Source organism: Scophthalmus maximus, chromosome 14, assembly GCF_022379125.1.
Source record: "Scophthalmus maximus strain ysfricsl-2021 chromosome 14, ASM2237912v1, whole genome shotgun sequence".
Taxonomy (NCBI): Eukaryota; Metazoa; Chordata; class Actinopteri; order Pleuronectiformes; family Scophthalmidae; genus Scophthalmus; species Scophthalmus maximus.
The window spans coordinates 19,927,262-20,071,440 of NC_061528.1; the positions used below are offsets into that span (position 1 = coordinate 19,927,262).

General features: G+C 41.1%; 6 protein-coding genes and 1 long non-coding RNA gene across 16 annotated transcripts in view; 2 read left to right on the plus strand and 5 right to left on the minus strand.

Annotated features, from left to right (window-relative positions):
• Positions 1–383: 383 nt before the first annotated feature.
• On the minus strand, positions 384–23,884 carry LOC118320593 (interleukin-10 receptor subunit beta). 3 transcript variants are annotated; one of them, XM_035651536.2, is made up of 8 exons: positions 23,733–23,884; positions 22,804–22,942; positions 21,328–21,451; positions 15,509–15,690; positions 9,641–9,795; positions 8,906–9,056; positions 1,412–1,557; positions 384–1,150 (listed from the first exon to the last, which is right to left on the minus strand). In XM_035651536.2, the coding sequence occupies exons 2-8, from the start codon at positions 22,859–22,861 to the stop codon at positions 977–979; spliced, it is 990 nt and encodes a 329-aa protein (XP_035507429.2). In that variant the 5' UTR covers positions 22,862–22,942; positions 23,733–23,884; the 3' UTR covers positions 384–976. The 3 variants fall into 3 exon arrangements, with proteins under 3 accessions (XP_035507429.2, XP_035507430.2, XP_035507428.2); XM_035651537.2 differs by having other exon boundaries at positions 22,804–22,934; positions 23,733–23,843; XM_035651535.2 differs by lacking the exon at positions 23,733–23,884 and having other exon boundaries at positions 22,804–23,703.
• Positions 23,885–24,222: 338 nt separating this feature from the next.
• Positions 24,223–34,110, minus strand: LOC118320594. Its single transcript, XR_004796362.2, has 3 exons — positions 33,762–34,110; positions 26,729–26,814; positions 24,223–26,228 (listed from the first exon to the last, which is right to left on the minus strand). It is a non-coding gene; the product is annotated as an uncharacterized LOC118320594 (long non-coding RNA).
• A 2,301-nt stretch (positions 34,111–36,411) lies between these two features.
• Positions 36,412–42,321, minus strand: LOC118283001 (interferon alpha/beta receptor 2). 3 transcript variants are annotated; one of them, XM_047337349.1, is made up of 6 exons: positions 40,312–42,317; positions 39,850–39,961; positions 39,014–39,189; positions 38,655–38,803; positions 37,474–37,636; positions 36,412–37,266 (listed from the first exon to the last, which is right to left on the minus strand). In XM_047337349.1, exons 1-6 carry the CDS (start codon positions 40,349–40,351, stop codon positions 37,181–37,183), a joined length of 726 nt encoding a protein of 241 aa, XP_047193305.1. In that variant the 5' UTR covers positions 40,352–42,317; the 3' UTR covers positions 36,412–37,180. The 3 variants fall into 3 exon arrangements, with proteins under 3 accessions (XP_047193305.1, XP_047193304.1, XP_047193306.1); XM_047337348.1 differs by having other exon boundaries at positions 39,850–39,982; positions 40,312–42,312; XM_047337350.1 differs by lacking the exon at positions 37,474–37,636 and having other exon boundaries at positions 39,850–39,982; positions 40,312–42,321.
• Positions 40,681–62,330, minus strand: LOC118282868 (interferon alpha/beta receptor 2). 3 transcript variants are annotated; one of them, XM_035604383.2, is made up of 8 exons: positions 62,213–62,330; positions 61,022–61,180; positions 57,066–57,195; positions 55,907–56,082; positions 55,339–55,487; positions 54,241–54,400; positions 48,585–48,700; positions 40,681–43,050 (listed from the first exon to the last, which is right to left on the minus strand). In XM_035604383.2, exons 2-8 carry the CDS (start codon positions 61,068–61,070, stop codon positions 42,367–42,369), a joined length of 1,464 nt encoding a protein of 487 aa, XP_035460276.2. In that variant the 5' UTR covers positions 61,071–61,180; positions 62,213–62,330; the 3' UTR covers positions 40,681–42,366. The 3 variants fall into 3 exon arrangements, with proteins under 3 accessions (XP_035460276.2, XP_035460275.2, XP_035460277.2); XM_035604382.2 differs by having other exon boundaries at positions 62,173–62,322; XM_035604384.2 differs by lacking the exons at positions 61,022–61,180; positions 62,213–62,330 and having other exon boundaries at positions 56,960–57,074.
• Positions 62,331–62,432: 102 nt separating this feature from the next.
• LOC118282867 (interferon lambda receptor 1) lies at positions 62,433–82,957 on the minus strand. Of its 3 annotated transcripts, XM_035604381.2 has the most exons (8): positions 82,820–82,957; positions 81,949–82,069; positions 81,638–81,758; positions 69,972–70,123; positions 68,911–69,071; positions 67,688–67,844; positions 67,447–67,571; positions 62,433–64,536 (listed from the first exon to the last, which is right to left on the minus strand). In XM_035604381.2, the coding sequence occupies exons 2-8, from the start codon at positions 81,995–81,997 to the stop codon at positions 63,703–63,705; spliced, it is 1,599 nt and encodes a 532-aa protein (XP_035460274.2). In that variant the 5' UTR covers positions 81,998–82,069; positions 82,820–82,957; the 3' UTR covers positions 62,433–63,702. The 3 variants fall into 3 exon arrangements, with proteins under 3 accessions (XP_035460274.2, XP_035460273.2, XP_035460272.2); XM_035604380.2 differs by lacking the exon at positions 81,949–82,069 and having other exon boundaries at positions 68,911–69,062; positions 82,820–82,956; XM_035604379.2 differs by lacking the exon at positions 81,949–82,069 and having other exon boundaries at positions 82,820–82,956.
• An 18,113-nt stretch (positions 82,958–101,070) lies between these two features.
• Positions 101,071–126,856, plus strand: il10rb (interleukin 10 receptor, beta). The gene is made up of 8 exons (XM_047337212.1): positions 101,071–101,245; positions 105,582–105,711; positions 107,766–107,956; positions 109,196–109,356; positions 111,050–111,203; positions 122,712–122,869; positions 123,579–123,745; positions 123,938–126,856. Exons 1-8 carry the CDS (start codon positions 101,140–101,142, stop codon positions 124,164–124,166), a joined length of 1,296 nt encoding a protein of 431 aa, XP_047193168.1. The 5' UTR covers positions 101,071–101,139; the 3' UTR covers positions 124,167–126,856.
• A 15,634-nt stretch (positions 126,857–142,490) lies between these two features.
• The window catches only part of ifngr2 (interferon gamma receptor 2), an 11,048-nt gene continuing 9,359 nt past the window's right edge, over positions 142,491–144,179 (plus strand). Inside the window, exons 1-2 of one of the 2 annotated variants that reach the window (XM_035604040.2) lie at positions 142,491–142,733; positions 143,843–143,963. In XM_035604040.2, the coding sequence (XP_035459933.1) occupies positions 142,694–142,733; positions 143,843–143,963 (161 nt within the window). In that variant the 5' untranslated portion in view covers positions 142,491–142,693. The remainder of the gene's footprint in view (positions 142,734–143,842; positions 143,964–144,179) is intronic. The other variant, XM_035604041.2, reaches the window with a different exon arrangement.

The window sequence follows — 144,179 nt, forward strand, 5'->3', positions numbered from 1 at the left end:
GGTATTGGCCAGTATCCAAGATTTTTTATCCAGGCTTAACACTATGTCGTGTGTTATTTGTCATATTTATCTTATTTTATAACACACAGGTGCCAGGAATTGTCTGGTCATTATAGATTTTTTGGGGGGGATTGCTAAGGCACACTTGATGAAAACCCCTTTCAAAACAGTGACACAGTTCTCATACAAAGACCCCAAACTCCATTGGTTTAACTTTTTCACAAATAATGTTAACACTTTTTCAAGATTTCTGCATTGCTAAGGTGATGATGAAGATCAAGTGAATCTTGAAAAAACGAATTGGCTATTCAGGCCTGTACCATTTTGTTGTTAACTGTAGATATTAGTTTATATCAGAACAAACCAAATCATTTGGAGAGACACAATGAAAAAAAAACTTTATTCAAGTTCAATGGAGTTCAGCATTCATGTATAAATATTGGAGCTGGGCATTGTTTGCCTTGTTGCAAGAGACCATTACAAACACACAGTTCAGTTCAAGCATCACTCAACTATCACCACTAAAATCTAAATCTATTTTAACGAAGAAAACCTTCATTTTGCCACAGTGAGGCAATTAAAACCATAATTCAGTATGATTTTGAAACGGGGCCCTCTGAATGGCAGGTAATACACTTTACACAAGTCCATATTTTGAAAATACAGAGAATGATGGATGGGCATCTTGTAGCACATCTAAAGCATAAATACTTAACTGTGGGAAGCTCCAATGTGGCTCACCATGCTCCTACGGTTACATAGTGTTAATACTGCGACCAACATTAGGACTGAACAGCACACAAATTACAGCAGTCCTGTATGACACTAGGACTCTGTCATACAATCCCATCACAGTAGCACCTGAGTCAAGGAATAATATGGGACGGCTTCATTTGTTATATGACCACTCTGAAGTGAAGTATTGTTTCTCAGTCGCTGTAGAGTCACTCCTGATCATTTCTTCCTTCTATCTCCCTCACATTGTGACATTAGACTGTCTGCTGCAGGTAGCCCTTGCTTCTTCCAGAGGACCCCCTTCCTCCAAAGTCCTGTCATCTGTGATGATACCGACCTTGTGGTAGATCTCCTCGGGTGGGTGGGAATTCTGCATTGCCAGGTAGATGGTGGAGTTGGGGGGTGCCAGGAGATACTGAAGACAGAAAGAAGGCAAGCTGATTCAGGTTAAAACTACTTAAATACCTGAAAAATTCAAAATGAAGGGAACACTCCAGGAGTTGCACTGCATTAATGCACACATGCATACGTGTGAAATATGTATGTAAATTTTGTGAACATATCAGATCATGTTTTGTTGATTGTCAAACGATTTGACAGGATATGAAGTTGAATCGGTCGTTACAAGAACTAAGTGTACAGAAAAATACATGCAAATACATATAAATATACACACCTCTTTAAAGTGCTGAGGCAGGGTATCTTTTGGACAAAAAAAGTTGGATATACTTTTCCGATACACTACTGCAACCACCCCCAGAGCCACTGCCAGTGCCATGAAGACAAATGTCACCATTGCTGCAACCCATGGAGATTCTTTTTCTGCCAAAAACATCAGACCAAGAACAGAAGAAGTTATCAGTAATTTTCAGTTTCAATCTACCAGTACTTGTTGCCATGCTTGGTAGCATTACGATTTGAATCTGTCATTGCAAAACTCAATGTTTCACTTAGTCACTTTCTTTTTTTCTATTTAAGTCAAAGAAAGTCATTAATTCCTGCAGGGATGCCTCACATTAGTGGTTACTGATAGAGAGGGTGTGGATAAAATAAGAAATTTTAATGCAGTCCAGTTCTGCATCAGATATTATGGCTGCAGAAAAACCCACAAAATGAAAGAATTAGCAATAACTAAACTTTATGACCTTCACAAAACAAAGATTAATTGTAGGGTTGTTGTATTTGACTGCATTTTATTATACGTGTTATAAATGTGTTCCTTATAATCTGTTAACCAAATAGTGCAGTATAGTGAAGGTTAAAGATCTGATGTTACACAACAAAAATACGTTTTCCAGCAAACAACAATTTTAAATGCAATGCTTTCCATACATTGAGACTGTGGCGACCCACCATAGTATAATTTGTTGCACAATAGACTCATAACACTGATATAAAGATATAATGTGCATTCACATCGCAGATTATTTCCCGAGTGGATTACATACAAAGTCAATGCAAAGACGCGACGAGACGCAAATTTGTGTTTTGCACCGTTGCTTCAGCCAAGCAGCTCTCTGTCGGTTACCCAGCAGTGCACTGCTCCCCTCACATTGTATGTGCACTAACGTAAACATGCGAATAAAAATTTAACCGCGGCTACTAGAGACCGGCTGTGGACTGAAGACTTGCAGGACTCTGTCCTCACAGCTGTTCACCTGTTTAATCGGAGTTCAGTGACGCTCCACTCAGTACGTTGATACCTAAAGCTCCACCCTTTTTTTGTAACTTGGCGCTCGCTGCGCGTCTGGAGCGAGGGGAGGTATTCACTTGGACACTGAATACGCCACCGTCTGTCGGCGTTTAAAGGACGAACAAACACCTTATTCTTTAACATTGCTTTTCTGAAAGCAAGTTTAGCACCACCAAGTTTTTCTCATTGAACGATCCCAATACCAGCTCTGTCGCCGTTGCCATGGTGCGTGACGCCTCCTTCTTCTTCCTGTGGCGATTCCAGAGGTGTAGATAGTGTTTTATCAGCTGAAGCGCGAGTTGTTTTTTTATCAATAACTTTATTAAGGACAGTTTGCAAATACATATAACACAAATACACTTACAAACAACAACAACAACAAAATAAATAAATAAATAATGAACAATTCCTTCAATAGGCAGTCCAATTCATATCATTAACTACAGTTAAAAGGGTGCCAATATCCGTCCTGGGAGGTCACAAGTGTGGAATATATTTGCACAGTCTTCATAGCTTTAGAGTTCTTTGAATATTTTATGGAGTCCAAATATTCATTGATTTCATACTCAAACACAGGAAAGAATGGGTTAGAGCCCCAGAACTTACATCTGTGGATGTGATATTAAGCAAGCAGAAATAATAGATTATTATAAAATGCTTTCCTTCCCTTTCTGTCTTAGGCTCCATTACACCAAAGAAAACATCCTTAAAACAAAAAGAGAAATCTGTAATAAAATGAGATTGGATGAACTCAAGAACATTTGACCAGAATATCTCTGTATAGGAACATTTCCAAAACAAATGGGAAATATTTTCATCTGAGCTTTTACAGAAAGAGCATTCAGATTCAATATTCGGTTTATACCTCTTAAGTACACACTTTACTGGGTAGAATCTGTAATTTAATTTAAATGTAACTTCTCTCACTTCATTAGTAAGCATGTATTTGAAAGACAAAGACCAAACTTCCAAGGAACACTATTAAACCATTCCAATATGGAAGAATATAAGGAATAGTAACAATCTCTTTTTGGAATATGGCCCTAATTGTTTTATTGTTAGTCTGGTGCTCTGCATAAAAGCATAAACTCCCCACAGCAGTATCAGAGAAGTCAATAATGTGAGTCAGTGGCCAAGGGAGATTAATGCCCCCTCGCAGCATTCTGATTCAGGTGCTACAAAAAATGTAGGCCCCCGCATAGATTTGTGTTCATTATTACAGACTTTCACAAAATGAGTTTTGTTTTTCCACACAAAATTAGAAAACATATTGTCAATTCTTTTGGACACCCCACTGTCAGCATCTAAAGAGGCAGCCAAGTAAGCAAGTCTGGATATACCCACCACTTTTGTCAGTAATAGTCTTCCTCTCAAGGATAAGTCTCTTTGTAGCCAAGAGTTTAATTTCTTTTGAGTTTTTTCAATGATTGGGCTAAAATCTAATGGACATCTTGTATTTTTGTCTTTATTTATTATTGCTCCCAGGTATGTAACCTGACCTTCACTCTGATATCGCATATAGTTGAAATATCACATTATTTTACTGCCATTAGTTCAGATTTTGTTAGGTTTAATTTGAGACCTGAATCCGTGATAATTCTTTTATCAAATCAATCGCGGGACGAATCTGGGAGGCATTTCTCAGGAAGATGGTGGTGTCATCAGCCAGTTGACTAAGAATATGTCTCTCAGCTATCATTATCCCTTCCAAAGCACTGATAGAGACATGCAGAGCGAGGAGTTGAGAGGCAATCAGAAACAAATACGGAGAAATCGGGAACCCTTGTTTGATTCAACATGACACACTGAATCTAGGGGACGTACCAAATTTTTATTTGTCTGCACTACTACCATTCTGATAAAGGGTCCTGACAGTTTTGCAAAAGCCATCTCCAAATCCAAATTTTTTAAGCGCTTGCAAAATAAAACCATGTTCAAGGGAATCAAAAGCCATATAAAAATCAAGAAACAGAATCAAGCTGTTGTCAGTAATTAGCTCATTATAATCCAATAAAACCAGAACTAATCTAATATGTTGTTTCCTCATGAACCCAGATTGGGGGGAGGTGCTGCTCAGGTTGGGGGGGTGGTTGCCCCAGTAGCAGGAACAACTTATGTCACTTGACGGCCACCGGCACGGCCAACCCAAACCACGAATCAACGACTCATTGTTTTCTTTTCATTCTCCATGGGCTGGCAGACACCCCAGATAACCAAATATACGCGGAGGCAGGCTGAAAAGGTGCCTGGAGCATAATATGGGCCCTTTAAGGGAGTGTTACTGATTTTGACTGAAATGTTGTTCCTTGTTAAACACCTGGAGACTAACCAGTAGACAATTGAATTGTCTTGATCAGTTGGACAGGTATATTGTTGTTCATTTGGAAACAGTTCCCTCCAAACATCAACCAGATCAAATTTATCCATGAAACAACTTATGCCGAATTAGACGACCCTGATCTCCTCGGTGGCCATCTGTCTAACATGTTATTTATCGCTATGTTAAAATCTCCTCCCACAACTACCGAGGCATTGGGGTATTTGTTCAACCAGTATGAGATTTTACCCTCTATGGTATCAAAGAACATGCTATTCTCCACAGAGGAGTTGTATCCATAGATATTAATAATGATTATTGTGTGATTCTTATTGGCTATTACCATTATGAGAAAACGACCCGAAGAATCTATGCCGGTATATTCCCATTAAAATTGTACCTTAAGTTTCCTGTACCAGCTGAGTGATCTGATCCATGTGCTAACCAGATGTCATTTCCACACTGTGACCTCCAAAAGTTACAATCGTTGGCTGTTGAGTAACATTCTTGAAAAAAGAATATCAATCTTATTCTTCTTTGCAAACAAAAAAAAATCTCTTGCGCTTCAGAGCACCCATATTCATGTCATACAATCAGTAGAGAGTTGCCACCATTCAGACAACATATAGTAGGTGCTAACAGCATTCCTACAGAAGAATTGCGTGAATTATTCACACTAGAAATGGTAGAAAGTAGTAAATAAGAAAATAAATACATGTTAATAGTAATACCCGTTAAAATTTTGAAATTCATCAAACAACACACATGCCAAGTGTGAGGCTGTTAAGATGAACAGTTATCCTGATATGACTGACACCGACTTTCTTGAATAATCAGCAGGATAAGTAAGAAGATGTCTCCTGCAGTGGAGAGAAGCCTCTCTGCTGCCCTTATATAAAAAATGTATATGTCTGAAAATTAATTTCGAGGAACACAAAACATATGTGAGATAGTGGAAATGAAATGAAAATCATAATACAGACAGAATTATGGTGTTAAAAATCATCTGACACCTTGAAATATCTTCAGCAAATAATCTGTTGATTTGGGTAGGGTTCAGTATCCACACAGCACATAGGTTGTAAGGATATTAATGGTGGTGATCATCATTTACATACATAAAACCAATGTGTTTCTGATTAAATTCTTTACAGGACACAAAATTTTCACGAGCATAAAGTTTTCATAGCTCTAGCCTCCTAAATTGCTCTCAAAGTTCACCAGATTAATGGATTTAACTTCAAAATATACAGAATTTTTTTTTCGGGGGAAGTATGCCCCAGTCCTCCCAAGATGATCTGACGTCCAACCTCCATAGTCTCTCATAATCCTACATGAAACACTGAAATGATTTGCTTGACACTTGTTTTTGCAAGGACTTGGATATTTGTTTCCAAGTCCTTGCTGTATGCTTACCTTAAATAGCATAACGCACATACTACTGCACTAGTCTGCCACGGCCACCTATGTTGCAAACACAAATACATATCATGTGATGTGTGGTGTTGAAGAAATTTAATTTCAGAGCTTTGTATTGCGGGGAGAAATGATGAGTTTGAGTTTTTCCTTACCGGTATCAAAAATCTAGGGACAATTTCATATCTTGTTGAGACTGAAAATCTCTCTCTGAGGCAAAGTACAAGAGCAAGATTAACAAGCCTTTGGTGATTAGAGATTGGATTCAGGTGGGATTGAGAACTACTTTCTACACCTAGACAGGGACAGTGCTGCATTAATGTTGCAGTTTGAGGTGTCATTTTCGAATAAGAATAAGGCCGTCGGATTATACCCCATTGGGGTTTGTCGAATTTTGGATTCAAATCGATTTTCATTTGAATGAGCCAATAATGATTCAGAAAATCCCAACATTGGATGTGGAATTGGAAACTTTTAATCCCATTTGTTTTGTGTGGCCAGGGATTAAAATAACAACAACAACAACAAAAAAACCCTGAAGTGATTTGCTCCACTGAAGGCATCTCTAAAGGCAGACACATAGTTTGCACTTCATATTTTAAACTATGAAACTGTGACTTCAAGAGCCAAGCCATAGGTAAAACATGAAAATGGAGGCGAAATACTCTGGGAATAGAGCAAATCTCCAAAAGAATTTAACAGGACATCATACCCAATCTGCAAAAACAAACCCCACTGGAGAAGGCTTTTGCAATGAAGTCATCATCCAATTCTGTGCGTGATTCAGATCTAAAGTTGTTAATAATTCACTGAAGATCTGTATACATGGTTCATATACTAGATGTCACGGTTGGACTGTCACGCTGGTCGGATCCAGCTACCCCGCCCCTTCTCCTGTGTATGTGTGTCCTGTATGGGTGTGTGTGTGTCTGTGTGCTCTCTCCCGGAGTAGCTACTCATTGCCGTCACCTTAAAAGGGCAGCACAGGTGGCACTCATTTGTGATCAATTTCCTGATCGTATTTAGACGAGGTTCTGACGGGGACTTATTGATTATTGAACCTGTAACAAGGTAGTGAGATCGTCGGCTCATAAACCTGAGTCTGCTTAACGGGGCCTGTTCCAGGAAAAAGGTTTTTCCTAAAACTCTCACAATTTAACCCTGAAAAGAGGGAAAACTCTGGGTTTTCCGTTCCAGAAAGCGAGTGAACTTAAACTGTAAGTCAGTTACCATGGTAACTGACACTGTGAACCTAACCTGCTCGCTGGAAGGTTTTTTGAAGAAAAAAAGCAGTCTCCCTTTAACTCCTCACTTTTCCGACCGAATCAATTTTTAATTTAAACAAATCGGAAATCAAATCAAATAGGGACCTTGTGAATTATATCAATTAGGGAAATCTGTGGTGATGCCTGTCATGGAGTTTTGTCTATCCTCCCCTGAGAAACTGTTAAAACAAATCTTCTCAGGCACCAAGCAAGGTCAACCTGTCTATGGCAAGCCACAACAATCGTCGAGCAGGTGAAGTGTCATAGTCGTGGGGAGATGACGACATTACACTAAACTAAATACACTGCAGAGACTGGGAACAGGCAGATTGTCATGGGGCGCCATACACTGCCCACCTTGTTGATCTGTGTAAACGAACCAGAAATCTCCTTGATATATATTGAGCTCTTATAATAAATACTTCTGCTTAAGACATCCACGATTTCCATCTCCCTGAATTGGCATCCACTCCTTCAATTATTCCTTTTCAATGCCAGGCCCTATTCCCTACAAAAAATACACTTTACTGTTGAGAAACTAATGTTCTTATCTATCAAAAGTGACTCATTGGATTGTGTGACTGTAACAGTTAGCAAGCAGTTTAGATGCCTCTGAGACCACCCAACTGTTTTTCTAGTATTGCTTGCAGGTGGTAAATCCAGCTCTTAGTTCACTCACATTCTGTTTGACAGATGCACAGAATAGTAGGGGCATTAAAGCTCAATTTTAATCTAACTAAATCTAGTGTTAAATTCCCCACATCCTCTGGTTCGCAAGAGTCCATATAATCAGAGAGCGTACACTCCAATTTGTTGTATTAGGGCCGTGTGGCCACTCTAATACAAGGGAACTGTGTTCTCCAAGCAAACTTCAAACAGACCAGAAAAAGTCTGAGGTGTACACAGCTGTATGTGTGCACAGAGGAGATTTGTGGGAGAAAGTGGAAGGAAGAACGGGCAAATATTTGTCTTATACGCACGAATGACACGAATAAGCACAGATGTTCCAGGGACAAAACTCAGTTACTCACGTGAGCAAAGCGACGCAAAAAAATTGCATTGCGTCGGGTGTGAATGCACCTTAAGGTTTTTGGTCATAAATCATAGTATTGGACAAATTCAAATCTCCACAAATTTCACCAGAAACTAGAACGTAACGGGAGCAACAAAGTCTATGTCTGGGAAGCATGAATGTACTAGATTTTCTGCCAATCCATTTCATATTTGTACAAAATGATTGAACAATTGACCAACAAAATACCACTGGCTGCCCTACAGCCCTGCCTCTAGAATGGCTAAAAAAAACAGTGTCGTGAACTTATGATATAGGAAATGTTTGGTTGAATGCTTCCTGCTTACTAGTATGACCATCCTTTCTGGTGGTGTTGAACGTCGCAGGACTTTCAGGAGCCAAACCCCTGTATTTTCACAGATAAATAGATACAAATCCTGATTTTCTTGTCAGCAAAAGACACTTACCATTGGTGGTATTCTCACAGACAATTCCGCTGGGCTTACTGGGGTTGGAGTTCCTCTCTGTGTTGATCTGTACTTGGACACAGTACTTGGTCCAGGGGTCCAGGTCATTCAGAACCACACGGTTTTGTTGTATATTGCTGATGTGTTTGGCCTGTAAGAAGCAACAGAAACTGATCAGGTGTGTGGTGTAGTCCACCCACAATTGTATTAAGGAAAATGCAGCATAGTGAAATGAGAAGACAGAAATATAACAGGCCACTGATAACCGTGGAACAATCTAATCTTCAAGCACAGAGTATTTAACTATTAGTCACTGCATAATTTACAGTCCATTGCGTGGAGAGGTCTTCTGATGATTTGGCAACACTAATATTGCGTGTGCCCCTCCATGTGCATCATAACAAGCAAGACAGAATTGTCGCATAGATGACAGATATGGAAACTGCTAACATGAAACATAATCAACCAGACAATAACTTAAATATGTAATGGTATAATTGGGATTTCAATAGTTAAATATTGGTTGAAAAATAATGTAACAAGATCACAAATCTGAACACACATTAGCTAACATTCAGTACTTGACTTCTAGTCAATCTACTTCTGTTATCCACATGGATAATGTGGCCATTACAAAAAAATTGTTTAAGCATTTTGTCATGGTGGCCAAGCAATTGTTCTTTCACACACAATAACTGTAATAACATTAACATTACTCATTACTCATGTATCCACCTTTTCCTTCTGGCTGTCCTTCCAGTAGGTGATGTTGTAGGTGGCAAAGATGTATATATTCCTGAGTGCTGATATTGCGAACACTGGATCTTTAATGCTGACTTCGATAGTAGGCCCATTGGAGAAAAGAGAGACATCGGGTGAACCAATGATGGCTGAGGAAGAGAAAGAGAAGAGTGAGAAACTCTTTGTTTAATGCCACAAAACATGAAGAGGAAGTTGTTTTTCCAGAGCTGACAAAGGTCTTGGAATATACCAACATAAACTGTCTGACAAAAAAAAACAGTTCTAGTTGTTGTATATCTTCCACCTGGCTCTTTTTCTGAATTTTTGTCAGAATTTTTGGGAAGGTTAGTGCTTAGCACAGATAAAGTCATTATACTGAGTGATTTTTTTTCTGTTGCTGTTGTATCAGTCAGTGGTTGGATCAGCGTAGCAGTCAATAAATGGGACAAGGGAGGTCACGTATGGAACAAATCAGTTAGGGCCAATATAAGGGACTTCCTAATACAGGACAGTTGGTAACCTATGACCATGTCGGAGCTACCTAAACCTCAGGCTAATCTTAAAAAAGAACGACTGGTTGCCGCCAAGGCTACAATCAAAACTCTGCAGAACCAAAATATTTCCCTGCTAGACTGACTGGAGGACCTAGAAAATAGATCATGGCGGTCTAACCTACGCATTTTAAATATACCATGTGAGTTTTAAATGGTTATGTAGTAGTGTCCCTGCCTGTGAGTAAGCGAGAGATGTTTATCCCATATGTTTTATGGCACCACAATGGCCTCAACAGATCTCAGAATGTGACGACCAATGACCTATGTAAACTGATGTATCTAGGGAGTGCGAAGAATAACACTGATCACATCTGGGAAAGGAGTTGAGGAAACGTGAGACAAATACGGCCATGTGTTACCGACCAGAGGGTCCTGGGGCCAATAAGATATGGGGGCAGTGCAACTTCTATTGGGGCACTAAACCGTCCTATGTATCGGTGGGCTCGACGAAGGATAGTCAGACCCCAGATATCATTCTACATTGCATGCTCTGCCTGTAGTCTAGGGTTGTTTGTCGTACAATGAATAAATCCAGCCACGAATGAAGAGTCAAACTTGTTGTTCCTTTCTTGAGTCACCGGTAACGAAATAATACACCTTTACATACCAGAAGGATGTGAAAACGGAAAAGACCCCACTACCTTTGTATCCAAACTATTGAGGGATATTATTGGCCCGGACGTCTTCACATCTACGTCCCAGTTGGATAGAGCAATCCGCACTCTTGGATCTAAACCTGCAGCGGGGAAGCCCATGCCGTTCATCGTGTGTTTTCATCGTTATCGTGACAGAGAGATGGCATTCAGATTGGCTAGACAACATCAGATGAAGTACCAGGGACTTGAGAGTCTACCCCGACCTGAGTGCTGTCCACAATTAATATGTCATATAATATGGGCCATCACAAAAGTGTATCTAAACAAAATAATTACAAATGGGAGTCATAAAGGTGTTTTCGTTCAATGTCTCTGGTTGTAATCACCCTATTAAACGTAAGAAAATAATCAACTGTTTGAAACCAACTGGATCTGATATTGCTATGATACAGGATCTGAAAAATGGATGGGGGAAGAGGATGGATTGGTCAAGTAAACTGGATAACTGGATAATCAGAGAATTACTATCATGAATATTTTGTATATGCTCCTGTGTTAACTCCAAACCATTGTTTGGGATGCATTTAAAGCAGTTTTAAGGGGTCGACTAATTCAACATTGCTCATACCAAAAGAGGAATGAGTGTGAAAAACTAATTACTCACAGCAAAATCATCTCAAACTTCAATTTATTAAAAAAACAGACAGTTACCCGGAACAACATGAACACAGTTAGGTTTGAAATAAATAAAATCCACCAAAAAAAGGTTGAATTTAAAAGTATTTCGTAGTGCACTGGCAAAGGGTCTACTCCTTCCAAGTATGAGAAAAAGCTTGATCACAATAATTTACAAAAAAGGAAAAGACCCGATGTATTGTGGAAGTTATAGACCCATTTCGTTAGGAAATGTAGATGGCAAGATATTCGCTAAAATACTATCAAATAGACTGGATAACATACTTCCTACAATATAGACCATGACCAAGTAGGGTTTATCAGGGGCTGCACATCCGCAGATAACTTGAGAAAGCTGATACATATACTGTGGGGAAAAAGAGATTGTCCAGACGCTGTCGTGGCCTTCTCACTAGATGCGGAGAAGGCCTTTGACAAGGGTGAACAGGGATCTTGTTTTATACACTAAATAAATGTGGTTTTGGACCAACATTCTTAGCATGGATTAAGTTATTATACATGGACCCTATGGCGTCAGTGTTGTATAATGGCATTATGTCCTCCCCATTTCACTGACTATATAGAGGCACAAAGCAGGGATGCCCGCTTTCTAACCTCATCTTTGCAATTGCTCTTGAGCCTCTAGCCATTGCTATACAGAACAATATAAATATCAAAGGGGTCATAGCAGGTCACCAGGTGCATGAATTATTTTTATACCCAGATGATATTTTAGTGGTCTCACGCAACCCAGAAACCACTGTCCCCATAATTGACTCCCTGGTGGATAGTTTCTCTAAATATCTGGTAACAAAATTAACTGCACCAAATCAGAGGTTATGCCCATATCAAGCACCTCCACTGAATCACTCAGCACTGGATGGTCGTTCAGATGGGTCCCCTCAGGTATGGTGTATCTGGGTATTAAACTTATGTCCAACATTACAAAAATGATGCAGGCTAATCTCCAGCCTATTATACAAAACATTGAGTACCTATTACATAATTGGAGCAAGCTGAATATATCACTACTAGGTAGGGTCAACTTAATAAAAATGATTATAATGACAAAGGTCAACTACATAACCTATATTTTGCCACTCTCCCTTCCTGCTCATCTCCGAAAAGAGTATGATAAGTGTGAAGAAAGAGTTGCTTGATCCCTTTCATATTGAAACGTTTGTGACAGAGACAAGTGGGTCCTAGTAGTTCATAATCCGGTGCTGGAATTTACAAGAGAAAGTTGGAAAAGGGCTGATCGCAATGTTAAAAATAACCCTTTATTGACCTCTGAAGCCTCAATATGGTTTAATTCTAAGATTAGAATAGCCAAAAACCCTTTCTGCACCAGTGGGCTAAAGAGGGAATTCTGCATCTGGGGGACCTATGTAAGAATGGTAATATGGTTAGCTTTGAAAATATGGAGCAATATTACAGTCTGATAAAGACAGATTTCTGGAAATATCTCCAGCTCCGTCACTGTCTCCTTTCTGAAATGAGTTCTGGACCCGTCCCAAACACTGAAATACAATGCCTGCTACAATATGTTTGCCTTAAAAAAGGTGGTGCATCAATCTTTTACAACCTCATTAGAGACGCCAATGAACTAAAACTAGGGGGTCTCAAATTGGATTGGGAGAGAGATATTGGGGAAAGTATCGAGCAGTGGAATGAAGCCATATCAAGCTGGCACATTTCCGCTTGAGAAGTCCAGAAATTATCCTCCATCGATCATATTGGACCCCAAGAAGAATGGCTAGACTTAAACTAAGAAATGATGATCGATGTTGGTGCTGTTATAATGAAACTGGAACAATGGTACATATGTTGTATGACTGTTAAGTACTGGTTAAGGACCTTTGGAATAAAATAATACATTTGATGAATTAACTGTTTAATGTCTCCCTAACAAAAAGTCCAGCATAATGTCTCTTGGGAATTATCTCTTGTTATTATCTTTTGCACACTGGATCGAACTAATGTCCAACATAGCAAGCTATGAAAGAATCACATCCAGACTCTCTGGAAAGCAAGATTTATTTCTGAAAGCATGGACCCCATTCCTGGACTACATTAATAATAGACAAAAGACTGATCTTGCACGTCACGTACAATGAATTTTCATGTGATAAAGCCTGGTGTTGATATGTCTATATTTTAATGATCCTTATTTATTTATTTTAATTTTAAGCTTGTTTTGTTTCTTTTATGTATTTATTTATTTTTTCTTTGGTTACCTTTTGATTTATCATATGCCTAAATATACTGACACAATAAAGTTTTGATTCTGTACTGTGGCACCCCAGTGCCTCTGCTGGGAGGGAAAAACCCTCCCCACCATGGTCAGAGGCCCTTCCCACATTGCAGGCCAATGGGGAAGGTCATTGGAGGGAAATATCTCCCCAACTACCTGCTCCCTGTCTGGGATAGCAGCAACAGGTGAGCGGCACCCAGGTTGATTGGAGCTGAGGAAAGCCACCCAGGTGTGGCTAATCTACCCCTGATTAAGACTGCACCACGGATCTGCTTTAAGTATAGATTTACTAGGCTTTAAGAGGCAGACAAACTGAGGAGGGATGGAAGGAGGGAGAGTGTGGACGTTTCAGCGGGAGCTGCCACTTACCTTAAGGGCATAAGTAAAAGACTGTTTGTGTGATAAAGATCAAGAGGATTGTTGTTGGACACAAGGAAACCAAGGAGGGACACACTCAGTCACATGCGGTGAAGACCGGACGGTTCGGAGCCCAAATGCTCACAGACCCAGCCTTACCCCTCTATCCTCTGCTCTCTCTCCAGGCACAGTAGAAGTGGACCACTACCCCGTTCCGGGATAAATTTAAATTATGATGCCCCCACCTGCTATGGTGTTTTTTTTTTGTTTTTTTTTAAACCTGACCTACTTTATTCCAATTGTTGCTTGAAATCACCTCGAGCTAAGCCAGGGCTCTCACAGTACATATGCATATTGTTATTTTTAAGGTAGCTGTGGAGATATGGGATGGGGTAGAAGGGTGGGGGTATTCATTATCTCACGGAGTTCCAAGAAATGTCTTATGAAGTACAATAAATAATAATAAAAAAGAAAGCACCACATAACTTTAGCCTCCAGCTCTACTGTGAGGAACATTGGAATTATTTTGATCAGGACATGTCCTTTGAATCACACATAAGACAAGTCTCTAGGACAGCCTTTTTCCCACCTGCACAATATTGAGAAAATTAGAAACATCCTATCTCAAAAGGATGCTGAAAAACTAGTCCATGCATTTGTTACTTTTAGAATGGACAACTGTAATTCATTATTGTCTCCCCCTCTTTCCATCGACTTCTCCTCTCTCCCCCATTTCTCTCCTCTCACCCCAACCAGTCGAGGCAGATGGCTGCCCATATTTAACAGTTTTTAGTCATCCCTTAGTCAGCCCTCAGAACAAATATTCTATATGCCCATCTCTGTAGATCCCCAACACTTCTGTGAGAGGTGCAAATTACTACTCTGATGTTGTGTACTCTTTCAACTTTGCATTCCTGAGGGAAATATCTGGCTCTTAGCAGCTAAATAGTGGAGCATTTAACTGACTCCACTGTTCACCAGGTAATCTCTGATTTAGTCCATCTGCCGTTTTGTAGTGGTATTGTAAAAAATGTTTTTAAAGCTTGTTTGCAAATTTGCCTTTGAAAATTAGGTCTAAAAAAGTTGTCAAGACTGAACCAGAAGTAAAGTCGCAGCCCATAAAACTAAAACAATGATCTGTTGGATAATAAAATGCACCAAGGAGAACTGTACATTTGGTTTTCAATGTTTTGTGGATTTGTCACTCAGCTCTCAAATTAGTCATTTGACCTTCTGTTCATGTTTAAGTTTAGATATTTTTTTAGTAGATCCATTTGACTAATCAGCTTAACAAAATATTAAAAATCCATCTCATAGTTTGTTTTTTTTACAAGCAGATCACCTTCATTTCCAGATACAGTAAATGTCACTTTTGTGGGTTAAATAAATTTAAAAAATCACCATTTAATACTGAGTTTCTACTTACTATCTCCATCCATGTTAATTTGATTACTTTCCACCCAGGCAGAAGCCTCTGACCCCGACTGCACCAGCACTCTGCCTGTGTACTTTCCATTCTCATTGATGGCTGACTCACTGAGGCGAGTTAGGTCACATTCGAGGGCGGTGATGTTCACACATCCAACTGTGTAGGCTGTGACTGTAGTTCTGTGGACAAACATCATACTGGTATTAGGAATTTGCTAGCAGTGATGTCAGTGTGTTTGTGAGCAAAAAAAAGACACGTGTGAAGTGAATACTTTGGAGACAAAAGGTGTGGCATGGTAACTTTTAACACACTGTTGCTATCAAACTAAAATCAAACCACACCTTTCTTTTTCTAAGCAGCATTGATTGGGCTGACATTAACGTTTTATTCACTTAATTTCTACAGTATAATCGCCTTAATTGTGATTATATATAATATATATATAAACATCAAGCAGACAATATTATTACCACTTTATTCCTTCATATCTACAGTATAATCACCTTAATTGTGAACATGTTTAGTGTTAGAAAACTTTTTACTATTTATTACACATCAAGCAGACATTAGCATTTTATTTAGTCATGTTTGTGTCCAGACTCCAGAAAGCTGAGCATAACCCATTTAAAATGGGTTAGGGTTATCACCTTATCACTCGATATGGCTGATGTTTCACAAAACAACTGCTTATATTCAGTATATCCAGCGGTCATAGAGCAACTTTAGCATTCATTAGCCTGCTTTCTGTTTTAACTCTTAAGTCTTTTCAATCTCTTATTACCTCAGCTGTCCTGAGGGAAATATTACATTCAATCATTTTCAATTTAATTTTTACAGCGCCAAATCACAACAAACATCATCTCAAGGCACTTTACATAGTGAGGTCAAGACCTCACAATATTACAGAGAAACCTAACAGTTCCCACAATGAGCAAGCACTTGTGGAGGAGAAAAAAATCCCTTTTAACAGGAATAAATCTCTGGCAGAACCAGGCTCAGTTGTGGACGGCCATCTACCGTGATGGGTTGGGGTGAGAGGAGAAGATGGGGGAGAGAGAAGAGGTGGGCAGAAAGAAGGGGAGAGAAGAGAGAGAGAGAACAGTTGTATAGTAGTTGCTTTAATACTGACACTTATAGATGCAATGATGTTATTATTATTTTTGTATTATTAATAATAATAACGGATTTGGATCCTGCAGCTCTGGAGTGAGAGATACACTAGGAGAGAGAGAAAACAGGTAGTGACATGTAATGTTAATATATTGGGGCAGAGAGAGAGAAAGATTTTTATTTTTATTTTTAAAAACAACTTTTATTAAAATTTCGGTCCATCTGGAACATCACGGTCCTCTACAAATGAATTGAAAAACAAAAATTAAATAAATGAATGTACTGAATAAATCAAATCATGAAAACACAGAGTGAAAGATGAGCTCTTCCTCCTTCACTGAACACACAGCCGTGGTGAAACACCACTTGTTCAAAAACTCCTGTATGTCCTTCATCAGAGAGTGGAATCTGAAATCCACTCTCACTCTACTCTTACCAGAGACGCGTACATTTGTTAGCTCTTGTCCGGAGACATTTTGTATCTTGTTTTTCCTGCTAATATAAATTGACAGTTTGAGAGAGAGAGAGAGAGAGAGAGAGAGAGAGAGAGGCTCATGGCCTATAGCAACATAACTAAGATATGGTTACGTAGACACCTGAGCAGCTCTAGCTATAAGCTTTATCAAAGAGCAAACTTTTAACTCTAATCTTAAAAGTAGAGAGGATGTCTGCCTCCATGACACAAACCGGGAGCTGGTTCCAGAGGAAGGCTCTGCGTTCCATTCTACTTTTACAGACTCTGGGAACCACAAGAAATCCTGAGTTTGCAGAGTGAAGTGATCTATTGGGATAATATGGAACTATGAGCTGTGTAAGATATGATGGAGCCTTATTATTAAGGGCTTTTAAGGTGAGGAGTGGGATTTTGGATTATATTCTGAATTTCACAGGAAGCCAATGGAGAGATGCTAACACTGGAGAAATATAATGTTTCTAATGTTGTTGATATTGCTCAGGTGAAAAAAGGTTTGTTTTGTGTGAGTCAAAGGACATGTCCAGCTCAAACATAACTCCAACGTTCCTCACAGTAGAGCTGGAGGCCAAAGTTATGCCATCTAAGGTAACTAATATGCTGAGATAGTGTTTCTCTGAGGTGTTTAGGGCCGAGTACAATTACCTCAGTTTTATCTGAATTTAGAAGTAAAAAAATTATACGGCCTTTATCTATTTAAGACAATACTGAAGTTTGTCTACCTGATCTGTTTCATCTGGCTTTATAGATAGATACAGCTGGGTATCATCTGTGTAACAATTGAAATGTATATGGTGCTTTCTTATAATATTGCCTAAAGGAAGCATATATAAAGTGAAAAGTATCGGTCCCAGCACAGAACCTTGTAGAACTCCATGACTAACTTTTGTATGAATGGAATATTTGTTGTTCGCTAACAAACTGAAATCTATCTGATAAGTAAGACTTGAACCATTGTAGTTGTGTTCCTTCGAGTCTCTGTAATATAATGTTGTGATCAATGGTGTCAAATGCAGCACTTAGATCTAATGGGACAAGAATAGAACATGTCCACTGAGGCCATGAGATGGTCGTTGGTAACCTTCAGCAGTACTGTTTCTGTACTTTGATGTTTTCTAAACCCTGACTGAAAATCTTCAAGCAAACTACCCCTGTGCAAATAGTCACATAATTGGTTAGCAACATATTTTTTGAGGATTTTAGAAATGAAGGGGAGGTTTAAGATAAGATGAACCTTTATTGAGTGTCACTCCCAGGAACTTGTAGCTATCCACCATCTCCACCCCCTCCCCATTAAATACAACAGGGGTGGGGGCCTCCTTCTGTATGAAATGTCCATGACATCCCCTTGGTTTTCCTGATGTTGAGCTGCAGGTGGTTTCTGTCCCACCATCCTACAAAGTCCTCAACCAGTTCTCTGTACTCCTCCTCTTTATCATCTGTGATGCAGCAGACAAGGGAGTCGTCTGAGAACTTCTGAAGTTCCCGAGTTGAAGCAGAAGTCCGCAGTTTAGAGGTTGAACCGAAATGGTGACAGGACAGTTGCCTGTGGAGTTCCAGTGTTGCTCACCAACACATCTGACAAGCAGCCTTGCAGCCTGACATACTGCGGCCTTTCAGTGAGGTAGTCTGTGATCCATGTCACAAGGTCCTGGTCCACCTGCATCACAGAGAGCTTCTCAGCCAGCTGGGGGCTGAAGGGTGTCGAATGCACTTGAGAAGTAGAAGAACATTATCCTCATGGTGCTCTGTGGCTTTTGCAGGTGCGTGTATGCTCTGTGAATCAGGTAGATGATGACATCGTTGGCACTGTCAGGGGCCTGAGGTGTTGTAGAACCAGCCTCTCGAAGGTTTTCATTCTGTGTGATGTTAGGGCGACAGGTATGTAGTCTCCAGGAGCACTGTGTTGTCCCTTCTTTGGCACAGGGACGATGCAGGATGTCTTCCAGATCTTAGGCATCTTTTTTAGCCTTAGTGAGAGGTCGAAGAGGTGCCTGAGAACTCCCGGCAGCCGCCCCGCACACACCTTCAGAACCTTTGAGTTGATGTCGTCAGGACCTCTGGCCTTGTTGGTCCTGGTTCTGATGAGCTGCCATCTCACCTGGCTGGTCCTAATTACTGGCATGCCATGTGGTATGACAGAGGACAGACTGCTCTCATCCTTGGGAACATGGGAGGTGGGGTTGGTGAGGGTGGGAGGACGGGAGAGAGAGAGGGTGAGAGGAGAGGAGGGAGGTTCGGGGAGGGAGGGTGGTGGATGAACAGGGGAGGGGGGTGAAGGATGGTGTCTGGGATGGGGATGGGCCTCTGGATCGCTGGAAGTGGTTGAGTGAATGATGTCACAAGCACGCACTGCACTGCCGACGGTGGTGTTTTTTTAATGTTTTTTTTACTGATTCTGAACCTCAGAACTACTTGTTTTGATCTAAATTATTTATCTAAGTCAAAGCACAGCCATATCAAAGTGTAGCTTGTCCACCAACACAAATACACTAACAAATCACAAACAATTATACTTGGCTCCCACAAAAGGTGACACTGTTGACTGCTGATGTTTGTCACTGCATAAAATTCTGCCAAAGTTGTAGTGTTGTCAGTCATTGACAGTAATGTTGATTTGTAATGATTTGTTACTGTGATATTCTTTCTACAGGACCACTGCCTAAAGTTTCAATGACAGCACAGCCTGACCTGTCAGCCAACAGACCTGTTTAATACTAAAGAGCTAGGAAACCCTGTGCAGACACCATTTCTTATTTATTTTTACATATGTTGTGTATGCTAATATTATAATATATACATATAGTATTTATATTATGTTATATTTTATGGTGTTCCAAAAAAAATAAACAGGTGTCATCACACATTTGGTTCTCATTATTTGTGAAACTTGTAAAGAGATAAATGTAATGGTTGGATTGTCAATGCTGTGAGTATAGGGAAAAGGCCTTGAACATTTTGAAGAAACATTTTTTTTATCAAAACAATTTAGAACAGGTTATGCAGAACATAAATAGTAAGCAGAGCGCCGATAGGCAGGACCTATTGTTTTTGTAAGGATTATTATTAGGGCCCAGGCGCCGACCAGCAGGAGGCCCTATTGTATTGGTAAGGATTATTAGGGTCCAAGCGCCGACCAGCAGGAGCCTGGCGAAGGCCCTCTTGTTGTTGTAAGGATTATTAGGGCCCGAGCACCGACCAGCAGGAGGCTGGCGAAGGCCCTCTCGTATTTGCTCCATTTCTTATTAGGGCCCGAGCGCCCACCAGCAGGAGGCTGACGAAGGCCCTCTTGTATTTGCTCAGTTTCTTATTAGTGCCTGAGCGCCGACCAGCAGGAGGCTGGCGAAGGCCCTTTTGAATTTGCAAGGATTATTGGGGCCCGAGTGCCGACCAGCAGGAGGCTGGCGAAGGCCCTTTTGTATTTGCTAAGTTTCTTATTATTATTATTAGGGCCCGAGCGTCGACCAGCAGGAGGCTGGCGAAGGCCCTCTTGTATTTGCTCCGTTTCTTATTAGGGCCCCAGTGTCAACCAGCAGGAGGCTGGCGAAGGCCCTCTTGTATTTGTAAGGATTATTATTGTTAGGGCCCGAGTGCCGACCAGCAGGAGGCTGGCTAAGGCCCTCTTGTATTTGTAAGGATTATTATTAGGGCAAGAGCAACGACCAGAAGGAGGCTGGCGAAGGACCTCTTGTATTTGTTCCGTTTCTTATTAGGGCCCGGGCGCAGACCAGCAGGAGGCTAGCAAAGGCCCTCTTGTATTTGGAAGGATTATTATTATTAAGGCCCTCTTGTTTCTGCTTCGTTTTTTCTTCTTCCTATTATTATTATACTACTTCCCAATTGGGCTCATTTTTCACTGATTTCCCATGCATGAAAAGTCACCAAAATTTGCAGACTTGCTGGAAAGTTGTGCCATTCATTGTGAAATTAATCTTGAGCATGGGCATGGCAAGATGGCACGTACAGGTTTCACCTAAATGGATGAAATTTGGCATGGACATTTATCATGATCAAACACACCTAAAAGTCAATTGCAGGTATATCATAATCTCAACAGTAAGTCGGCCATTTTGATTTGAACGTTTTTTTTGCCTTTTTCACACGTTATATTTTAAGGAACTCCTCCTACAGATTTCACATGACCTACTTCAAATTTGGTGTGTGTCATCTAACACAAATCAAATCAATTACATCTTTAACACATTTATTGGTTCTGAGGTTAGTGTAGACTCACTTATACTGAGTAGTGTAGACCAGGCTGCCGGCTGCCCCTTTAGGTGGATTCCACGTTAGCACCAGGTTCATGTTGTAGGAAGTCAAGTTGACGTTAGTGGGACGACTGAGGATTCCTGATACCACTGCAGAATCCATACCCAAACATAATATAAAACAAAGTTAGTATCATCAAAAGTACACTGAGGAATGGAGACGTTATACACTCACCAAGCACATTATAAACACATGAACACACTTATATATCAGCCAATCATGTGGAAGCAGTGCAGTGCATTAAACCATGTAGATACAGGTCAGTGCAGTGTTTCCCCTATATGCATCCTGTACTGGATTTTGACCACCGGCGCTAAATGATTCAAATTTTTTTTTTTTATGAGAGGAGTTTGGGCTAGGCTACGTCTTATCTAGGGGTGGGAACAGAAACCCACTATTAAACGGGCCATGGTGCTAAATTATGAAAGACCGTAGTATCAATAAGCTCCTACGTTAAAACGCTGCTGCTAACTGTATTGAAGAAATGAATGCATTCGTCTATGATGAATTATCGCTATTTCCAATCCTGAGGAGGTCTGTGTCCATGTGCTGTGCAGGGGGCTTTTATTTCGCCGACACACGCAGCACAGACAGAGACACTTAGTGCTCCGTGTGACGGTGGCAGAGAGTGAACCTTCACCAAAATCAATGAAGAAAACACTCGATATTCAAGTGTAATAAATATTTTGGAAGTAAAGGCGCAACACGAGCGATCTGTCAAAACATGAAAGTAAATCTAGGCCTAAAGCTCTTCACAGCTGCAGCTGGTGGGAGGAGAGTGAATGAGTTACACCTCGTTGTGACCAGGTTCATAGTGAAAGACCTACAACCCTTCACAACAGTAGAGTCCAACAGTCTGTCTGTTTATACTGAGTTGTGTTATTTTTTTCCTCTGACAGGCTTTATGTTAGTCCCATCAGTCGGTTAACACACAACATCATTTACTTTATATTAGTTATTTGTTCAAAATAGTGATGATCGTTGTTCAACACTATACTGTGTACAGTATGAGACACAACATTTGTCCATTCCATTCTATTCACATTTAGTTATTTTTTTTTTACTAAAAAGGAAACAAGAACCGATGAGGGTACTCTTAAAGTACTGGATCGATGAGCAGTATCGATAAGCGTACCAGCTCACAATTTCTTTTGGTGACGATACACAAAAGTATATATAATATATAATAAACTATTGATTTTTTTTCCTTATGATCAAAGTCACATTGTCAAAGTTCTCTTTCCACCTAAATCCATTATTTCACCAACACAAGCATCTCTATCGGTGATTTCTGTGAATAACCTGATCCAAATAAGAAACATGATTATCTGTAATTGTCTACATGTTATATTACCTGATCATCTACTCAGCAATGCATTTGTTTTTGATTCAATACATGTTAACTAGATACTCCGTTGAGTTAGAGTTAGGGGTTACACACCTGTGGATCCACACAGAGTGGAAGTCGTCAGGATAAGCACGGTGATAGCTGCTGTCATGTCGTCTTAGCGGCTTCCTCTCTTACATGCGAGCTGAATGCGTGACGGTTGTTCCAGTCAGGGAGCGTGTTTCCTGGTAGCCTTCACAGAGGAGAGGCGGGGGTAATCTGCTTAAACGAAACTCCTCTGTGCTCAGAAACGTATGGCGATTCGTGTAATGTGACAGTCAAGTTGCCGCTGTAAAAAATGTCAGCCATGTTAACTGTCGTTTCCAAAAGGGGAAGGACGCAGCACAATGGGCAGATACTTTTTGTGTGTGCGCTTTGTTTTACTGTGAGGCTTGTAATAACTAAGAGTTGATTAGGACTAAATAACTAACTTAATTTCAAATTGTTACAGTAACTGGTAGTAAAAAAAAACACGGTGTCATTTTTACGTTCTTTTAAATGTATGGGATAAACAGACAGGACCATAAGTGAGCCTTGGAGTTGTGTAATTTATTTACATTAAAAACCGCAGATGGCGTTTCCCCTCAAATCACCATCTGGGATAGTTTTTAGTGTGAGGGGACACATACTTTGCCACCTGTCCCTTAAATACGGAATCGTCCCGTAGTTGACGATTAAATGTTGGGTCCTGTATTCTATTTGTTCCGTATTTTCATCCCACACAAATTGCGCGAAGACCCGCCCTACTCTGCCTCTGATTGGCTAATACTCGTTGCCTTCGTTGGTTGGATTGGTTATGGCCAATGTTGCAAACGTCAGACCCCTCTAGCGACTCTTTTTCAAAAAGGCGACTAGCGACAAATCTAGCGACTTTTTCTGGTGTTATTTTGGGAGACTCTGATGTGAGAGCATGTATCGTTTATACTCTTCTTAACGAGCAGCGGGTGCTTCCGTGGGCACCTCCTCCGTCGCAAAGCACTCACAGGCGTCGCTGAAGTCACTCCCGGCTGCAGTCGGAGCAGGAGATGACGTTCAGCCCCGGGGACTTCGCTCAGCGTTGAAGCAAAAAAGACATGCTGGCTAGTCCGTGGTACTGCTGCGAAAAATCCAATGCGGCCGCGGTGCAAGCTGGGTATGCGCGGTCACGTCGCGTCCCCGGGACGAGGTTATTTGCTCGGTTACGGTGAACGTAGAACGAGTATGTGGCGTCAGTCTGGTACTGTACAGGCGGAACGGAATTAAAATACATGTGGGTCGGATGGTTTTGATCTGCTCGTCGCTCCGTCGAGATGTTTAAAACACCGAAGCAGAAGATAAACGAGGAGCAGGTTGCGGTGTTGACGTGTTGCTCTGAGCTAACAGGCTAAGCTAACAACAACAGGCTGGGCTCCTCAGGCAGGCGGTGTATGAGCTCATTCACCCGCAGACAGTTCATTTCAGTTCAGTTCACCACCTTGACAAACGACATTAAAAAAATAAAAAATTGACACCGTGAAAACCCACCGCCAGGGCCGGTGAAGCTTCGGTCCGACCTGTTAGTGATATTGTACAGTTCTTATGTTTTATTTTAAATGTGTTCTTTCATCTCATTCATCCAAATGTAAAGTAACATGTTTTAATGAGTTAAAGTTCTTGAACATCTATCAATTGTTTTTTTCTTTTTCCTTGTCAAATATGCGGGGAATGAATGTATTTCATGAAAACACGTGGTTATGCAGTAATGTGGAAATATTCTAAACGTGGAACTGTTTCATAACAAGAGTCACCATGCAGCCTTCAATTCATCTACAAATGGAAGTCTGATGATGTGACATAAAATTAACTATAAACATCCAAAATATAAATTATTCATCACCATTAATAAGTTGAGTTTAACTTACAAAACAAATGAATGTCACGTGATAAAAGATTTAATTTATTTTAATCCATCATGAACACAGATCTTATTTGCTGTACTTCAGTAAACATACATGTGGCATGCTCATCAGCTCATCTATTGGACAAACTACATGTGGCTCTTCACCTTTTTTTAAAATTTTATAATATTAAATACAGTTTGGTCTTTTACAGTGACGTTATTGAAAATAAAGATATTTATAAATATGAGTGAAATCAAAAAGCTGAGCTGGATCAAAGTGATGAGGCTCCTAAAAGACTTCTCAAATAATCAAGGACAAAATATCAGTGTATCATTGGTTTAAATCAATACATTGCATCTGATATGTTGCAACATAAATAAATAAAGTTCTGACAGGTCATGTGAACGAAAGAAGTCTTGCTTGCATGATGAACTCAGCTCAGCCCTGACTGCAGCAGACAGCTGTGGAGAACCATGACATATCAGCATTAACAATACACTGAAGACATGTCATACAAATATACCGTTCAATATAAACAGGTAAAGAACTTATTTATAAAGACCCAATAATAGCTTATCCAGCACGTTGTAGTTATCTCTCTCTCACTCACTCACTGACTTACACACACACACACACAGCATCAGAAAATAAAAACAACCGCAAGTTCCTCTTCAGCAAAATAGCCAGGCTGACAGAGTATTCCTCTAATTCTTAGTGGTGATGATTTCATGAGCTTCTTTATTAATACGATTATTACCATCAGAGAAAAAAAGCATCACCTTCTTCCCACTAATAGCACAGATACACTGTCCACCACAGTAGCCTCAGAACCAACAGTATCGCCTTATTTATATCTAGACTGCTTTTCCCCAATAGATAACACTTCACCCAAGCCATCAATATGTCTCTTAGATCATATTCCATCAAGTTTGTTTAAGGATGTATTACATTTAATAAACTGTTCCAAGGCTACCTACCAAAGGCCTTAAGGTAGAAGTAGTTAAACCTCTGCTTAAAAAGCTGACCCAGAGTTGAATTGAAAAATATTGTGAATGCACTTGAAGAGAACAGAGCCACATTGTTAATGGTAACACCAGTGATTTTTACAGCAATTTCAAGTCCATAAGTGTTCTGTGAAATAGGAATTTGCATTAACAATAATTGTTTTAATGAAGACACGGATTTAGCAAACTCAACTAACTTAAATACCCCCAGGTTTGCAAGTGAAAATGAATCAGCCTCAGCATACAGTAACGTTTTTTGATTAGTTCTGTGACTTGAGATGTCTGTAACCTGACCTAAGCCCAGAGAAATGGAATTACATTACTAATTCTTGAGTGAAAGCAAACAACGATTCACTAACAGGACCACACCTCCAACTTATGAATATTAAAGTTTTTTGAATACAATGCATCTTGCAATGAGTAAAACAATAGGAGGGTAGAGGGCTGAAGGGGTAAAGGGTCGAAGGAATGAGCGATGAAGGGACGAAGGAGTGAGGGGTCTAAATGACTGAGGAGCGAGGAGTCTGAGGGGAACCGGTATAGAGACTCTGGATGGGGGTGCTGTCTCTTCCAAGTGCGTCTGGATATACCCTGCCCCCGTGATTCCTGCGGTGACCTGAGAGGGAGAAAGATGGCGAAGAAAGGGGTATGGGGGGAGGGATTTAAGAATGAGTCAGAAGGGGAGGAAACGGAACGAGTGAGCTTTGTGGTGTTGCTAAGGACAGATAAGTTCAATTCAATTTAATTCGATTTTATTTGTATAGTGCCAAATCACAACATACATTGTCTCAAGGCACTTTACATAGTAAGGTCAATATTACTATATTACAGAGAAAACCCAACAAACAAATCCCACAATAAGGAAACAGTTGGCGATTTGGCGACTGTGGAGAAAAAAACTTCCTTTTAGCAGGAAGAAATCTCTGGCAGAACCGGACTCAGTTGTGGGCGGTCATCTGTCTCGACCGGTTGGGTTGAGGAGAAAATTGGGGGAGATGATGACGTTGGCAAAAAGAGGGGGAGAGGAGAGACAAGAGGAGAGAGAGAGAACAGTTGTACATTTGCCGCTTTAATCTCTACCAGACTGATACTTATAATTACAAAAATAATACTTACTTATAGATGCAATTATGTTGTTATTATTCATAATAATAATAATAATGATAGATTTGGGTCCTGCAGCTCTGGAGTCTGGAGATACACTAGAAGAGTGAGAAAACACAAACAGTTAGTGACATGTAATGTAAAAATATCAGAGGAGAGAGGAGTTGTATAACATTTGCCTTAATCTCTACCAGACTGACACTCAAAATCACAAAAAGAGTACTGGTTAGGGTGAGAGGGAAAAATGGGGGAGAGAGAAGAAACAGGGTTAGCGAAAAGAGAGGGGTGAGAGAGAGGAGATAAGCAGAGTGTGAGGTGGCGTGCCCGGTTTATGGGCGACATCCACCCCTGCCTGTCTAGGCTTTACTCTGGCTCCTCTGAGAGAAGGTGAGAGATGGAGAGAAGGTGAGAGATGGAGAAGTGAGGATCTTCCAATGGTCGACTGCTTTAACTATTAGATTTCCCGAAGAGGAAGGTTTTAATTCTAACTTTAAATGTATAGAGGCTGTCTGCCTCCCTTACACAAACTCCTCCCATTCTACTTTTACAGACTCTGGGAACCACAAGTAGTCCTGAATTTCCATTAGGATAATATGGAATTATAAGATCTGTAAGATATGATGGGGCCTGCTTATTAAGGGCTTTGTAGGTTAGGAGCAGGTTTTTATTTTTAATCCTGGATTTTACAGGAAGCCAATGTAGAGACCCTGGATACACTAGAGAAATAAGATCTCTTTTTCTCTGTTCCTGTCAGAACTCGTGCTGCAGCTTTTTGGATTAACTGGAGGCTTTTCAGAGACTTACTGGGGCATCCCAATAGCAATGAATTACAGTAGTCCAGTCTAGAGGTGGCAAATGCCTGGACTAGTTTTTCAGCATCCTTTTGAGATAGGATATTTCTAATGCTCTTGATATTGAGCATGTGAAAGAAGGCTGTCCTAGAGATTTGTTTTATGCGTAAGTCAAAGGTGTCACGACTGAGCAGGAACTGGACCCAAATGCAAAAGTGATGAAAAAACAGGATATTTAATAATAAAACGAAAACAATCAAACCAAGGGTGTCCACAAAATGTAGCAAACAAAGGTAATCCAAATACTGGAGCCAGGGGGAAAAATGCAGAAACAGACCGGGGCAAATAGCAGGAACAGACAACATGAAAAAACAGACGATCCAACAACAGACAAAGGGAAGCACAGAGACTAAATACACACAAGGAGGGCAGGGCAATTAGAACACAGGTGAGACACATTAGGAACAGGTGCAGACAATCACAGGGGCAGGGGAAGGCCCGGTGGCCTTGCAGGCAGGCACGACAGTTCTGGGGGAAGGCCCAGTGGCCTTGCAGGCAGGCACGACAGTTCTGGGGGACGGCCAAGAGGCCTTGCAGGCAGGCACGACAGTTCTGGGGGACGGCCAAGAGGCCTTGCAGGCAGGCACGACAGTTCTGGGGGACGGCCAAGAGGCCTTGCAGGCAGGCACGACAGTTGTGGGGGACGGCCAAGAGGCCTTGCAGGCAGGTACGACAGTTCTGGTGGACCACCGACGAGGGACGTGGAGCAGGTGACGGTCGGACCCCCGATGAGGGATGGGTCGATCGGCCCACAAACCGGGGACGTGGAGCAGGCCTTGGTCGGACCACCGACGAGGGACATGGAGCAGGCGCCGTTGGACCACCGCCGAGGGACGCGTCGATCGGCCCACCGACCGGGGACGTGGAGCAGGTAACGGTGGGACCACCGAGAGGGACGCGTCGATCGGCTCACCGACCGGGGACGTGGAGCAGGCCTTGGTCGGACCACCGACGAGGGAACATGTCGATCAGCCCGACGACTGGGGACGAGGAGCAGGCGTCGGCCAGACCACCGACGGGGAACGTGTCGATCGGTCCATCGACTGGCGACGAGGAGTAGCAGGCGTCGGCCGGACCACTGACGGGGGAACGTGTCGATCGGTCCATCGACTGGCGACGAGGAGCAGGCGTCGGCCGGACCACCAACGGGGAAGGTGTCGATCGGTCCTCCGACTGGCGACGAGGAGCAGGCGTCGACCGGACCACCAACGACGGACGCGTCGATTGGTCCTCCGACGGGCGACGAGGAGGAGCAGATGCCGACCAGACCACCGACGAAGAACGTGTCGATCGGTCCATCGACGAGGAGCAGTCGTCGGCCAGACCACCGACGGGGAATGTGTCGATTGGTCCTCCGATGGGCGACGAGGAGGAGCAGATTTCGACTGGACCACCGACGAAGAATGTGTCGATCGGTCCATCGACTGAAGATGAGGAGGAGCAGACGTCAGCCGGACCACCGATGGGGAACATGTCGATCAGCCCACCGACTGGGGACGAGGAGCAGACGTCGGCCGGACCACCAACGGAGAACGTGACGATCGGTCCACCGACTGGGAACAAGGAACAGACGTCGGCCGGACAACCAACGGAGAACGTGTCGATCGGCCCACCGACTGGGGACGAGGAGGGTTCGGCCGGACCACCGACGGGGAATGTGTCGATCGGTCCATCGACTGGGGACGAGGAGGGTTCGGCCGGACCACCGACGGGGAACGTGTCGATCTTTCCACCGACTGGGGACGAGGAGGGTTCGGCCGGACCACCGACGGGGAACGTGTCAATCTTTCCACCGACTGGGGACGTGGAGCAGGCGTCGGTCGGACCACCGACGGAGAACGTGTCGATCAGCCCACCGACTGGAGACGTGGAGGACGGCTGGAGGCAAGCAAGCCGCAGGCCTGCCGACATTGTTGGCCTGTTCTTAGCTCGAGCCGAATCATCCAAAAATCCCTGGAGTTCTAAAAGCTCCTCAACTGAAACGCCACTCTTTCCCCTACCAACTGAGGACGAGGAGGAGCAGACATCGGCCGAACCACCAACGGGGAAAGTGTCGATCGGTCCTCAGACTGGCACCGAGGAGGAGCAGACGTCGGCCGAACCAACGACAGGGAACGTGTCAATTGGTCCTCCGACTGACGACGTGGAGACCGGCTGTACCCTCGGAACCCTGATGCTAGCAGGCCTGACGCTAGCCACCTGGGGTACTGGCTGGATGCTAGCAGGCCTGACGCTAGCCAACTGGGGTACTGTCTGGATGCTAGCAGGCCTGACGCTAGCCAACTGGGGTGCTGGCTGGATGGCACACTGGGAGGCTGGCTGGATGCTAGCAGGCCTGAGGCTAGCCAACTGGGGTGCTGGCTGGATGGCACACTGGGAGGCTGGCTGGATGCTAGCAGGCCTGAGGCTAGCCAACTGGGGTGCTGGCTGGATGGCACACTGGGAGGCTGGCTGGATGCTAGCAGGCCTGACGCTAGCCACCTGGGGTTCTGGCTGGATGCTAGCAGGCCTGACGCTAGCCAACTGGGGTGCTGGCTGGATGCTAGCAGTCCTGACGCTAGCCAACTGGGGTGCTGGCTGGATGGCACACTGGGAGGCTGGCTGGATGCTAGCAGGCCTGATGCCAGCCAACTGGGGTGCTGGCTGGAAGGCACACTGGAAGACTGGGTGGGAGTCCGGAGAATTCAAAAAGTCCTTGAGCCAGCCAGGCAACGAACTCCTCAACCAGGCCCTGTTGGAAACTTCCCTGCGTGCCATGCGCAGACACCCTTCCTTGTATTCCCATCCCATGTCTCTATTAAATTGTCCATGAATACAAGTCAGGATGTAAATTAATTCATGAAGATCTAAATCAAAAAATTCTCCTGCTGGGTCCATTTTTTAGGTTGGATCGTTCTGTCACGACTGAGCAGGAACTGGACCCAAATGCAAAAGTGATGAAAAAACAGGATATTTAAAAATAAAACAAAAACAATCAAACCAAGGGTGTCCACAAAATGTAGCAAACAAAGGTAATCCCAATACTGGAGCCAGGGGGAAAAATGCAGAAACAGACCGGGGCAAATAGTAGGAACAGACTGGGCCAGACAACATGAAAAAAAACAGACGATCCAACAACAGACAAAGGGAAGCACAGAGACTAAATACACACAAGGAGGGCAGGGCAATTAGAACACAGGTGAGACACATTAGGAACAGGTGCAGACAATCACAGGGGCAGGAGACACAGGAAAAAACAAAACACCAGAAACAAGACACAGGACAGGCAGTGAAACAACACAATGAACTAATTCAAAATATAACAGGAAATGAGAACACAAGATCATGACAAAAGGACGTCCTGGTCAAAGATAACTCCAAGGTTCCTCACAGTAGAGCTGAAGGCTGAAGTAATGCCGTCCAAGGTAACTATTGAAATGGAATAAATGATGGAGTGGATTCTGATTCGGGAAGACGGAAACCGTGGATGTCTTAGGCAGAAGTATTTATTATAAGAGCTCAATATTGAGGAGATTTCCAGTTCACTACACAGATCAACAGGTTCACAGTGTTTGGCGTCCCAAGTGATAGTCTGCCTATCTCTGTAGTGTATTAAGCTTATAATGAGTAATGTCGTCATCTCCCCGCGACTATGAGACTTCGAGAGAGACATCAGCTGCTCAATGATTGTTTCGGCTTGCCATAGATAAGATTACCTTGCTTGGTGCCTGAGAAGACTCTTCTTAAGAGTTTCTCAGGGAGTATATACGAAAATTCTTCAACAACTATATGCTCAGATAGTATTTCTCTGAGGTGTTTAGGGCCGAGCATCAAGGCCTTCATGTCTTTAAGACAGTACTGGAGTTTGTCTACTTGATTAGTTTCATCTGGCTTTATAGATAGATACAGCTGGGTATCATCTGCGTAGCAATGGAAATTTATGGGGTGTTTTCTTATAATATTGCCTTAAGAAAGCATTTATAAAGTGAAAGGTATCTGTCCCAGCACAAAACCTTATGGAACTCCATGGGAAACTTTTGTATGAATGGAAGATTTGTTGTTAACGTAAAAAAAATAGAAATTTTTCTGAAAAGTAAGACTTAAACCATTCTAGTGCTGTTCTTTTAATTCCAACAATGTGTTCAAGTCTCTGTAATAGAATCTTGTGATCAATAGTATAAAATGCCGCACTAAGATCTAATAGGACAAGAATAGAAAAACATGTCTGAGGCTATGAGAAGGTCATTGCAATGCTGTTTCTGTACTATGATGTTTTCTAAACCCTGACTGGAAGTCTTCAAGCAGACTATTCCTGTGTAAATAGTCACATAACTGGTTAGCAACAGATTTTTCAAGGATTTTAGAGATAAAGGAGAGGTTTGATATGGGTCTATAGTTAGCTACGTAAAATTGTCTAGGATCGGCTTTTTGAGCAGATGTTTAACTACTGCCACCTTAAAGGCCTTTGGTTCATAGCCTGTTATTAGAGATAAATTTATCTGATCTAATATGGAACTGTTGATTAAAGGTTACATCCTTAAATAGCCTTGATGGAATAGGATCTAAAAGACAGGTTGTTGGCATGGATGAAGTGACCAGTGAAGTCAGCTCAGCCAGATCTATAGGGGAAAAGCAATATAAATATAAATTAGGCGATACTGTTGGTTCTGAGGCTACTGTGTTTGACAGTGTTTCTGAGCTGTTAGTGGGAAAAAGCGGATACATTTTTTCTTTGATGGTAATAATCTTATTAGTAAAGAAGCTCATGAAATCATTGCTACTAAGAGTTGAATGGATAGACTGTTCAGTAGACCTGATGGGGAAAGGAATGCTAAGAGGGGTATGGAAGCTTGGAAGCGGTTCCAACCGGTCAGCTAAGAGATCGTGCAAGGAGTGATGCTGCTGTGGATGGAGCCTTTTGAAGCGGTGACATAGCTGCGGGGTCGGTTGAAGATGGTGTTGGAAAAACGGTTGCTGGTTTTCTGAATTTTATCATGGAGCGAGAAACGAGGGAGAGAGTTAACGTGATTTTCTTTATGCTGTGGGGTGTAGATGCGAAACCCCCATAAGAAGGTTTTCTAAGATAAGGTACGGGTACGTTTCGTCAAAGGCATGGGGGGAGATATGAAGGGTGGCTGGTATAGCTTGGTGGGCCGAGCCGCCGATTCTAGTGCGGAAGCAATGCGATGTAATGAGCCAGTCGATAGGGCCGCGTCTGTGAATAGCTGGATATTGTCCGGCGTGGTAATGGTGTTCATGAGTGATGAGGAATTCTCCTGTCCAGTCCTCTCCTGAGAAACTGCGAAGATGAGTGTTCTCAGGCTTTATGCAAGAAACTTGCATAAAACTTCATATGTGGACCTTTTCAATATCAGCAAACAATAGAAAAACTTAAAAAATGGCAGGAGTTATTCAGAAAGGCTTAAATAAGAAAGGATGAACTATGAGTACCCAGAGCACTGATGATAAATTATTAATGATAAACTATCTGTGTTTATTCTCTAAACCACGTGACTAAAAAAAGTATAACTGTCATCACATCAAAGTTTGTTAAAAAGCATTCCACTTTATAACAATGAGTATGAACATACAGTAATGTGGAGTCCAGAAATCTCTTCTCCATTACAATATGGTTTACTCACCATATCATTTTCCAATATCTTCCACACATTACGTTGGTTTACCACCATGATGAAGGTTTACCACCAATTCATTTAGTGAATATTGTAAAACATGGTGTACTGGAGAAAACTTGTCAACGTGTTTTGAACTTTAATGAAAAATATTCAGTGCAACATTTTAAGAATGAAAGAAAAAGTAGAAGAAGAAGAAGAGGCTAGGCCGCAGCATTCAAAGATAATAACAGTAACAGTTCACACTAATAATGCAAAACAGCAAAAGTATTCAAACTAATGCATGAACTAAACTGATTATGATTATTCATATATATAGTATTCACATGTATAAAGTGATCATGTGTTTCTTACGGGCTCATTGCTCATATTGTCATATCGCCCAACATTGCATATACGTACTGAATTCATCTTCCTGTCTCTTTCTCCCATGTTGCTGTATTTTTGGGGTTTTAATTTGACATTGGGCGAGAGGCGGCATACAGTCTGGACAGGTGCCAATGATCGCAGGGACAATACAGAGACAAACAACACTGTCACATTCACACCTATGGTCAATTTAGAGTCTCAAATTAACCTTACCCCAATCTGCATGTCTTTGGACTGTGGGAGGAAGCTGGAGAACCCTAAGAGAATTCAGACACATCCACTCTACCTAAACAAACACCTATTTTCTGGAGACTCAGCCCTGTCCCTCTCCAACACCTCCAACAGGTTTGTTCAGTCTTTATCTCACATTCACAGCGGCTCATCGATGGCTGAGTTTTGCTGTGGACACTCAGGACACCGGTGGTAGAGTGGGTGTTGCTGTGCATGACTGGAGATAAGAGAGATAATGACAAAGACAGTCACACTTAACTGCAACCAATAACGGTCTCATTACAGTTGTTTATATGCACATTTCCTGCAATGAATCAACCAGTTAGTAGAATTCCTTACAAGAGCAGTCTAAATATGTTCCTGTGGAAGTTAATGTATTGACTACAATTTAGCAGGTTGCTTATTCATATATTCTTCATATGTTAAAACGATTGCTGGATATGAATAATGATCTTGGTGACCTGGAGTTTCGATGAAAGAGCCAATGAAAACAAAAAGCAAAATGAAGATGCTTTCATATATAGAGTAAAACAATGGTAAATGTACTGTATTTATATAGCGCTTTTCTAGTCATATAGATGACTATTGAATATTGAATGTTTTAAAATGAAATAATCTATTGATTACTTTTCAATGAAGTACTTGATAATTTAGTTTATAAAATACTAAAGAGTAAATTCTATATTCTATATTTTTCTTGATTTACATTTGCTATGTTGATAGCTTGAATTTGTGATTTCCTGCTTTACTTTGTAGTTTCCTTGTTTGTGTCTCTGCACTTCCTGTTTCCATCTTGTCTGTTCACTTTATTTCTCCTGTGTCTCCTGCCCCTGTGATTGTCTGCACCTGTTCCTGATGTGTTCCACCTGTGTTCAATTTGCTCTGCCCACCTTGTGTGTATTAGTCTTTGTGCTCCCAGTCCTCTGTGTCAGTTTGTCCTGCTTGCAACCCTGTTTGTTAACCATTTTCTCCTTGAGTCCTGCCAGCGAAGTTTGTTCCAGTCTGTTTTGATTCTCCGGTTGACTTGTTAGTTACCTTTGTTTCCTGGGGCCTATTCCAGGAAGCAGGTTTACAAAACTTTGAACGTGAACCTGAACTCTGGCTTGATCTACTCTCAGATGGGAAACTCTGAGTTTTTGGTTCCAGAAAAGCAGTTCTGAGTTAGTTACATCAACCATGAATATTTTCACATGGAGTTATGCGTGCCCACCAAATATAAAAATCCATCATCAATGGAGCTCCGATACTACGAGTCACCATGGCAACCGAGGCAAAAACAAGGTCCTCCTACGTCAAGCTGTTAGATTTGGAGATATAACTTCGTGGTTATGGAGAAAATAAGATCCTTCTGAGAAAGAGGAGCATCACATCTGCAGCTGATGAGGAGAGACAGTTGGTGTGGGAGATACAATTGCCCAAGTTGAATGTAAGACTAAATAAAATAATCAAATGATTTAAAACAATCTGATATTCTCCACAATAGTCTTGTCTAAGATGCTGGTATAATGGTTTGTGACGCTGTCTGGTGCCCAGGAGGTAGGGGTTGGATTGTTGTTGCTCACGTCTGAAAAACGTGCAATGTTATTTTGTTATATTTGATTTAGGTTTCGATCCCACGGGCAAAAAAATAACGTGGCTGCAGCTGAAAATTAATTATAAGAACATGGTGCAGATAGGTAAGGCGTATGGTTTTAATCAGATTCCACATGTTAAACAAAGAAAAATCAGTGGCTATTTTAACTTGTAAAGAAAACTCTAGTTCGAAAAAAATCTAAGGGGAATGCAAATACTTTGATCTTGTCGTATGTCCGCGATATTATAATGCTGGAAATAAGGTCGGAGAATATTGTTCAGATATGTGATAGATTGTGAGAGAAACGGTAAAGTTCTACTATGAAGTCATCGGGGAATGAAAGCAGCTGGTCTGAACATCCTCTCTGACATGAGGCTACTGAATTAATTCTGTTTCCATATCAGGTTGACGAGGAAAGGACATGGCATTTTTTGACAGCTAATTCAGGTTCAGGAAAAGGGAGGAGTTAAGGAAAAACTGCCATGGTAACTGACCTACAGTTTAAGTTCACTCGCTTTCTGGAACGAAAAACCCAAGTCTCTTTTTGTTTTCCTTTTTTAAAATTGCATTGCACTCTGCATCTGGGACCTGTTCCTGCACACCTTGACAGTATCTCAGCAGTTTCTGACTTTCCTACTCTGTACCTCTCCTCTCCCAGCCCATTGGTTCCTACTGAAGAAATTCATCTTTGAAAAAAAATACCTCACAAATACATGTTAAATAAAATGACTGGGCTCTGGAGTAAAAAAAAAAAAGTTTATTAAACAGGAGGAAATAATCCATTTGTTGGTGTCGGGTATTTCTCTCCTTTCCTCTCCGTAAGACTGCAAAGATGAGTGTTTAGTTAACCTATGCAAGGTCAACTTGTCTTTGCCATGCTGGGACAGCCGAGGGTTAGCCAATGCTGTCTCTGCGTGTTGTAGTTGCAGAATTTAGGTTACATCTTGCAAGACGAGCAGCGGTAAATATAAAACATTCTCATAAACTTTTGGAGCTGATCGGTCTAAACACCTGACTCCACAATTTAAAACATTTTTAAAAATCACCACAATAGACTTATTTAAAATCACAATGATTTCACAATTCAATTTTATTAGCATAGCGCCCAATCACAACATAGATTATCTGAAGGCACCTTACATATTGAGGTTGAGACCTCACAATATTACAGAGAAACACAACAGTTGCCACAATGAGCAAGCACTTAGCGACTGTGGAGAGAAAAAAAAATCCTTTTAACAGGAAGAAATCTCCAGCAGAACGGACATCTGCCCCGAACGGTTGGGCTGAGATGAGAAAAATGGGGGAGAGAGGAGAGGTGGGCAGAAAAGAAAAAAAGAGAGAGAGAGAGAGAGAGAGAGGACACAGTTGGCTAACAGTTGCTCTAATCTCTACCCAACTGATACCTAGAATTACAAAAACAATTAGATAACATGTTGTTAATGTTCCAATTAGGTGGGGCAACAAGATAGTGTGTATGGGATCAAGTCAAAATAATCAAAGTTTGTGTGTTCATTGGAATGAAGGAACATATCACAGGCTCAGTGATGTGTTTATCATAGTTTTCAGAAACAATGGAGCATTAAGGTACAGAGGAATAACATCTATCAGGCTTTTGAAACTAGTAGGAGACTCTAGGTTGGGACTGCTCATGGGACAATCGGACTTCATGGCTGTAGACTATTAAAGCATTTGGTTGACTAACTCATTAATCTTCTACATCTGCTAATCATTTCATATCAGTTTGAACTTTATCTCATCTCTAATAATTCTTGAGTTGGATCAGTAACCACAGTTGTGGACAGGCTTTCATCTTAGAAACTTGAAGCTACAGCTGACAACCATGAACAACAAATCGGGTGATGAGGAAGCCCAGCATACAGAAAGCACCCAGCAGGCCAAAGACCACATACACTGTAAAACAAGGGAAAAGCATTCATTTTGAATTAAATCAGAATTGGTATTACTTGTAGAAACACAACAAAGTCAGACTTCAGTTTTCACTGCTGTGCATGTGTAACCTGTGGTCATGCTTCAATGTTAAACTGTTAACTTTCATAGCATCATCTGTCAATTTTATTTGGGGATACTGAGTGTTAAAGTAAAACAACAGTGACATACATGAGCTTCTGGGTGGAGGATGGCTGGTGAAGGCACAGTAAGGTTTACTGGAGACAGAGTTGTTGTTAAAGAACGCTGTCACAGAGACGGTCACACAGTACTCTGTACCTGGCTGCAGGTACATGATCACCTTCTCCTCACTATATGGCAGATTCAGTCTGAACTGAAACACAACAGACAAACCAGGATATAAAGGGCATTAAAAAAAACTGTCCATAGTTTGTTACTAATTCTAAGAAAATAAAATTAAATAAAAATTATAAATGATTTACCTTTGGTTTTTCCTGAAATTCCACTAATCCATAGAGAAAGGCTTCAGTTGTATGTATAGTATTTTGTATTATTTACACTACAGTGCTGGGCAGTTATGCATCATTAAGTGATGAGTTACAGTAACGTGTTTTACGGACAAGTAATGCCAGGAACCTGGCATTGCTTTGTCACAATGACAGTCAGTGGATGTAAACACTAACCAAACTCTCATGGTATGTACTGTAGAAATAGACACAGCTCAGCTAACAGTTCAATGTCTGTGCTGCAGAAACTGTCCACTTTCCACTCTTGGATTTATTCCTGTAAGCCAAAAGTGATTTACTGAAAGATTTTGTATTTTGTTGTATTATTTCTTTGGTAGAATACTTTTTTCTGTAGGTGGCGCTCCTTTATGTCTTTGTTCAGGAGAAAAACAAACTAACCAGAAACTGTTGCTGTTGTAAAAGGGATGCATGTCATTTCCTGTGTAAAATTACTGTATTTGTTCCAAAGAAAGAGCTGCCACTCACTACATGTTCAGAACAGGAAATGCAAAAAAAGGCAAGATATAAAAAAATGGTTCCATTGATCATGAAAATATTGATTAGTGCAGCATTTATAGATTTTTCCCTAATAAAGATTTATGTAATCTGTAACTATAATAAAAGCTTTTGACAGTTTACTAGATATATGCATATCTGATGATTGACTAATCAACCAGAGAATCATTTAAAAGCTAAAAAAATTCATCTTTAAGTAATTTCTTACAAGTTACATAACGCTGAAATTACTGTTGGTAATACTGGAGGTTGTGGTTTGGAAAAACTAAAAACAACAATCCTTAATGGACTTAAGGTGTCTGCAGCGATAAGGGGAGAGTTTAAAAAGGACTATAAAAATACTGACTAGTGCAGCTGTGTGACACATACCTGTGCCCCATCTCTGGTCCTTTGCACATTGAGAATGACTCCTCTGTAGAGGTTCTCCAGCTGGAGGCTCTTAGTTGCAGGAGCTTTGAGCAGTAGGATCAAACAGTTCCCACAGCCAGACACAGACACGTTGGGAGGTCCCAGCACAGCTGTGGGGAGAAATTAACTTACTTTATGTCAACTGTGAAGACAGCAATCAAAGGACAAATAATTATGATAAAAAGAAGACAATATGATGGCTGCCATCACATAAACAGTGCAAGAGATGTTGGGCAACACTTCTATTTTCATTCAATTACTCTGAGAACTGTGTGAAACTTTTAAATGTTCTATGTGTGAATGTGTTGATGATTTCTCACTGGATGACAGAGGCAGGAACCAGCCTGTTACGGTCCAGTTGGATGTCAGGCTGGGTGTGAAGGCCTGGACACGGGCTTTGTATTGAGTGTACGGGTTCTTAAACACTCTAGTTAGGTTGCACATCTGTCCAGGTGTCAGCTCCAAACAACCTACCACTGGTCTCCACGAGCTCTTCCTCCAAAGTGGAAAAAAAAACAGATGGAGGTAGAGAAAGATTGATGATAACCCAAGGACACTGTCAAGATTATTACGTCATCACCACAGCAGGAGGGCGAAAAACATAACCATCAACATGCTCATGGATATATTACCACAGACAGCGTTTACAGCTTTATGAAAGGGCAACTTACTGAGCTGTCTGCTTGAGGTAGACATTTACTCAAAAACGAAAGTGCAAACTGACAGGGTTAAAAAAGTGCTTCAGAAACAAAGAAATTAAATGTATGACATATTGTACTTGAATTTAGCAAACCGAGACGAGGTGGAAGAAGAGCATGGAAGCAGTTTACTGCTTTTATTTTTTTTAGCACTTTGTCTTACATTGTTCATATGAAAGGGGCTTTACATTTGTTTTGCTGATATACAACAGGCAAATGCTTTGTGAGTTAAACGGCAATAAGTTCCTCTGTAAAAATCAAGATGTAATTCGATAATTAGGCCTTTGTTATTAGTGGTTTGTCAAGCAACCATAAGAAAATCAGTGCATCTGTTTTAGATGTGAAAGCAGGTATAAACGGGGAATCATATAATGGTCCTGAGTCTGCCTCAATGTGTTATCTCCTCTATCGTCCTGTCCCATTTGTCTGAGTACTGTGGGGCCAGTCGACTTGAATACCTCTGCTGGACGATTTGGACAGTGAAGTGGGTGTCGGAGGGGGTCCTGGGACCTGGCAGGAAGTTGACTGTATGCTCCATGTTAAAGGAAGAGATGGAGACATTGGAAGGTGCTGGGAGAGAAACACAAAACACTATAGAGAGAGAGAATAAGAACATCAACTAAAAAGGGAGAGTGAAATTATTTTGATTTTGACAAAGTTGCGTCTTTATTATTTTATAATTGCATTACTGCCCATTGTAACATCTGCTGTCTGCACACATTTAAGAAAGTTCATTTTGAACTGAGAATTCCAATAAATTGGCCACATCCATATTCACATATCTTTATACTGTACACATCAAATCCATATGCACACATCTGCACACAACTAGCCAAAGTATATGAAAAAACCTAGACCAAAAGTGTAAAAACACAGATAAGCAGCGAATTAAAAAACAAAAGAAAACAAAGGAGCATTACCAACGTGTAAATGCAGAAGAAGCAGTGTCCACAGACCCATTGTCACACGTCTTTCGCAAAATGCTACGGCTCTTGTTTTGCTTTAGAGCACACAACATATAGAGGGATGGGAGGGAAATGGGAGTATGTGTGGGGGTTGTTGTTCTCATGTAGTGCTGAGTTTCTATTTCCCCAGAAGTCCCTCCCTGTGTATTTTGCCCTTCAAATCTTTTTCTGTATCTGACTCAGTGAGCTTTCATATAGACGCAGGACATAAACACACACTTGGCATTACCTTTACTTTGTTTCTGATCTGTCCCAGTTTAATTGGTTGTACTTTTCTGTGCTAAGGTAACTGTTTCTGTACATAGTGAACTTGAACAACACATGGAAGATGTGCACCTGCTTTTAATGCAATAATTCAACTGACAGAGCAACATTTACCAGCTACATTTTTATTATTATTGTGAAACATACTATACGTGTCTACAGCTGCAGACTGAATAACAGGACACTTTGACTATCTTGGCACGGAGTTAAAATTCTAATTATACATGTATAACCTAACTATCCTGCTGCAATGTGTATGATCGTTGACTATATAATTAATTAATTCAAAATAGACCAGAGTATAAAAAATGACAAATGTGACAACAAAATTATAAATTAAGCAGCTCACAGTTACAACATGAGGACCTTTTTTGCAAACTATTCCCATTTACTAAACTTTTTCACAAATTCAATATCTGGTGCATGTCAAAGGACAATGCTTGAAGATAAAATCCCATTTTGAAATGATTTTGCACTGGTAAACATCATCAGTAATATTCAGAACAATACAGCTGAATAAATGTTGTGCACCTAACATCCTTCAGCTTAAATGCTAAAAAGTCAAATGTTTCCTCACTCTTTTTTCTCTGTAATATCGTCATCGGTAAAATCCAATATCGGTCGGACTCTAAACACAACAAAACAAAAACTGCACAAGCAAACTGTAAAAGCCATCCAAGGATGCAAAGAACATTGACGCTGGTGTTTTTTGAGTGCATTTACATGAAATCTATAGCAAATTCTACAGCAAACCCCAATTCCCTTGAGCTTTCACATTGCAGGGCTGAAATCCTTGCATTATAGAAAAGTATTCCCTTACAAAGCCATCCAGCTGCTGATTAAACCACCGTAAGTGTATACTGTACATTTTCACCATCAGTCTCATGGGCTGTGGTGTATATTCATCTGGCTTTACAAATTATTCCGTTTAGATTGTGAGAGGTAACTCAGCTGTCTGAAATATGATAAAATAAACTATATGGAGCAACGTTTTAAACTCTTATCCTAAACTTCCTAAAGTGTTTCAAGTCAGATTCAGCAAACTCTCTTTACTGCACAAACCACAATGGTACTCAGTAGAGCCACGTCAGTCCCCCGATATTTACACAAACAACACCACATGTTTTTCCCCCAACAAGTTACATGCATCATTCCCTGGGAAAAGGGTGAACATGTACAAAAAAACCCCCAAAAAAACAAACAAACACTCAGCACCACAATTTTATTGGTTCTTTCTTGGACCATGTCCCATCTTTCCACCAAATTACGAAGCAATCTGTATTTTTTTTGCGTCTACTAAACTACTGGAACCCCCCCCCCCTCCAAAAAAAAAACAGGGGTGAAAACATTACTTTCTCAGCAGAGATATAAGAGAAATTTGACAAATCTCATCAGTTCATTGAAGTCGCTTGTCACCTCAGACAAAATTGGTTGGTTCTACTGGATCTAGCCCAATTAGGCATCATTGTTCTACTTGTATTAGATGATTGACATGAAAAAAAAAAGTATTTTTATTGGAAATAATATGAAGCAGTTACTGTTTGCAGGACTTAAACTGTTGGAAAACAAAACTCATATCAAACTGTATTGGTTGGTACGGGCTTAGCTCAATGTAAGTGCAGCACACCCATCTTGAAATGAGAATTACCCATCAAAATATCAGTTGTCAGTGTTTCGTATCATTGAAATAAATTTAGACCAATGCTAGAAACAGGTTTTAACACATTATGACATTCTGAAAATATGTCAAATAAGGAAATCTGTACTTGGATGCCCCATATATCCAGAGTGCTCCTCTTCCTCTTCTTCGTCACCAGAGCAGGAAACTTTTTCTATGGCAACTTTCTTAGTACACCATGAGAGTTGAGTTGGAGTGATGTTGTACTCCTCTGAGGCAGATTGAGACTCTGGCTCTAACTCTGCCAGGTCAATATTTGATTCCAACTCCTCCCGTTCCTCTCTGTGCCTGCCGAAGGTTAATGTGAGGAGGTTCACATCCTGATTGTCCATATGTCCCACTACCTCCTTCTCAACCTTATCTGTCTCAATTATTCCAACAGTCAAACTGTCTGTGTCTGTGCTCATTGTGTGGTTCAGCCCAGCACTGGAATGTGTCTCTTTTGAAAGTGAGACTTCAGACTGTGGACTGAAGTCTGATGTTTGGTTTGATGAGAAGTTTGGCTGTGGTTCAGAGAAAAAGGCTGACAAAGATGATGAAGAGGGGGAAGACAGGAGGTTAGTGCCCACCCGCAGTTCATACTCTCCTCTACACCCATCAGTGGTGACACTTTCCCCTTCGCTCTCATCTGCTGACTGGTTGCTTCTCTTTTCACCTGAAGAGGGGAGTATTGGTTCAACATTGAAAAGGGAAGACAAGGACATGCTGCAAGGAGCAATGACCAGAACCCCGTCTTCGTGATGGATGGATGTCTGAGACAGAAAAATAGGCAGAGATGCAGAGAAGATGAAGAAAGCAAAAAGAGACAGAGTTGGTTAATGTTAATGAACAGAAAAACATCAATAACTATTTTGACATTCGATTAAATGTGGATCCTTTATCAAATAAAATGACTGAACAGTTCTTGGTTACAACTCCTCATAGGTCAGATGATGCTTCTTTTCTCCATTTTATACAATAAAATATGTACTTTTTTTTTTCTAGCCGAAAGTGACATCTTCAAATGTCAAGAAATACAATGTTTTTAAGGCTCAGTTATTGTTGACATTGGCGGAATAATGTAAATTCAATGAATAAATGTTTATTAGTGAGATTATAGTTAAAGGTACTACTACCATCAACTATAAAAAGCAAGTACTTTCTTAAAGGAATTTGTTTAAATTATAATGGTCAGAATAAAAATTTAGAATATAGAATTTGCTATCCATCATCATTTATAAATAAAATCTGTAATCAGGCATATCAAAAGCTACTCCTTTTAGATAAACCCCCCTCTATATCTTAATGTCACTGTGGTTGACTTCAGGTAGTTAGAATTGAACATGATACTATAAAAAAGTGTCAAAACCCCCCTTACACGAGACAAACACCACAAAAAAAACAAAAAAGTTTACTGTAACGGACGCCCACATCCATAACAGTTCTTATTTCACAGTATGCTATAAAAAAAATAAAGCTAACACTGATAGGAACTCAATCTCAAATCAAATCAATTTGTGACAACTGATGAACTAATAGTCTGGTGTGTAAATGTCAAACCCGCCTTTTTATGTGCTCACATTTAGTGCCATAGCCATTCAGTCATTCATCTTAGCACAGCCAAATTATTTAAAAATATGTTGTTGCATGGCTTATACTGAATTCATAAACCATCTTGTGTGAAAATAACTTCCATGGTGCTAAGTGATATTATTATCAGATTCCGACTCTGAGGGTCGGAGGAACCCCACCAACCACGACTTCGGAGCTCCGAGTTCTGAAATGTAATGGAACACAGCATGAGTTATTGGTAGCAGCTGCTTCCACTGAACTCTACGATTGTTATACACTATATACGCACACAGAACACAAGCCGCAATACTCTATCAACATGAGAACACTGTAGTGATGATGATGGTTAAATTTAAGAAGAAGCGCTCTAAACTGTCGGTTGGAAGACGTTGGAAATGCATTCGCAATGGCTTATGGGATGAGTAGTTCCTTCCTCTTAAAATAATTATAGAATTATAAAGTCTAGTACCTTTGCCTTTTTTCCCGTTTTCCAATTTTTTTCCTCTGAATAAAACGTTTGATGATGACATTCATCTCGTAGCTTCAGGGCTTGGTTTCACGCTTAAAACTCTTTATATGTGGATTTTATGAAATGTCAATGAAGAAAATGATGGGAAATTCACTTCCGGAACTGGAGCCATTCAAAAAGTGGGCAGTCACTGTTGCTCTTTATTGGGCTGTCGTGCTATTGTTGTAACACACTTTTTTGAGTAGAGGGGGACTTTTAATCATGGTTTATCTGACTGTACGTAATCATTGTGCAGTATATGCAGCATGAAGACAGAACAGACAACCAACCACCTCACGTTGCATGAGTGGCGTAACTCCTGTCGTGAATGGGGCAGTGAATGGAGTCTGTGCGTAGTGGTGTTTGTCAGCATAGTACGAGCGAGCGAGAGAGAGAAGAGCTGCGCGTAGCAGTAATGCTTATCAAAATGGTCTGTAAACTAACCGATGCAAAATTCAGTGGTAACCGGAAGACGTCAGAGCAAACTGCTGCCAAAGCTAACTGCTTAGTGACTGGCTGCTGGACGGAGCTGCTGCTGGGGCGGGAGGGGCCGGCAACTTAGTCCAGCATCCAGTCACTAAGCAGTTAGCTATAATTTAGATATAATGTTTTGGTGTTTGTAGCGCCCCCTAATGCCCGATCTTTGCAAAATTTGGTCCAGAGCCTCACAGAAACACGGAAAACAAGTATTTTTACGTAGGTTTTACATGGATAACATTTACTTTGGCCAAGATATGCTATAGTTCGTGTTTGGCGGCTAGCTACAAAAAGTTTGTTTGTATGTAATCTGCGCATTTTTCAACTGAGCAAAATTCCTTTAGATAACTTCTTGTCCGGTCCATCTGAAGATGGGATATACGTAGTTTGAGGTAGGGGTGGGTATTGGCAAGGACTTCACGATACAATACGCATCACGATACATGGGTCATGATACGATTATATCACGATACATTGCGATAGGATGCATATTGCGATATTCCACATAGTTAGCTGAAAGCAGCAGACAAATTGAGTCAAAACAATGTAATTCCTTTTCAATGTATTTCTCCATTCTTTAATAGCACACTTGCACTTTAACTGAAAGCACTGCAGTGGACACACTGAAAATAAAGTGCATATGCACAGGTACTTAACACAATTAACTGAAATGTACAACATAGTGCATATTAAATATATATATATATATAATATATAATATTAAATATATATAACCCTGTATAACCCCTATATCTCCTGTCTCCACTCAAGTCTCACTCTGCTGAAAAACAATAATGCAATAACATTAGCTTTAGAATATCAGTAAATATTAAGTGCAATACAATACGTGACAATTGAATTAAATGTATCGCACTTGTAATATAAATGTTTGACTATCATTCAGTAGTATTTATGCTTTTTAAACTGTGAAAATGTGAATGGATATTTTTGAATGTTGTATTGATAAATATTGACAGCAGTCTTATGTTACCTGAAATGCCCCCTTGCTCCTTGCAGCTTCTGCGATGATTATAGCACAGATGTCCTGGCATTGGTCTTCTGAAAGGAAGGGCAAGGCCTTTAACCTTGGATCCATAGGTGAGGCCACACAAAGAGTCTCCTGCTCGTCCAAGTACCTCTTTTTAAGATCCTGGCATACAGCAGATTTGATTTCCCTTGTCAAGTTGGAATCAGTTGGACTGTCTTGTAGATCATGGATCAGCTGGGCATGGAGTGGTGCTACAACTGATAGTGTTGGAGTTGTCTCCTGTGACATAACAAGTGTAGCTACCTTCATGGGCTTCATAGCAGTGACTACTTCTTCGGCAGCTGTTATGTCTGACTCGCTTAAGGTGCAGATCTCCTTCTCTGTCTTCCTCACCTCAGCTGAGAGGAGGGCAGCATGGATGGCTGGCTGTTGCTCTAGGAAGCGCTGCAGCATGCCATGAGCACTGTTCCATCTGGTAACAACGTCAGCGAGCAATTTGTGTTGAGGCAGATTTAGCAGCTTTTGTTTTTCACACAGAACATGGCTGGCTGTGGTGCTGCATCTGAAAAAGCTGGTTATTCTTCTCACTCTTCAGAGCAACCGTGCGACTGGTGTTAGCTTCAGCCAGATTTAAGGTGTGCGCGAAACATTTTAAATGTAGCATACCACCTAGCTGCGCTGCGATGGTCATGTTTGACGCGTTGTCAGTGACTATGGCCGGGTCCTGGCTTGTTATGTCCCATTCCTCCAATGCACGTTTCAAAAGCTCGGCGATGTTACTGCTAGTATGGCTCTCATGCATTGCCCTCGTCTGCAAAACATGAGAAATAAGTTTCCACTCCTGATCGATGTGGTGCGACGTGATCGTAACATAAGACTCAGTGGCTCTCGATGTCCAACCATCGCAGGTAAGGGCAACTCTTTCTGCTGAGCCAAGAGATGTTTTTACTACTTCCTTCACTTCTTCATACATCCTTGGCACAGCTACCTCCGTTATGTGTCTGCAAGTGGGGATCACATAGCACAGCTCCATGGTGTTTACCATATACCTGAAGCCGGTGTTTTCAACCACGCTATAGGGGCGCAAATCATGACAAATAAAAAGCACCACCGACTCCGTAATCTTCACAGCTCGAGATGAGGTAGATGAAAATTTGTTCGTGGTATCATCCAACGTAGTTTGCCTCGGGTCGACAGGTTTTGGTTGTTGCTGTAGCGTTATTTTGTCTGCATGGCGTCTGACGAGGTGAGTTCGCAAGTTGGTTGTGTTACCTGAATATTTCACGGCAGCGTGACAGAGTTTGCAAATTGCATTTGCTTTATCCAAGTCCATGCTCCCTGGTTTGTTTTTGAAACCGAAGTCCACCCACACATTGGCTTTATATTTTGAAGGCGCCGCTCTAATATTATCAGTCGACATGCTGCCGCCATTTCTCACTCTGCCAGAAATGGCACCCGGCAATTCGTGCCAACCAGCCGCACTGCGACACCTACAGGAGCGGAAGCTGTAATTCACAACCCGTTTAAAACATGATTTTTTTTCTTCCTTCAAAATACAGATTTTTGGAGCTGGAAATCCATGTAGTAAGTATATCACGTAAATAAATATCGCAATATATTGCCGTATCGATTTTTTAGCACAGCCCTAGTTTGAGGCAGATCGGGCGAAAACTCTAGGAGGAGTTCAAACAAGGAGGTCTTGCACATGTCGGAATTCTTTTTGCGGAAATGGGCGTGGCCTTTGTCATTTGATTAAGCTACATTGAACGAATGCGGGGACGTAAGGTTTTTTAAATGTGCGATGTGTAATGTGGAAGTTATAGTCCACAATGCGTCTACCTTGATTATTTAGTCACCTACTGGTCCACATTAGTAATTTTTGGTATGTGAGGTGTATGTCGCATTGTGAATGTACCCTGGATATTTGAGGTTGTTGAAGTTAGTGTAAGATAGGAATCCAATAAACATTTTTTTGGGGAGTGGCCTTAGATCGTACCCTATAAGTTTCGTAAAAATTGCAATTGCCCTTGATGACATTTGTATTTAGAGCACCCCCTAGTGGCCAATCTTCATCAAATTTGTTGGCAAACCTCAGAGTGTCCTACCAAACCAGAATCTGAAGTTTAGTGTTGATAGCATTTAATTTGGGCGAGATATGCTAAAGTTGGTGTTTTGGCAGCTACCTACACAAATTAGTTTTTACGTAATTTTCGCATTTTTGAAAGAAGCAAAATTCTTTTGATTTGCTTTTTGTCAGCTATGTCTGGAGATGCTACGTTCCAGGTTTCGTGCAGATCGGATGCATGGTTTAAGAGGAGTTCGAAAAAGTAGATTTCAGACAAATCGCCATTTTGCGGGGAGGAAAGTCAGGGCGAAAATAAGCGTGGCTTATCTAAGGACATTCAGCTTTGTTCAGGGAACATGTGGATATAAGGTTTATAAATGTGCGATGTATGATTTGAGTTATAGGGCAAAACGCGTTTTTCCTGTAATTGTAGCGCTCCCTATTGTCAGAAGTGTGTCAATTTGTGTGCCTTGGGTGAGTGCAGGGTTTCTGGACAATCCTTAAAATCGCACCACTGGAAAAAGTAAAAAGTACAAAAACAGGGTTCCCAGCACCGCTGGAACTGGGAACCACCTTGCTGCTTGTAAACGCGGTTCCCAGCCCCCACTGGCTTGGACCCCTAAAAAACAACCAACACTCCGTGGTACTACCACCCACTACTTTTACAGACTAACAGTTACATGTAGCTTTCACTCACCAGGACCAGTGGTAGTGGCCTCCTTTTCAGACAGATAAATCCAGTGAACACCAGCAGGGCCACGACGACCACACCCAACATTAGCAATGAACAGAATACAGCTGAGAGCCACTGGTCTGCAGAAACAACAAAAAGAGGTTTTGAAAAGTTTACATTTTAGGGAAAAAATAAGTCAAAAGTGTTATAGGTTATAGTTATAGGTCTCACTAATGAACACCTTATTATCAGAGATTTACTGATATTGAAATTAAATAAAACCTGTAAAATAATGTATGACTTTTGTTTTGAAGCAGTGACTGAACCACAATGAAAACTTTGTTTACTCATGACATGGGAGAATGATTGAAGTACAGAAGGGTTGATGATTCTCTTGAGATGATATGAATGAAAGACATTCACACCCAACTGTCATTCCAATATGCTGCAAAGTGTATGAATATTAATGGTCTGCTGGTATGTTGCTTATACTATTCAGATTGACACAGTAAAGCTCAGTGTGACAGATACCTGTGGCAGAATCAAACTGCCAAGCTAAGGGGGAAACAGAGGTGACGTAGTATGAGTAAAAAAAAAAAGAAAAAAAATTCTGTTATGATTCAGAACTGATTCACAAATACCAAAGGTCGGTTTTAAGTGAATAACTTTATGTTGATGGAACAAATCAGGCAACGCTAACTTTTTTATATTGCAATAATGTCCTTTCATAATGACATCCTCTTGACATCAATCAAGAGTTTAGTTAGGAGGGAACTCCCTAAAATTATCATCTGAAAAGAAGAAAAACTTCTTCACACTTCAGGCTGTAAAATCATGGAACGAGCTTTGGGAGGATGTGGTGTGGGCTCTTTTAACTCTTTTAAAAACACATTGGATAAATCATGGTCAGATATACTGTATAATTCTAAAATTGATTTGTGATTACTACAACCGGTCATGGCATATTGCCGCCCACAACTGAGTCTGGTTCTGCTAGAGATTTCTTCCTGTTAAAAGGGAGCCTCACTGTCCTGGTCATCATCATCACTAAGCTCCTGCCTTGAGGAGATAAAGGCGTGGATGACAGAAAACTTCCTACAGCTTCATAGTTCCAAAACAGAAGCTATTTTAGTTGGTACACCAGACCAGGTCCAGTCATCCCCCATAACCCAAATCACCTTCTCTGGTCTAAATATACCCCTGTCATCAACAGTCACCAACCTGGGTGTAAGATTTGACCCTCATCTTACATTTGACACCCACATTAAACATCTGTGCAAGACCTCCTTCTATCACCTCAGGAACATTGCCAAACTCTGTCCCACACTCTGTCTGTCAGATGCCGAAAACATTGTCCACGCCTTTGTCTCCTCAAGGCTGGACTACTGCAACGCTCTCCTCATCGGGACTCATTGCAAGAGCATTGAAAAGCTTCAATACGTCCAAAACAGCGCCACAAGGATCCTGATGAAGATACAAAAATATGATCACATCATACCCGTACTTCACTCACTCCACTTGCTTCCTGTCTCTTTCAGGATTGATTACAAAATCTCCCTACTCACCTATCAGTGCATCCATGGCAATGCCCCTCCCTACCTCAAAGATCTACTCTCACCACAAACCTCCTCACCCAACCTCCACTCTGGAAACAAAACCTTCACCCTTCACCCCGGACCAGGCTGCGCACCATGGGGGATCGAGCCTTCTGCTCAGCCGCTCCTCGCCTGTGGAATTCCCTTCCAGACCACCTGAGGGCTCCACAAAGCACTCTCTCTTTTAAGGGCCTAAAAACCTTTCTTTTTAAACAAGCATTCCCCTAAATGTTTGTACTTTTTCTTCTACCAATGTTTTTTTCTTTTTAAACCTATTTTTTTCATATTTCTTTTATCTTGTTTCTACTTTGTAGCACTTTGAGATTGCTTTTAGCAATGAAAAGTGCTCTATAAATGAAATTTATTATTAGGGCCCGAGCCAGCTAGGCTGGCGAGAGCCCTATATTATTATCATTATTATTATTATTACAGATCGATGTTGTTTCATTATGGGACACACAAAGGAAAACAGCACCAAATCGAGCCCAAAAGACTCCCAGAATACAACACAGTTGTATTCTCAGTCGGTGCTCATTGGAGATTGAGAGTTTTGTTTACTGGGAGAAGACCGGTAAACAAAACCGTCACCGGGCTGGGAAGCCGGACAGATTAGCGGTCGCTAACATAACCTAGTTTATGCTATCTAATGCACCCACAACCAAACACTTATGTCCATTTATGATTTTGTACAGTTTGTTTATAGTTGTAGCTTCTTTCGTTTATCAGTTCAGAACTAAGATTGATGATAGCTGTTTGTTTTATTTAAATACTATTGATTGTGAATTAATAATGCTTAAGTTTAATAAACTGTATTATATATTTAAACAGAAATTGTCTGTGCTATTGTGCATATTGTGTTGTAATAACTGCTGGTGGCAGGGTCATTGAAGACGAACAGAAAAATAGCTAGAAGACCTTGAGCTCTTAAGACCTTAAGGCACAAGGCCAAAGCATGCAGGACAACCCCGGTCCCATCATAACCACTATTGGAGCTCCCACACTTCAGAACAGACTCAGTACTCTCAGTCTGGGTGAAAACGACATTAACTCATTTGAAATGACACCCTATTGGAAAGGCCGGCTGGTGGGTCTCATACAGCAAATATGAAGTTGTGTTTCCAAAGACAAGTTGGATTGCGGGTGTGCCAAAGACTTTGTCAACAGAATCCATTTAACTGATGAACGCCTATTCCATCTCGCAAGTCATGCAGTGAGTTGCCGTCTCCTTTGGTGCTTGTATGGAAAAAGAATGGTGATCTATGCATCCGTGTGGACTACTGGTGGCTTAATGCACTCTCTGTGAAAGATGCTCATCCGGTACCCCATCAAGCTAATTGCTTGGCTGCTTTGGGAGGAAACACCATCTTTAGCACCATGGACTTAACATCAGGGTTCTATAATGCACAAGCAGGACAAGCAGTTCACTACCTTTACTACACCAGTGGCTTTAACTACCTTTACACCTTTACTACACCATGAGTTCAACAGACTGCCTCAGGGCCTGTGTAACAGCCCAGCGGGCTTCATGCGTCTCATGATGAACGTTGTGCTAACTAACCGATGTGTTGGTCTTGCTCCAAATGAGGAAGATGCCCTAAATAGGCTCAAGATGGTTTTGGGATGGCTTAGAGAGCGTGGGCTGAAGCTGGCTCACAAAAAGTGTAAATGGTAAATGGACTGATTTATATAGCCCTTTTCTAGCTTTACAGGAAAATCACATTAACCCATTCACACACTCATACAGCGGCAAATCAGGGTTAAGTGTCCTGCCCAAGGACACAACGGCATGTGGACTGGCGGAAGCTGGGATCGTACCGCCAACCTTCAGGTTGGAGGACGAACGACTCTACGTCCTGAGCCACAGCCGCCTGTCACGTCATTGATGGGAACGGAGTTGCCACAGATGCAGATAAAGTGCAAGTCATCACTGATATGAGTGAAGTGGACCTAATGATGGATGTTGGAGTCACACCTTCAGGTAAAAAAGGTCAAGTCCTTCCTTGGGATGCAGCTTTCCCCCCAGTAACATTTCACTGTGGCTGCCCGCCACGGCTAAATCTTACCACGGCAGAAAAATTAATTTCAATCCAACCAATCAGTCATCTCAACAAATACTTTGGTGACTCCAGTCTACGCCCCCGTGCATGTCCGTGTGTCCCATTCATTGACTAGACTTTGGCTGTCCGTCATAGTCTAATTTGTTGCGCCATAGACATAAAACAAATCGAAAATATTTTAACATATCTCAGAGCAACATACAAGATCTCTTAAGGTGCGTTCAGCAGAGCCCTGCTGTGTTGTCATTAAAGTTAGTGACCATTCTCAACATTATGTTTAGAGCGGGCTGTTTGCTTGGTCTGCGGTGTTGCTGGTTGCCCTTTCCTTTTTTTATTGCAAAAAGTGACCTGCAGTTAGGGGTGGTCGATCTGACGATACTGTGATGAGTCTAATACAAGACAGTCTTGTTACAGAAAACTGCATGTGCATTCATTACAACCAACTGATATTATTTTATTTTTTCAAAGGAGAGAGTAGCAGCGTACTGAGGAGAGATCACATCTGTGCGTCTCTGTCTGTGTCGGAGCATGTCCGGTGCAGTGGGCTTGGCCAACTCTCACTGCTCGTCTGTCAGCAGCAGAGATGCTCAGATCCCAGACCTGCTCTGATGGCGCAGAGAGTGAACCGGTCGAAAGTCTGGTTGCCACAAGTGCAGCAAATGTTTTGCAACTGTACATAAACAGTGGTGATCATCATTCATATCCATACAAACAATGTGTTTATGGTTAAATTCTTTCCTGCAGAAAAAAATTGTTTACAAGAGCACAAAGTCGTTAAAGATCTAGCCTCCTAAATTGCTATCAAAGTTCACCAGATTGATGGATTTAATCTTAAAATGTACAAAATTTTCTTCTGGGAAGGGTCTGACATCCACCCCCCATTGTCTCTTAAGATTCTATGGGAAAACGAGCATGCATTACACAATACAGTTGGTTAAAAGCACGAGGCTTTATAAGAAGTGGTAGTAGTTAAAATGTGCTTACTCAGGTTTTTTCTAAGGAAAAGAAAAACAAACGCACCACCCAACCATGGCCCCCGCGCCAAGCATCTTGATCCACAGGAAACACTGGGATGGTAATTTACTACCAGAAGTTAATACAAAATTGCTCTAGCATAGCAAAGCCCCTTTTCTCGCTGACTGCTGCTATACCTGGCAAGACTAGTGCAAGAGGTGCTGCACATTTCAAGAGGTTTAGCCCAGGTGATTTGAAGTAAGTCCTTGACGCGTGCACAGTTCAAGTACTGAGCACATCATCTTGAGTTCCTTGCACTCAAATGGTCTAGGTGCGACAAGTTCAGTCATTGGTCTAGTAAAAAACTATTTACATTTGTGTAATGTTTTCTTTGGGAATCATGCAAGCACTTTTACTTTCATTGATACAGGAAGATGCAATTTTTTATTTTTGTCAGATTGCACAGCACAAAAGTGTTGTGTTTTGGATGTTGGGACTATGCATTTTCTTTTGAGAAACTTAAAAATTGGCATATGGGGAACCTTTAAAGCAGGACCTAAAAATACAGTCTGCATGTGTGTAACATGCTATTTACAATTTTATTTACTTAATTGTTCACCTGAAGTAAACTTTTTTTACTCAGATTTTATGGATATGGTGTATTCTTTATACTAAAAATAGATTTATTTTTTAAGTTGACTGATATAGTGTACATATTGTGTTGTAGTAACTGGTTGCGAGGGTCAGTGCTCGGATTCACATCTTCACTGTTCAACTTTTGATTTCAATATCATAAATATTGATATTTTAAATTATTTCACAGGTTTGGCTAATAAGTCCCTGTTTTTTGTGTATTTTAATAATTATTAATAATTGTACTTGATAAATATAAGTAACTTGATCATTTCCAAATCTGCTCCTATCGATGAACAACAATGTATATTTTGAATTTAGATGGGTCATTACAGTTAAAATATTAACTTTTCCCTCCAACGTTCAAATGATTTTGGGATCTTGAATAAAAACTAATATCCCTGAATACACCTGTGTGAATGTATAAGGCATGACCTGTACCTGCAGTATAGATGCTAGAGGTGAAAACACATACAGGTTGACTGTAGTTGGACTCCTTGGACTCAAGGCTATCTGTGATGCAGACTGAGACACAGTACTGTCTGCCAGGGGCTAGATCCTCCAAAATCTGTGTTCCCAGAGATTTGATGGCCTTGAAGAACTGCGCAAAAGGAGATGACAGACCACTATTAGTTTAGTACAAGACTCAGTGGAAACAATGAGACAAACACAGCATTACTTACACTGTTGAAACTAAAGGAAGCCATGTTACAGACTGTTGGTGATTCATGCAATGTGAGCAGTATGGGTACTGTATTCATTATATACAGTTGGATCTATATGTATTTGCACACTGGCACAATTTTAATTTTTTTCCTCTGTATACCCCTACAATTGATTTGAAAAAAATCCACCATGATGTGATTGACATTTAGATATTCAGCTGTAATTCAAGGAGCTTTAAAATTCACATTAATAGTCTAGAAATTACAACGATTTTTATACATAGTCCCTTCATTGTCACAGGCTCAAAAGTTACAATGCAATTAACTGATAATCAGTCAGTCATTCGAGGCAAATTTGCAGAAAATTGTGTGACTGTCCCTCTATTTATAAAGCCAACAGTACATCGATTTACACCAGTTCATTTTGTGTTAGATTAACGTAATAAAATCACAGTAACGTATTTTTTCACTGGTCACACTGAATATGAAAACACAGTAATACACCTAGAGTTTTGGTTTTCATTTGCTTATATGGTCATGCATACAAAGTCTGCTTACTCATATCTAGTAATGCTTATATAGTTTGATTTTTGCAGATCCATTTATTCTTCAGTAGTAGTACTGAAGTATTGACCACGTATGTACACATTCTCTCTTCTGTTCTCTAGTCACTCTGCTCATGCAGGCCTAAGCATGAAGATTCTTATTCATTAGGAAGCAGGTTGTGCTGAGCCCACATCAGCACAACCTGCTGGATTTTTTAAAACTGCTGTTTTTAATGCCCACTTAAACCTATTAGACATGATAACACAAGTATATAAATCAGTGTAATTGATTATATAAGTTTATAAGTTAAGTATGTGATCCCAGATACCATGGCTCTGTCTGCATTGTTGCTCTTGATCTTAAGTTTGTAACTTAGAGTGTCATAGATCTCCCTTCGGTGTTCCATGGGAGGATGAAGGTCTACACAAAGATCCCTGCCACAGGGTGTCACAGTCAGCACTGGCAGGTCCAACTGAGCTGGACGACACAGACACAGGGGCAAATAGGATAATGAAGGTGCAAGTCAAATTTCCATCACATGACAGAATTGTAATTTACAAGGAATAGAGCAAGAGTGAACATAATAAGTATTAGTCGTATACTTAATGTTGCCTAACTTTTGATATATATCACTGATGCCTCAAAGCATTGAAAAGACACATAAAAAAGAAACATCCCTATACATATTCCTACACATCAGACCACTTCAGGAACAACAGAGCACATAGTGAAGAGACAACAATACAACAGAAGACACAAATTAAGAAACTGTTCTCTGCTACAACAGAAAAGAATAGATCCAAATAGAGAAAAGGATGCCATGACATGACTGTTTGAAAGAGAAGAAAAAGAATCTCCTTTTATTTATCAATCTATTTCAACACAGTGCCACTTACTGTCTTTGATGGGTATAAATGCTGGGTGGATCAACGGTTCTGAGGCCTGTCCTTCCTGCATTGTTATAACCTGGGCAAAGTAAAACTCTCTTGGGTTGTAGAAAGCACCTGTGAGGTTGCATACCAGAGGGTACTGGACATGCTCACAGCCAGCCACTGGCACCCAGGATGTTCCCCTTCAGGAGGGAAACAATAAGACTTAAAGGAGCAGTAAGCGATTTTGGAAATAGCTTGTTTCTCTCTCTGTTGTTGTTTTGATCTTACTGCTCTGGAATTGGAGACCGACTCGCTAACCCCTAGGTCGAAAGCCCTGAGTTGCAGCACCACCCGTTAGCAGGTGTCTTAACGTGTCGACGCGTGAAGTTTACAAACTGCAATTGCATTGTTGTGAGGGTGCGGTCCGCACCATTTTTATTTTTTTTCGATTCATGGGGCCAAGGCTGAGCCGAGAACCAGGATTTTTTTCGGTGCACACACAATAGCAACAGCTAACAGATGGTGAGGAAATATTCGCTGATTTTTACAAAACATGTATTGCCTTAGATTCGCTTACTGCCCCTTTAAACGCAAAGACCTAAAGTCGATAATCCAGTAAAACATGTAAAATGACGGTTAAAGGAGACATATTATGCTCATATTCAGGTTCATAATTTAATTTGGGTTACCACTTGAAAAGGTGTACATGCTCTAATATTCAGAAAAGGCATCTGTGTCCTTCATACTGTCCATTGCAGCTCCTCTTTTAACCCCTCTGTCTTTAAGCCACCCTGACTTCACAGCCAGGCTTTAGATTTTAGCAAGCCCCCCAAAAAAAGAGCCGGTAGGCACCACAGATACTAGCACAAACACTGAAAAAGTGATGTTTGCATAATATGTCACCTAAAAATGATTTGGTTTTGATTGACATTACCTGGAATGCACTATACAAAACTATAAAATTGAAAAAACAGATACCCGTCTTTGCAAATTAACTTTTCATTTGTTGTTGTTTGTTTGTGTGTGTGTGTGTGTGTGTGTGTGTGTCTGTGTGTATGTGTACAAATGCTGACTCACATCTGTAATCTTATTCCTGATGTTACTCAAACCAAAAGTAACTGGTTCTATTAAGAATCCACAGGACTTTGTTTACAATTTCATCACAAACACATCTGAAACCCACTTTGTTGTGGTAATGGCGACATGGTAGTGCACTCCAGCTGGGGTCCCTGGTCCTGGCTGCCACTTCAAAATATGACTGAAATGGCTGGGGATCACGGTAGGGTTTACAGGCGGTGGCAGTTCATTCATAGCTGTAATTCAAACAAACAGATAGGACATTACATGGAAATATATATAATTTTAGATTCGACATTTACCCAAGTCCTACTTGTCTTCCAAATGTTTTCCATGACAGCGCTAAGATCGAAACAACAGATGAAATTTGGGATGCTGTGACTCAGGAGATAGAGAGGGTCGTACACTAACCAGAAGGTCGATGGTTCAATCCTCCAGTCTCTGTCCTGAACTATCCTTGGGCAAGACACCCTAAATTATCCCTAACAGCTGTGCCAGCAGTGTATGAAAGATGCGTATAGAAGCTCTGTATGAAGATGTGTGAATATGATTTGTACTGAAAAGTGCTTTGAGCAGTCGTTAAGACTAGAAAAGCTATATTTAAATACAGTCCGTTTACCATAAGTACACTTATGTACAAACTTTATGCATTTTATGTAGAACCACAAACCAGGGGGAAGTTATACAAATTTGCAACACAGTGTCCGATGGTTAAGAAAATGCACAGGTGCATCAACCTGGGCTCAACGTGGATGAGGGGGCAAGGGCCAGTTCAACGCTGCTTGCACCTTTAATTAAAGCTCCCATATTATACACCCTTTCAACAAGTTTACATTGATCTCTGGGGTCCCCCAAACATGTCACTGAAGTTTCTTCCATAAAAACACCCCTCAGATCCTTCATTCTAGCATGTGTCTATTTTAGCTCTGTTCTGAATAAGTGGTATCCACTAGTCTTCGACCAATTTATCGGCCGGCCGACAATATCGGCCGATGTTTGCGTTTTTTATGTGTATCGGCATCGGCCGATGCGTGGCTGCTACGTTCGCCGATAGTTTTTTTTGGGAGGGCAGATCCGGTCGCCTATTGGGCCCGGCCCCGCTCTCTCCGAACCATTTACCCAGTGCCGTTGCGGTGCCTCTGCCCTAGGCTGCTGCACTGCACGCCCGCCGGGTACCAACTCTCCCTTCTCCTCCGGACAGCGGGAATGGGGATTCAATGTCTCCCACCCCAGAGACGAGCCACAGTCTTGGCCATAACCCCACTTTGACTAAGACCTCAGATCAGATGAGACAACCCGCTGAATTTAATTCTTTTTAACTATTAAATTGAGGGAGCAAAAGTAGTATCGGCTCCAAATATCGGCTCAAGAAAATCGGCAGTCCGTATCGGTCATAGGCTAAGGCTGATGAAAAAAAAACCGGTATCGGCATCCGCCCTAAAAAATCTGTATCAGTCGATCCCTAGTATCCATCTACACCTGCAACCTGCACCGATTGGACGGTACTAGCTGTCAATTACACTGTATCCCCGCTCCAATGCATACGCTGCATTATCGTCAATGTTACTCTAGATAGGACCATCATTTACGAATTGAACATCATGCTGTATTGGAGCAGACTTGAAACTGGCGATTGAGACCATAAACTCCTCAGGAAAATGTTTACTGACATTATGAATCAAGTGAGAAGTAGCGTCATTGTCAAGTAGGGACTTCTTCTTTTTGCAACCAGGGAGTCGCCCCCTGCTGGTCATTCCAGAGAATACAAGCAGAATCGGTTTTCTGATGGTTAGTCAACACTTTTGTGCATCTCGGTACATTTTGGTCTAAAGTCTGTACTAAACTAAAATCGATGGAGACACAAGTGTTCAACAAATGTTTTGCAAATAAAGGCAGTCACACAGAACATTTGGTTAAAGTGAAAGTACACTCTAAATGACTCTAATAATATTTTCCCCAAACCCTCTGTCAGACCATTTTATGTGTATTCATTTGCATTAACTGAATTTGGTTGACAGACTGTTACCTTAAACCCTTGGACTCTTCTGTTGTAAAGGGTTGTAGGCCTTTCACTCATTCACCCTCTCCTCAGTCAGCCTCCCACTAGCTGCAGCTGTTGTGTACTTTCACTTTCACTAAATATTTCACAGATTGCTCATGTCACCGTCTTTACTTGCAAAACATTTGTTACACTTTAGGTAGCCAGCATTGTCTTCATTGATTTTGGTGAAGACATTCACTCTCTGCCATCGCTAAACGGAGAAGGCGAGTGTCTGTGTCGGGTAGTGAGGACTGGCCACGCCCCCTGCACAGTGTAGGCTCCAACACAGAGACTCAGGATTGGGAATAGCGAAGATTCATCATAGACGAATGCATGAATTTCATTAATACTGTTAGCAGCACTGATAACGTTGGAGCTTACTGATAAGACGGTCTTTCATACAGCTCACAAGTTTAACGTTGTGTCCCGGACTGTTGGCACCGATCCATTCTCTGGCTTCAGTTTTGAAGCTAATCCTATGGTTGTACTGGCTTTGTAAATGTTGTAGAAGCAGTCTGTCGTAAAATAGTTAGCATACACATAAAAACAATTTACTGGCTGTTTCGAGCCCATTTCCATAAAAAATAAAATTAATCCACTGGGTCTTCAAATCCCAAGACTTCTAAATTCGTTTGAGAAGCCAACAACAGAGCAACGGGCATGCTTTACACTTGCCATCGACATCTTGGGCGTTAGTGAGGAAATAAAACAAGGCTGCAGCAAGGTATTCAGTGGGCAGAACACACACCTAACTCTGGGAGGGTCACCCTTACCTGGAGGCGGCGTTGGGACCCTATAGGATGTTATAAGGGCGACAAAGCTGAACAGCTTATTTGAGAACACGTCTTCTTAAAGGTGGAGCAAGCAAGTGAGAGAATGGATGGACTTTTCTTTAAGGGGGTTTGTTAACATGCCAGGCAGTGGTGGCTGGTGGAATTTTTTCAAGGGTGGGTTGTGCCATGACTTAATGAAACAAAGTATCAAAATCACACATTACTTCTCTGCAGTTAAATACTAACCAATTATTTTAATCCAACACAAAAAAGCAGTATAATATTAAACATGTAATACAATATGCTATAATGAAATAAAATGTGATAGAATATAATAATTGAAAATATGTATTCATTTAGATGTCCCTATGGATCTTATTTTGGTGGGAAAATCAATCGGGAGATCAACACTGGATTGGAAATAAGGAGTAAAGTGCTCTGCTGCAAAACCCTCTCACCTTACCCAAGGCTTCACCTATTGTGGCAAAACATTAATACTGCAGTACATCTTTGAATATAATGATTATATATAAATAACCTGTTAAAGTGAACTGCTTCCCTTATTCACTCTCTTGCTGTCTAATTGCGAGCTCAGGTTGATCTGGACTCAGCTTTCACCTGTAGTTTCTCCAGGTTTCACCTGTAGCTTCTCCTCCAGTTTGTCTCTCAAATGGAATTCTCATCCCTCATTGTCAAGTGTCCGTGTTGTCGACTTCGCTTGGGGCGCATAGAACATGTTCAGACTACGTTCCGTCACTGGCTTGGGGGGCTCGCTTTCAGCGCCCCAGAGGCATCAGAACGGGTCTGCGATTGTCTGCGATTGGCTGTGCTGATGCACTCAGTGGGTGCTTTTTCCAGCGCCCCAAACCGTAAGGGCGCAACACCAGAGGGGTCCGGGTCGGGGATGAACAGAATGCTTAATCCCAAATATTGATTTATATTACACTCTTACTTAAATTAAGTTGTTACTATTGATTTTAATAAATATATATATTTTTTTTTTAATTTTAAAGAAAATTAAAGGAACACTTTCCACAGTCGCCACTGATGCCAGGGACACATATTTACGTTAGAAAACCATGGAAAATTGTATTTTGCATAATATGGGACCTTAAAATTCAACCTCATATCAAATATCTTATGTCAATCAGACAGTTACTTAAAACAACAAAATGTCCTCAGAAGAGACACTTCTAGGGTTTCAGGGTTACAAGGCCCATATACAACACCATTTGACTGAGCACTCACCTGACAGGACCTGAGGCAGCAATGTGAGCATCCAAATGAGAGCAGTCATGACAAGCAGACCAGATCTGATACCAGCACTGCCCTTGGTTCCTCAAGGCTCCATCACACCTCTGCAGACTTTGACGCCACTGCTGCCCTCACTTTCCATGTTAACCCCAGCTGTCAAAACAAATCTGCAGTTAGCCTGAGTGCGACTTCTACTTGTAAAACATATGATCCTATGTTGAGTAGCCAGTTTAAGTTATCATTACTCTGGACAACAACATCTGTCAAATTAATATAGGACGGACAGAAAGTAATTTTCCAGTGACACCAAGTCTGAGTTATTTTGTGTGTCAATTGAGCCTCGGCATGAATTAAGTCTCCATTTAAATGTCATATCAAGTTAATATCCATTAACTTTTGTCATTTAATCAACTGAGAGTTGATTTCAAAATGTTGCCTCAGGTTCACCTTAGCTTGGACTTGGAACAGCCAAATTGATCGGATGGTAGCAAAAATGGACAGAGACATTGCTGCTATAAAACTTTAAACTACAGTTATCTATTTCACTCAGCAGGCATAAGGCCATTTACTGTTGTCTCCATCTAGAACTAGTTTAATACAGAGGACAGTTCATTATTGAGCAACGGTGGCCTAGAATTCACTACCAAGTTTCTTCTTTTGTTTTGTTTTTAAGTTGAGACTATCTGTTCACACAAAAATATTGTCAAGTGAAGAAAATATTTTTTTTTCTTAGGTTGATATTGAGAGGTTTCGATGTCGGTTGTTACGTGTTGAAGTGGTTGGATTGTGTTGTGATGAGTCTTTTGTTAATATAAATGATATGGATGTGTATTAATGCATTTACAGTTATCGAAATATTTTTGAAAAAAGTATTGGGACCCCAGGAAGTGTAACCACTGTTACAATACAGTGGGAAAATGGGAATCATACTTAACTTAAAGCTTTAAACGTTTAGGTTTCCTACATGAATTACTAGTAAACAATTGTCCTGAAGTTCTAAAGACAGATAGCTTCAAGTCTTCGTCCCTTTCTCCGGATGTCCATTTTGTAGCTAGCTAGCTAGCTAGGTAACGGACCTTCTTTCTTAGCATATGTATACCAACTTGCAAGCCGAGGCTTTAAAAAATAACTCAAAACATACAAACCGTTTGTAACATGCAATTCTGTGTTTGATATCACAGCTACCTTTCCTGACAAGAGAATCCATGTTTATCCATCTCGGCTACAGACAGGTCTCACCACTGACGGACAAACGTAACGTAAAAGTCTACAACGACTGCTCGTGCTGCCTTTACGGACCTCTAGTACAGTTGCAATCCCAAAGCAGCGGCATCGGGGTTTTCTCAGTGCAGCGATCACTGCACAGACACTTCAGAAAAATGACAACATAATAATACTAATAGACTTTAATTTATATCATGCTTTATTTTGCAGATCCAGTGGTAAAGAGCAAATTTGTCTGTATGAAAAAAAGTTATTGTAAAAGGATGACAATTTAATATTTACAATTTAAACATACAACTTAAAATAGAACATAAAGCACATTAAAGCAGGCTATTTTATGCTGTGTACCATTGCAAAGGAATATAAAATATAATATTTTAAAACATGTTCACACGCTGTCAGATGACGATAAGAATTTGAACGTTTCAAATTCTGGTATCCCAAAAACAACTTGGCTGCAGATGTAATAACTTTGTCCGGCGGTTCATGAAGGAAGCACCTGCGGAAGTTCCTGATAGGAAATCATGTGACCAAGCAGAAGTTGAGGAGCTTGGTCACTGACGTAGCTTTGTGAACTGTGATGTGCAACTACTCACATGAAACGTTCATGTCATAATAGTATCCCACACTGAGCATTGTATGGAACACCACATGTTCAAATCATAGCCTTCAAAGCAAGACTTCTCATTAACTCCGTCTTTACTGTTTGATAGGATTTTATACAATATGTCAGACAGCACCTGTACATTAAACATCCATTTCTACTTCTCTAAGATGTGCACTTTGGACATTAACCTTTTTTCAGAATAAAAGCACAGGTGTAAATATTAAATTGAACACTGGCTGAATTCCATTTAGCTGTGTCAGGATCACTAGCTCAATGTCACGGCTTACTGCCAAATTAAAGAGACAGAGCCATCATTATGTTATTAGTTCCATCTGTGCTTTTTTTAGTTGATAGAATGCTTGTTTATATCCATTGAATTTGGCTAAATGTAGTCCCTTTCTGGCACTGGGCTGGCATGTTTAGTCACTCAAAATGTGCTGGTGTTGAAAAGCTAAATAAAAAAAATCCACAAAGCAGTATCATTGGATGAAAAATAAGTAGCCTAAACTCTCCTGAGTGCAGGATTAGTCATCAAATACTTAAAACTTTTAAACAGGAAAAGACCTTGATGTAAAAAAAAAATACTATGATATGTTTTTTGACATATATTTGGCATATAACAAGAGATAAAAGAATAAATGCAGGAACACAAGATTTAAACTAGGAACATGTCAAAGGGCCTCTCAGCATTAAGCACTCTCCGACTGCATTAGATATTTCAGTTCAACTTTTCCTTTAAAAAGGAATGTGCTTGCTGGGAAGAAATGCACTAATAAATAGTCATACACATAAAGTGCATGAGTATCACATGTACATACTACACACATTAGAGCAACCTAATGTATCATGTGTGTGCCATATATTCAATGAAATTGTCATCATCCACCTCCTCTTCTTCATGTTGTGATTCGATGCACCCAGAAGTGTCTGCATGCACGCCTTCATATCCAGTCTCAGTAAAGTCCTCATGTGTGTGTTGCACTAACCCCACAGCTGTCTGATCCTCTGACTCAGTTTGTGAGACTGTGTTGCTTAAAGTCTGTTTTTGAACTGTTTGTAGAGGCTCCAGATCTGATAGTTTCAAAAAGTTTGAGAGAGGCTCTTTTGCATTCTGCTCTTCATCCTCTTCCTTACCTACACTCAGTGCAGCAAGGGTGACTGAGAGCAGATTGACATTGCCAGAGCTGACAAACTCCTCCTTTTTCTTAATCTCCTCCTCCTGCTCCACCTCCTCCCCATCTGTGAAATGTTCCTGGAGTCTGATGTGACGCTCCTCAGTCATGAAAGAAACCTTTGCTCCCTCAGCTTTGGCCCCATCTTTATCTAGAACCCCATGTGTTACCCCACCATCAAACTCTGCATCGGATACCTCCACCTCAGCTGACAACCTCACTGTCAAACTCCCACAGTCTGGGGACGTAGCTGGCTCACTGTTCTGCAAAACGTTACCAGATCCCCAGCATAAACTTTCACCTGAGGGAAACTGCAGGGTTTTACCTATGTAGACGTTTATCTCTTCCTCATCATCCTCCTCCTCTTCTTCCTCCTCATTCCCTGTGGCAGGAAGTGACTTTGTGTTCTTGTTGTGCTTTCTCTCTTTCCCGATCTGTGGGCTAATAGAGACTGGGTCTGAGATTGTTCCCTCTGGTGTCAGGGTGTAGCCTTGGCTCAGAGCTGTCTAGATTGGCCAAGAGAGAATGAGGAAGAAGTGTTAAAGATAAAGATGAGGATGATAGTGAGAGTGAGACATTTAAATTGTTATTTCAACTTAAAGTAGCACAATTGTAAGTAAACACAAAACCATATTATCTATTCAACCAAAGGCAGGCACCCTTCAGTTTGAAAACTGAGGGCTAAATTAAAACCTGACTGAAACCTGGAGTTCCTGAAAATGACTAATTTACTTGTCTCATCGTTTTGGTTTCATTTGGTATGGAGCACAGGCTGAAGCTGGTAAGCTTGTGTATGCAAGTGTACAGTTCATTGACATTACCTGAATTTTATAAAGTGACCGTTTTAAATTGGAACTATTCACTAAGAGATTCTGATATTTGAAGAATATATGAAGTAGGTGAGTGAAGAATGAATAACTTTCTCACCTCGTCTGATCGGTCAATAACTGTTTAAAATGGGTGTGACTGTTGAATTGTCTGTTATTTACAAAAACCTTCTGTTTTCAGTTGTGGTTTGGACAATCTGATGGTATTATGACTGCAGCACATTCTGCATGTATCCATATCTGCCTTGGCTTTCCTGATTAATAGAAGATATCCAGATACAGATCATAAGTAGCAAATATTCCATTAACCTCCGTTATATTGGGGCAGTGGCAAAAATCTTGATGGATATCTGTAAGCAGTGTTGGGAAAGTTCACTTTCTACATGAAGTAGTTCAAAGTTCAGTTCACAAATTTTAAAATGAACTAGTTCAGTTCATAGTTCATAATTCAAAATTTTGAACACAGTTCCAAAAATGAACTAGTTCAGTTCTTTTTTTCAATATGTTGCTGCGAGCTATTATTTTTCAAATTATTGCCACAGCCCATATAGAACCACAGACAGTAATTATTTTATCAGTTTTAACACTGAAACTATGCGTCAGATTTCATGTTCATATCCAATTTTGAATACTTATCCAACCAGGGTTTACATTAGCATTGAGGGGACAGCCTTTCCCCATTGTTGCTTTAACGCTTTGTTGCTGTCCATTCAGTCCACACTAGTAGCAGCTGCAGCTTTCACCCCTACAGAATATATTCTCAAAAACATGAGGAAAAACTTGCTGCTTGAATGGTCTTCTTTAATGAGGAACTATTATAAGAAAAACAGGACAGTAATCCTTAAGGTGCAATAATAATTTTACATTTCAAATTCCATTTCAGTACATACTAAAAAGGAATACTGGAATCCTAGAAAAATATACCAGGCAGGTTCAACAAACAAATTACATGAATAGTAAAACCCTCAAGACCACTCTACTAACACAAACTGAGGTAGGAACCTGACTGAGGTAGGAAATTAAGGTTGAACTTGAAAGTGCAATATTCAAAGTGCAACATTATTAAGTCACTTTTAAATTTTTTGGCTTGTTTGCCCAATGAATAAGTAAAAAAAAAAGAGTCAGTCAGAGTCCAAGGCCATGGACAGTGCTTCTACTTTCTGTCCAGTTGAGTGAAAATACCTTAACTGAATGAATATCTGTCACTGGTTACAGTCCACATAAATAACTAAAATAATAATAATAATAATGAATGAAAAAAAGTCTGAGTTTTTTGTTAAATCTGAAGAATGAGGCTTCATCTGACAATAATTTTGCCAACACATCATGTGTATGTGCTCCTTTAATCCACCGGCATGCCAGTACTGCAGAGTATCTCTTAGAAACATCAGTTTTGTTTAGCCAGTGGATAGTGATGCCCATAAATGCCTTGTTCACAGCTGACCAGCAATCTGCTGTTGTGCACACAGCATCGATCTCAGACAGTTCAGTCTTAAGTTCACATTTGTTTTCTTTAAACTTCTTGTTTAACAGTGTCTGCACTTTTATTCTCGATGGCACCTTTTTGGATGGCTGCAACCCCTTAATTAAGTTTATGAAAGCTGGGCTTTCCACTTTACTCAAAGGCTGCAGGTCTCCGACAATATACTGCACCACCAGATTGTCCAGCTGCGGCTGGGAGATGACAATGTAGCCGCTCCTGTACGCAGTTAATGGGATTTGGGTCGAGGATCTGTCTTGACTGTTTTTTTTATTTTTTATTTGCTTGCACATACCTTGAAAGGCTAGCCGGGTGCTTTAGTTCAATGTGCCGTTTCAGGTTTGGTGTGGATGTGGCTGAAGTGCGTTTGCACAAAAATGTAAGATTGTTCCCATCCTCACCGCCCTTGTCATAAAACTCGTATAAATGCTCATACGGCGCCTCCTTGCTGCTTTGTCGCCTCCATGCTGCTGTCACCTCCATGCTGCTTTTTGTTTTGATGACGGATGCGGCGGTGTGACACTGGTTGCTGGTGTTGCCAGATTGGGTGTTTTTTCTGCTACATATTAAGGCCTGTTTACGGTGTGTTTTAGCCGGGTATTCGCCTGGAAGGCTCTATAGATATCTGGCACCCTATTGAACGAAGTTAAACAGAGAGAGCGTGCCGTTCACAGACACCAGAATGAACGCGTTCACAGTAACATTCATCAGGCAGTAATACAGTAAGTTCAGTTCACGTTGGCCCAAAATATGAACAAGTTCAGGCACAACACTGTCTGTAAGCATGGCCTGATAAAACTATCTGCATGGCTTGATACCACAACAGGTAAGAGAGAATGTTATTTAGCTTAACAGACCCAAACTTCAAATCTTTGAAACCAATAGCTTGCCATTCTAGCAAGTATGCTTCTCACATGCCACTCCCATGTCAGTGTGGTAACTATGACACTACTATGACACACAAAAATAGAAACAAGGGGAAACAGCTACCCTGGCTCCAGTAGTGAAGCAACAACTTCACCAACAGTATCTCTAAAAATAAATAATAATAAACAAATAAAAAAGACGAAATATAAAAGACAAGACAGACAGACAGGCAGATTTCTTACCAGTGTTGTGGGCAGGGCCTTAAGTTTACAAAGGAATCCAGTGTAGTAGAGGCAAAACACAAAGGTTATCGGGACCCCCATAACTACGATCAGAAGAGCAGCACCTGCACCTAATATAAGAGGGTCTGAAGAGACGCATGCACGCACGCAGACACACAAACACACACACACACCACTCTTATTATTAAAACCGTAACACTGTCAAAACAGTATAACATTCAGCTCTGAGAGTTCAGCTCACCTCTGCGTGGTTCCATAATGCTGGTGAAGGTGCATTTCCAATATGATGGCTCAGTATTTTTGTTCTGACTAATCTCTGTGTGGACCTGTACACAATACTCCGTACCTCTGTTTAAGTTATCAAGAGTGAAACTCTTGTTTTGTGTTTTGTAGGACCCCTGCAGGATAATTAAGGAGAGAAAACATGATAAAAAAAATTACCATCCAATCCATTCCAGCCTGTGTCCCCAGCACTCCATACATTAAGCTGTAATTCAGTCACAATTTTGGATTTAAAACTTGGTTTCACACCCAGCAATTGCTTTATTTTTCCAACCATTCAACAGTAGACACAGGGCACATATTTTTAGCTTTGCTATTTTACAGACCCATGGCTGCTCTGGTAACTGGGGCACTTGGTACTTTCGTAACTGATTTATTTGCCAAGCTCTGTAAAAATGCAGATTATAATAAGGCTGAGTTGTTAAATTGTGTATAGTATGAGTATATTACAATGAAATGTTTAAAAATTGCAACTGTAGCTTTGGTGTTTTGTAAACCCAAATGTCTAATAAATGTCAAGTCGTTTTTAGACACTGTAATGGGAATGTTAAACATTTAAATAAATGTATGTTATGGACATCACTAATATCTCCTGGTATATTGTATTCTCTGTCGAAATTCCTAGTACTTAATAATTTGCAAATACCAGCAATACATGGCACACGTGAATAAAGGGAGTACCGGGACTTTTTTTTTTCATTTCCAGCAGTTCAAAAGGTTTACTGAGAAAACTTACGAAATACAAAATTAAAAAAAAATTAAGACAAAGTACTCTAAACATAATACACAAGCATTAAAGGTACAGTACGCGCAATAAGAACCCTAGTATAGGAATATAAGCAGAGTCAAAGACTAGTGTGCTCTCCAAGCTCCATAGCTTTAACTAAATTTCTTAACAAGCACAGTTAGCATATTAAACCAATCAACCAATCAGAAGTCAGTTGAGCATTAAACTGCAATGTAACTATGAAACTGCTTATCCATAACAACTAAAATATGATTAAAAAAAATATTTATAATATTTTACAACATCTTGTAGAACACAAAGGACTGAGGCTGTTTGAGAGCAAAGGGAGGCCCTTCCCAATATTAGTATGGTGATGCCAATGCAGTGCTCAGTAAGTAGTTCATGAGGACCAGTAGAAGAAATTTGTGGTGTGACTTAAGAGCATGATTTCTTACCACTGTTTCTTTTCCTCTCCTGCAAAAAATTCGGAAATAGGCAGTGAAGAATTTCTGGATATCATTTATTCCTGAGCTTCTGTCCGCCTCCGGCAGTGACATGTTGATTTGGATGCAGTTGCCACATCCAGCCAGTGACACTTTTGGAGGACCTATTGTGGCTTATCACAAAAACACGCACGCACGCACGCACGCACGCACGCACGCACGCACGCACGCACGCACGCACGCACACACACACACACAGTCAAAACATTATAAGGAACTGAAATCATTTATATGTAGTAAGTTAATTGGTCAGTGAGAAATTTAACAGAAGACACAGAACAAGTCACATCCACCTCCTCCTCATATGGAGTGGAGGGGCTGGGATCAAATCACCAACCTACCGGTTAGTGGACAACAGCTCTCCTGAGCCACAGATACCCCATGAATACAAAATGCCATTTTTTATGTCTGACTGAAGTCTGTACAACCATGCTAGCAGCACTTTGATGCTGTACTTGGACACAACTATGCTTTGAGGTAAAGGTGTCATGTTTACCAAGTTCACCATCTTTATTTAGCATGTCAGAATGCAAATTAGCCCATAGGTTGACTGTATTGCTGTTAGTCTTGTTGTTAATGAACCAAAATTGGTCAAATTAGCATTTTGAACTGATGATGGCACTAAATTAAAAGAGCATCAACATTAGTTGGATGCATCCTCTGGGTACTAGGAATGTCTCACCAAAATTTTACCAAACGCTTGTTACTCATGGGAATTGAGTAAGAGAGTTTGGTTGTACTGTAGTCCATTAATGTTTGTAGCATGAATGTAGTGGACTGTTTGCGAATGAGATGTGTAAAGGTACACTGCGGACGTACAGGAATACATGTTCAACTCGGTCGCAGACTGCCTGCATTTTCTGTCAACTGACTTGTTGATTATCATTTTAGTAATAGTTAACATTCAACTTAGCTCTAGCGCTCTCACTTGACTGAGAAGACTTACAGCAGACAAATAAAGGCAAACTAAGAAAAATAACATGCATGCAACTCAGACACTCATGTAGACATACTGTCTTTGAAAGGGCTGAAAGTGTATTTGTTGGACACTGGGGACCATGTTTGGTTGTAGTATGCCTGGACATTCAGGTGATACTTGTAGTAATTCTTCAGCTTCAGCTTTAATGATGTGGTCGTTGAGTTCAGTCGCCGTTTATCATCTAACCTGCACAATGAGAAACAGAGTTCAAACATTTTATTTCACACTTGCCACTTACTTTTTTCCTACTTCTATCTCTTTGTATCTATGCCTATATAATGCACAGTATATTCAAAATACCATATACAGAAATATACATTAAGAGTGAAAAAAAAATGTGTAAATGAACAGAACCAATATTTGATCCTTTATAACATGAAGTTCTATCTTGTAAAAAAATAATTAATAAGAGCCGTCTGGTCTGAAAGCCGACCAAAAGGCAATTTAATGTTGAACCTCCACTTCAACAACATTTCAATTCAACCTGGCTAACAAATCACCCTTCCTGTCATCTTTCATGTTTAAGAGCTGCAAATTACCCAGCTTGTTATCAGGGGTCTGGGCTCACTTGCAAAAAAAAGTGTAATGGTATTTTTAAAACCAACCAGGCAAAGAAAATGAAGGGAAGCAAACAGCTAAGGGGAATACAATCTCTGTAAACCACTGCCTCTTGGGCTTATTGCCTCATTATATTTTTTCAGTACATCCAGGCAGTCTAAAACAATAATTTCTATTGATTTAATTTATTAAATTTATTTAATTAGTTCAACTTTTATCAGGATGAGCGGGAGAAAATTTGGCCCCTGAGCCACTGACAAGGCGAGGACCTATTGTCATCTCACCTTCAACCGCTTAACCGGGGTCGGGTCGCTCCCGGGACCTATTGTCATCGTAGGAATTATTTTTAGCAAAAGCGAATTGGCTTTTTGTGGGCCCAAAACGTGCTTGAAAAGTTGTTAAAATTTGCACACGCATTAGGACTGGTGGATTTGGAGAAGGCGTATGACCGGGTCCCCCGGGAGATACTGTGGGAGGTGCTGAGGGAGTATGGGGTGAGGGGGTCACTTCTTGGGGCCATCCAATCCCTGTATACTCAAAGCAATAGCTGTGTCCGGGTTCTCTCGTTCCCGGTGGGGGTTGGTCTCCGCCAGGGGTGCGCTTTGTCACCAATCCTTTTTGTGATATTCATGGACAGGATATCGAGGCGTAGTCGTGGTGGGGTGGGGTTGCAGCTCGGTGGCCTGGGGATCTCATCACTGCTTTTTGCAGATGATGTGGTCCTGATGGCACCATCGGTCTGTGATCTTCAGCACTCACTGGATCAGTTCGCAGCCGAGTGTGGAGCGGTTGGGATGAGAATCAGCACCTCAAAATCTGAGGTCATGGTTCTCAGCAGGAAACCAGTGGATTGTCTACTCCGGGTAGGGAATGAACCCTTACCTCAAGTAAAGGAGTTTAAGTACCTCGGGGTCTTGTTTGCGAGTGAGGGGACAATGGAGCGTGAGATTGGCCGTAGAATTGGAGCAGCGGGGGTGGTATTGCACTCGCTTTGCCGCACCGTTGTGACAAAAAGGGAGCTGAGCCGGAAGGCAAAGCTCTCGATCTACCGGTCAATCTTTGTTCCTACCCTCACCTATGGTCATGAAGGATGGGTCGTGACCGAAAAAACGAGATTGCGAGTACAAGCGGCCGAAATGGGTTTCCTTAGAAAGGTGGCTGGTGTCTCCCTTAGAGATAGGGTGAGAAGCTCAGTCATCCGTGAGTAACTCGGAGTAGATCTGCTGCTCCTTTGCGTAGAAAGGAGCCAGTTGAGGTGGTTCGGGCATCTGGTAAGGATGCCCCCTGGGCGCCTCCCCTGGGAGGTGTTCCAGGCACGTCCAGCTGGGAAGAGACCTCGGGGTAGACCCAGGACTAGGTGGAGAGATTATATCTCCACACTGGCCTGGGAACACCTCGGGATCCCCCAGTCAGACCTGGTTAATGTGGCCCGGGAAAGGGAAGTTTGGGGCCCCCTACTGAAGCTGCTGCCCCCGCGACCCGACCACGGATAAGCGGTTGAAGATGAGAGATGAGAGATCAGGACTGGTGAGATATTTTTTTATTCTAGGGGTCTCGGGCATGGGTGTGCCAAAATGACTCAATAAAGCCCTTTACCACAGTTCAAAGTCAAGGCCCCCTGCTTCAAATTTCATGTAGATGAATGGAATTTGGTATTGTAGAGACCCACAAAAAGGTATTTCAACGAACTCCTCCGACAGATTTCATACGAGCAACTTCATATTTAGTGTCATCTCAAGACGTATGGAATCAAAAGTTATTAAAATCCTGAGACTTTGTCAGAGCCCCTTGCTGTGATAACTTGGTGATGATGTGGCATTGTTCGAGCCTTTGCCTGAAACAGGAAGTTACCACTAATCAAAGGTAAATGGTCTGATCTGACCCAAACTTCTCAGACATGAAAAAAGTCCTGCCCTCAACACATCTCCATGTCAATATTAACCGAACGCCATAGCGCCACCTACTGGATCACGATCTGACATGTTCTATATGTGGAAAAGATCCACCTCAAACATGCTCACAAAAGCTAAACCAGTTAATGATGTCATATAGAGTAATCTGTGAGTTTTCACAGATTACTCTGTAATCAATGCACTTGCCGTGGTAGATAATTTCAATGCAGGCCATGAAACATCAGACTATCATAACTCATATCTTTACCATAGGAATGATAACAGTCCTGCCCTCAATGCATTTTCATTTCAATATCAACAAGGGTCAAAACGCCACGTACTATCTTTCTCCCTCTCCCGCTTTCTCTTTCTCCCTCTCTCTCTCTCTTTATCTTCTTTCCTTCTCCCACTTTTTCCATCTCTCGCTCTCTCTCTCTCTCTCTCTGCCCCCATGTATCTACATTACATGTCACTAACTCTGTTTTCTCTCTCTCCTAGTAGATCTGACCCCAGAGCTGCAGGATCCAAACCCATCATTATTATTACTACTATTATTATTAATAACATCATTGTATATAACGTAGATATGGTAAAATTATTATTCACGTCGGCAGTAACGACATCCGATGACACCAACTGGTGATTCAGTGTGATCTTATTGGATATCTTTTACCAGGCCCTTACTCAGAATTTTTTATCTGTATTCTCTGAATTGTATTGAGTGATTTAAACATTCATGTAGATGTTGCAAACAACAGTCTTAGTTCCGCTTTTTATTCACTAATAGACTCAATTGGTTTCATTCAACATGTAAATAAACCCACTCATTGTTTTAATTACACCATCAACCTTATTCTGACATAAGGCATAGAAATTGAAAATCTAATATTTCCTCAAAACCCCTCCACCAGATCATTTTTGGATTACATTTGAATTATCAATTATTTACTACACTAAATTCAGAAAAAAAGTACTATTAAAGTAGGTGTCTATAGGAAAACTCTGTAAATAAATTGAAGGAAAAAATTCCATCATTATTTACTCCACTGTCAAGTGTGAGTATTGTGCAGGATAGTTTAACAGAAGAGGATAGCTCCATGGTACAATGCACAAACTTGTGCTTTCAAACAGACATCGTGTAGGTTACAAAGGAAGTGGCATTCCACTAAACTAGATTATTAATACCTAGACTGGAAAAATTGTTTGATTACATCAATCAAACTATCGACGGTGCTACCGGTGCCTTGTAGAGCCAGATGCTTACAGGGGCCCATTATAGGAGTTTAAAAAATATAAATATATATATTTTTTAATAATCGTGTGTCATTACCTCGGTGACTTCCCCTCGGCACAAAGCACACAAGCACTTTATTCTTTGTCCTTTAATTCTTGTGCCCTGCTCTGCTGTGCATGGCTTGATGGGGAATTTGTTTGTCCAATGACCTGGCTCCTTTACATTTGTGATATCTTACGCACGGACTGAATGTATAAAGTGATTACGTCATGCCGTGGATTCATTGATTCTGTAGGCCTATAATGCGAAGCTCTGCTTTTATTTGTTCTATGCTTACCATAGAAAATATAGCAATTTCTGACTGAAGATTTTCAGTCAGGGTTTAGAAAAAATCATAGCACAGAAACAGCACTGCTAAAGGTTACCAACAGCTTTCTCATGGCCTCAGACAGTGGACATGTTTCTGTTCTCGTTCTAGATCTTAATGCTGGATTTTACATTGATAACAAGATTCTATTACAGAGACTAGATTTCTGTTTGTTTATGTTATCAACAACTCTTCCACTCATACAAAAGTGAGTCATGGAGTTTCACATGGTTCTGTGCTAGGACCAGTACTTTATATATGCTTCCCTTAGGTGAAATTATCAGAAAGCACCACATACATTTCCATTGTTATGCAGATGACACCCAGCTGTATTTATCTATAAAGCCTGATGAAACCAATCAGGTAGACAAACTTTCCGGCTGTCTCGAAGACAAAAAGACCTAGATGACCTATAATTTTTTACATTTAAATTCAGAGAAAAATGAGGTAATTTTACTCTACCCTAAACACTCCCCTCTATGATGATCCAACACTTATCTACTGTAGATACATTGGCCATGGCTGGGAAGGAATGTTCAGTGTAGATATTTATTTGCCATTATAAATTAGAAGAAGCCAATTCTATAGATATAGAAATAGATCCACAGAATCACAAGTGAGGAGTTATTATATGAGCATATATTTACCTTGGATGGCATAACTTTAGCCTCCAGCTCTACTTGGAGTTATTTTGGACCAGGACATGTCCTTTGACTCACACATAAGACAAATCTCTAGGACAGCCTTTTTTCATCTGCGCAATACTAGATAATAATAAGAAAATTAAAAACATCCTATGTCAAAAGGATGCTGAAAAACTAGTCCATGCATTTGTTATGTCTAAACTGGACTACTGAAATTCATTACTGTTAGGATGTTACCCAACAAGTCTGTGAAAAGCCTCCAGTTTATTCAAAATGTTGCAGCACGAGTTCTGACAGGAACTAGAAAAATAGATCATATTTCTCCAGTATTAGCATCTCTGCATTGGCTTCATGTAACATTCTGGATATATCTCAAAATCCTGCTCCTCACCTACAAAGCCCTTAATAATCAGGCTCCATCCTGGCGTAGTCAGACTAATACTCAAATGCGTATTAGTCTGGGACCGCTCGCTTCATTTTCGATTTCCAAGAGAAGTTACCAATGAACACAGAGCAAAATGCCTCTGGCCGCAATTGGATAGCAACAAATAATGTGACATCTGTCGAGCGACGGGAAAATGTTGGAGGAGATGTCAACTTAGCGGGGCATTACATAGGTTATATATATATATATATGTATATATCACAGAATATATATATATGTATATATCACAGAAATACCTGCGAAATGCATTACAACACACAAAATACTCACTCTCTTCACAAACGCATTCCCCGCAATAATGAGAGCTATGGGCGCCCCGTAACGTGTAAAAATACCGATAAAATGTAAACAAAGGTCAGAACCCGAAGCTGCGCTACACAGGCTGCCAAAAAGGTGCCTGAGTAAATAATGACAACGTAACTCAAAATAAAGAGGAATGTACAACAATAATGGGTACTTTAAGTCAAATGCTCGTTCATTAGCAGATAATTGGTTGTGTTTGGAGCTGGCAAGTGTTCTGCCGAGGGAAATCACTTCCCTATGGACGGGATCCAGACTGATTCTGACATAGCAAATTAAATGAGCTCCCAGAATTCGTCTGGGTCCCAGACTAATCTTACAAAGCTCATAGTTACAAATTATCCCAATAGATCACTTCGCTCTGTAAACTACTTGTGGTTCCCAGAGTCGGTAAGAGTATAATGTGAGACCGAGCCTTTAGCCACCAGGCTCCTCTCCTCTGGAACCAGCTCCTATTTTGTGTCAGGGAGGCAGACACCCTCTCCACATTTAAGATTAGACTTAAAACTTTCGTCTTTGATAAAGATTATAGTTAGAGCTGCTCAGGAGTTTACTGAACCATCTCTTAGTTATGCTGCTATAGGCCTACATTGCTGTGGGAACTTATATCATGAGCATCTCTGTAAAGTGCCTTGAGATAATGAATGTTATGATTTTGCGCTATACACAAAAAATTGAATTGAATTGAAATTGAACTGTAGCTAGTAGTGACAGGTCTGATGATGATGACTGAAATGGCACAAACAATGATGTAACAACCTCTGTGAGCACAGTGCATTCTCACAACAATTCAAGGCAACAGGAGCAAGGAAATGGCCCCTTGCTGCTGTTATATATGAAAACTGGCAGGACTTTTACCTATATGCTACCTTATGCTACTACTAAGGTTCTGATACTGTTTCTTTAGTCCAGATTGAGCATTGATTGAACTTCCTCAAAGTTAACAGGGAATATTATCACATGTTCAAAAGTTTAACTGTTTAGAGTTTAAGGTAGCATAGATGCCTTTTAAAACTAAAACTTAGTAGTGTGGATGTAGGTCGAGTTTACGCGCCCCTAATTGGGCAGATGGGCTTGCATCACAGGCACAAAATAATGATAACGATAATGGCATTCTTACAATGCCCTGTGTGACTATGTAAATATTAACCTTCAGTCTTATAGTGTAAGGGAACAATATGTTTTTACTAGGGGTGTAAAAACGTGTAGATATTAAGCTACTTACACACATAAAAGTTCAAAGGTCAGTCTCTCACAAGACTCGTCAAAAAAAAAAAGCTTTTACTGTGCTCAACTTACAGTGCACCATCAAATGTAAAATCAAAGGTGTGAAAGAGATTTGGATATCATAAGAAGTGTTTTATTTTGTCATTATATCATTGAGCTGAAACACACAACTGTGTCCAATAGAATTTTTCTCTTTCTCTTTTGCTTGTTCTTTTGACTCTAATATGTGGCATTTGATAAAATGTTTCAGTGATTGAGGGGCTTCCATAGTAACCATGTGGACAATTTTTTTGTATTTCATAAACGAAATAAAAAAATTCAAATTGTGGTGTGTCTATTACTTTCATTTCGCTATACATTGTAATCGTTTTATAAAAGCAACAGCTCACTTCCACGGCCTGCGTATACCACGGCCTGTCGTTAGCTATTGCTTATTATTGTATTATATTTTTCCCTGTGTTATCTATCCATCCATCGATACATCGGTTAGCGCTTTATCCATTTGGGGGGGGGGGGGGGGGGGGGGGCTGGAGCCAATCACAGCTGACATTGGGCGAGAGGTGGGGTACACCCTGGACAGGTCGCCAGTTTATTGTAGGGCCACCTACAGAGATTAACAACCATTCACTCTCCCATTCACACCTTCGGACAATGTAGATTCCCCAATTTACCTAACCCGATCTGCATGTCTTTGGACTGTGGGAGGAAGCTGGAGAACCTAGAGAGAACCCACGCATACAAAGGAAGAACATGCAAAATCCACACAGAAAGGCCCAGGTTGGTTTGAACTGGGATTTGAACCCAGATCCTGCTTGCTGTGAGGCGACAGCGCTAACCACTACACCCCCCCCCCGGGTTATAAAATAACAAAAAATACTTGTGATTCTGTGGATCTATTTCTATATCTATAGAATTGGCTTATTCTAATTTATAATGGCAAATAAATATCTACACTGAAAGTTCCTTCCCAGTCATGGCCCATGTATCTACAGTAGATAATTGTTGGATCATCATAGAGGGGAGTGAAGCACCCAACTACTTTTTAAGTGTTGCAATAATGGGCCACTATAATTATTAAATTATGGGGGGTTAAAGTTATGCTATAAACATAGAAGATGCCAGTGAGTTAAATGCTGCTTCCTGCTTTGATGGAAACACAGCTACTGGCTCATTGATATACCTATATGGTATTCTGACATGAGTACTAGGCTAGTACTACCAAAATTCACTACTGGTCTTCCAGTTTTTTTTATCATATCATTTTTACACAAATCTGAGCTTAAATACTGCCACTGTCAGAAGAAAACAAGAAAAATATCACTAGACTTATGTTTCATGATTTGATTATGAGTAAGATAGTGAAGTGTGACCAACATTTTTGAAACACGATATCATCATAAATGGTTACAAGGCTAATCCAGCCATGAAAAAGGCATGCCTATATAAATTTTTGTCAATGCACGCAAGCACAATTAAATGAAACGTGAACCTTCAAAGTAGATATGATTATCTGAGCTCTTAAATCAATGGTTCCTCTCTGTGGTCACAGCTGGATTGCACACATGTGAAACTGTGCCGTTGAGAAAGAGAAAAAATACCCCACAGTCAGATATTCCATCAAAGGAGATGCTTACGTAAACCACAGATGATCAGAAGAGAACGTGTTCTGACTGAAAATGTGACCAAATTAAAGGTCACAGATGATCATGCTTCAGAGATGCTGATAAAAACCTGTAACACTGATATGAGCATGACGAATTAATTCAAAGAGGCTGACAGTTCAGACACATTATAGCTTATATAGGTAACACTGAAAGTGAGCACACTTTAATTTACTGCTATTCATCTCGATGGTTCCCACACCTCAAACACTTGGCCACCAAATTTTAGGACGTTACAAAGACTTTGCAGACCCAATTCCCTCAAATTCAACAAGAATGAGACATGGTTATGTCAGATTTGGAAAGGGTGATTTAGCTGTATTCAATTGTCACCTAATTGTTTTAATTGCATGTTTTATTTTGCCGTGACATTTTACTAATTATTGAATTTGTTGTTGTGATTTTTGATTGATTTATTGCATGCAGTTTGTGGAAATTTGTTTTCCTAATGAAAGTTGGATGATGGGAATCAGCTGCGTCTAATAGAGACACACTCCCTCGGAACTGGAGATTGGCTGGCAGGTAAAGGGCTTGCCTTTTTTAAAGACTGGGGGTAGACAGAGAAAAGAGGAAATACGGACAGAGCAGAGATACGGATGGAGTGAGACCAGGAACGGGCAGCTAAGTGGGAGTAGAGGACGAACTCGGGGCTGGAGACACAGACGCACGGATCGGCCGGACGCGGGACGAAAGAGCTGGTTCAACGCGCATGAAAAGCTAAGTGAACCCCCGGCCTTTGGCATAGGCTGTATAGGTATATGCTAAGGGTGCCGTCATCCATGGGGGGCACCACCACGCCGCAAACATGAAGTTTATGTCATGGCTCCGATTTCACTGCTCCTATGTCTATAGGTTCTCTGTCTGTCAGTGGGCGTGGTCTTCCTGAGTTCCTAGCTGGGCTGCACACCTGTTCCTGATCAAGCTTGTTATCTCCTGCATTAAAACTGTGACTTGTCACCAGATTGTTTTTGATTGTGGTTAAACACTCAGACAGTTTCTTCTATGACTTTGTTTAGATCATGTCTGGAGATTTTCCCAAAGCTGATTTAGCTTCTCTGATCGTTTTGCTCAGTTTCTGAGGCAGGCAATGCCAGGTCCTGGAACTCAGCCCAAGACTGGAACTTAGTCACGAAACCATTGCCGAACTCGCGCTGCCTTGCTCCTGCTTCTCTACCTAACTGCTCAATGTCTCCATCCTCACCGAAAAATTAGTCGAAAAAGGATGAAATTATTCTTAACAGTTCTCAAAAGTTTCCTTCTTTTCGTAATTAATACATCATTAATATTTTTTTTATTACATATTGCACATCTTAGATGTTGCATTTTTTTAAAAAAAATCTCGCCTAGGGTGCCAACATTGCCAGGGCAGGTGCTGAGTGAACCAGTAGGAGAATCAAGGGTACGGTCAAATTCTCAAATTTGCTTTGAAGTTTCCTAAATCTTGGGATGACACAGAAGTATTTGATCGGCAGCCATGATAAGAGCTGTTCGGATTCTCTAAATGCATAGAAAAGGAGCTTTAAGCTTTTAATGGCGTAGTATAGTGAATGTCCAGTTGGATTCTCTGAGCAGAACTGTCGGCTTTTCCTCAGTCCTATCATTTCTCCTTTGCACTTTTCCCTGACCTCATGTCGTTTTCCACTGAGGTCAAGGAATAGTAAAAGTAGATGGGAAGGACAATTTGACCGCACCCCAAGCGTTTGGGGACTCTATCCCAGTTTATCCGCAACCTAAGTACACTCTCTTTTCCCCACAGTGGCACAGCTGACAAATACGGCCAGGCGAGGCGGATCAAGACGGACTGGGAGGCTGTGCCGAACCCCACCCTACCTGGTGACAGTTATTGAAGGCAGACTTTACAGAAGCTCTCAGAAAACATAGCTTGAACACCTGTTTACTAAAGTTAAGTAAAACAATTCAAAAGAACTTAAATATTTTTTATCTTAGCATGAAATATGTAAATCCAAGCACTGTCAATGACCCAGTCAAAAACATCAAGGATTTTATTTTAATTTCTAAAATTCACTAACTTTTAAGGATTTCAAAGCTATCTTTCATTGCACAGAAACTGAGTGCCCACAATTACAGCAAGCATAGTAGACTGGAGCTGAGGCAGGAAGTGGGTCCGTGAACTGAGATGGATGTTTGTAACAGTTTGATACAGTCTTTTTATGTTGTGACATTGAATTGTAAGAATGAAAAACGACAGTATGAAATGTAGTATTCCTTTCATCAGATCTCCTGTTTGGGGAGTACAGGAGTTCTAACTACACAGTGATGTGAAGAAAACACATTTTTTTTTTGTGCACACGTTTCTAAAAAGGACTTGAAAGAAAAATTTAGTAAACAAAATCACAGAAAAAAAAAATGATTTGAAGGCAGGATGAACTGTAAAAAATAGGGGGAAAAATTTAACTTTGGCAGTCTGAATCATTTGCCTTCATCAACAAAATGAAGAATAGAAACATGTTACATCTTACTGTTAGTGAGCCAAAATGTTATGTTTTTCATGTTAGTGTTAACCACACAATCATTTAGTATCCTGTGATGCAAAGGATGTGTAATTGTCATGGTGCAACCAAAAAAAAAGTTTCCACCAAACAACATACAAGCGTATATATACACTATATATTTTAAGTTGTCATAATTTTTCAAAAGAAGTGCCGATACTTGACTCTTAACTTATACACAACAGTACTTTAAGCCATTTTATAGACAAAATATTTAATCCATCCAATTATCTTTTGTTTCTTAAAAGAAAAGCAATCTATCTAGTAAGAAAAGACTGATGTGGAATTCCCCACAGCTGAAAAGGAGGACTTGTAGCCTTAAGCTGTTTAACAAAAAAATAAGGTGTTGAGTTTTGGAACTTTTGACAATTTTCTGGAGAACCCTGATTCACTTTATTATTTCCGGTTATATTTGTTGAAGAAACTGAAAGATACCTTGATGAAATTTAGACTGTTCTTCATACCACTTAACCTCTGTACTTTATATATTAAGTTAATTTATCTGTATTATTGATTGAATTGTGATTTTCTTTTTTAATAACCTTATTCATCTCAAGGACAGAGGAATTAGGTTATTAGGATATTGTGATGTTTATGGCGTTTGCCGTAATAAAGACATGGTTTGATTAAAAAAAGAAGCCAACGTTTTCAAATCAACAGCCTAAAATTGGCTAAATTTGTAGTCTTGTTTAAGTACTTGACAGTTTGTATGCTTGACACTACAGACACATTTGAAATGTGAATCTAGAGAATACAGTCTGTCGGGACATTGTCTCAAATCCAGAGAGGAAATGGCATCAAGTGGTTTGTGGTAAGAAATGAGAGCAGAGACAGCAAACAAGATGGTGGACAGGGAAATTACCTCTTGGATATCATGTACTGTGTACCTGGTGGGGTGCCAGGTCCAGGATCCCAACGCAGGACATGGTGGAAGTTGACAGAGATGACAGAAACGTTGACTGGAGCAGGAAGGGAAGCAAGGACTGTGGCAACAAAAAGAAAGCATGTGATGCAGTGTGACTCAGTGCTGCAATGAAAGCACAAGGTACAAAACATACCTGACAGGGCACTTTCATGAGCCTATTGGCACTGATTAAAAAAGAAATGTGGGTGTGTTGAGGAGAATGGCATCTGAGCTATTCAAAGTTAATTAATTTCTCTGAGTTCACTCACCAGAATCAGGCAGTAACATTGAAAAAAGAGCAAGAACCAAGCAGTGCATTCTTTCCTACTCAGTAAGCACCAGGTAGCGGCCTCTGTCTGTCTCCCCCTCTGTTCACTGCACCGGTTCTGTCTGCAAACACAACAGGATAGCTTCTGTTCAGTGGTAAGCTAATAAAGTTCTTTAGAAAATAACCATGTCATTGTATACATTAATTTCTTAATGAAAATCGGTTTAATATTATTACAATATTATAGGATTATGATATAACTTTAATTTGGTTAATATAATGTTTTCTCACCCATCTATTTTGACAGACAGTAGGTGTGCATTTACTTTTGATTCAACAATAATGTTTTATCCATGCCTCTGTTTTTATCCCTCTTTCTGTTTTTTTGTTGTTGTTTTTTTAATTTAGTTAATCAATACCTCTGTTTATATCCCCGTTTCTGTTTTTTTATGTATTCTGAATTAATCCTTCTTGTATATTTGATCTTGTATTTTATTCTTGTGAAGCACTTTGTGACTGGTAACTGGTGTGAAAGCTGCGACATGCAAATTGCCAGTAATGAATGTGGTGACGAATCTGCTGACTGAGGCAGATCACATCTGCAGCTGTTAGGTACGGTGTTATGGCCCAACTGGTTTTCGATTTAACTGGTTCCCGTATATAGCAGCTGCAGATGTGATCTGCCTCAGTTATATCGCCACCCAGTTGGGCCGTAACACCGGTAAATAAGTAGGTCACAATACATACCGAAGACTCGATCCTGACTGATCGATTAACATTTGTGGCTTTTTAAGCGAGATAATGCGGTTGTGACTGTCAGCTCAAAGCCAACAAACTGCCCGTCTAATGGTATAAACTGTTAAGTAACTTACCGATACACAAAGCCTGCACTGTTCGAAAAGCGAAAGAAAATTCGGCACGCAGTAGAAACGATTCCATGAGGCGAAGTTACAGCCTGGCTACTACTTCCTGTATCACCATCAAAATTGAGAAGGGTCTATCTGCAGCCGCAGCCACATGGCAAAACACGCCTACGGCACGACACGCCCACGGCACAACGCTCCCATTACTCGTAAGGCACAACACGCCAGACAATACACCATAACCGATGTAAAATAAATAAAAAAGAAAACGTGAATGTGGCTTAGGAAGACGACATATTTTGAAAAATAAATTTAAATATAGGTATTTATCAACTGATAACCAGGAAGACGACATACTTTGAAAAATAAATTTAAATGTAGGTATTTATCAACTGATAACCAGGAATAATTTGATTTAATTTTGAATTAATTAAAAGGTACTAGTTAAAAAAACGGGGGAAAAAAACATAAAGCAATTGAAACTGTCCAACACTTGGTTTATATGTCCGAAAAGGGATGAGGAGAAAAACTTTAGTTTCACCCCTTCTCCCTAACAATAAATAAACAGCTTAATTATATTTAAATTATTGAAACCTGTGGCTCTATTAATATTCATAATATATTCATCCTTATCCATGCTTAACTTTCATAATTTTAATAATGTAACCAAGCGTTTTGAGTCATTTATACAAAATAACAACAAAGAGACAGAATGAACCAGCGTGATCCAAGACAGAACAACTTTATTCATGACCGTCACACTACAGCTCTTATTTTGGACAAAAAATGCTGCAGCCTAATTTTGGTGAATTTATTTATAATTACTTTTAATAACTTTGCTACTGTACATTGCAGAGTCACCAAAATCACCTCACACAAAGATGACCTTCCCATGGTCACACTACAGCTCTTATTTTGGACAAGAAATGCTTTTAGATAATTTTGGTGAATTTATATTTGAAATTATTTTAATAACTTTGCTACTGTACATTGCAGTCACCAAAATCACCTCGAACAAAGATGTACTTACCATGGTCACACTACAGCTCTTATTTTGAACAAGAAATGCTTTTAGATAATTTTGGTGAATTTCTATTTGAAATTATTTTAATAACTTCGCTACTGTACATTGCAGAGTCACCAAAATCACCTCACACAAAGATGACCTTCCCATGGTCACACTACAGCACTTTTTTCTGGACAAGAAATGCTTTTAGATAATTTTGGTGAATTTCTATTTGAAATTATTTGAATAACTTCACTACTGTACATTGCAGAGTCACCAAAATCACCTCGAACAAAGATGTACTTACCATGGTCACACTACAGCTCTTATTTTGGACAATAAATCACTACAGCTCTTATTTTGGACAAGAAATGCTTTTAGATAATTTTGGTGAATTTCTATTTAAAATCATTTTTAATAACTTCGCTACTGTACATTGCAGAGTCACCAAAATCACCTCACACAAATATGACCTTCCCATGGTCACACTACAGCTCTTATTTTGGACAATAAATGCTTTTGGACAATTTTGGTGAATTTTTATTTTAAATTATTTTAATAACTTTGCTACTGTACATTGCAGAGCCACCAAAATCACCTCGAACAAAGATGACCTTCCCATGGTCACACTACAGCTCTTATTTTGGAACGATATTCTTGAACATAATTGTTTCACCTGTATCACACTTAATGTCTACAAGCCAATCAAATGAAGGATGCATAGGGTGACCAATTCAGCAGCCAATCAGGAGCAACTTTCTATTAAAAGGTACTTGAAGTGCACTCATTTGAGTCTACCAACTACTCTCATCCTGAAAGAAGTCTTACAGTGCTTTTCGACTGCCTCGAGAATTCGCTTCCAGTCCCATTTCATGGTTATATGTAAGTAAATTGATACACTCATTCTCTTTTCATTTAATTCATTAACATAGTCATAGGAATGCTTTTTATACCAGACTAAAGATTCAGTTTAATCTTTAAGATCGCTTAACTTACATTTACTAATTATAAGCTCCAAACAAAACACAAATATCTATGTGTTTATCAGAGATAATGGCATACAAACACACAAAATGTACCTAGTCCACCATTAACCATGTGTTGAAATAAGCCTCAAATTAAAAGTTGGGCTATCGATTTGTGTAAAACTGTAAATGTTTGTTTTTGTCGTTAAGTTATTGTTAATTAATACTGTTTGTTCAAGTGCTGTTTCTTTGAAGTCCCAAAATATGTTATATAAAATATATTATTTTCATACATACACAGATATTTAGGGACACATTTTTTAATGCCAAATGTTTACTATCCAATTATGGGGAAAGAAGGTTCTAGTTTTTCTTGTCACCCTTTCTTTAGGTTAATGGCTCTCTGGGAAGAGTAAAAGAAGGAAACAAATGCCAGAGGAAGGACTTATGGGCAATGGCTGGTGGAATGGAATCTTTGGTCAGAACCATGAAGAGTTTTAATATTACAAAGAGAGATACAATGTATACATCAGAAATATGGTCCGAACTCTCAATGAGTCTATTTGGCCAAGATCATAAGAAAAAGAAACACTGGCTGTGGGTCAAATGGACTAAAAATAGAAATGGAGTTAGGGATTTAATAACCACACAGCATGAAATATCCTCAGTTATTAATGAAGACCAGGCAATGGCAAAAAACACAAGAGATGAGGACACGGAAAGGACAGAGGACGAAGACAAACAACAAAATTTGTTCGTAGAGAGTGAAGTTCATGTGGAAGACACAACAGATGTGAACACGGAAAGGACAGAGGACGAAGAAAAAAAAAGAAATTTGTTAGTAGAGAGTGAAGTTCATGTGGAAGACACAACAGATGAGGACACGGAAAGGACAGAGGACGAAGACAAACAACGGAATTTGTCAGTAGAGAGTGAAGTTCAGGTGGAAGACACAAAAGATGCGGACACGGAAAGGACAGAAGACGAAGACAAACAACAACATTTGTCAGTAGAGAGTGACGTTCATGTGGAAGACACAACAGATGAAGACACAGAAAGGACAGAGGACGAAGATAAACAACAAAATTTGTCAGTAGAGAGTGAAGTTCAGGTGGAAGACACAAAAGATGAGGACACGGAAAGGACAGAGGACGAAGACAAACAACGGAATTTGTCAGTACAGAGTGAAGTTCATGTGAATGACACAACATATGAGGACACGGAAAGGACCGAGGACGAAGACAAACAACAGAATTTGTCAGTAGAGAGTGAAGTTCATGTGGAAGACACAACAGATGAGGACACAGAAAGGACAGAGGACGAAGACAAACAACAAAATTTGTCAGTAGAGAGTGAAGTTCAGGTGGAAGACACAAAAGATGAGGACACGGAAAGGACAGAGGACGAAGACAAACAACGGAATTCGTCAGTAGAGGGTGAAAAGTTCAACCTGAACCTGAAAAGACATATAACAAAAAACAATGGAGAAAGTTGCCAGTGGTGCCAAAGAACTTTACAATTATAGTAAGAAGAAAGAAATGGAATAAAATTGTTCCACTACATGGTACAACAAAACTTAGACAACCATGGACCGATGTGTTGTACAACAGTTTCCGAAAAAAAAAAATCCATGTTGTACCCTTGCCTTCAAGAGTCAGCATATCAAAACTCCTCACAGCCGAAAAAGGAAAAGTCCATATTTTAACATCACTGCAATTTTTTTAATTCCCTTCCTGCAGTGCAAAATTAATCTTTAAAAGGAAAAGTAAGCCAGTGGGAGACACCCCAGTTAAAATATCTGTGTTTCAACAAGGAAAAATGGCACACAAAACAAGTGAAAGAAAATTCAGACCAGCAGCAAACACAAGAAGAGGGAGAATTGCAAGAGAGCTACATAAAGGAGTAAGGAAACTCTTTTACCGGAAGTCTGAACAAAAATGTTCTTAAAGTGCTCAGTTCAGAGGTTACAAAGGGGAAAATAATTCATGACGATGTATTCATGGAGATGTATCTGACTCAAAATATCATGAAAGAATGTGACCTAAAATTCCACAAGATGCCTGGGTACATACAACACTTTCAGGTGGACCCCTTTGGTGTACATATGTATACGGAAACAGGAATAAGCATTTTTGTACAACACCTGAGAAAGAAGACCCCGCTGACCTTACACCTGGATGCTACAGGCAATGTCACGTCAAAGGTTCCTGGTCAGACCAAAAGAACACTCTACTACTCCCTCACTCTTTCTGGTGGCCAGAATGCACCTCCCCTCCCAGTCTGTGAGATGCTGACAAATTAACATTCCATACCAACCATCAAATTCTGGCTCATGCAGTTCCTCCGGAAATTGTCACAGTACACAAAATTAAGAGTACATCAGATTGAAACAGATTATAGCTGGGCACTAATCCAAAGTGTTCTTTTGTCATTCAACAGGGAGAGTATTGTAAACTACTTGGACAGGGCTTTTGCTTTTTGTTTAAAACAGAAGACATGGAAAGATATGAGTGTATTTTCAGTGCTACACATATGCTCTGCACATGTACTCAAAGCTGTCGCTCAGTCAATTAACAGAAGAACAGCAGACAAAGGTTTGAAAGATTTGGCCACCTTTGCATTTGCTAGGTTGCAAAACACTACCTCACTGACCGCAGCACTCAAAATCTTCCACTCACTGTGCACTGTATTAACTGGCAAAAAAAATTCCAGCAGAAGCAATGACCTCAAAGGCAAAGGGTCCAAGCCTGCCACAGAGGTACTGTTTTGCTGATCAATAACTACTTAAATGACAGCTTTATATACCAGGACAGTAGAATGACAGTAGAAACTCAGTTTATAAATGCTGTATAAACTGAGTTTTACATCATTTTAAACACTTCATTTTTCATTTCTTGCTAGGTTGATGCTCTTTGGAAATGCAAAACAACTGAAGTTGTTGTTACTGTCATAAGAGATGCTGAACAGAAGCAGAATTACACCCTAAGGCACAGTGAATTTCAGAGTTTGAGGCCTGAAGAACTCATCATAGGGGAGGCAAGTTTCATAATAAAACTGTCATTGCACCAGATCATTAATGTCAAATTAATAGTTTATATTTATATTTGTCTATACTAATAGACAAACTATTCTTAGCAACAGAATTGCAAAAATAATTAATTGTAAATCACCTTGACAGCAAAATGATTCATTACACATAACTTAGCTTTAGCGTCTACGTTAACTGACATTTTTTTATGATTACTTTTCCCTACATTTTTTCCAAAAGGTGATTGAATGTTACATCAGAGCCATAATTCAATTCAATTCAATTTTATTTGTATAGCGCCATATCACAACATACATTGTCTCAAGGCACTTTACATAGTGAGGTCAATATTACAATATTACAGGGAAAACCCAACAAATCCCACAATGAGCAAAGCACTTGGCGACGGTGGAGAGAAAAAACTCCCTTTTAACAGGAAGAAATCTCTGACAGAACCAGACTCAGTTGTGGGCGGTCATCTGTCTCGACCGGTTGGGGTGAGGAGAGAGAGGAGGAAGAGAGGAGAGGTGGGCAGAAAGAGGGTGGGAGGAGAGACAGTAGGAGAGAAGAGAGAGAGAGGACAGTTGTACAACCGCCGCTGTAATCTCTACCAGACTGATACTTATAATTAAAAAATACAATTATGTTGTTGTCATTATATAGTGATGATATTAATATTAATATTAATAATAGCAATAATAATAATGACGGGTTTGGGTCCTGCAGCTCTGGGGTCAGAGATACACTAGGAGAGATAGAAAACACAAACAGGGTTAGTGACATGTACTGTAAACATATCGGGGGATGGGGGGGTAGTATAACAGTTGCTTTAATTTCTACCAGACTGATACTTATAATTAGTGAAAACTGATACTTATAAATACAATGATGTTATTAATAATAATGATAGTAATAATAATAATGACGGGTTTGGATCCTGCAGATCTGGGGTCAGATCTACTAGGGGAGAGAGAAAACAGAGTTAGTGACATGTAATGTAGATACATGGGGGCAGAGAGAGAGAGAGAAAGAGAGAGAGAGAGATTGAAAAGGTGGGAGAAGGAGAGAGATATAAAGGGAGAGAAAGAGGGAGAAGGAGAGAACGGGAGAGGGAGAAAGATGCTCATGATATAAGTTCCCCCAGCAGTCTAGGCTTATAACAGCATAATAAAGAAATGGTTTATTAAACACCTGAGCAGTTCTAACTATAAGCTTTATCAAAAAGGAAGGTTTTAAGTTTAACTTTAAATGTAGACAGGGTATCTGCATCCCTGACACAAACTGGGAGCTGGTTCCAGAGGAGAGGAGCCTGGTGGCTGAAGGCTCTGCCTCCCATTCTACTTTTACAGACTCTGGGAACCACAAGTAATCCTGCATTTACAGAGCGAAGTGATCTATTGGGATAATATGAAACTAGGAGCTCTGTAAGATATGATGGAGCTTGATTATTAAGGGCTTTGTATGTTAGGAGCAGTATTTTGAATTCTATTCTAAATTTTACAAGAAGCCAATGCAGAGATTCTAACACTGGAGAAATATGATCTCTTTTTCTAGTTCCTGTCAGAACTCGAGCTGCGGCATTTTGGATTAGCTGGAGGCTTTTCACAGACTTATTGGGGCATCCTAGCAGTAATGAATTACAGTAGTCCAGTCTAGAAGTAACAAAAGCATGGACTAGTTTTTCAGCATCCTTTTGAGAGAGGATGTTTCTAATGTTCTTGATATTGCGCAGGTGAAAGAAGGCTGTCCTAGAGACTTGTTTTATGTGTGAGTCAAAGGACATGTCCTGGTCAAAGGTAACTCCAAGGTTTCTCACAGTAGAGCTGGAGGCCAAGGTAATGCCATCCAAAGTAACTATATGATCAGATAATGTTTCTCTGAGGTGTTTAGGGCCGAGTATAATGACCTCAGTTTTTTCTGAGTTTAGAAGTAAAAAATTATAAGTCATCCAGGCCTTTATGTCTTTAAGACAATCCAGAAGTTTGTCGACCTGATTAGTTTCATCTGGCTTTATAGATAAATACAGCTGGGTATCATCAGCGTAGCAATGGAAATTGATGCGGCGTTTTCTTATAATATTGCCTAAAGGAAGTATATATAGAGTGAAAAGTATCGGTCCCAGTACAGAACCTTGTGGTACTCCATGTCTCACTTTTGTATGCATGGAAGATTTGTTATTAACGTTAACAAACTGAAATCTATCAGATAAGTAGGACATAAACCATTCTAGTGCTGTTCCTTTAATCCCAATGTGTTCTAGTCTCTGTAACAGAATTTTGTGATCGATGGTATCAAATGCAGCACTAAGATCTAAAAGGACGAGAATAGAAACATATCCACTGTCTGAGGCCATGAGAAGGTCGTTGGTAACCTTCAGTAGTGCTGTTTCTGTACTATGATGTTTTCTAAAACCTGACTGAAAGTCTTCAAGCAGACTATTCCTGTGTAAATAGTCACATAACTGGTTAGCAACAGTTTTTTCAAGGATTTTAGAGATAAAGGGGAGGTTTGATATGGGTCTATAGTTAGCTAAGATATCTGGGTCCAGAGTTGGTTTTTTGAGCAGAGGTTTAACTACTGCCACCTTAAAGGCCTTTGGTACATAGCCTGTCAATATAGATAAATTGATCTGATCTAATATGGAATTATTAATTAAAGGTAATACATCCTTAAATAGCCTTGATGGAATAGGATCTAAAAGACAGGTTGATGACTTGGATGAAGTGATAAGTGAAGTCAGCTCAGCCAGATCTATAGGGGAGAAGCATTCTAAATAAAAATTAGGCGATACTATTGGTTCAGAACCTACAGTACTGGACCATGTGCCATTAGTGGGAAGAAGCTGGTAAATTTTTTCTCTGATGGTAATAATCTTATTAGTAAAGAAACTCATGAAATCATTGCTACTTAGAGTTGGAGGAATAGACTGTTCAGTAGAGCTTTTACTCTCAGTCATACTGTCATATTGAATTCTACGGCCAATGCTGGCCAACTGTACCTAATGAATCACTACGTCTTGAGTGTAATTTTACATGGCCCAAGAGAGCAAGGACTAAAAAAGGTGAGTGTAACTGTAATAACTTTTTTAGGCAATTTGAGGGTTAGTGGTCTCTGTTTACTAAAGATACGGGACTATAAAAATTCACATGTACACATATATACATGAATTCTTGTAATCACTTATGTGACAACAGAAAACATTTTTTATACCAACAACTATCACGCCCGAACTACAAGGAGGACTCAAATGCAGGCTCGGACACAGGGCGGATCAGATTGACGGGGTTTTATTCAGTCCAAGTCGGTACATGAGTAGTCAAAAATGGAGAGGCGAAAGTACAATCCAGGAAGAGGCAAAAAACAATGGTCAGAAAAAACAGGCAAGGGTCAGAGAACGAGTAACTAGAATACAAGAGCTGGCACGAGGTGAAACGAGTATAATACACAACGAACTAGCAACGAGAACAGAAACACAAAGGGGTTAAATACACAGAATAACATAGGATAATGACACACAGGTGAAACATCAGGGCGGGGCCAGCAATCACACAATGGGAAATGACATGACCGGAAGTCGGATCTGAAACGAGAGGAGATGTGAGACACCAAAATAAAACAAGAATGCAAACAAATAATACAAACAATAAGGAACAGAACCTAACTCAAATGTGAGACCTGACAACAACATTTAGAATAGCAGTTTGCCTTTTTTGTTGGATCTGTGGAGGGAAATAAATGATGTGTGCTGTGCACATGAGATCTTTGTGTTACTTCTCTATTTGAACAAAAAGTTTTACCATTTTCACTTATTATGCAAAGTCACATTTGAAGACTATGACGGAGCCATTGGATTTGTCAACATTAAAAATGCTCACTGGAGGTTTGTGGTGAGAATACAGCTACTTTCAGTTTTGTGTATCTTGTCAATTGTGGTTTTACATATATAAATTATATATATAAATAAAGCTTATTATGTTGATTAAGTTTCTGTTGCTGATGTATCTAAAGATGGCACATTACTTTTTCAAACAGTATCTTCATGCCCTTTCAAACCACATTTTTGTGGTTGATCCTCTGCAAGGGTCAAATGAAGTTGAGGACTCCAAACAGGCTGGCCACAGATTTGGGTAATAGAGAATTGATAATGAGAAAATGGGTTACAAATATGTAGTTAAGCCATCAATAAGCACATTAATGAACTAAGATTGATTTTCCTTTTATTCTCTAGACAATACTTCAAGATGCGCCGGAACAGATTTGGGAAGGAAGACTGGGTTGATATCTGTAATGTACTAGTTTAGACCCAAGCGCAAGACATACGTAGCTATGTTGGTAATCAGCCTTATTGTTCACAAACTGCCGGCGGGCAGCCAACACCGATGGAACTGTCCCGGTGGATGACACCAACCAGGAAATCGTCAGTACACAGGCAAGGCTCGGAGTCGGGAGCAGAAGGCAGAGGTCTTTACTGGGATCGAGGCGAGATGGGAAGGTCGGGAGCAGCAGGCAGAGGTCTTTTCCGGGGTTCAGGCGAAGCGGGGAAACCAGGAACAAAGGCAGGGTCGTCACCAGGGCTGAGACGATACGGGGAAGTTGGGGGCAGAACCAGAGTCGATACCGGGAGATCCGTCCGTGGGTAATCGCTGGAAAGTCTGACATAGAGTACAAAGAACAATCTGGAGAGGAGGTTATATACGGACCTGATTGGTGATGATCTGCAGCTGCGGGGCCAGGTGAGGTCCTGAGGTGGTTGTAGCTGATTGCTCGTGCGGGACAGAGGGGAGGTGACGTGGGAATCTACTGGGCATGAAGGTGAGCTGATTGTGACAGATATCAAGTGGCAGCCTGGAACAATATCCCATACCTTCCAGAAGGATGGCACCAGTTGTGGGATCTTTGTGATGCAGGTATGTTGTCTGGATCATAGATGACATATGTAATATTAATTCAATATGACACAGTAAATTAACTGTTTTGCCATCTGCACAGATGGCCAAGATGACGGTGATGGGATTTCCAAATATGCCACAGATCTTTCACATTGACCCAAAGAAAAAATCTCTTCAAAAACTTAGAAGAGACATAGCAGAAGAAATTCTGAAAGGATCAGGTACGTTTAAAATATTTGATTAAGGGGATGAATACTTCCTTGAAACTCAACAGTAATGCTCTTTTTAAATCTCTCAGTTTCAAGCGATGAGTTCTGCTCCTTCTGTGGTAACAAGGACCTGCCTATTGATGCTGTTTGGGTAAGCATTAATGTTCAATTGTTTTGAAACATCAATACATGATCTGAATGGTGGATTATACATAGGTTGGAGTAAATTTCAGGGATAAAATATATGTAATCAGGTAGTGTGTACTTTAATGCATTGCAAATTAAAATGTTATTAATGTTATTAATATTTGATAACTTTATATTTATCCCCAGGTAGATTCAGTGTGGAACCTGTACACGGTGGTTTCACACACATTGCCTGGGAATGACAGCAGCACAAATACCAAGCAAGGATACCCTGTGGTTTTTTGTGCTGTGCAACTACGACACTGTTGTTTGTTGGGTAACTCGTGCAAGGGAAAGGGAAATCACTTTCTACAACAAGCTTGTAGGAGGGGCTTCTATACCAGACATTAATCCTTCTAAGAAGTAGCAGTTCAGAAAATATTAGATGTGTGAATCCTGTATGTTATCCTGTATGTATTTTATTCCCTATAATTGAGCTCAAGTATATTTTTTGTCCAAAATGAGTGCTGTAGTGTGACCATGTTAAGTACATATTTGTGTGAGGTGATTTTTGTAAATCTGCACTGTACGTAGTGAAGTTATTTAAAATGATTTCAAATAGAAATTCACCAAAATTGTCTAAAAGCATTTCTTGTCCAAAATAAGAGCTGTAGTGTGACCATGGGAAGGTCAACTTTGTGTGAGGTGATTTTGGTGACTCTGCAATGTACAGTAGCGAAGTTATTAAAATGATTTCAAATAAAAATTCACCAAAATTGTCTAAAAGCATTTCTTGTCCAAAATAAGAGCTGTAGTGCGATCATGGGAAGGTCATCTTTGTGTGAGGTGATTTTGGTGACTTTGGTGAATATCTTTCCAACTTTACCAGACTGCAGCATATTAATATGATTAATATGAAGAAGTAGCGGACCAGACGCCAGCTTTTTCTTTTGAAAAGGTATGAGACGGGAGGCTCCAGGCTGCAGCCATACAGTCTGAACGGGCAAAACCCCCCCACTAAATCCATCGCCAGTGTCATTTCAAAGGACCTGCGCCCCTGCATCGTAGTCGATATTTTATTAGAATCTGTTTTTGAGTTGCCTCATAGCAAAATGCTGAGTGATTTTAAGTTGGGCTTTTATTGGGAAGGGCAGAAGGGAAAAAGGGAGTGGATGCGCTGTAGTATGTTTGACGGTGATAAATAAAGTTGTTCCGTCTTGGTTCACATTGGTTCATACTACGGTCTCCGTGTTGTTATTTTGTATAAATGATTCAGTACAGGCGCAACAATAAACCCTCGGTTACATTATTAAAATTGCATGAATAGCATCAAAAAGAATAACTATATTATTATTAATAGAGCTAAAGATACAAGTTTCATTAATTTAAATAAAATGAAACTGTTTATTTATTATAAGGGAGAAGGGGTGAGAATAAATAAGTGTAACTCTTCATCCCTTTTCGAACATGTAAACCAAGTGTTGGACAGTTTCTATTGCTTTATGTTTTTTTTTCCATTATTGTAAATAGTTTAAATAATCAAAAATCTAATCAAAAACCAGATCAAATTATTCCTGGTTATCAGTTGATAATACCTATATTTAAATCTATTTTTCAAATTAGATTTATACCTATATTTAAATCTATTTTTCTAATTATGTTGTCTTCCTAAGCCACATTCAGGTTTTCTTCTTTTTTTTTATAGGTTACGGTGCATTGTCTTTCGAAGCCACCATAGTGATGTCTTTGAGCAATCTGCGTGTTTTGCCGTGGGCGTGTTATGCCAAGTGGCTGTGGCTGCAGATAGACCCACTTGTGCCTAAGGGCACATTGCTGCCATCCACAGGGTATACTTATAGCCATCTTTTTTTAATATCCATAGGATCAGTCCAGTTTCCTTCATGTATTCTATGACTGCGTTTACAGTTTCGGTTTGGTTTATTGTACGGTTAAGTAAACAAGTCTTATGACACATATATGCGTATGCGTATATATTCACACACACACAAAGTCATCACACTTACATGGGCCAGGACTTTTTCACATGGATTACAGACTACCTCACTGACAGGCCACAGTCTGCAAGGCTGCTTGTCAGATGTGGTGGTGATCAACACTGGCACACCTCAGGAACTGTCCTGTCACCATTTCTGTTCACTCTTTACACCTTGGACTTCTGCTTCAACTTGGGAATATGTCATCTTCCAAAGTCTTCCATTGTCAGCTGGATCACAGATGATAAGGAGCACGAGTACAGAGAACTGATTGAGAGCTTTGTAGGAAGAAACCACCTGCAGCTCAACATCGGGAAAACTAAGGAGCTGGTCATGGACTTCTCACGCAGAGGGAGACCCCCCATCACTGTTGTTATTAATGAAGATAGGGTGGAGATGGTGGATATTGTTATTGGCAAATTTCAGTAGAGGAAGGGCTCCAAAGGGAGGGAACAGATCAGCTTGTCTCAGTCCAGTAGGAATCAACATTGTGGTGCCCAGTTTGGTGCCACTTGGGTCTACCATTGCTAGCATGATCATACTGAGGGGTGGATAATGTCATCTAGCAGAGTCTAGGGAAACTGTGTCTAGGAGGGCACCAGATGGATAGAGAGGGCTTATCCATATGTTTATGGATTAAAGTACTGGAAAGGAGAATTTGTTTGTTAAATAATTTTTTAATATTTTCGCAATGCAACATGACGTCTGAATTGGTCAATCACATAATATTGAATGCAACTGGTCATATTTCTCTGTCTAACTGGTACAGGAAACAACCCACTCCCACCAAGCTACACCCTTGAATTAATTTGATGCAAGGCAAATGTCTGTTTGAACGTGGCCTAACAGAATCGCCAATACATAGTTTTCTCACTTTGAAAAAAGGTTGTTTTTTTCTTACACAATGCACGCAATCTACATATAACTTCCAGGAATGTTGTTAAATAGCCAAACTAACTTCTGGTTATGGCGGCTTGCTGAGAGGACGCGTATTTACCTGGTCGGCTACCTTAGTGTTTAAATCCTTTTCAAAACTCTTTTTGGGAACCGCTGTGCAGTCACTTTTAGGCAAGTACTTTACGGTTATGCCTCTCTCACAGCGAAAAGCAAGCCAAAGCCGAAATGAACAACTTCAATCAAAAATGTCGAACTTCACCTTGCCAGGCGCTAGCTCCATGGCTACTCCTTGCGCTAAAGCTGTGGAGACGGACGATATAGCTATTGCTAGCGTAGCACTGAATGATGACACAACGCAGGACCAAACTGCAACAGATGAGTCGGGAGCCAAATATGACCATACTGGCAGCTATCGACAACTTGAACAGTGTTTTTCACCAGATTCCACGGCTAATTCACTGCTACCGAGAACGTGAGGCAGGACGTCTCGGACTGTGTCGAGTGAGTGGCGCAGGCAGAGATGAGGATTTCTACCACTGAAGACAACGTAATAACACTCCAAACTAAAGTGCAATCTCTAGAATGTAAAAATTAAGACTTGGAAGAGAAAATACTGGACCTGGAAGCAAGATCTAGGCGGAGGGAGTAGAGGGCGAAGATGTGTGTGCTTTCCTAGAGAGTTGGATCCTGGAGGCGTTGGAGCTGGCGCTGGAGCTGGCACCGTTACGTGCGAAACTCACAGTGGAGAGGACTCACAAGATCGGACGGAGAACAGACACCAACGCTTCCCCTGAACGCTCATAATGAAGTTTTTGAACTACAGAGATAAAGAAGTGGTGGTAAGAGCAGCCAAGTCGAAAGGACAAATCCTTTACAAGAACCACCATGTGAGGCTCTACCAAGACGTGGCAGCAGGCGTGAATAAGAAGCAAAAGGAGTTAGACGAGGCGAGGTGGCAGCTCTGATCGTTAGGACTCCGGTATGGCATAATCCCACCTGCTCGACTGATTGTGACACATAAGGGACGATTTCACATCTTTAACAGCCAAAGCGAAGCTGAAGGCTTCATCAGGAAGATCAAGGACTGAACCTATACATCGCAAACGCTGATGTCAATTTGAAGGTAACATCTATCGCGGTCAAGTAAGGAGCCATTGTAGCTATCAATTATGGCTTGAGTATAGAGATCGCTCAGTTTGGCTAGTTTCAGACTTTTTTTTTCTTTGTTTAAAATTGTTTACTGGGTTAAACCACCTAAGTTACTGTTATACTCTGTCTCACCAGATATGAAGGTCTGTTGGGGGAAACATACAGAGAAAACTTTTTGTTGATGAATGGACATGATTCATTGTGTATGCTTCTCTGCTCCCTTTTTAAAAATTTTTTTATATAAGATACAAGTCTGACAGCATTATTAGACCAGTGGGCACTACACAGAAAGGAGATTGTACTGGGGGGTCGATATCTTATCATTCAGGGAATCACTCTAAAGGAAAAAAAGATTTGGCAAATATTTATGCCCTAAATATTGATCACCCAAATTTTTTTCAGAACTTGTTTCTTACCTTGTCCAATCTGTATCCAGGGAGGAATAGAAGTCAGGAACTGAACAATCTCATCTTCGAAGTAGGGGGGTAATACACCACTTCATGAAGGAAATGAATTTGATAGATATTTGGAGGTAGACTAATCATAGCGACTTAAAATTTTCATGGAACTCCAGCACACATCAATCTTACTCCAGTATGGATTTTTTTCTGATATCAGCCAGCTTAAAATATAAAATTAAAGATTACTCTTATGACGCTATTCTTATCTTGGACCATGCTCCAATTTCTATAGTTTATCAAGATTTCCAATTAGAGAGGGATCCCCCTAGATGACGTTTCAAGCAAAAATGGTTGACTGATCCCGGCTTTGTTACCTTCTTGGATGAAAAAATAATATTCTATTTTGAAACAAATACAACAGACACAGCGAGAATTAGGTGGGAGGCCTTTACCGCCTTTATAAGGGACCAAATAATCCAAATCACTAGTTCCGAAGCTGGGAAGACATATCAGGAGACAAACATGCTGGAAACAGAAATTAAAGTACTGGAGAAAGATTACTACCAATCACGTTCTGGTGAAAAAAACTTGAAAAAATGACTCCTGCTTAGAACGAAATATAATGAGATATCTGCATCAAAAGCAATAGCTAATCTGCATAGTGTGTCAAAACTGATGTATTTCGGTTAAAAAACAGCAGTTTTTTGCAAAAATGAGTTGAACACACTGATACTGTGTCAAAACTTATGTATTTTGATGAGAAAACAAATGTTTTGTGCGAAAAGGCGTTGAACACACTGAAACTGTGTCAAAACTGACGTATTTGGTTGAGAAAACGCTGGTTTTGACATAACACTTTACCAACCATGAAATTTTGTCAAAACTGACGTATTTTGTGGAGAAAACTGCATTTTTTTGTAAAAATTAGCTAAATCAACTGATACTGTGTCAAAACTGATGATTTTTGCTGAGAAAATGCTGGTTTTGACACAATTAAAAAAAAAATATATGATAGTCTGTCAAAACTGAAGTATTTTTATGAGAAAACAGCTGTTTTGTGCCAAAATGAGTAAGAACTAACTGATACTGATGTGTGACACAATAGGTTCAAAGTTATGATACTGTGACAAAACTGACGTATTTTAACCCTCCCACTTGCCACGCGTGTAATTTTCAGAGGCCCTCTGGGTCTCTCGGACCCCCGGACACCCCCCGGAGCCTCTGGGCTTCTCTGACCCCTACCCCCGGGTCGGACAAACCGCCCCGGAGCCTCGCGGTCGGGGCTTCTCTGACCCCACGAGTCGGACAAACCGCCCCGGAGCCTCCGGGTCGGGGCTTCTCTGACTCCAACCCTCGATTCAGACAGACCGCCCCGGAGCCTCGGGGTCGGGGCTTCTCTGACCCCCTGAGTCGGACAAACCGCCCCGGAGCCTCGGGGTCGGGGCTTCTCTGACCCCAACCCACGATTCGGACAAACCACCCCGGAGCCTCCGGGTCGGGTCGGGGCTTCTCAGACCCCAACCCCCGAGTCGGACAAACCGCCCCGGAGCCTTGGGGTCGGGTCGGGGCTTCTCTGACCCCAACCCCCCCCCCCCCCCCCCCCCCCCCAAGAGAGAGAGAGGGAGAGAGAGAGAGAGAGAGACACACACACACACACACACACACACACACACACACACACACACACACACACACAGAGAAAGAAAGAAAGAAACAGCGGCGACCCCTGGACACGGGTGATAGAGGGTGCCCCAACTCCAAAAGAAATTCACAAAAGGGACACAGGCGGGCGCACTCGCGATCAAGGCCTTCGCCTGATCTCTGCCTTGGGCCTATGCGCGCAGCCCGGTGGCGATTTAAAAACACCCCCCCTGGTGGACCGAGTATGCAAAAGGGTAGCACAAGGGTTAAAAACACCCCCCCCTGGTGGACCGAGTATGCAAAAGGGTAGCACAAGGGTTAAATACATGTTGGTGAAGGAGTAGAAAGATGTAGTGAACCTTCAGATCGGACCACTGTTTCTAATACCTCCCACTGTCCCACTGACAGTTGACAGCCACAGGAACACGTTGCCTCCCGCACTGCTTCTTTTTATTAGTGATCCGCTGCTGTGGCACCAAATAACGCTGTTTTCCGGGCGTCCACCTCCCCACAGGCGAGTCTATGTCAATGTCTGAGAAGTGAGTTTTTTTTTTTCATCTCATCTGTCGGAACAAAAGAACAATTGGATGCCAGGGTCATTAATATACGGATCAGCTTTCATTAGGTGATTTGAATAGTATAGCATATTCTACAGGATCAAAAGAGTTTCCAGTAATAGTAGATATTTACAGATGAGTGTAATTATGCTGCTGTTGCTGAAAAATTATAATGAACAAGTTTTATTGATCTCATCATACATTAAGTTCTCTCCCCTGCTTCAGCAGCAGAAAAAGTCAGACATTAATTGAGCATCTGTTCATAATACTTTGATCATTGTCAGACAAAAGGGGAAAAAATATTCACTCAATAAATATTTTGATAAAATTCCTGTGCTCATTTACATTATATATATATTTTTTGCTGACTTGAGCTATCAAAATTGATTTCAAGTGGTTATTTTCTATTTTAGTTATTTGATAAAATTATTTACATTTCACGTTGTTGAATATTACTTTTACATGTGGCTTTATCCGAAGTTACCTGCAGAGTTATGATGATGTTAACATATTTAACTACTCAGCCTCTTCCACGTGAATGGCTCATAGCTGGGTAGGAAATGAGGAACAGGGTTAACTGACACAGGTGATAACCAGCTTCATAGAACAGGTTAAGGGCGATAGGTTTAGTTAAGCCAGGTAACGAAAACATATCCTGAGCTGGGTATGTAGAACTTGTTTCGTAGTACAGTACTTGGGCCCCGGTTCAACATTCTGACCAAACAAACACAGAGGATTAAACCAGTAGACCTAAATGGACTATAAATGGATTGTATTGATATAGAGCTTTTCTAGTCATATAGACCACGAAAAAGCGCCTTACAGGAAAATCACATTTACCCATTTACACAGCGCTGCTATTCAACTGGCTTGTTTTTTTTTCTATCGTTCATACACATTAATACACTGTCAGAAGAGCCAACAGAGGCAATTTAGGGGTTTAGGGTCTAACTCTCTCAAATTCTAAGGAGGCATCTGTCCCTCTGTTTAGAATACTGAACATTCTTTCAGTATATGTTGTATATGTATGTGTAAGTTGTAGGGGAGGTCCCTTGTATAAGCCTATGGCTTCTTGAACTTTCCTGACACATTCTATTCCTTTTTTTCATCATCTGGATTTAATGCAGATATGTGTGCAAATAAATAAATAAAATGGTGAAACCCTGTTAGGAATTCAGGAAGAATTCACTGAATTCACTCACTGTGAGGTATACGGGAAAAGGGCGAATTCGCCGTTTCAGTCACTAAGGAAAGCAAAATACCATGACTGATTTTAGTTGAAAGAATTTATAATTTCTGCAAACCCAAATTGCCTAATCCACACTCCAGTCCTGCGAGCGGCGGTACTGCTCCTGTAAGATTGTTTGCCCAACGCCAATTAACACCAAAGAAGAAGAAACAGTGCCGTCAGTCAGCGTCGCCGATCAGAGAGAATAGTTGTGAAGGGCTAAGCTATATGCTGAGCACATGAAACTGTCGGTGGAAGGTTTAACTGACAGTAATTCTCAAAACACCAACATGCCCTCAGCTGTGTATGTCTGCCTTCTCCTTTGGTGCCTCCAAACCAGCGTTGGTAAGTTATTTTGCTGGCTATCATGCTAACGTTTGTGTTAGACTCGTGTGGCTTTGGTTGCTTTTTCAAAAATAAGTTTATCTGACTTCCTACGCTAACAGTCACCCCCCACTTCCCCTTCAGAGATAGATTAGTGAAAAACAACCGTCAGCCGCATTTATGATGTTGTAATTTATCAGCTAGCCGCTGAGTAATGGATATGTAAGTGCGACGTGGTGACAACTGCATTCGTCTCGCTGCTCAACCAGCTTGATATTTCGATTGTTATATCCCACTTGGGTCTGGATGTTCAGCTTCCTTCTGTTATGGAGAAGTAAATACACTGTTGTTGTCGTTGTTTAAAAGCACACTTCCAAGAATTCGGAATAAGTGGTAACGTCTGCCTGACCCAAACGCAGAAGCTAACATGTCGCTGACAGGCTCAGAGAAACAGAAAGTACTTAGTGCAATTAAATTCTCAGTTCTGCTGTTTCTACCAACGGAGACTGATGATGTTTAAAAATACAGAGACAAGTTTTAAATGTAGTAGCAGAAGCTTAACGAGGAGCACAAGCATGTTCACCAAAACGGTGCTGTTAAAAAATAATTTGTGTCATGTTTTGGAGTTAAGTTTAAAATTGAAGTTAAGTAAAATTGACACATTTTTAATGGCGCCCAGGTGCTCAAATGATGTAATGACAAAATTACACCACACCTACTCCACACCTATTGGTCCAATAGAATAAAACAGTCACTCATATACACTATGTATCAAGCTAAATTGTTGTATTTTTATTTATGTATAACATGTAGATCAGGGTTCCCCAATTAGTTTTCCCAGAGGGCCAAATTATGTCAAGCCAAGGGCCACAATGTTCCTAGTTTAACACACCCACACACCATTATATATCTGACTCAAACCAAAAACATTTTTATTTACTGCGCCTCTAATATTAAAAAAACAATGAAGACAATAATAATAATAAAGACAACTGTGTCAACTTTTCTACATAGGCCTCACAAGATTGTGAATATTTGTCCTTCTTCCCTTCACTTTGTCTAACAAATCTCCTCTAAACAAACAAATAAATAAACACACACACACACACACACACACACACACACACAGAGACAGAGACATTTTCAGTTTGTCATTTAAAATATAAGGATAAATACCACAATATCACACCAGCACATTATTAGTAGTTTGACACTTTCAGAATATGTGCTTACCAAATAATATCAGATTATAATTATTTGCTTTTGTTGAGGCAAAGATGATTTGCTTTTTCTTTATATTCTTTTAATTTGTATTTATATTATTGAATTGTTGTATTCAATTTTACCAATTAGTTTGCTGTTTTTACTAGTACTGTATTGTCCACCATTCCTGTTTTCATTTTATATTTGGTTTTTACCGCTTTGCAGACAGCTGCTCTGCATATCAAGCACCTCGGTTTAGCAATGACTGGTCTGGTATAATAAAACAAAACTGATCAGTCCAGTCCAGGGGTAGGCAACCTGCAGCTTTGGAGCAGCATGCAGCTTTTCAGCCCCTCTGCAGTGGCTCCCTGTGTAACGGATGTAGATTTGGGCATGGAGCAGACAAGTCAGATGTCTTTATATCCTCATTTATTTGAATGCTGCGGAAGACAATAAACACATTGTCAAGTTAACTTTATTTTCAATTCCTGCAATACTGTTCCAGACATACAGAGGAATTGAAAAAAAAACTTTTATCTCGACCCCACGGTGCAAAAGTACAAAAAAAACAAAAAGTAATATATACAATGAATAAATTCTAAATAGTCCAAAAGTAAGAGTAAGACAAAGCCACACGGTATAGAAAAGCTAAAGAAATTGAAAATGTGCAATAGAAATTAAATACTGGTTCAGAGTCCAGAGTTCTTGGGGGAAGAGGGGAGGGAGGGAAGTGAGAGTGTTGAGCTTCCTGACAGCCTGATGAATGAGACTGTTTGCCAGTCTGGTGGAACAGGCCCGGAGGCTCCGGTACCTTCTCCCAGATGGCAGGAGGTGAAGAGGCTGTGTGAGGGGTGGATAGGGTCACCCACAATGCTGGTTGCTTTGCGGGTGAGGCGGGTTTCATAGGTGTCCAGGAGTGAGGGGAGTGGGACACCAATGATCCGTCCAGCTGCCTTCACTATGCGCTGCAGGGTCTTGTGGTTGGAGGAGGTCCAGCTCCCATACCACACAGTGATGCAGCGGGTCAGGATGCTCTCGATGGTGCCCCGGTAGAAGGACCACATGATGGGTTGGGGGGCTCTTGCTCTCTTCAGTTTGCGGAGGAAGCAGAGGCGCCAGTGGGACTTCTTGGCCAGTGAGGCAGTGTTCATTGTCCAGGAGAGGTCCTCACTCATGTGCACCCTCAGGAATTTGGTGCTGCTCTCTCCACAGCAGCACCATTGATGGTCAGTGGGAGTTTAGGGTTGTGGCCTCTCCGGAAGTCAGTAACAACCTCTTTGTTCTTGTCAATGTTCAAGAAGAGGTTGTTATCCCTGCACCACGTGGTCAGTTGGCTGACATCCTTCCTATAGTGGGTGTCATCATTGTTGGAGATGAGACCCACCACGGTTGTGTCGTCCGCATACTTCACTATATGGTTGCTGCTGAAGGATGGGGCGCAGTCGTGGGTCAGCAGCATGAAGAGGCAGCAGTCAGGCACATAGCGTGGTCGTGGGGAGGGGGGGGGGGGGGGTGATCTTCTGTGGGGGCATGCTGTTGTGTGCTTCAAACCTGGCAAAGAAGCTGTTGAGGTCGTTCAGCAGAGAGGTGTTGCTGTCACAGGTCTATGGCGGGGGTTTGTAGTCTGTGATGGTCTGGATACCACACCACAGTCCACAATCCAGTTATTTCTTTGGCATAGCTAGATTTTGCTTTCCTGATGCCACGGGACAGGCCAGCTGCGTCCCCAGCTCTGAAGGCAGGCTTCCTGGCCATCAGTAGCCTGTGGACCTCTCCTGTCAACCACGGCTTCTGGTTAGCCCGGGTTGTGATGGTTCTGGTCGTGGTTACATCAGCAGTACATTTGCTAATGTAGGAAGTGACAGTGTCGGAATACTCCTCAATGTCTGTGTGGTTGTTGGGTGGCTGCCTGCTTAAACATCTCCCAGTCTGTGGTGTCAAAGCAGTCCTGAAGTGCAGCAGGCCACACTCATACCTGCTTCAGAACTGGTTTGGTGACTTTCACCTTTGGTCTGTATGCAGGTATAAGGCTTCTGAATATATATTTCAACGTGCAACTCTGCTCCCTCATCAGTGCGGAGTGCAGAGTCAAAGCAGTATGTTTCAAAATACACAAACATGTACTTATTGATGGTATTAAACAATAGAAAAACATCTCCAACAAACTGAATGCACATGAAGACAATATAACACCTGGTGGGCATAGGCACGACAGTGTGTGGGATTAGGTGGCTTGACAGAGTTCATTCACATTCATTAAACAACAAAAGAGGAAACGTACATGCAGAAGACTATCGCCACACGGAGCAGCCGGCCTGTCTCTCCATGCTGTGTGTTCGGTCGGGCAATGAGAGCTGGACACGCCCCCTGCAGCGGGCAAGCTCCGAGACACACACACAGAGCGCTCAGGATTGGGGAAGATTCATCATAAATGAATGTGTTAATTTCTTCAATGCCATAAGCCTCCTATATCTCAAGAAAATAAATATCTGTTGGTTGCAATGAATGCATACGCAGTTTTCTGTAATAAGAGCAAGTTCCCCGCGATCTGTACGATTCCTCTGAAAAAGCAGATCATATGCCAAATTATGATCGTCCACAGTATAACATTGTCAGGTTGCACCCCCTACTTGTATGCTTGAGTTCTCTCAGCGTACTGTGGCTTCCTCCCACCGTCAAAGACATGCACATTGGGTTAAGGTTAATTGGACACTGTAAATAGACCATAGATGTGAATGTGAGTGTGAATGGTTGTTTGTCTCTATATGTTGGCCCTGAGCTATGCTGGCTACCTGTCCAAGGTGTACGCCACCTCTCACCCAATTGAAGCTGGGCTTGTCTCCAGCCCCCCCAAGACCCTTAAAGGATAAAGCGGTATAGATAATGGATGGACACAATTCATTGGAATGTCTTCAAATGCTCATTATGGTGGACTACTTTCAGGTTCCCCACAGCAGCTAGTACCATAAATTGAATTGAATTATGTGGTAACAGAATGCATTTCAATACTTGTAAAAAGAAAATGTACATGTGTACATGTATGATAACCATCTCTTTTCATTAACTATACTTAAAAGTAAATTCATAACCAATATTCCAACGTTTTTTTCTTGTACAGGAATTTATTGCATTGCTGTAACAACTTCAGCAGGAGTTGGACCAGAGCTGGCCCCACCACATAATGTAATCATGATCACTTTGAACACCAATTACACACTAAGCTGGGACTGGGACCAGAGTCATGCAGAGAGTCATGCTGTCACCTTCACCACACAATATATCGGGTAAGTATCTTTAACTTTAACTAATCTTTAATCATACATAAAGGAGACAAACCATAAATGTTTAGGCCAAGAAGCAAGTTTGTTTTTAAATAAGGTTTTGCATCTGCAGAAATATTTAGCATTTGTAAAAAAAAAGTTTTGTGCAGAGATATATGTTTAAGTGATTGGTACCTAATAGTTTATATCCATCATTGAGACGACTTACTCTTTACAGGTTTGTTACATCTAGCACTAACGTTGGTAGGTTAATTGTGATAGAGCACAGCGATATGGCGTCATTACAGTAATCAACTGTGGGCTCAGCCTACAGGAATTTCAGGCTGATGTAGCCCCAACGAGAAACAGAGAAATCTAGTCTGGAACCTTGTTCTGTACTAGGGTTGTCACGATACCAAAATTTTAAACGATGTTGCACGGTACAGAGATAGTCAAATACTGATCACAACATTATTAATACTCTGCTTGAATGTTTTCCCTACCTTCAATGAATAATAATAATCAAATGAAATAATAGTATAACTGTCAGGGGGCATTTCTCTGCATATTTGAGTACTTTTACATTTAATACTTTAAGTACATTTAACCATAGAAAACATAGTATTTTTACAAGCTGTGTATGTTACGCAGTCAAAGTTTTTTTTGCAGGAAGTGCACAGGAACCCTCTGTGGGTTTTTAGGAAAGTAGCAGCACGTCGCTGCAGTCACGGAAGAATTAATTGTATGAGGGATTAGTTATGTTACCTAAGTCAGCCTTAATGCGTGACTAGATAGGCGTTATGACTGTTGCAACTGTAACATTATTGGTTGTGTTACCTGAATATTTTACGGCAGCGTGACAGAGCTTGCAAATTGCATTTGCTTTATCCAAGTCCATGCTCCCTGGTTTGTTTTTGAAACCGAAGTCCACCAACACATTGGCTTTATATTTTGAAGGCGCCGCTCTAATATTATCAGTCGACATGCTGCCTCCATTTCTCACTCTGCCAGAAACGGCACCCGGCAATTCGAGCCAACCAGCCGCACTGCGACACCTACAGGGGCGGAAGCTGTAATTTACAACCCGTTTAAAACATGATTTTTTTTCTTCCTTCAAAATACCGATTTTTGGAGCTGGAAATCGATGTAGTATATCACGTAAATAAATATCGCGATATATCGATTTTTTAGCACAGCCCTAGTTATAACGTTGTTCGCTCGGGGGGAACTTTCTGAGCTTATCTGCATCACATCAGCATCATAAGCCACTTGGCTTTTATAAATTACACTTATTAAATTCTATTAATGCAACATAACCATCCTAAATTCTCTGCCTTTTGCCAATGTTTTGTTGGCAGACTAGGCAGGCATAGGCTTGTCTTCATGTCTTTATTTTTGAACTGAGGGATGCACTTCATTTTTTGTTGTGTGTGTTCACAACAACAGCCACAACAGTTGAGTCTCCGGTTCAGGGTTCTGTGTCCTGAGTCGAGATTCACCGAAAGTTTGTTATCCACGCGTGTGAACGTAGAACGCAAGAGGAGTGAGGCTGCAGTCTGAGAGCTGCTCTGCCAATGCTAAATACACACACAAGCCACACAGGAGCAGTCATAGTCATAGTGTTACTATTCTCCTCTAGGCAACCCAATTTCAAAGTCTGTAATTTTAAAACTCCTGTATGGTGAGCCCAGCTTAAGTTACATTTCTTTATTTTTTTAACATTCATAATAGATACAATAATTTTTACTAAATGTTGGTTTCAGATACCTGATGGACTTTGCTTTAGCTTGAGTTTTGGTGTCAGCATTTCATTTTAACTTACCTCCTGTAGCTGCAAAAACTGGGAACAACAACATGAGCTGTGGGGCTGAGTCACTTTACTGGCCCTGTCAGGCACTGGTTAGCATCATAGCTAGGCTAATGTCAGCAGTTAGCAGACAGCTGAAAAAGAGGCAGGGTAGGTATGGGGCCCTAATAATGGTTGTTTCTCTACTTGTGTTTGCATCTCTTTACAATTTTATTTCCAAGACAGAGAGTATTTTACCATATTGAATGCATTTTTTTTCTCATCTTCCAAGGAAGTTTAAGCTGAATTCCAAGAAGATGAATCCAAAGTGGTACACAGTATGTGAGGAGACATCACACAGGTCCTGTGATCTTACAGCACTCGACCTGCTCTACTTGGGCATCTTTATGCTTCGTGTACGAGCCAACGCAAATGGGAGTCACTCCAAGTGGGTGCTGTTGGAATTCTGCCCTGATAAAGATGGTGAGAGAAGGGATAAAATGAAGATGACAGAAAGGAGAGTGGGATGAGGTAGAGAAACAGTCCCTCTAAAGGTTCAGGCAGTTTACAGGACAGACATTTTATTTATTTATCAGTCTGTGGCAGCATGTGATCTCAGGTGGTGCACCACTAACCATCAAAATTAAAACAAACATGTTTTGGCGGCTATGGCAGACTGAAAAAAGAGGGTACAACCGCAAAGAGATGTTGGTAGAGCAGTGCACACCATTTTTATCAAAGGTAGCATTTGTGTGTGTGCTGAGGAGTCTCAAAACCACCGTTTAGAGATCAGTGACGATCATGCAAGGAGCCTAAGTAGACATCTCTAACCTGATAGAGCACAGTTTCACCAAACTTAGAAAATAACTCAGGCAGATATAGCTGAAGAGCTGATGCACCAAATCTTAGACTGATTTGTTTACGGTTGTCAAAATTGACTTTGTAAATAATCATTTCCAAAATTCAGTAGCCAACATGATGACTTCTCTCCAACCCCAACATATATTTTGTTTGCTATACATGCAGCTGTGCTACATTCAAAAGAGTAGGGTGAGGTGGAATGTAGGTCAGGTAGTGTGGTGATTTTAAAATGAACCCTAAGCCAACCAACTTTACTGTTGTGATAGTAGAACATATTGGAAAATATTTTAGATCCCGTGCACCAGTTTACATGCAGCTGGGACCATATGGATTTATTAGACAGGTCCTTGCAATGTTTGTATTAATAGCTTTTTTTTGTCATAATTTAGACGCCTCTTGCATAGATGATGTATGAACCTCTGTTGTCTTGATTTACAACCATTATTTTATTATCAATTGACATGTTTGTTTTGAAACATTGAAAAATGCCCATCACATATTCCCAGAATCTAAGGTGACATTTGTCTTACTATGTCTGTGCAAAAACAAAGGACAGTTGACTACCATCTTAGAAAAATTATACCTGATCATGTGATTATTTAAATTATTGCCTATTAATTGTCTGTTGATCAATCGATTATAAAAAAAATACCTCAGTTGTAATCTCTGCTTATTGTAACCTTACATTTCTGTAGTTATATTTCATTAACCGAGGTCACCTCTGTTATTAATACATTTAATGAATTTATTTATTTTTGAACTATTAAATACTTGGTTTGTGCTTTGAGGAAAGAGGACATAAAGTAGCACCAGAACAAACTGTAATCGATCCACCCCTGGATCTCATGTCCTGTGTCTCAGCCGCTGTGGGCCCTCCAGCCAAAGTGAACCTTACTCCTGCTGGAAGTGACCTTGATGTTTTCATCACTGATCCGCTGACAAGTGCCAACACCCCGATGACGGAAATTCTTTCCAAGATGTACTACCACATTCTGTACTGGGAACGTTCTGCAGACTCAAAGGTAAGGAAGTTGTCCTTTCGACATACATTAGGCCCATGTGAACAATATTGCACTTAAGTAATTTTTGTGGCCTCTGGCACATTCTAATGCCATTATTTCATATTCGGAAATTGATCTTAGTTATTCCATATTTTTAATGCGTTAGTTCTTGATCGTTAATATCGAGTGAATTATTGTGAATTCATGATTAGAAAATTTTGAGTTAAAATTGTCTTGTTTCACACAAACAGAAGAGGAGCAGAAGTTCCATTACATTTTATTTTTAAAACATGACTTTGAGCATCTGACATCTCAACTGAAGTTTGCTAGAACTTGTCAGATTCATGGAAAACTATCATTATGACATATGACTCTGACTACAGACAGACCGTTTCCACCAAAACAATTAGTTCAACACAGTGCAGCACAGTGGTTGTGTAAAACATGTCGAGGAGAATGTGAGGTGGAAAAATGTGTATTTGGACTAACATATGGCAAATTACACTTCACTACACTGGATTCTAACCAATGAATTTCTTGCTGTGGGACCACAGTGTTAACCACAATGCCGCCTCAAATTATACTTAAATTATACACAAGGGAATTTAAAACCAAAGCCTTTCTTCAATACAGATCTGCCTCAAATATATGCCTGTAACTTTCTAAAGTTGAGGTAAATAAAGGCCCCGATAACTATTTGAGGAAGATTAATTACCCGACTGCACTTGGAGTATGCTTATGCAAAGTTCTGGAAAATACCTTGCAGTTTTTCATATTCAAAGTTCCCATTTTCTTTTCAGTCCCTACAGACACTGGGTGAAACACCTTAGATTGCAGTAGACACATTAACAAGTTATAATCAGCGGTGATAGCAGAGCACCTGCTTTTTCTGTTTGTTATACATGTTCAGTGGAGTGTAGGTTTATTGATTTTAAATTGTGCCCTATACACCTAGCAGAGTTGTTTCCTGTCTGTGCTCAGAATATCACATGAGAATCTGTTTGTGACTTTGTGTCTGGTGCTGCGATTTCCTGCCTGTTGCTTTTGCATGAAGCATTAAGTAGGTCTGTCTTAAAACTGGTTTGACAAGGAAGAACCAGTTTATTACAGTGCGTCCTATGATAACTCATTACTGGCGCACATCTGACGCTTATGTGAGATTATTTGCAGCAAGGCCATATTGCATGCAAATGATCAAAACTGTGCTGCAGTGACAGACTACAACATTATTGATACACATTAAATTATAAAAAACTCACAGTTCACAATAACTTGATACAAAGGCAAAAACTTGACAATACCTAGACTTGGCCAACTACTTTACGACATATATGATGACTGGGTAGGCAAACTGATTAAAACATGAAATAATTAAGAATAGTGTATATGATGGAAAAGTGCCTTATTGCCAAAAGAAACCAAAGCCATGGACCTATACCCTTTTCAGTCCATTGTTTGGGGAAATAAATACAGAATGTTAAAGTACATCAGCTAGTAGAGCTTCATTATTGAAACAAATACTCAGCAAATACAATAGTGATCTATGTGGTTGAATGTTGTCTGCCAAAATATTTTTTTATAATTCCTTTGATATTTCATTTCCACCACATCCTTACAGACATCTCATCACAGATCCAAACGTTGGTTTTAACTATAGTGTTGTGGTTCATAACTAAACCACAAGTTTGGATGACCTGTCCTGTGTGTCTTTCAGGCTTTAAGACCCCAGATGTTAAGCAGCAGTGCCAACTTGGTGACATTGCCAAGCCTAAAGTCTTGGACGTGGTACTGTGTGAGTGTCCAGTCACGCTACGACTTCTACAACAAGAGCAGCAGCTTCACTGCACCCCAGTGTATGCAGACTGAAGGTAACTGAGCCATACACCCAACTGAGATTTAATTTACATTTGACTCATAAGGGCGTTAGCACAAGCTTCTGCCTGTCGACAAAAGTGTTTTTTGTTGCTGTTTTAGTTTTCTTTATTTAAACATATACAATTTTTTGTAAAAAGATTTATAAAATAATAGAAAAGGGAATGTGATAGATAAGTGCCAAAAAAACCCTCCAAGCATCAGAAGACAGAAAAAACGACTAAGATACACAATTTAAATATATTTATCACATACTATCATACATTTACATAAATACAAATGCAAGGGAACTATTGATAGATTGATTTCAGGGCTTTTTTTCCAACTGACAAATTAAGAAAGTGTATGGGCAGAGAATTCCAAATCTAAGACCCTCTTTAAAGCATACTGAACTGAGATTGGGAAGTACAGGAATAAGGAGCTCTAAGAAGACAAAAACAGCATGTGGAATAAGTATGATTATTGTGCAAAACATTTCATGAAAGAAGGTGGAGGTGTTCTTTTTAATGGAACTATGCACAAATAATTCAATCTGAAGATGATTCACTTGATAAACACTGAGTAAACTTAGTTAAACTGAGAGGAATGTCTTCGATGTACACAACTTATTAAGTGCTTGTTCCTGAAGATGGTAAAGTTTGGTCTGATGTGTGCTGGCCCAGGCTATGTTACATGAATCTATATACGAATAAACCATTGAATAGTATACAGTTCCCATAGGATTTTGAGAGACTATGGGGTGTGGATGTCAGACCTTCTAGGGGGGACCGGAGTCATGCTCCCCTGTGAGAAAATGTACATTTTAAAGGTAAATCCTTCAATCTGTTGAACTTTTAATTAAAAATTATTTCCTTAGGATATTGCAATGTATCAGATGAATTTTTTCCTCATATTTTAAGATCATAATTGTCTGTACTATGATTTTCATCTATTTTAGTTCATTTATCATTATTATTCTATCATTCATATGTTTTGTGTTCTTCAAAGAAATTAAGTTGTTTTTTCAGACATATATTTTATATTTAAGGCCAGCAGAGAGGCTACTCCACTTTTTCTTACTAATCTTGCTAATTATTCAAGAAATTTGGCTATATCATATCTCGAGAACCTATAATCGTATTAGCTTGAGACTTGGCATGTGTGTTGTTTATGTCCAAAGAAAGTGCAATGTTGGATTTGGACAAGTGTTACATTCAGTATTGATACAATTTGAAACAAACAACTGATCAGCGCTCTGGCGCAGCAGCTGGGACTTGTCAACGTAAGATGCGTTGTCAATACAACAACGTCATTTACATATATTGATTAAAGCTGCAAGCAGCAATGATGGGGGCGTACGTGCACGTTGGGGTGTATCGCGGATACCACTTCCTGTGTCCACTATGTGGCGCTTGAGAACACCCACTAATACTACATCATGTTTTTCGTACATCATGCTTAGAGTACACCATTACATTACATTAATTTAGCTGAAGCTTAAGGTGCTTTTGAACGTCAGTGTTCAGGCACAATTAATCCTTACGGAAACAATAGGGCCTTGCCGTCCGGTGCAGGTGGACACCGGGGGCACTGCACCTCCAGTGCTCGGGCCCTCATAATCCTTAAGGAAACAGTTGGGCCTTGCCCTCCGGTGGACTCCATACTGATTTGTGTATAAAATATTGAACTTATTCAGAGGTGCGATTAATCTTAGATAGACAAGCTTTTCAAATATTATTGAAATCGCAGGCAGAATGGAGATGGGTCTATAATGATTGCTGAGTCAGCAGCTTAATAAATAGGAATAATTTCCGCTATTTTTATTTTGAAAGTAACTATTCCCTTTTCAAATTAAAGATTAAAATATGAGATAAAAGTTTCACAATGTACTGTCGATATTATCATAGCAGAATATAGGAGAAGAATCCCAAAGTATCATTAATATCTCCCTAACATATCAGTGCCGGTAGGAGTTGAATGTTCTCTTTAATTGGGGAATTCATTACCTGAAGAGGACTCTGATTGTTAAGATAAATAATGGAGGCCAAAGTCAGACCAACTTCAGAAAAATACATTGTTCTAATTAATTTATTTTTATGGTGATTAAATGGAGTGGGTGTAACGAACCAGTTTAGACCCAAACGCGAGACACACGTAGCTCAGTCGGTAATCAACTTTATTGTGGAGAACACAAGCAAGGCTCAGAGTCAGGGGCAGAAGGTAGACGTCTTTTCCGGGATCGTGGCGAGATGGGAAGGTCGGGGACAGCAGGCAGAGGTCTTTACCGGGATTCAGGCGAAACGGGGAAACCAGGGACAAAGGCAGGGTCGTAACCAGGGCTGAGACGATACGGGGAAGTCGGGGGCAGAACTAGAGTTGAAACCGGGAGATCCGTCCGTGGGTAAATGCTGGAAAGTCTGACATGGAGTACAAAGAACAATCTGGCGGTGAGTTACTGAGTGAGAGGAGGTTAAATACAGACCTGATTGGTGATGAGCTGCAGCTGTGGGGCCAGGTGAGGTGATGAGGTGGGTGTAGCTGATTGCTCGTGCGGGACAGAGGGGAGGTGACGTGGGAACCTACTGGGCATGACGGTGGCTGACTGTGACAGAACCCCCCTCCTCAAGGGACGTCTCCTGACGTCCTCAAAAACAAATAAGCGGAAACAGACAGATGGGTGGAAGGTGGAGGGTTGGAAAAAAGTGGGCCTAATATTCGTCAGAAGCTGACCAATCCATTCTTTCAGCTGGGCGGGGGGAGGGGGTCTGGTGGAGGGATCCTTGGTCCTCCCTAGCTGTCTCCTCCCCGTCTGACGATGATTCCCCCTCGTCAGGAAGATCAAGGGGAGGAGCCGAGGACAACTTATCCCCAGGATCCCTTGGATCCCCTGAGGACTGAGATGGTTGCCATACCCCTCCCAGTCAACCAGGTATTGAATTCCCCTCCCTCGCTTTCGGGACCTGATGAGGCGACGAACCGAATACGTAAGGCCTCCACCAATGAGTCGAGGGAGAGGAGGAGGAGGGGCAGCCGGGACCAGAGGACTTTCTTGTACAGGTTTAATTTTGGACACGTGAAAGGTGGGGTGACATCGCATAGTCTGGGGAAGCTGTAGTCTTACTGCTGCCAGGTTGATGATACTCTTTATGGGGAATGGCCCGATGAATCGAGGTGCCAATTTCTGAGACTCCACTCATAGGGGAAGATCTCTAGTGGACAACCACACTTTCTGTCCAACCTGGTAAGTGGGTGCCTGGGAGCGACGACGGTTAGCAGCCGTGGCGTACCGTTCGGCGGAACGGAGGAGCGACGTTCGGGCTTGAGACCAGATGCGGTGGCAGCGGCGGATAAATGCCTCCACGGACGGGCAGGAAACCTCCTTCTCTAGGGCTGGGAAGAGAGGTTGGTAGCCGTATGCACTCTGAAAGGGGGAAAGCCCCGTGGCAGAGCTGGTTAGTTTGTTGTGCGCATACTCAACCCACGGTAGCAACTGGGACCAGGATGAGGGGTTTCTGGATGTCATGCACCGGAGAGCCGTCTCCATCTCCTGATTCTTCCTCTCCGTCTGGCCGTTGGACTGAGGGTGGAACCCGGAGGAGAGGCTGACCGAGGCCCCCAGCTGCTCACAGAATTCCCTCCAAAATACCGATGTAAACTGTGGTCCTCGGTCAGACACCACGTCGACCGGAAGACCATGGAACCGGAAGACATGGTGGACGATCAGCTGAGCGGTCTCTTTGGCCGAAGGAAGCTTGACCAGGGGAACGAAATGAGCCATCTTGCTGAATCGATCCACCACGGTGAGGATGGCCGTGTAGCCTTCCGATGGGAGTAGACCGGTGACAAAGTCCAGGGAGATGTGGGACCAGGGACGATGTGGAACCGGCAGAGTTCGGAGGAGCCCCGCTGGCGCCTGATGAGAAGGTTTGTGTTGGTTGCATATTGGACAGGCATTAACAAACTCCTTGGTGTCCTCCTGCAGAGTTGACCACCAAAACCGCTGAAGGATGACATCACGAGTCCTTTGGATACCTGGGTGGCAGGTGAGTTTGGACGCATGGGCCCACTGGATGACGTCGGACCTTAGGCTAGGAGGAACATATAGCCGGTTAGGAGGACAAGCACTGGGCCCGGGCTGGCCCTCGGTGGCCAATCGCACCTGCTCCTCTATCCCCCATGTAAGGACCGCCAACCGGCAGGGGACCGGAAGGATGGATTCAGGCTCGGTGGGTGTACTCTCCTCCTCTTGGAACTGCCGGGATAAGGCATCAGGCTTCGTATTCCGGGACCCCGGCCGGTAGGAGAGGGTGAAGTTGAATCGCGTAAAGAACAGGGACCACCGGGCCTGGCGTGAATTGAGTCTCTTGGCGGTTTGGATGTATTCCAGGTTCTTATGGTCAGTCCATACCAGGAAAGGATCCCTCGTTCCCTCCAGCCAGTGACGCCACTCCTCCAGCGCCAGTTTGACGGCAAGCAGCTCCCGGTTGCCGATATCATAATTCCTCTCTGCCGGGGATAGACGTCTGGAGAAGAAGGCGCACGGATGCAGCTTCTGGTCGTTCGGCGACCTCTGAGAGAGAATCCCCCCTACTCCTACGTCCAAGGCATCCACCTCCACCACAAACTGGAGGTCCGGATCCGGAACTTGGAGGATAGGAGCAGAGGTGAATTGTTTCTTGAGAGTTTGGAAAGCCTCCCCGGCGGCTGGGGTCCAGGTAAAGGAGACCTTGGAGGAGGTAAGGGCTGTGAGGGGAGCGGCAATGGTGCTGTAATTCCGGATGAAGCGGCGGTAAAAGTTCGGGAATCCCAAGAACCTCTGTAGCTGCTTCCTTGAGTCCGGAACCGCCCAGGAGGAGACCGCAGAGACCTTTTCTGGGTCCATCTCTACCGTCCCCTGAGCCACGATGTATCCTAGGAAGGAGACGGTTGGGGCGTGGAACACGCATTTCTCCGCCTTTATAAATAGTGAATTCTCCAAGAGTGTCTTGAGAACTGCTTGGACATGGTGGACATGCTCTTCTTGTGACTCAGAGTAAATTAGGATATCGTCCAGATAAACAAAAACATAGCGGTTGAGCAAGTCCCGGAGAACGTCATTCACCAGGGCCTGGAAAACTCCTGGAGCGTTAGTAAGTCCGAAAGGCATAACGAGATATTCGTAGTGTCCTGACGGGGTGTTGAAGGCCGTCTTCCACTCATCCCCTTCCCTGATCCGTACCAGGTGATAGGCGTTGCGGAGGTCGAGTTTGGTGAAAATGGTGGCTCCTTGCAGCAACTCGAAGGCGGAAGAGATGAGGGGAAGGGGATAGCGGTTCTTTATGGTTATATCGTTGAGTCCCCGGTAATCAATGCATGTCCGCAGTGTCTTGTCCTTCTTCCCCACGAAGAAAAATCCTGCCCCTGCTGGTCAAGAGGAGGGACGAATGATGCCTGCAGCCAGAGAGTCATTTATTTATGTGTCCATGGCCCCCCTCTCTGGAGCCGACAAGGAAAACAGGCGTCACCTGGGTGGAGACGTGCCGGGTAGCAGGTTGATAGCGCAGTCATACGGCCGATGGGGAGGTAAGGCGAGAGCCCTCGCCTTGCTGAACACCTCCCGGAAGTCGTGATACACCGACGGGACCCCCACCACCTCTGGAGTCGATTTGGTAGCAGTGGTGTGCCGAGAAACGTCCGCTCCCTGGAGACACACCTGATAGCAGGAAGGGTTCCATCCCAAAATGGCACCCGTGGCCCAGTCCAGATGCGGGTTGTGTCGGCGTAACCATGGCCACCCCAAAATCACTGGGCTGAGACGATACGGGGAAGTCGGGGGCAGAACCAGAGTTGAAACCGGGAGATCCGTCCGTGGGTAAATGCTGGAAAGTCTGACATGGAGTACAAAGAACAATCTGGCGGTGAGTAACTGAGTGAAAGGAGGTTAAATACAGACCTGATTGGTGATGAGCTGCAGCTGCGGGGCCAGGTGAGGTGATGAGGTGGGTGTAGCTGATTGCTCGTGCGGGACAGAGGGGAGGTGGTGTGGGAACCTACTGGGCATGACGGTGGCTGACTGTGACAGTGGGACTGCAAAGATATTTTTTGTATAGTCTATGTTTAGTTTTAACGGATTTCATAATGGATGGAGTTATCCATGGTTTGGGCAATTTGTGATAAGGTCTAGGAGACACCAATCTAAGGGGAAAACAAATCATAGGCATGTGAAACTCAGAGAGAACCAAGTAAAATAATTTTGTGGATCCACAGTCTGAAGTAAGGATGTCACGATACCAAATATCTAGTAGTCAGTACCGATACCACCAAAAGTACTTGATACTCAATACCAAATTCAAAACCACGGTGTAAAAAGAAGGACAAGAACAATAATACTTAAAGAATAACTCCTTTATTAAAAAAATATGTGAACATTAACAACAACAATAGTGGGATGTAGCCTTCAAATAATAAATAAAAAGAAACAATTTAACATTGCACAAAAAGATGTGCAATACTATGCAATCAACTTTATAATGGCACAGCTTTACTATTTTTAAACCTGGCCATTGGAAGTCATGGCTTCTAGATATAATAAATAAATTTAAGCAAAAAAGAAAAACAGTGGCATATAGCCTTCCAATTATTAAAAACTATACTAGCTTAGATTTAGAAATCATATTGTCTGTGCCACTGAAGAGCTTCTGATATGGTGCTGACTTTGCTCCTGGTGGATCCTCCTCTGGATCATACTTGGAAAAAAAGGGAGAGATTTCACAGACACACACACACACAAACACAGACAGGCACAGACCCACACAGGCACGCACACACACCTTATATACTCTGAACATCAGCAACATGTTGACGGCACACAGACTGATCAGCTCTTAACTGACAACAAGTTAGCGGTAGCATTGTAAGCAGATGGCTGTTGCTAACATTGACTGAAGCAGAACACAAGGAGGTTTCTGCCTCAAAAAACATGTTAAGAGGTAGTGCCGATTTCAGGATACGGATTAGACGTTTAACAAATCGTATATGATGTTATTATGAATTGAAACTCACTCACCTTGAATTCTTTGAACTGATCTTGATGCCTGTTTGTCAGCTGTTAACTCCTGTGGTTTGAAATGCACAATGACATCGTTTGCATGTCGGCTTTAGCGCATTAATTATAGCGTCGTATTCATCCGCCTAGAACACATCTGACTCTTCGGGACAGAGCAGAACTTGTTGCCATCTTCCACCCATGCTTTTCCAGTGTGCTGTAGGGAGTTCTTCTTCTTCTTTACCATTTAAGGACAGCCTACAACACCCCCATCAGTTCCGGAAGAATTACTGCCTCGGTTCCTACGGTACTTACGCTACTGCAGAAAAACAAGTACCTTCGGGTTTTCAGAATGTTTGGACCAACTTGGTACCGGAATATCAATTCTTGTGACTAACTTAGTCTGAAGTATCAATATCAATTGTCAAGATACTCCCTGACAAATGATTTAAACCTTGCTATATTTGCTTTATTGAAGGTTATCTTTTATTTGGGATATAGTTTACATGTAGGTTTGTCGTGTTCCTTGAATGTTAATAAAAAACATTGGACAATGGTCCGCAAAATCCAAGCCGTGCCGCCGACTTCAGACGAGGAGCAGGGGTCGGGAGGGTCGGCGCATCAGCCGAGACCCCCGACGCAGGAACAGGCGTTGCGTCAGCCGAGACCCCTCGGCGCAGGAACAGGCTAGTAGGCCGTAGGCTAGCCAACGTGGAGCCTGGCTGGAAGCTAGCAGGCCAGATGCTAGCCGACGTGGAGCTGGGGGACATTTTATGGTGGCTCACCGCTGATTCCATTTCCAGTTTCTGGCAGTGTCTGAAAATTCAACACAAATGCGACGTATTCTGGATCGCTTTGTGCAACCGTATTCAACACGATGTAGGTGATTATACATATATGAACACATAGTTATGGACAATATATTTTATTTCTGTGAACAAATTCTTCTAAATATTACACACTTTAAAACGCTTTAAATTCTATCGTGCTTTGCTGCTATTATGCCTGCTGGAATGTAAAAAAATTGGAATGTAAATATTTATTAAATATACTTTTTATTGTTTGTTTTTTTTAATTGAAAATCAAGACAAAAAAGTGTCCATCCATCGTCTACCGCTTAATCCATTTAAGGGTCGTGGTCGGGCTGGAGCCAATCCCCACTGACATTGGGTGAGAGGTGGGGTTCACCCTGGACAGGTCGCCAGCCTAACGCAGGGCCACATAAAGAGACGGACAACTATTCACTCTCACATTCACACCTACGGTCAATTTAGAGTCTCCAATTAACCTAACACCATTCTGCATGTCTTTGGACTGTGGGAGGAAGCCAGAGAACCCACGCATACATGAGGAGAACATGCAAACTCCACACAGAAAGGCCCTGGTTGGTTTGAACCGGGTTTCGAACCCAGAACCTTCTTGTTGTGAGGCGAAAATGCTAACCACTACACCACCGTGCAGCCAAGTAAAATGCACATTTTACTATTTAATTCATGCAATGGTGAAAATCCAAATTGGCAAAATAAATGAAAAACTGTAAAAATACAATAAAATAAATAAATAAACTATAGCATGTCATCGTGTGCAGTTTTTGAAACTGCAAGCAGTGTCGAGCGGGCCCTCGCGTACTTGTTGAAAGTCGGGGTGTGTTGCGGATTTCACATCCTGTGTCCATGTACATAATGCGTTGAGTGCACCATAAAAAACGGATGATGTTTGACACATAAGTCATACTTTCTGTTTTCAGTAGGTGGCGCTATGACCATAGCTTAATATTGACATGCAAATGTCTTGACGGTAGGTCTGTTTTCATTCCTGAGAAAGTTGGGGAAGATATGAGCATGTGGAGTGGAGTTATGGCATTCTGATATTTCATGTCGGCACATTGAAAAGGTCACAGATTTCTCTACTTCCTGTTGCCAGCAGGTGGCGCTATGGTGTTTGGTCAATATTGACATGTAGATGTGTTGAGGGCATCATTTATCATGCCTGGGAAGTTTGGGTCAAATCGGACCATGTACCTCTGATTACGAGCAACTTCCTGTTTCATGGCAAAGATTTTGTGCATGTAGGTGAAACCTGAACAAGGGGCTCAATTTTCTAAATTAATAGGGGGCACTATAGAGACATTTTGCCACGCCCATACTAAAGCTTAATTTTACGCAAATTACATCATATTTTTAGCAAGTGTGCAAATTTTGGGGATTTTTAATTCACGTTTAGGCAGTCCAAAATGAGGGCAACGCGCATTTGTTATCATTATTAGAAAAATATATAATAATAATAAACAGCGCAAAAACAACGTATTCATTATTTGGCCAAGTGTTTCATTTTGTTCAGTTTCAACCAACAATTTCCATTTTCGGTGCATCCCTAATTATGATATAAAATGTTTGATGTTGAGAATAGAGCTGCAACAGTAAATCAATCAATCAATTGCTAAATTAATCGCCAACTATTTTGATTATTGAGATTTTTCTTCAAAATTCTCTTATTTCAGCTTCTTAAATGTAAATATTTCCTGGTTTCTTTGCTCATCTATGACAGTAAACTAAATATCTTTTGTGTGTGGACAAAATAAAACATCATCTTCAGGTTTGGGAAGCAGAATCGTAATTTTTCACGCTTTTATGACATTTTATGGACCAAACAACTATGTAATCAACTACTAATCGATTAATCGATAAAATAATCAACAGATTAATCGATAGTGAAAACAAACGTTAGTTGCAGCCCAAGTTGAGCAGTCCCGAAGTTCACTAGGTCCATTGAATTGATTATATTTGGACAACATCTGTGTAGAAAACCAGAGACTGATGTCGGAAGGATTTGATGAACAGGTGTCAGATTGTTATGGTGCCAGTGCAGATTCAGACACGCTGTGTGGTTTCTGATTTGTTTAGAGGCTTTCTTGGTTTAACTTCCAGTCTGTCGTAGTTAATGACAGCATAATTTCCTTGTTGCATGGCCTGTTTCATTGCTGGGATAAGGTCAGCTCTAGTCTTCCTTAGTAATTCAGAGAAGTCCTCGTTTACATACATTGTGGCGTTCTTGAGGTGCATTCTCGCTTTGGCAAGATTAATATCGTTAATCACAATCATTTCTGAAAGTAAGTTAGTTATCGTAGTATGTGTTGTGACAGGCCTAGCTGTCGGAGGTTAGCTCACCAGCTACAGCAGTTTACTTACTAGCCCTGTTAGTACAGTCACTATCTCAACACCCTTTAGAACATAATATCTCAGAGACGTGTGTTGTTTCCTCATGTGACCAGGCTGTTACCCTTCAAATTCTAGGTTTGGCAGCTTTCCATGATTAGACTTGTCACTCAGCTCAGAATAAAGAAGAGCCTACTTAAGGTTCCATGCAGAGTCTGTATGCTGATTCCCCATATCAGAACCGTGCAAAACAATGAGTAGTAACCAACAGTATCTAAACATTTGTTTGGTTGTCACTAGAAAAAGGTCTTAAGTGTTTTGGGTTGGAATAGCATAGCTCAGGTAACAGAGAACATTGAACCCCATTTCAATGTTCACAGCTTAGAGGCCAGACATTAAAGGGGCACGTAAGCGATTCTAAGGCAATACACGTTTTGTAAAACTCAGCGAATATTTCCTCATGCTCTGCTAGCTGTTGGTTTTGTGTGCAGTGAAAAAATAACTGGATTTTTGGTGCAGCCCTGTATCTGTAAATCGAAAACAAAACAAATGGCTCGGGTCGCACCAACAACACTGCGAGTGCATGTCCACACTTTAAGAGACCTGCTAGCAGGTGGTGCTGCAACTCAGGACTTTTGGCCTAGTTGTCTCCCATACCAGAGGTCGCGGGTTTGCTGCCCAGCCAATGTCTTCAAACCTGTGTGAATGTATGTAGGTGATAGCAAAAACAACATGCAACTATATTAAAATGCTGTGTGATTTAATTTATGTAAGCAGGGTTCCCACAGTGCTAGGAATCCTTGAAAACATTGACATTTTAATGTGGTATTTATTTAGTGCTTACATTTTAAATGAAGGGCTGTTCCTTTAATCTCAATGCATTACTTTCATAATGAGAAGCATAGGATACATACCCTGTGCATGCTCTTTATAAGCTGTTAAGCTGTTCTAAATACTATATTTACGATATACTGTATGTCCCGCCACAGTTTCATAATGATACTAAAATCACCTAGTGTTTTGAACCATTGCTTCATTGTAGAGCTGTGCACAGCACTCTTCGACCCAATGATGCTGTCTCTCTTTCACAAACACACAATCTGCCACAGTCAGACTGACCATCAGCAGTACCAGGAGAAACATCCATTTAGTTTTTACCAACAGGCGTACAATTCTCAGCAGGCAGGAAACTTGAAACTTTGTTGTCTTTTCCTTTTGTCTCCTCCCTTACTTATCATAATTTTAAAATTTATATATTTGCAATAACCTTTGATTTAATGTGATGAGAAAAAGTGTAGAAACCCATTAAACTGTTTCTCTGCTTATGTTTTTCTACACTTAAACAGGTAATACTCCGTGGTGGCAGATCATTCTGTACTTCCTGGGTTCACTTGTGATCTGCTTCCTTGCCATGCTGCTCTCACTCTACAGCTCCTTTTGGTGCTACAAAACCCTCAAGGCAACATTCTACCCCTCCAACCAGTTGCCTAGACATTTCAAGGAGGTATGTAGCCACAGCATGCCACTGTGAATTGCCTCATTACAGCTCTGTCTGTCTGCCTACAGAAGGCCAATCAAGGTCATGGTCACATTTCTGATATTAAATGGGGCAGCAAGCGATTTGTGGAGAGAGATTGTCTCTCTGGTTGTTGTTGTTATTGTTGTTGTTGTGATTTTCCTGTTCTGGGGCTGGGCCACAAACCGGGGACCTTGGGTATGGGAGACCGACGCGCAAACCACTAGGCCAAAAACTGTGGCGTTGCAGCGCCACCCGCTAGGACACTAAAGGTGTAGAGGAGTGATGTTTACAGACTGTACTCGCAGTGTTGTTGGTGCAGCCTGCACCATTTGTTTTGTTTTCGATTTACAGAGTCAGGGCTGAGCTGAAAAAACATAATTTTGGGCGAGCACACAGAACGGACAGCTAGTGGGCCGTGAGGAAATATTTGCGGATTTTTACAAAACGTGTTTTGCTTTAGAATCGCTTACTGCCCCTTGAAGGTAAAAAGATGTTTTAATAACCTGGGTTTAAGCCACATATCTTCGACCAGTTGAATGAAATTACTTTGGTAATAGATCATATTGCTTATACATAAATATAGCTTCTGACTATTTGCATTTTTGTAACAAATTGTCTTTAATAAGTTTTTATCCCAGGGCGTATAACCTCAGTCTCTCTTCTCTGCTCCTCCTCAATTTGGTACTCCCTCCAGTATCTTTGTGACTCTCCTGGCTCTGACATTCCTCGCCTCCTCACCCCGGGTTCAGAATCAGATCTGCTGTTTGAGAACGTGATCATTTGTGCAGAGCCAGCAGTCCTGGAAATCCACAACCTTCCTCCTGAGGCCCTGGCGAGTCCTCCATCAGGCCTGGATAGCAGGTCAATTTTAGTCTCTGCTTCATCTGCTCATATTCTACGTTGATGTTTATAATGTGCATTTGATAGAAATGTATGCATTACATTTTTGTATTTATATGGTTTGATTTATTTTACTGCTGTTGCTTAAAAAAACAGTACAACTCTAGAAGCAACAGTTAATTAATAAATGTACCTTCGCCTTGATTTTTCTAGTGGCAGACACAGTCGTCAGGACAGCAGCAGCAGTGGAGACTCAGGAGTTTACTCTGCAGGGGGTAGCTCCAATCTGCGACAGCCAAGCAGCAGTCAACCCTCCACAGGAGCTGAAGGCTTCTGTAAGGGCCCCTTTTACCTGGAGCAGGTTAAGATGCAGGAGATGACTCCAGGTCCCAAGACACAACCCCTGATTGCCGATGAGGGCATTGTAGACATGTGTGTCTGAACATATGCATGGAAAAATACATTTGTTGAGAAGAGACAAAAAGCAAGAATGATGCTAAGGAAGATGGAGGTATGAGGATTATGCACAGTGTGCCTTTTTTGTCAATGTAAAACAAGATCATGAATGACAGATTGTTACAAGGAAGAAAACTGATCTGCTGAGGGTTCCAAGAAGGAAGCATGTTGTCGTACGGACAACAAATCGTCGGTGTAGCCCCCTTTGAAAAGGTTTTTGAAGATTCAGCTCCTTATGTGACCTACATTTCGTCACAGACCACGAGTACTGTTAGTGCTGATTTAGATATGTTCTCACCTCATCTTTAGCAGCCACTCTCTTAAGCCTGCATTCATGCTGTGGGTCATGCTGTGGGTGGTTGACATGTCACTCTAATCTGTCCATGGCTGAGAAGACTAGAGTTAATGAGTAGAAGTGTCTTTTATCAGTCTTTTTACTGTAAAATAAAGGTCACTCTTGGCTTTGCCCTCTGTCTTCATATGTATACATGCCCATGTCAAACTAAATATTGTAAATACAGTTTACACACTAGGCATATACAGTAAACAAAATTAGTTTTGAGCACTTAGAGTGGCATGAGACAAGAAACAGAGCAGCCACACTATTCCTTATCTCAGCCCTGTTGTAAATACTAATGGTCATAAACCAGTAATGATAAATTTAGAAATGAGCAAATAATTGGTTTAAAAGATTATATGGATACATGCATAAGATCAATGGATAAATCTAAGAAGGTCTCGTGATCAAACTAAACTGTGGTGTACATGACTAAATATCCTAAATGGAAGTGGTTGTTAAGTTTACTTAAATATGCATCATGTCACTGAGCCAAAAATACTTTTGTATTTGTTGATTTCCCGTAAAATTCTATTATTCTTCGTGCAAGCAGTGTTGTAAGAGCAAAGCAGTTTTTATATTATTTGCTTAGTGTAGCATGGTCTTAGTGTAATGTAGAATCTATGATACTTAATATAGCTGCTGGGTGCATTGGATTTCACATCAATATTAAGTACCTCAAATAGTTTTTTAAAGATACAATTGGATTCTTTGTAAAGTGTGAAATTGAAAGGGGAAGACAGAGTTACCAGGGCAGCATAAATTGGACCAGATCCAAAATGTGGTGAAACACTGGCAGCTGGATGATGAGCCACACTTTAATTTGCTGCTGTGTTGAAAAGAGCAACATGTACATTTTCCTACGCAGTTCACACGCACTCTAACGAGTAGAACATATTGACCCACAGACTCAACATAACAGGACCGTATCAAGCCTGGTTCATGTCACAACTGACAACCCTTGTTTCCTAGGACCCTGGTTGACACGTAAAAGGCACCTGCAGTCGTGGCCACATTTGGAAAGGCAAGTCACAAGCCACGCATGCTTTCGTGCGTGTATGTCCATACAGAACTGACTGGACACTGTTAAACGGACCGAGTGACCGTGCTTGTTGATATCTGTTAGTCAACGGTGTCTTTGTTCTATATGAAATAACCTGTTATTAATGTTGCTTCAGGTGTGAACATGTGATTGGAAAAACGTTTCTGTGACAAACTTACTTGTGTGACATGTACTTTCAATGTGTAGATGTTCATTATAAACGATCAATGTATTTCTCTTGTAGAGATGTTCCAATACCATTTTTCACTTCCCGATTCAGATACCTGGACTTTGCGTATTGGCCGATACCAAGTACCGATCTGATACCAGTGCATTTAAAAGAATAACAACTTATATAATGTATTTTAACTGCTGAATGCTACAGTACTAACCCTGTATGAAGTGATGATTGCTATCATTGTTGTTTGGCCAGGCTGAGGTTAAACCTTTGACAACAGATACATACAGAGAATGAATGTCATTTAACTTCTTTGGAAGGCAAAGCTTATGAAATAAAATACTTTTTTAGTTTTTAGTTTTGAACAGCACAGTGCCACAGCAACTTAAAAAAACAAACAAATAAATCTAGGAATAAATAACAGTTCCTTTAAAAAAAAGTTCAGTTTAAAACAGTAAAATACATTATTTTACTGTTTTAACAGTATGTAAAGGTACAGTAGTACACATAGCCATTTTACTTGTAGGGCTTTCCAGCACAAAATATTGCAAAAAAAGCTCTGGCTAATGCTACAAACTTCGTCATCGTTACAGTACTTGCCAGTACTTCCCAGTGTCATTACAGAGCAACTTCTGTTTTGGAGCGATTTAGAAGTGGTTTACAGTTTTATACTGTTACACTGAAAGAATGCCTGATATTGTGATATTATATGCCTCAGGAAAAATACTTTTCAAAGTTTTGAATATTAATATTGCCTATGTAAAGTGCTTCTCCCAGCACAAAACCTTGTGGGGTTAATGTATGGAAGAGTTGTTGTTAACATTAACAAACTGAAATCTGTCTGATAAGTATGACTTAAACCAGCCTAGAGCTGTTCCTTTAATCTCAATTTAATGCTACAGTCTCTTTAAATTTCAGTCGTTTTACCTCCATCATTTATCCACATACTTAATCCAAATAATTGAATCTATGACTTTCTAGTTCAAGTCTGCATTGTCTCAAAGTGTTACCCACCACTTGAAATTGTATATAAGCCTCTTGTGTCAGTGTGCTGGTGAATCTACAGCAGCCAAGTTAATGGACATCATTAAAGTGAAATAAATCACCTCTAATACTGAAGCTTGGTGTCTAAATGAGTGATTTTACTGCATGCCGGTTCTTACACCCTAACCCTAACATAGTTGATGATAATTCATTTGTGTGATTGACTTATCCAATTGATCCCATTAATCTAGTTTAAAACATCAGCTTTCCAAGTGTCACATCTGTCTGTAGGATTTATTACCTCAGCAAAGGAGGTTATGTTTTCGTCCAGTCCATTCGTTAATTTGTTTCTCAGCCGAATTACAATTTCAAAAAAAAACATGTTGGAAGGATCAGACGTAGGGCAAGAAAGAACCCATTTGGGAGATCTGTGACAAAAATTTATCATTACATTTTATTGAGTTCCATTTTTGTGTGTTCTTATGCAGACTTGTCTCCGTCTAAGTTCTTTGTGTAACAACCAAAAACACATGACTTTCATTGTTTGCTTAGAACACTGCAAGAATATTTTGTTTCCAATATCCTAACTATACAATATTTTTTTCTCAGACTTCTAAGAAACTGTGGTATGTTGTCATGCAGATATGTTTTTTTTGTCTTCTTTTTTTCTATTAACTAACAGCAGTTAACCATTATATTTATTTACACAAACAAGTCAGAGCAATACAAGTGACACAACATACTTGGACACATTGGGTGTAATGGATACTACACTACATACAGATCATACACCGTGAGGGCCAAGTGATGGTGTGTGTCTATAAAGTTCCTAGCCATGCCTCAGGTCCTCAAAACCTTGTGCCTACCCTCTAATATGATATGCCATGCAGGTGTACCATAATAGAAACACACTATGAATACTGAATGAATAATAAAAGAATATAGCAGCCATCTATCAGAGTTGTCCAGTCCAGTTGCTCCTCATTCAACACCCTGGTAGATAACTAGAAAAATGCTATAAAAATCCAGTCCATTTACTGTTTCTATCAGTTCCAATACACATTTTGGTCAGATGGCCAAAATAATACGTGCACTTGTCTCTCTTGTGCACACACGCACGCACACACACTCCAAAAGAGCCCAACTCTGCAGAAAATGTATGCAAATGTTTGCTGTTCTCTCACATTTAACTGACATTTTTCAAATAAAAAGTTGACTAAATTTTAGTAATTTCTTACAAGAAAATAAAAGTATATACCCTTGCAGGTAGTTTCTTTCTAGCATCATGGTTGAGCCATAGTGATGCTCAGACAAACTTTAAATTATGTCAATTGTGTTTGTAAATGAGTTAATGTGATGTTTACGTATTTTGAGTGACCGATAAGATTAGTAAAAGCACTATAGGAATACAGTCCATTTACCACAGAAATTTAAATATAATATCAACTGATTTGTCGTCAATTTTGTCATTGACAACACTTTTTGATATAATGAGATTTGAAGGCTTTTAACTATACAGTTTCAAAATAACCACCACTCATTGCCATCTCTACTACAACTAGTCAACAGAGCGTAAAGCAGAGGGTTGCCAGATAATAGTCGAGTATCCCCTATATTCCAATCCTTTACCATTAATCATAATAATCAACATTTTGAGTGGCCGCACAGATCTTACCAGTAACAAATAGGGAATCTGACAAGATTATTTGAGATTAGTAAATCATTTGGTTGTGACAATTCAGCAACATCCTGACATTAGTAGGGACATGTCCTTACTGTCCATACCAAGTCTATGCTTCTGGTTGTCATTCCTCATCTCATTTCATTAGTCATGATGAATGTGAAATGAAAAGCAATGTTTTCTATGCTTACTGAGGGACAGGTATGGAAATTTAAAAAAGTTTGTCCACTGCAAGCAAATTACGGTAACAGGGAGATGATAATCCACATTAATTATGGGACAGTGATGGGACAGAATCTGACTATTAACCTTCAGGTTGTCTTAATGACACCCAGTCAGCCCTCACATAGCTCTTATTTTCTCTACACAATGATTCTGGGCAAATTATTGGGTGGGTACAATACGATACAATATACTTTATTGTCCCCTCAGTGCTGCACAGATAATGCCTCCACAGTTACGAACAATGATCAAACTTATACATTAAAAACAGCAACATAAATCAACAGACATCAGATATACTATTGTACATTGCACATATATTGCACTTAACTATTGCACTCATCCAGCAATAAAACACATTGCAAACACCCAGTGATAAAAACACATATCGAGCAGCTGAAGTCTCTCTCGAGGTGTCATAGTCGCGGGGAGATGACGACATTACCCTAAACTAAATACACTACAGAGACTGGGAACAGGCAGATTGTCTTGGGGCGCCATACACTGACCACCTTGTTGAGCTGTGTAAACGAACCAGAAATCTCCTTGATATATATTGAGCTCTTATAATAAATACTTCTGCTTAAGACATCCACGGTTTTCGTCTCCTTGAATCAGCATCCACTCCATCAATTATTCCTTTTCAGCTATGACATCACATTTCTGCGGAAGTCCTGGGGGGGGGGGGGGGGGGGTTGGTGTCAGAGAAGCCCCAACCCCGAGGCTCCGGGGCGGTTTGTCCGACTGGGAGGGGGGGTCAGAGAAGCCCCGACCCCGAGGCTCCGGGCGGTTTGTCCGATTGGGGGGGGGGGGGTCAGAGAAGCCCCGACCCCGAGGCTCCGGGGCGGTTTGTCCGACTCGGGGGTTGGGGCAGAGAAGCCCCGACCCCGAGGCTCCGGGGCGGTTTGTCCGACTCCTGGGTTGGGGTCAGAGAAGCCCAGAGGCTCCGGGGGTTGTCCCGGGGTCCGAGAGACCCAGAGGGCCTCTGAAAATTACATGCGTGGCAAGCGAGAGGGATAAGATGACAGATCTGTGAGTATTTTTAAACAAATGTTGCCCACTTTGTAAAACAGTGTCTGTTTTAATATATTCAATTCAAGTCAATTTGAATAGCACCAAATCACAACATATATTGTCTTGAGGCACTTTATACAGTGAGGTCAAGGCCTCACAATATTACAGAGAAACCCAACAGTTCCCACAATGAGCAGCACATGGCGACTGTGGAGGAGAAAAAACTCCCTTTAACAGGAAGAAATCTCTAGCATAACCAGGCTCAGTTGTTTAGAGCCATCTGCAACGGTTGGGGTGAGGAGAACATGGGGGGGAGAGGGGAGATGGGCAGGATAAAGGTTAAAGCTAGATATAGGCTAATGTAATACTAGCTCACTGGGACCATAAACGCAATAAATTCCAGCAGCCCATAAGGCAAACACACACTGACATGTGTACCTACCCACGGTACACACTGCATGTTGGCTGGCTGTCATTGTGGTTTTGCATGCTCTTCTCTTCCCTCTGTCTAAGCAGGTGACTCCTAGTGGGAGGAGCTGAGACCAATCAGAACATCCAGGGCAGCTGGCTGGGATATAAAAAGGCCTCCAGTCTGCTCATGGCCCTCTCCTGTTCCAGAAACATTTTTCCTTTGTTAGACATTTGGCTTTTTGGTTTCTTGTGTGTCTCCATGTTTGTTGTGGCCAAAGGCTGGGTCATAACAGAAGTCATAAAACAAACAAAAGTATTTGTAGTTGCTAAAACATTAACACATTTACACTGAGGGCAGAGAAGCATCTCATGGATAAAAGCATAATGATTGCAACAAGGAATAAAAAGATGAAATACATTTAGTCAAACTTTATTTGTACAAAATAAGGCATGTCTCATCTCATCTCCATCTCATCTTCAACCGCTTATCCGTGGTCGGGTCGCGGTGGCAGCAGCTTCAGTAGGGGGCCCCAATTTTCCCTTTCCCGGGCCACATTAACCAGGTCTGACTGGGGGATCCCGAGGCGTTCCCAGGCCAGTGTGGAGATATAATCTCTCCACCTAGTCCTGGGTCTACCCCGAGGTCTCTTCCCAGCTGGACGTGCCTGGAACACCTCCCAGGGGAGGCGCCCAGGGGGCATCCTTACCAGATGCCCGAACCACCTCAACTGGCTCCTTTCTACGCAAAGGAGCAGCGGCTCTACTCCGAGCTCCTCACGGATGACTGAGCTTCTCACCCTATCGATAAGGGAGACACCAGCCACCTTTCTAAGGAAACCCATTTCGGCCGCTTGTACTTGCGATCTCGTTTTTTCGGTCACGACCCATCCTTCATGACCATAGGTGAGGGTAGGAACAAAGATTGACCGGTAGATCGAGAGCTTTGCCTTCCGGCTCAGCTCCCTTTTTGTCACAACGGTGCGGCAAAGCGAGTGCAATACCGCCCCCGCTGCTCCAATTCTACAGCCAATCTCACGCTCCATTGTCCCCTCACTCGCAAACAAGACCCCGAGGTACTTAAACTCCTTTACTTGAGGTAAGGGCTCATTCCCTACCCGGAGTAGACAATCCACCGGTTTCCTGCTGAGAACCATGACCTCAGATTTTGAGGTGCTGATTCTCATCCCAACTGCTCCACACTCGGCTGCGAACTGATCCAGTGAGTGCTGAAGATCACAGACCGATGGTGCCATCAGGACCACATCATCTGCAAAAAGCAGGCAGTGATGAGATCCCCAGGCCACCGAGCTGCAACCCCACCCCACCACGACTACGCCTCGATATCCTGTCCATGAATATCACAAACAGGATTGGTGACAAAGCGCACCCCTGGCGGAGACCAACCCCCACCGGGAACGAATCCGACTTACTGCCGAGAACCCGGACACAGCTATTGCTTTGAGTATACAGGGATTGGATGGCCCCAAGAAGTGACCCCCTCACCCCATACTCCCTCAGCACCTCCCACAGTATCTCCCGGGGGACCCGGTCATACGCCTTCTCCAAATCCACAAAGCACATGTAGACTGGATGGGCATACTCCCAGGCCCCCTCCAGGATCCTTGCAAGGGTAAAGAGCTGGTCCGTTGTTCCACGTCCAGGACGGAATCCACATTGTTCCTCTTCAATCTGAGGTTCGACTACTGGCCGAACCCTCCTTTCCAGCACCTTGGAGTAAACTTTACCCGGGAGGCTGAGAAGTGTGATACCCCTGTAATTGGCACACACTCTCTGGTCCCCCTTTTTGAACAGGGGAACCACCCCCCCGGTCTGCCACTTGCTTGGCACTGTACCCGACCTCCACGCAATGTTGCAGAGACGTGTCAACCAAGACAGCCCCTCCACACCCAAAGCTTTCAACATTTCTGGGCGGATCTCATCAACCCCCGGGGCTTTGCCACTGTGAAGTTGTTTGACTACCACAGTGACCTCGGCCAGGGAAATTGATGATGATCCTCCATCAGCCTCCAGCTCTGCCTCTACCATAGAGGGTGTGTTAGTCGGATTCAGGAGTTCCTCAAAATGCTCCTTCCGCCGCCCGATTACCTCCTCAGTTGAGGTCAACAGTGTCCCATCCTTACTGTACACAGCGTGGATGGTTCCCCGTTTCCCCCTCCTGAGATGTCGAATGGTTTTCCAGAAGCATCTTGGTGCCGACATAAAGTCCTTCTCCATGACTTCTCCGAACTTCTCCCACATCCGCTGTTTTGCCTCTGACACGGCAGAGGCTGCAGCCCTTCGGGCCCGTCGGTACCTTGCAACTGCTTCCGGAGTCCTCTGGGATAACATATCCCTGAAGGACTCCTTCTTCAGTTGGACAGCTTCCCTGACCACCGGTGTCCACCACGGAGTTCGAGGGTTACCGCCCCTTGAGGCACCTAAGACCTTGAGACCACAGCTCACCGCCGCAGCTTCAGCAATGGAAGCTTTGAACATTTCCCACTCGGGTTCAATGCCCCCAACCTCCACAGGAATGCCAGAAAAGCTCCGTCGGAGGTGTGAGTTGAAAATCTCCTGGATGGGGGCCTCCTCCAGACGTTCCCAGTTCACCCGCACTACACGTTTGGGCTTACCAGGTCTAACCAGAGTCTTCCCCCACCCCCGGATCCAACTCACCACCAGATGATGATCAGTTGACAGCTCCGCCCCTCTCTTCACCCGAGTGTCCAAAACATGCAGCCTCAGATCAGATGAAATGATCACAAAATCGATCATCGACCTTTGGCCTAGGGTGCTCTGGTACCATGTACACTTATGAGCATCCTTATGTTCGCTCCACCTCCCGCACAAGCTCCGGCTCCTTCCCCCACAGAGATGTGACGTTCCACGTCCCCAGAGCCAGCTTCTGCAGCCCAGGTCCGGTTCGTGGAGGTCCCCGACCTCCACTGCCACCCGTGTGGCAGCGCACCCGACCCCAGCAGTTCTTCCTATGAGTGGTGGGCCCACAGGATGGAGAGGAGGTAGGTGCCACGTAGCTTTTTCGGGCTGTGCCCGGCCGGGCTCCGTGACAAACCCAGCCACTAGGCGCTCGCCGACGAGCCCGCCTCCTGGGCCTAGCTCCAGACGGGGGCCCCGGGCTTCCTCCGGGCTGGGTCCCTTTTCCTCTTCCTCTGTTGTCCATGGTGTCTTTGTTGAACCATACTTAGTCTGGCCCCTCGCCTGAGTCCACTCTGCCATGGGAAACCCTACCAGGAGCACTAGGCTCCAGACAACACAGCCCTCAGTTTCATAGGGACACACAAACCCCTCCACCACGGTAAGGTGATGGTTCCCGGAGAGGAATAAGGCATGTGTAACACTGAATAAAGACACTTACCATCCAGGTGCCAGATGATTTAAATATGCTGAAAATACAACCAGAAAGACAGTCTCGATCTCCCGTTTCTTCTATTCTGACTGTCTTCAGCTGTTACTGCGCTAACGTCCTTCTAGACAAGTGTTAAATAACTCAATAAATGTCTTTTTGGTTGTATTTTCAGCATATTAAAATCATCTGGCACCTGGATGGAAGTGTTTTCATTCAGTGTGTTACATATGACTTATTTTGTACAAATTAAGTTTGACTAAATGTATTTTGTCTTTTTATTGCTTTAAACATATCATGTAGTTTTTACATCTTGAGGTTCCATTCCTAAAGCGGATACATTTTACTTGTACTTCTCTGCATTTTGCTACTTGTAAAATAATCACTTATGATTTTGAATTCATGCAAAAGCATTACACTTTACTTGGCACCAACAAAGAAACATTATAATGAAGCACGAATCATAGATGCATGATAATTTACATCACTTTACTTAACGCATACAATGATGACCTATGACACTGCACAGAGTATTATAGTGCACTATGAACACCTAGGTGGAATGTCCAATAGTGCACTTGAAGCAGTATTAAGATTGTTTAATAAAATATGGGATCATTGCAAAATCCCATCAATTTGGAAACAATTAATTATAGTACCAATACTTAAACCAGGTAAAGATTCATCAAATGCATTAAGTTACAGACCTATCTCATTAACATCACAGTTAGGAAAGACTATGGAACAGATGGTTAAAGAGAGATTAACACACTTTTTAAAGAGTAAATTAAATTATCAAATTATCAAAGTGGATTTTGTAAGGAAGAGGAACAATGGATACTGTTTTGTGTCTAGAATCAGAAATTCGGAAAGCTCCAACTAATAGAGAAATGGTGATGTTGAAAAAGCATATGACATGCTGTGGAAAGAGGGACTTCTCATTAAACTAAGTAATTTGGGCTTAAGTGGTAAAATGTACAACTGGGTATTAGATTTCATGTTTCGGAGGGAAATAGAAGTAAAAGTGGGTACAGAATATAATATAGAATATAATATAGAATATATACAGAATGCTATATGTAGGAGCTATTTTATCATTTTGATTATTTCATTATTATTGCAATGTTTTGTATTTTATTTTTATACACTAGAGGGCACTAAGCACCAGAGGCACTTTGGGGTACAGCTAAAGGTGGCAGGTGGGTTGGGGCCAGGTGAATGGAGCAGAAGGGACACGTTTTTTTACCAGAGCGCAGAGCACAGAGCACAGAGCACGAGGAAAATGTTTGTATGCTGTTTCTGATGAGTTTGGAGAATAAAAGCAACTAAAAGGAGAATCTTGCCTGCATTGACTGTTTGCTGAGTACAGCCAACCGATCTGGTGCATCGTGACAGGTGGCATATTGTGCAATTTAATAGGAAATAAGTCATTTACAAATCACCACTACACTATATTATAAGTATTCAGTAGAAAATGGAACTCCACAGGGTTTTGAACAGGTTGGGCATAATGTAGGAAAATCACTGTTCGCTGATGACGGGGCTCTTTGGGTGAGGGTTTGAAACCTAGAGTATATAAAAAACAAAATGCAAGCTGCAATAGACAAAGTGGAAGAATGGACAAATATATGGGGATTTAAACTGTCAAATGAAAAGTCACAAGTCATATGCTTTGCTAAACGTCATGTATCAGTACCCATGAAATTATATGGACACGTAATCGAACAGGTCAGAGGTTTGGGGTTTTGTTGGATGAAAAGAATACCTGGTGTCAACATATTAAGCAAAATGATCAATAATATGCTAAGGTGTTTGTCAGGCTAAGATTGGGGAGCAAATAGGGCATCATTATTAAATATATATAGGGCCGCAGAAACCAATCTCAATTATGCTTGATGTAGATCAAGGTCAAGCTCTATGAATTTGTAGTGGTGCATTTAAAACATCACCGGTGTAAAGCAGATTGAAATGGGAGAAATGCCACGGCGGATTAGGAGAGTTAAGTTTATGATGACGTATTGGGTCAATTTACAAGGTCATGGTAGAGCTCACCCTACAAAGGCCATTTTGCAGGATTGTTGGGAGCATGACAAATCTAATTTTTCTAGTTTTGGGTGGATAGGAAATGTACAGTAGAAGCAGAAAATATAGGTTTAGGAAATATAAAATGTAGTCCAACAGTCCCATCTTCAGTTATCCCTCCCTGGGTGTTTGTAATGCTGTTAGTTGATTTAAATATGCAACAGAAATTGAGGAAAGAGTCTGAGCAGAGATCTGCTGGGAATATAGTACATCATTATATTGAGCAGCACTTTGCAGATAAGTTGATGATATTTATAGATGATCTTAAAGACCCTGAGACTGGACATACAGGAGCTACAGTTTTCATTCCACAATATGACGTAGCTATTAAGAAGAGAGACACAGATAGTCTATCAGTTTAAACAGTTGAGCTTCTAACTATTATACTATCTTTGGAATGGTTGGAAGAAAACAACAAAAGTAATGCATTAATTGCTTTGGATAGTTTGGCAGCACTTGCAAGCATCAAACAGAATTATTTAATTACTGAAATACATAATTTATTATATAGACTGTACAATAAGGATGTGATGGTTTGTTTTGTCTGGATTCCTGCCCATGTAGTTTTAGGAGGTAATGAGGATGCTGATATATTGGCCAAGCAATCATTTAAATCACAAATTGTGGACATGAAAATCCCACTTTGTAAAGCTGAGGGAATGTAGGGGCTATGAAAAGGAAAAGAAGAAACTGAAATCAGCATTAAAAGAAGCTAAGATGAGTTTCACATGAAATAAATTACTTGGGGATGCAGCATGGGGAATGCGTGTTCAAATTATTGAATATTTGAAAGAAAAAGGGGTGATAGAGAGAATTAAGTTTAGTTTGTCTCATTTATGTTTATTTCAGTGTTTTAGGGTTTTAGTTTTGTTTTAGTTTTATTTGATTTGTACTCATTTATTTTAGTTTAATTTATTTGTTCCCCCTGCCAATCTACTGTTCCGCAATCCAGTCCGGTAGGTGGCGGTAATGCACCTTAAAGCTGGTTGCCAACCGCAAATTAAAAGGCGCGTCGTCGGAGCAGGCTCGGCGGGAAGTTTGGCGACACTTCACACCACCGGAGAGAATTTTCACGGGCTCTGGAAGTGGCGGTTGGCAGAAACTGGTTTGTGACTGGATCGGGATGATGAGTCAGGTAGATGATGACGACGGCGACATGGACTCTGACAACTGGACTAACCTAGGTAGCCAACGAGGAAGGGGACTGAGGGCGACAGGCCTAAACAACAAAAAGGGTCTGGAGGAGAACAGCTCGGATGAGAGAAGGCAAGTCGTCGGAAAAAGGTAGTGAGAGAGGGATTTAAAATAATTATCAAATTTAAGACGGAAGTTGTTCATATACCGATTAGCCCGATAAATCTGGCAACGGAGTTAAAAAAGAAGATAGGAGATGTAGAAATGGCAAAGATCCTGAGGGATGGGAGTCTACTAGTCAAAGTTAAAACAGAAGAACCAAAAAAATAAAACGATGTGAGTGGAAAAACATATCCAAGAAGATTGTGAATGAAATAATAGTTCTTGGAGAGAAGAAAGTGACAAGAGGGGTGATAACAGGTATTCCGATGGAGGAGGACTTGGAGAGGCTCAAGAAAAGCATGGTGGGGGGAGAGATTAACTGAATGAAGAGATTGCAGAGAAATAGTGATGGGGAAAGCGTGGACAGTTTATCTATTCTAATAGAATTTAATGAGAGCGAACTGCCACAAAAAGTGAATGTTGGACCAATGATATTTCCATATGTCCCAGCCCAACTTCGCTGTTATAAGTGCCAGAAATATGGACACATAGCAGTGGTTTGCAAAGGGAAACAGAAGTGTCCTAAATGCAGCGGGGACCATAGAATCGAGGAGTGTAGAGAGGGAATGCAGGACAAATGCAGTAATTGTAGGGGACAGCATAGAGTCACATATGGAGGATATGAAGTCAGGAAAAGGGCTGTGGAAATACAAAAGATAAAAAGCGCAAACGACATCAGTTATGCTGAAGCAATCAAGAAAATACAAGGACAAAAACCCAGACAACAAACGTAAATAGAGAACACAAGTCTGACAGTAGTGGTCGAACAAGCGAAGGACAAAGAAACAGCAGCATTAGTAGATAATATTATTCTGTTCGTCACTTACGTTATTAACTGCACGGATCAGGTCAAACACAAAACAGAGAAAATAAAAATTATAGCAAAAGGAGCAGAAAGATTTTTGGGGATCAAGAATTTGACATGGGAGCAACATCAACAAGAGACTTGAAGCGGAAGGGAAAGCCTTTAAGCAAATGGACAGGAGTTCAAAGGATTCATTCAAAACCTCTCAAGAAAGCCAGACATTATATGTATACAGGAAACATGTCTAAGACCTTCATTAGAGTTCATTATAAAAGGTTACATGGGTGTCCGCAGGGATCGAGGGTAATGGAGGAGGATGTGTTATATTTATAAAGCAGGGACTGCAGTACAGAGTTTTAAAAAGAGGGGATGAACTAGAGTATTTATTGATTGAAGTTTGGACAAAAATAGAGAATATAAAAATAATGAATTTTTACAATCCCTGTAAAAAAATTAACAAGTGATATAATGGAAGAAATAGCAAAAGAGTTACAAGGAAAGGTAATATGCTGTGGTGATTTTAATGCACATAGTACGTTATGGGACAAACGCAATGACAATAATGGTATAGTGGTGGAGGAATTTATGGAAATTAAAAATTTAGTATGCTAGAATGATGGAAGTGGAACAAGAATAGATGCGAGAACAGGAGTAGAGTCCTCCATTGATCTGACACTGGTATCTGATACGCTGGCAAGTACTTGTACATGGGAGGTTATTAGAAATACAACAATTGGCAGTGATCATTACCCGATAATGGTAGATATTGGAATTGAATATGAGGGGGAGGTAACAAGAGTGGAAACAAGGGCATTCAATAGGGCAGATTGGGATAAATTCAAAAAGATTACTGAGCAAGAAATGGGAAAAATTCTGGTTAATGAAAATGTAAATGAAGTAAATGAGTATGTTTGTAAAGCCATCTCAGAGGCAGCAGAGAAATCTATAAGAAGAAGAATTGTAGGCATAATATTAAATTGTTCCGTGGTGGACAAAAGAATGTAGCAAACCAATAAAAGCTTGAAATAAAGCATTTAAAGTTATTAAAAGGAATAGCAGTTTTCAAAATTGATATAATATAAAATAGCGAAGGCAAGTGTAAGGAAAATAATAAAAGATGCAAAGAAAGAATACTGGAGAAGATTTTGTAATACTGTGGGAAGGGAGACAGAAATTGGGAAAGTGTGGAGAATGATTAAAAGAATGAAGGGGGGGTAAACAAGAGCGTGGTTATCCAGTTTTGAGCGAAGGGGGAATAATAGCAGTGAAGGATGAAGAAAAGGCAGAGATGCTAGCTAAAACTTTTGTCAAAATTCATAGTAAAGACAACATCACTGGGGAAGGGAAAAGAGGAAGGGAAGACACATTAGCAGGAAATGAAGGAATATTAAAGGAGGAAGAAGACATAGACAACTTAATTAATAAACCATTAAGTGTTACAGAGCTGAATCGATCTCTGAGGAAAACAAAGATGTCAGCACCAGGAAAGGATCAAATTAATTATATCATGTTAAACCATCTTGGGGAATCAGCAAAAGAAAAAATTCTGGAGTTGTACAACAAAGTGTGGGAAGAAGGTAAGTTACCCCAAAGCTGGAAAGAAGCAATTACAATACCAATACCAAAAACGGAGAAAAATCGCTCAGATTCCAAAAATTACAGACCAATCTCATTAACGTCAAACATGTGTAAAATAATGGAAAAAAATGATAAATGAAAGGTTAATATATCATATTGAAAAGGAAGGATATTTGTCTAGGTATCAGAGTGGGTTCAGGAGAGGGAGAAATACGCTGGACCCAGCTCTGTGCTTAGAAAATGAAATAAGGAAAGCTCAGGTTAATAGAGAGAGTGTAGTTGTGGTCTTCTTTAATATAGAAAAAGCGTATGATATGATGTGGAGAGAAGGATTGCTAATAAAACTTAAGCAACTAGGAATCAAAGGACGGATATTTAGATGGGTTAAAGACTTTTTAAACAAAAGAATAATTCAAGTAAGAGTAGGAAGGAGAGAATCCGAAAAATTTGAAATAGAAAATGGAACACCGCAAGGGAGTATAGTGAGCCCACTAATATTTTCCATAATGATAAATGATATTTTTGTGGGGGTAGAGAATGGAATGGGGGTGTCATTATTTGCAGACGATGGTGCAATTTGGAAAAGGGGTAGAAATGTAGAGTTTGTGGTCAAAAAAATGCAGGAAACCATTAAGAAAGTGGAAGAATGGTCACATAAATGGGGTTTTAAATTTGCTGTTCAGAAGACTAAAGTAATGTGTTTTACAAATAAAATAACTAATAATGAAATTAAATTAAAATTATACAACCAGGAAATATAGAGAGTGAAACTGTTTAGGTTTTTGGGGATATGGTATGATGACAAATTAACATGGCAGGTGCATATTCAAAGAGTAATAGATAAAATGCAAAAAGGTACTGAATGTGATGAGGTGTTTGGTGGGACAGTAGTGGGGGGCTGACAGAGCAGCGATGAAGGCCATCTACACAGGCCTGATCAGATCAGTTCTGGATTATGGGTGCATAGTATATGGGTCAGCAGCAAAAACGACATTACAAAGGTTAGACAGGATTCAATATCAGACATTAAGATTGTGTACAGGGGCATTTAAATCAACACCATCAGCAGCGTTACAAGTAGAAATGGGGGAAATGTCACTTGAAATGAAGAGAATACAATTAGAAATAAATTATTGGAGACGGTTACAAGGGCACAGGGAGGATCATCCAGCACAGGATATTCTTAAACCCTGTTGGGAGAAGGAGAAGAGGAGAATGAGAAGTTTTGGATGGGAAGTTCAAAGGAAATGTGAAAAACTACAATTACATACGTTGAATGTCAGTCCAACAGTACCAATGTCTGTAATTCCACCTTGGATACTCCCAGATGCCACAGTTGATTTATCACTTTTAGAAAAGAATAGACAAAAGATTAACTGGTTTAGTGTACAGAAACGAATTGATAGTTATTATGGTTATGTAAAGATATATACAAACACATCCAAAAGCTCTGATGGTAAAGTAGCAACAGCAGTATCAGTACCAGAGTTTATTGTCACAAGTGGGAAAAAAATCAGTGATGGGTTATCAACCCGTTATACACCGGGGAGATGTTGGTAATTCTTTTAGCAGTACAATGGGTGGAAGAAGTAAGACCAATGAAAACAATAATTTGTTCTGACTCAAGCTCATCATTACTCAGTATTAGTAGCAGCCACACAGACAGTAGGAAAGACATTTTAATAGAAATACAACAAACACTGTACAAAATCAGTATGATGGGTCTCACAGTACATTTTCTTTGGGTTCCAGCACATTTGGGTGTAGTAGGAAATGAAATTGCAGACAAAATTGCAAAGCAGGCGACCAGGAAAACACAAATTGACATCAGGGTGAACATTAGCACAACAGAAATTAGGGGATTGATAAAACAGAAATTGAGAAGCATTTGGCAAAAACAGTGGGAGAAGGAAAGGAAAGGGAGATGGTATTACAGAGTTCCAAAAGAAAGTGGGAGAGATGAGAAGTACAAGAAGAAGTAGAAAAAAGGAGACAATCATTACAAGACTCAGATTTGGGCATACTGGACTTAAAAGTACACTATTCAAAATAGGAAAACATAACTCAGGAAACTGATACAATTGCGGACAAGAGGAAACAATAGAACACATCATAGTACACTGTCAAAAATATGGGACAGAGAGAACACGACTCAGACAGAACCTGAGAAAGCTTAAAGGGGCCATATTATGCTCCAGGCACCTTTTCAGCCTGCCTCCACGTATATTTGGTTATCTGGGGAGTCTGCCAGCCCACGGAGAATGAAAAGAAAACAATGAGTCATTGATTCGTGGTTTGGGTTGATCGTGCAGACGGTCTGTAAACGAACCATTCACAGCCCGGGTGTCAAGTGGCGTAAGTTGACTCCTGCTACTGGGGCGACCACGCCCCCAACCTGAGCAGCACCTCCCCCCTTGAAGTGCGGAAAAACAGATCGCGTCTATGCCGGCGTTTGGTCGCGGCTGCCGGCTTGTGGCGTTCGGTCGCGGCTGCCGGCGGTCGGTCGCGGCTTGCGGCGGAGGTCGCGGCTGCCGGCGTTCGGTCGCGGCTCCCGGCTTGCGGCGGAAGTCGCGGCTGCCGGCCTTCGGTCGCGGCTCCCGGCTTGCGGCATTCGGTCGCGGCTGCCGGCTTGCGGCGGAGCTCGCGGCTACCGGCCGGCGTAGCTCGACTCGCGGCCGGGATGTCGTTAACGTTCTATCGCCCAACCCCTTGTGCTCTGTGTGTAATTATGGAGAACGTGTTCGCTGGGCCTCCCGGGTCTCTACGTCGTGTATGTGCCTTGTTATGTGCGACTGTTGTCATGGCAGCGCAACGCCTTAGTTTCGCAGCAGACGCGGGGAGGAGCGAGGCGGAGCGAGGCGGAACACGAAGGGAGGGGGGCGAGGAGTGAGCAGGAAAGCGCTGGAATCGACCGTAATCTCACAGGGCAGTTTATACAGAAAGAGCAGGGTGCTGTGTGGCTTGATCCATGAGGTGTTTTGACATGGAATTGCAAAGACATGTAGTTCACACACCTGAAAACCTATGTAACTTGTGTAAAAGGGGCATAATATGGGCCCTTTAAGATGAAAGTCATTTAATACAGTACCTCAGGGAAATAAAGGTGTTAGGGAGAATCTAATCATATTGTACGTTTTGTTTTGTTTTGTTTTGTTTTGTTTTGTTTTGTTTTGGTTGTTTTGTTTTGTTTGTTGTTTGGATTTGTTTTTAGTGATTCCGATCCACTCCTTACCAGTTGGTGGCGGTAATGCACCATTTCCTTGATCGCCAACCGCCATAAAACAAGAAGAAGAAGAAGAAGAAGAAGAAGAAGAAGAAGCGGGCATAAGGAGAAGTGACGTAACTTCCGAGACGTTCCCAGGTTTTGAGGAAATGTCGTGGTAAACACAGTCTGTTATGCTATAGTTATACAGATGTTACAGACAGTTTTTTTTTTTACAGTACAGCAGACACGTCGTTTTTCAGTGGAGACAACTTTGTTCGGGGACTCGTCGCACTCAGTGAAATGACGCTGTCACGATGCTCTTCATTTTGCTGTGCATTCAAGTCGTCGTCCAAGGTAATCATTTACAGTAAGGGCTTTCGTTTTTAGGTAACCGGTTTAGCCGTACGTGCCGTTAGGCGACATGATCTGTGCTACACACACAGGCCTGTAACATGCAGCTAAACCCAGCCGATCAAAATTAGCATGGCCTAAATGTTGCAGCATGTTCATGAGGGAAAATAAATCCATCAGATGGACCCACACGTCCTCAGCTGTGAAACATTACAGGTTCTCTTAAGGAGCTAGCTGAAGTTGACTCCACCAGCTACATGATTAGGATCTCATTCTGAAGTCGCAGTTTGTAGGAGAACGTGACTATTGACTTTCTCATTTGCTCTTTTCAAGTAATGTCTCTTTTTTAACAATTATTATTATTATTTTTTACAAATTACTTATTTTTATACCTCCGCCAAAGATATTGAGTTTTTGCTCCTGTCTGTATATTTGTTTGTATATCAGCTAGGGCTGCAACTAAAGATTATTTTTAAAATCAATGAATCTGTCAATTATTTTCTCGATAAATCGATTAGTTGTTTGGTCCAAAAAAAGTCATAAAATGGTGAAAAATGTTGATCGTGTTTCTTCAAACCGCAAGATGATGTTTTGTTTTTGTCCATACACCATATTAAGTTTACTGTCACAGAGGAGCAAAGAAACCAGAAAATATTCACATTTAAGAATTCCATTTCTGATTTCCAGCAGCGCTGAAAAAGTCAACGCAAATGCGACATATTTTGGACCGTTTTGCGCAACAACAACACAACGTAGCAAACATGGGGGACTCACACGGAGGTCGGGTCCACCTCATGTCACTATATTTAACTCATTCAAAGTTGATGAAAAAACATTGATTCATTGTTGCAGGTGATTATACATATATGAACACATATTTATGAACAATATATTAAATTTCTGTTAATAATTTCTTCTAAATATTACACACTGTAGCTTTAAGGTTGGTACAGTTGACTGGAAATTGTTATCCTTGAAATGAGATGCATACAGAAGGATCCTCTTGCCATCAACATTAGCGATGATTCTTAAAAATGAAAGTAGAGTTTTTGCCTGAAAGATTAAGTGTCAAACGTGGTCGCTGCACTCACTGGTTTGCTTGTTCCCATCAGTTCCAGTAGTGTCTGAAGAGACACTGGCACCACCGCAAAACATTCATGTTGATAAGTGGTTGCTTACATGGACTCCTGCCACAGAAGAGAGAGATGTCACCTACACTGTTCAGTATAGTAGGTGAGGTCTGATGGATCTGTGCTTCTTTATGAATCCACATGCTGACATGGTCAAACTGACCTTAACAAACCTATGAACTTCACAAATGGTCTTGTCTTACGTGGACCTATATTATCACAGTGTCATTATCAGTTCACTGTTTTCATTTTTGTGGAGAAGAAGTATCTGTATATTGAAGTGCTAACACAGCACAGCTTGTGTTTTGGCTGCTAAAAT

Bases quoted from the DNA above. Each gene is read 5' to 3' on its own strand.
- LOC118320593 (XM_035651536.2), bottom strand. From the start codon at position 22,861: ATGACAGCAGCTATCACCGTGCTTATCCTGACGACTTCCACTCTGTGT. The intron at 9,796-15,508 runs GTAAGTAGAAAC...TCTCTTCCTCAG, and splicing joins AATTAACATGGATGGAGATA to CCATCATTGGTTCACCCGAT. The intron at 1,558-8,905 runs GTAAGTGTCTTT...TGTTTTTGGCAG, and splicing joins CTGTGAGAATACCACCAATG to AAAAAGAATCTCCATGGGTT.
- LOC118283001 (XM_047337348.1), bottom strand. From the start codon at position 40,351: ATGGGTCTGTGGACACTGCTTCTTCTGCATTTACACGTTG. The intron at 38,804-39,013 runs GTGAGAAATCAT...TTCTCCCCACAG, and splicing joins GTTCCTGCCTCTGTCATCCA to CTGTGCTGGGACCTCCCAAC. The intron at 37,637-38,654 runs GTATGTGTCACA...GTTGTGTTTCAG, and splicing joins GGACCAGAGATGGGGCACAG to TTCAGACTGAATCTGCCATA.
- LOC118282868 (XM_035604383.2), bottom strand. From the start codon at position 61,070: ATGACTGCTCTCATTTGGATGCTCACATTGCTGCCTCAGGTCCTGTCA. The intron at 57,196-61,021 runs GTGAGTGCTCAG...TTTGAATTACAG, and splicing joins GCTGCCTCAGGTCCTGTCAG to CTATGAATGAACTGCCACCG. The intron at 54,401-55,338 runs GTATCTGGGATC...CCTTTTGCGCAG, and splicing joins ACAATGCAGACAGAGCCATG to TTCTTCAAGGCCATCAAATC.
- LOC118282867 (XM_035604379.2), bottom strand. From the start codon at position 82,886: ATGGAATCGTTTCTACTGCGTGCCGAATTTTCTTTCGCTTTTCGAACA. The intron at 67,572-67,687 runs GTGAGCTGAACT...GCGTCTCTTCAG, and splicing joins CATTATGGAACCACGCAGAG to ACCCTCTTATATTAGGTGCA. The intron at 64,537-67,446 runs GTAAGAAATCTG...TGGCCAATCTAG, and splicing joins AGGCCCTGCCCACAACACTG to ACAGCTCTGAGCCAAGGCTA.
- il10rb (XM_047337212.1), top strand. From the start codon at position 101,140: ATGAAACTGTCGGTGGAAGGTTTAACTGACAGTAATTCTCAAAACACC. The intron at 105,712-107,765 runs GTAAGTATCTTT...TCATCTTCCAAG, and splicing joins TTCACCACACAATATATCGG to GAAGTTTAAGCTGAATTCCA. The intron at 123,746-123,937 runs GTCAATTTTAGT...TGATTTTTCTAG, and splicing joins CCATCAGGCCTGGATAGCAG to TGGCAGACACAGTCGTCAGG.